General features: G+C 48.1%; 4 protein-coding genes and 1 non-coding gene across 21 annotated transcripts in view; 4 read left to right on the top strand and 1 right to left on the bottom strand.

Moving 5' to 3' along the window:
- EXOC3L4 (exocyst complex component 3 like 4) overlaps positions 1 to 3,811 on the top strand; it is a 19,196-nt gene extending 15,385 nt beyond the window's left edge. The window contains exons 9-11 of the mRNA XM_086750119.1: positions 410 to 562; positions 1,451 to 1,572; positions 3,649 to 3,811. Coding sequence (XP_086606245.1) covers positions 410 to 562; positions 1,451 to 1,572; positions 3,649 to 3,811 — 438 coding nt within the window. The remainder of the gene's footprint in view (positions 1 to 409; positions 563 to 1,450; positions 1,573 to 3,648) is intronic.
- A 17,216-nt stretch (positions 3,812 to 21,027) lies between these two features.
- On the top strand, positions 21,028 to 41,684 carry TNFAIP2 (TNF alpha induced protein 2). Its single transcript, XM_086749884.1, has 12 exons — positions 21,028 to 21,051; positions 28,629 to 28,977; positions 30,918 to 31,545; positions 33,100 to 33,214; positions 34,410 to 34,535; positions 35,393 to 35,493; positions 35,590 to 35,688; positions 35,883 to 36,006; positions 36,966 to 37,088; positions 37,968 to 38,123; positions 39,272 to 39,393; positions 39,798 to 41,684. Exons 2-12 carry the CDS (start codon positions 28,641 to 28,643, stop codon positions 39,937 to 39,939), a joined length of 2,073 nt encoding a protein of 690 aa, XP_086606010.1. The 5' UTR covers positions 21,028 to 21,051; positions 28,629 to 28,640; the 3' UTR covers positions 39,940 to 41,684.
- Positions 41,685 to 48,601: 6,917 nt separating this feature from the next.
- LOC147600489 (exocyst complex component 3-like) lies at positions 48,602 to 107,861 on the bottom strand. Of its 16 annotated transcripts, none has more exons than XR_015258821.1 (17): positions 107,262 to 107,408; positions 99,646 to 99,874; positions 96,433 to 96,565; positions 93,868 to 94,322; positions 93,114 to 93,440; positions 90,805 to 91,399; positions 88,948 to 89,065; positions 84,804 to 84,878; positions 82,521 to 82,621; positions 81,402 to 81,494; positions 79,379 to 79,511; positions 78,074 to 78,184; positions 76,393 to 76,548; positions 73,249 to 73,370; positions 71,478 to 71,663; positions 59,614 to 60,081; positions 48,602 to 48,616 (listed from the first exon to the last, which is right to left on the bottom strand). XR_015258821.1 is itself a non-coding variant. In XM_086750106.1 (17 exons), exons 5-16 carry the CDS (start codon positions 94,004 to 94,006, stop codon positions 71,483 to 71,485), a joined length of 2,151 nt encoding a protein of 716 aa, XP_086606232.1. In that variant the 5' UTR covers positions 94,007 to 94,322; positions 96,433 to 96,565; positions 99,646 to 99,874; positions 101,505 to 101,637; positions 107,386 to 107,400; the 3' UTR covers positions 66,953 to 69,142; positions 71,478 to 71,482. The 16 variants fall into 16 exon arrangements, 14 of the variants coding, with proteins under 14 accessions (XP_086606232.1, XP_086606231.1, XP_086606237.1 ...); XR_015258820.1 differs by lacking the exon at positions 48,602 to 48,616 and adding an exon at positions 58,987 to 59,505; XM_086750106.1 differs by lacking the exons at positions 48,602 to 48,616; positions 59,614 to 60,081 and adding exons at positions 66,953 to 69,142; positions 101,505 to 101,637 and having other exon boundaries at positions 107,386 to 107,400.
- A 13,210-nt stretch (positions 107,862 to 121,071) lies between these two features.
- EIF5 (eukaryotic translation initiation factor 5) lies at positions 121,072 to 128,864 on the top strand. Of its 2 annotated transcripts, XM_086748041.1 has the most exons (12): positions 121,072 to 121,086; positions 121,257 to 121,449; positions 123,567 to 123,846; positions 124,112 to 124,193; positions 124,433 to 124,605; positions 124,951 to 125,062; positions 125,661 to 125,800; positions 126,313 to 126,471; positions 126,671 to 126,832; positions 127,114 to 127,278; positions 127,546 to 127,680; positions 128,465 to 128,864. In XM_086748041.1, exons 3-12 carry the CDS (start codon positions 123,775 to 123,777, stop codon positions 128,555 to 128,557), a joined length of 1,293 nt encoding a protein of 430 aa, XP_086604167.1. In that variant the 5' UTR covers positions 121,072 to 121,086; positions 121,257 to 121,449; positions 123,567 to 123,774; the 3' UTR covers positions 128,558 to 128,864. The 2 variants fall into 2 exon arrangements, with proteins under 2 accessions (XP_086604167.1, XP_086604166.1); XM_086748040.1 differs by lacking the exon at positions 121,072 to 121,086 and having other exon boundaries at positions 121,167 to 121,449.
- LOC147600488 (small nucleolar RNA SNORA28) lies at positions 125,323 to 125,446 on the top strand. Its single transcript, XR_015258851.1, has one exon. It is a non-coding gene; the product is annotated as a small nucleolar RNA SNORA28 (small nucleolar RNA).
- Positions 128,865 to 141,634: the final 12,770 nt, after the last annotated feature.

Genomic DNA, 141,634 nt, shown 5'->3' with positions numbered 1-141,634 from the left:
CACATCTATGCAGTTGTGAAATAAATGAGTCGGTGACAACAGCTGTATATTTACAATCTGCAAGCATCATCAAAACACACTTTTAAAACAATCCTAAAAATCCCCCTTTGTTATTGAGGAACCAAACTGCCAACACAAAATCGTGGGCCACTTCAGGAGGAGGAGTATTTCCATAGCATTCCCTTGGGAACTGCCATCGCTCTGTGCCGGAGTGAGGGGCTGCGAGCCACCAGCTCCTTTCAGCAAAGCTGGCCCGGGCAGTGTGTGCTGGCCAGTGCCCTGCCTTCAGGCATCTCCTCTCCACCCTGGGCTCCTGCTAAAGACCCGAGGGCTTCCCCTGCCCTCTCTCACTGCTGCAGCCTTGCAAGGGAACCACAGGAAAACTGTGAGGTTTGCTTTCTTGAAACAGGAGCTTCTACGTGACGTTCACAAGTACATGGTGAGGGAATACATCACACAGGTCATCAAATCCAGACAGAAAATGAACAGGGAGACACGGCAGCAAGTGAGCAAAAAGATGAACCATGAAGCCAGAATCCTTAATAACATGCTCATCGATCAGGTATGTGAGTTCCCTTCTGGCATCCCCAGTTGCCCCATTCCCAGAGGTGCAATGTCAACCCTGGGCCTCCCAGGGACCGAGGTGGCAGACTCTCGAGGAGGGCAAGTCTCAAGAAATGTAAAAGTGCTTAAAAGTGGCTTATGTGTGCTCCGCTGGCAGTGCAACCCTCCAATTGCAGCGCCTGGTGTTTCAACACACTCCCAGGCCCACGGACGCTTTGCGTGGGGTGGGTTACGTGCTGTAGAATCAAGCTCGTCCTGTGGCAACTTCTTCCTGGGTCTGTTCCCTTGGGCCATAGCATGCACCTGGTCTCTGAAGGATCCCTGCACTGGGTGCAGCTCATGGAGATGAGTCTATCGAGAAGGTCTGTCCAGGCACACAGTCTGCATACAGGAGGGTGATGGGGAGAATATTGTGGCTGTTTGTGTGATTTGTGACTAGGTGACATCAGTGTGGGATTTTTAGGGAAGCCAAAGTTGAATTCATTGGATTTTTCAGAAAGTCAGGTGTCCGGGGAAGTAAATCCCACTGAGGTGGGTCCCTCTCAGAGATGAGGCACACCAAACTATTAGGCAGCAGGAGGTGAAGTCTCTGGCATCTGCTGCTGTGCTGGACCACAGCCACAACACCTGGCTCAGGGCCTGGCTCGTTGATGTTCACAAGCATCACTGGGTGCAGAGTCAGGCCCCGGCAGAGCTGCTGGGGTGCATTGCCATTGCCACCCAGCGCTGGCTCGGCCAGCAACCCAAGGGCAGCGATCCTGCCTGCAGCAGTGCTGTCCTACACCAGTAAAAGCAACCTGCTGCCCTGCTCTGCACCGCAGGTGAAAAGGCATTTTGCTGGTGCTGCCCTCCTCCCTGACGTCCCCATATGCCTCCTCATTCCCAGGGCTCTGACTCCGGCTGGCTCCTGCCCGCCATACACCACATTGCCAATATCATTGGGGAGAAGAAAAAAGACAGGATCAAGGAGTACGTCAAGGAGCTGTGTCAGGATTATCCAGATATCAGGTACGTGAAACAGGAGATGCCAGAACTGCTGGGCTCCATCCCAAATAGGGCCAACTCGCCCCATGCCTTGGCCAAGCTGGTAGCTACACATTAGAGGTCAAGGTGCCAGCAACAGGGGGAATCCTACCTTATTTTTCCTTCTTTGTGGTTGTATCCTTTCTATTTTTTCTTCTGTCTGCTGAATCTTATAATGCAGAGAAGCTACCTCAAAAGCTTTTTCATTTTAGAATAGAATAGAATAGAATAGAATAGAATAGAATAGAATAGAATAGAATAGAATAGAATAGAATGTTTCAGTTGGAAAAAGCCAACAACGATCATCTAGTCCAACTGCCTGACCACTTATTAAGGGCATTGTCCAAATGTCTCTTCAACACTGACAGGCTTGGGGCATCAACCACCTCTCTAGGCAGCCTACTCTGTTGTTTGGCCACCCTCTCGGTGAAGAAATGCTTCCTAATGCCAAGTCTAAAGCTCCCCTGGTGCAGCTTTGAGCCACTCCCATGTGTTCTGTCACTGGATAGCATTTTATTGCTCCAAGTGAAGCTTGTTTCATTCAGGTTGCCTTTCAGTGCATCACCAGCGTTAGCCCAGCTTGCTGATTTGCAGGCTCCATCTTCGGAACAAATAGTTTGACTCCTGTTCCCGGACTCAGACCTCAAAGTGCAGCAGACTTAACACAGTTCAGCTGCAGTTTCTGAAAGAGCCTCAACACAACAACTAAATTTTCAGTAAATTACAAATTCTTTCTTTTGTGCTTTCCATTTGCTGTTCCAAAGCAGCATCTGCAAAATTTAAGGCTACTGGAAAAGTAAATAAACAAAGCGACTAGCTCTGTGCATGGCTAAGCAGCTGCATACCAGAAGTTATCTCCTCTTCTACAGCTCTTCTACCGACCATTGAGAAGGAGTATCAGTGGTACAGCTTGCAAAAAATTCCATTTCATCAGAGTCATTTCAGAAAAAGACCAGAGATTTAGCACTGGGTTACACAGTTCCTGCTGGATAACATTTATACAATCAAAATAAACCATACATTTAACAAATTGCTCAGAACACTGAAGTGGACCCTCAAGTATTCAGAAAAAAAAAAAAAAGACATTAAATGTATTTTCCTCTCCCCAAAATTGAGGCTGAAAATTTTTCATAAGTATATTTAACTTGACTGGGTCGGATATGCTTCGGGCTTGTCCGTGCGGGGAAATTCAAAACATGTATTTGAAACACAATAGTTCCTCCTGAGTAATTTCCTAGGTGAACACAGCTATCCTACAAAAAAAAAAAAAAAAAAAAAAGCCTTAATCCCAGTGGCCAGACAAAGCAGGCAAAGGAGGCTGTGCCTGTTCTGGAAAGGACAGGGGAGGTAAATGATGGCTAGTCAGCCTTTGCTATTGGAAAACAATTTTCCAGGCAGAAAATCCATTTACAAGGCCTGTGATTTGTACTTTTTCATCATTAGCCTAAGACCTAAGCCAGGTTTTAAGGCTCGTCCTCTTGTTTGATCTATTTCCTGGCTTTCCATTATTGAATAATATTATTTTTAACAATTAAATTTGGAAAACAAAGGGGAATCTGCTGGACCTACATTGCTTCCTGTTTAGGTCTTTGTTAATTCTTCCCCTGAACTCGCAGAGATGTTGTTGAACTTGTCTATACGGAGATTACTGGAACAGGATATGTTTCCAAGTCGGCTTTCCCAGCTCTGATCTGTCAGCTTCCTAAATATTAGCACTTCCATTACTCAACTCAATACAATCATTAAATAAAAGGTCTGCAGCCTCTCAGGAAAACCTGCAAAAGACATCACGTGTCTGTGGAGATGGAAGAGGAAATTCCCCGAAGCACCAGCAGCAGGAGCATGTCCCAGCAGCACAGAGTGGTAGGAGCTGATGCTCGCTGGTCCGGTCCCTCTGGAGGCTGCAGACCACCTGTCCTGGTGGCTTCTCCAGCGTGGTGAGGGGATGTTCCCTGGCGTTTTACCATGGCCTCACTCCGTCTCTGGCGTGGTTCTTGGCTGCTTACCTCTGAGCTGGTTTTGTTCACCAGGACTGAGCAAGGTCTTGTTTGGTTTCTGCAGGAAGGGGCACATCCTGGCGATCCTTGCGCTCCGGGGGCTGGGACGCACCAGGAGAGAGGCGATTTTTCGTCAAGGCTACTGCGTGCCGGAAAGCCCCAACGGTAGGGACAGCAGCACGCTTTTCACAGAAATCGATGCCCCAGTGGTCATCAGATGCTTCTGAAACACAACCAAACCAGCAGGCAGCATCCTCCCTCCACCTCCACTGCCTCTATGGCATGATACAAAATCCGCCACCCCTCCTTGCTCCTCTGCAAAGGCAACTTTTTGACTACCATGGGAAAAGGAGTAGTTTTCTGAACTTGCTACCTTGAGTTCAGAAACTAAAGGCAACGGACGTGCCAAGACACTGACCTGCTGCAAGAGCTCCTGGCCAGCAGCTCCAGCCCGGGCACCATGTCCACCCTGTGCTCAAAATACAGATTTTATTGCCTGGAGGCTGCTCTGTTGCTTGGTCCAAGATTGAATCTCTTTCCAGAGAACAGGAGAGAACCAAAAGAAGTTCGCTCAGAGCTGTGTTAAGGCTTGGACTGCGCATTGCATAATTATAGAGGAGCAGAGCAAGAGCCTCCTTCATAATTAGCGTCCCTGAGCAACCGAGGGGCAGAGCTTGGGCAGGGATGTGGTAGCACCCAAGATTTATTTCCTCCTTGGTGAACCAGCTGGCTGAGCTGGCATGACGCAAGGTCGGTGACATTGTGACCTGATGCCACAGACCACTACCTGCCCAAGGAAGAAAACCTTGGAGGGTAACCAAACCCCTCTGCTGGGACACATAGCGCATGGACCACTCTGCACTTTGGGATGGACCCCATGGCCCTTCTGGTGTTTCAGCAGATTTTCCTCACTTGTGGACTGTCTTGCAAAACTGTTGGACCAAGGACCTGTTCATGCTGTCACACCCTCTCTGTGCAGGCAGACATGTCGGGAATGGAGGTGCTATGCAGAGGGAGGCTCCGAGTCCTCCTTGCCCGGGGAAAAGGGCCACCATGCTCCTAGTCCATTTTCTTGTGTGTTCAAACGTATTTTAACAAATCTGGTACAATCTGACTGCAGTATGAAACCCAATGTGAGGTGGACAGGCATCATGCTATAGATCACATCTTCAGCTGGTGTAAACCAGCATCACCCCATCGATGGGCATGGAACAGCACCAGTTTAACTCCATGAGAGATCCAAAGCATTACATCTAGCATCTGCAGGGGAGACTAAAAGAGACATCCAGCAGCCTGCGGCCATACAAATCTGATTTTATTTAATTCAATTTATCCTTTAGGTTGCCTGCTGCAGGAATTAATCCAAGACTTTGTACAGAGACATGTTTACAGTCTGCCAGTTACTGTGATAGATGTGGACATGGTATAGCTTTGAACACTAACTGGTCTGCTGCAGAGCTTAAAGCATCAGTAGTGAGCCTCTTTCGTTTCCTTTGCTCCAGTTCACACCAGTATAAATTTCAGCCTGTGTAAGCAGCAGGCACTGGTGACAGGCCAAGGGAGTTGCTCTGATGGATAAGAAATACAGAGTGCACCTTTCATTCGCAATCATCACATGAAAAATTTTCTAAGGTAGTCTTGCTACCTCTACAGTCAAGATGAGGTGTTTTTCTAAAGATGGCCTTGAAAAATGGGGTATAAATTGAAAGTCTGAGGCAGGAAATTCTAGGAGGAATTTTCTGCCCTGCGTCTGCCCTTCAATACAGCTCATGACAACTTCTGCAAATTCTCAGCTTGGTCATTCCCTATATTTCCTATGGAGAAGGAGAAGTAATATATCATCTGCATCTCCCGTTAGGTGTGCGGAGCTCAGGAACACTTTGGGGTTCCTCTTCCCTGCCCTGGGGACACAGTGCAAGCAGGGAGGCCTCTATTACAGCCCCTCCACCTGTGTGTGAGCTACATCCGCATCCCAGCAGAGGGGAAGGGCATCAACGCCCTTAATGTCAAAAGCATTGACTAAGTGGAGGAGATGGAAAGGGGATTTCAACTTTTGCATCCTCAGTTGAGGCATCTAAGACTGGATTTTCAGAGACGTGCAGAATTTGAAGAAATAAAGCCTCAGCGGGAGTTTTAGTGCATCAGAAATTTCCCTCTGCCCTGTATGCATCTCTGATCCAAGCATCCCATGCAAGGCATCTGTGGCACAGAAATTTGCCCAAGTGCATTAAATGTATACTGGGTTTGCAATCTTATTCTTTTACTGGCGGTCTCTTCACAAAGCAGCTGCCTTTCCTCAGGCTCCAGCTGCCTGGCCCTGGTATTAGATAAGACGCTTGGCTTCCGTTTTCCAATAAAAACAAGTTGCTACCCTGAAGTCACGGAGGAAAGCTGGGTACAATGACCTGCCTTTTGTCACAGCCTCTTCTGAGACGCCTGGATCCTGCCGCCTGGCATCCTGTGAGCCAGCAGCAGGCGCACAGCCTGCTTCCTCCCGGAGCTGCTGCTCTCCTGCTGCTTGCTCCTGAGCAAACCAGTTTAAGGCTAAACCCAGCAGGGAGAAACTATGGTTTGGTCCCTGTCCTGCCCCAACAGCCATGCAAGCAGAGAGGTTGCTCCAGGGGATGGGAGCAAGGGGTCCAGCCCTGGGCAGGAGGATGCTCCCAGAGACACTGGAGCAAGGAGAAAGGAAGGGCTACACTCCCCAAAATGAGCTGCTGCTGTCCAGCCATCTTCTATGAAACAGCCGATGTTGATTAAGACCATATTTTACATTCCAATAAAGGAGAAGAAAGGTCTCACAGGGTTTTATTGTGAAATATGTTGTTCTTGTGGGAAAGTGCCAAGGAGCTCACTTATTGCCTTGTTAACTCCCTCTGTTTGCTGTTTCCCTGTGGTTTCCACTATCACCCCTATTCCCACCCCAGCACACAGTTACATTCCACACCAGGAGACGCAGCTCACTTTTATCCTGAAGGGTCCACGCTACTAAGTGCAGATACATCCTCCAGTGAATAAAGCTCTCTCGAAAGTATCCAAGCAAATGGAAGAGCCAAATTCTCTCCAGATTTAGTTTCTCAGGGGTGAACACTGCATTTCGGGGGGAGATCTGGCACAGTTCACAGCGCTGTGTGGGTGGTGACACAATTTTTTTTTGTTTCAGAGGTCTCTGCTGTTTCACAATACTGTTTGTTTCTGGTTTGGGGTGAAAAGCAGTGCTTCCAGTACTCTCTATCCAAGGGAACAGAGCCTGTAGCCAGAGCAGCCCACAGGCTGGGGTTTGCCATCGGAGACTGGCCTTTGGGTACCATCGTTTCAGCAATTTCACTCGGTGAAACTGGCTTTTCCTGGAAGCAAAGCACTGCTCCATTGCTCACCAGCAGCAGCTGGAAAAGCTCCAAACTGCCCATCAGAGCATGGCCAGCCCGCAGCGATCCCTCCGCAGGGAAGGGCTGGGAAGGGCCAGTAGAGAGAGGCAGCAGCCATCTATGGCTCCCGGCTCCTTTCCGGGCTGTGCCGGTGCTGGTGTCCATGCGGGAGCCCAGTTGGATGGGCTGGCACTCGCCACGGGCATCAGCTCTGGCTGTGAGATGGAACCGGGAGCTGGCTGGCACACTCCGCCAGCTTCAGCCCCTGCCTCGCCACAAGCAGAGATGCTGTGCAGATACTGGGTTAGGCAGAATCTAGGTTTCAGGCACTGAATTTGCCCCTGACACTGAATTGTTAGTGATTCTGCAAGGAAAGGGAAGAACTACATTGCTTTAAGATATGGAAAACAGGCTCACTCTGAGCAAGAAAGAAACAATACCAAGACATCACAGTGAAAGCACAAGAGGCTGTCCCTGAGCTGAGGATCCTAATCAAGCAGTCAAAATATTCCAGAAAAAGCCTTTTAGTGCAGCAGCACTATAATGTTTTGCTCCCTGCTGTGTGGTGTTTTTCAGCAAAGAGCTCTCAATCAGATTAAAATATTATGGATGTTCAGTGAGAAGTGGATTGCAGTATTACATCCACTTTATGAGCTGGGCAACGTGGCCTGACACCACCCAGCAAATGCGGCTGGGAAGAAAAGCGGCACCGGGATGTTATTGTCTCAGAGATGGCCGAAAAGTAAAGCTGAATCAGTTTTAGGCTTAACTCCTTTGGTAATGACATAGCACAGTTCTCCAAAGCACCGATGTTAAGTAAACTTTTATCTTCTGTATTTTGCAAATTTCTCCAGGAAATCTTGTCATGGTTGGATTTACCACCCCAAAGCCAGTCATTTTGGTTCCCTGGGCACTGGGTGCTCTGCTCAGCATCACTGTGCGCTTCCATCCCTTAAGGACGTTTTTATGTAATACTGCTACTGGTGACTAATGTTGGCACTGGGATTGGTCCACCTCTCCCATAAAAACTGTGCAAGAGATCAGTCAGATTGCTGGAGTATTTATTGGATGTAGCATGTTAAAACTATTTACCATTACTATTACAATAATAGGAGAGTATCAGGAAAAGCTAAAGACTGATGTAAAGTAATGTGTGACAAAAGTGGATTAAGATTATCTTTTAAAGAACTAGAACTTCCTCTAGTCCCAGCCACATAACTAACTAATTGCCTGAGGACACCGAGCAAACGTGAACTTTGCCTCCCTGTATTCATCCCCGTCACACACTGCACTGCGAACAGCCTCTAAGACTCTTTCAGTGTAGCACTCTCCATTTACATTTGTAAATTGGTGCCAAGTAATTAAAATGCATTATATCAGAAAAAGACTAACATGTAAAGCAAGCAGAGAAACCTGCAGAAAAAAGCTGTTGTAGTATTTTTGCCATCTTGATACTGCCTAAGTGATGACTCTCAAAATGCCTGCGTAATGCTTTCTCTGTTAGCTGCACAGATATTACACCTTTTGCTAAACGAGGCAGAAAAAGTGAATGGCAGATCAAAGATGAGCACCTAAGTCCCAAGATTTAGTTTACATTTGGCCTGGTCAGTTATGTTATGCATGAAATCGTGCCTGGCAGCACGAGTGGGTCTGTAGCCCGAGCTCTGTAATAAGTGTGGGGCTGGGGAGCTGCCATGCACTTCGTTACGGGATGCAGGATTACGCCTTGGTTCCCAGGACTGTGAGGAGACTGGTATCAGGTGAGACAGAGCTGCTTTCATGTGAACAGCATTGTGCAATCACAGAAAGAGCAAATCAAGCCTGAAGGCAGAAAGTGGCATTTATACGACTGGCCAAGCCACCCGCCGGCTGCACTCAGCCCCTGGAAAGGAGCTGGCAAAGTGCAGCTGGGAGAAAGATGCTGAAAATCAGAAGAACACCCAGAAAACAGGAATGATCTCACAAACTGCATCCACAAAGAATGAGAGGTTTGCCTAGCATTTGTTAGTGCAGAGCAGTGGCCTTCAACTTTTTTCTGTCTGTGAACTAAAAAAGTACTTCCAGGGAAGGGACAGAGCACAGACACAATACCTATTAAAAAATTGCTGCAAAAGGGAAGGGATAAGCTCCTCTCCCTTTTCTGTGGGGATCAGGCCTAGAGAAACAAGCTTCTGCCACAGCAAGTAGATGCAAGCAAGAAGCAGCACAACCACTGCTAGTGCGGCCAGGGCTGAAGCGCTGAGGCCAGCGTGGTGTCTGTACCAGCAGTGGCATTTAGCAGCAGGCCTGCAAGAGATGTGCCAGCATGGCCGGTCCCTCTCGGCGATGGGGACAGATGTGCTGAGTCCCGTTCAGGGGTGCTGTGTGACCACATGGATACAGGAGCAGGAGGGCGCTGATGACCAGAGCCACCAGGCCATGATAACACGTGGTGACACTGATGCTGTGGCTCTCTAGGGCTGTAGTGATGTGAGGGATCAGGGCACCATAACCAGCCCCAGGGAGCTGCTTTACTTTCGGATGCTGACCTACAACAAGGAGCTGCATCCTCAGTGGCCCACAGTGCCAGCGGTAAGAACAAGTCCCAGGAACTTCTCTCACTTTCATGTGCACATATCAAACAGTGCTTTCCGCTGATATTTGTCACAGGTAATCCCAGAACTAAAATTAAAGGAAATCAAGGTTATCATAAAAATCTGGCACCCTGAGCAAGGCATAAAATGCTAGGGATCATTTCCTGAGTGTGGGAGCTCACAACTTTACAATACTTTTTCCAAAACTTGGGGAAAAATATTTCCTGGAGGAACTGTTATATGAACAGAAGCTCATTGAGTAGATAAGAGGCAATCATGAAATTAATCATCAGGGATTTGTTAGGAGGAGCAAGGCCAAAAAAGCTGGTGGCTTTTGTCTGCAGAAGGACATCACTTGCACGCGTGGTCCATCATCTTCCCCTCGCAGGCCCAATTACAGCACAAGAATGCAATACATATGCTTTCATCTTGAGAGTCCTTTAAATTAACAAGCCTTGAGCCCTCCAAAGCACTAGCGCAAGCCCACAGTGCCTTTTTCCCTTAGTGATCTCAAGGCTGAATCCACCTTGCGTGTGTTCTTGTTGAGCAGCTGTTAGTCACCCTCCAAAACAAAGACCACTCCTCAGAATGACTCATGTACCATCTTCAAGGCAATGCATGAAGAGAAATAACAACCCAACGGGCCAGGCTTTATTTGCTCATCGTGACTTCTTCCAGCAAGCTCAGGGAGGAGCTGTTATTTGAAAGCACGATTGCTTGTAGCTGCTGAAGGATGCACAAGACACCACATTGGCTCAGGGGATCTTCTCATGAAATGGGTCCTGGTGGCACAGGGAGAGAGACAAAGGGGAGACAGTGGGGTGAAGGGAGGGGAAGCACTGTGAAATAGTTTGTGCTGCTTGTCCCATACCTCTCTTGCCCCTGATGTAGCCCGCAGCCCAGCCCTCCAGCTGCCTCTGCCCAGCAGGAGATGGCGGCCCCGGGAAAGGGGGGACCCACACAGCTCTGTTCCTGCATCCCTGCCATTCTCAGCAGTGCCCTAAGAGTGGATGTGTGGTCTTGTGGCATCACATGTGAAATACCTCTCTGCAACTATGTTTTATCTGAAAAAGCAACTCTTTCTTCCTTTCTGTTAACCATATGAATTTTGCTCGTTTCTTTGCTACCAAACAGCGCAAAACCAAATTCAGCCCTGGCACAAGAAAAAATAGATCCATAGGATTGTACCAAATTGTTGTCCAAATTTCAACCTGATTATTCTGTTGTCCTGGTTTTGGCAGGGATGGAGTTAATTTTCCTCTCAGTGTGGTGTGGTTTGGATTTCATATGTGAAGAATGTTGATAAACACCCTGATTATATGAGCTGTTGTTAATGAGACCAAGGACACTGTCTGGCTTTCCAGGTCTCGCTAATGTGCAGGCACAGGAAGCTGGGAGAAAGACAGACAGAATAATTGACCCAAACTGGCCAAAGAGAGTATTCCATGCCATAAACATCATGCTCAGTATGTAAGTGGGGAATGACCATCCTTTGCATTCATTTTCTTCCACCTCTCTCTCAGTTGCTGGCATCGCTCCCTCTACCTCGCTGGCTCCCTTTTCGCCCCTTTGCTGGCTGCTCAGTTTTCGTTTCCATGATCGCTGCTCAGGATGGGCTGTATCGGTCATTGGGACATCGAGTGGTGAGAAATTGTGCATTGTTCATTTTGTATATATTAATATCCTTATATTCTGTTATTATTGTAGTTTTCCTTTGCTATTCCAGTAAACTGTCTTCATTTCAACCCACAAGTTATCCTTTCTTCCCAATTCTCTCTTTCATCCCACCGGGGAGGAGGAGGTTGAGAGGGAAACTGTGTGGTGATGGGGGCCGAACCACCACATCTGTACAAGGAAAAAAGCCACCCTCGAGAGGATCCTGTGCTTGCAGTGCTGGCCAGGACTTGGAGCAGCTGCGGCATGCTCCCAGGCTGGGCATGCCTTTGGCACAATGGCACTCGGCATTGCAGTGAAGGCCACGTATGCCATGGCAAGAGAGCACCTTCCAGGAGCCCCCATGGTGGAGACCCACATGCGATATTTCAGTACTGCCCACGGGGAGGGGACTGAACCCTAACACGCCATTTCCTCTGTGTTTGACTTCAACCCTTGGGTCTGGGATTTCTCATTTCCATCAAAATGCCTTTTGCAAGTGATCAAATACTGAAGCAGCTCAAGGTTGTCTCTTCTGAGTGAACTAATAAAAAGAAAGGATTTGTTTGGCTTGCAACAGGGCAGGAATACTTGAATGGATGCCTAGTTTTGCTCTATTAAACATCCAGAGCAGGAGAAAATCTTGAGTTACCAAAACCGCCTGCAGACAGAGAGCAAAACTCACAGCAATATTGTTCAGTTTCCCAGAGTTATTCAAGCAAACAATAACTGCGACGTTTCCGCAGTCAGTTAACCTTGGGCCTTGGTGTATGGATTTAGATGCCATTGTTTTAGTCACGGCACAAAAAATGAAGGGCATTGCTGCTGTTACAGTTCTGTTTTTGAAAAATGCTTGCATGGGGTGTAGCAAACAGAATCCTCAAAGGAATATTATTTTCCACAATTAAAAAAAAGATAAACTTTAATACTATACGTAACAGCCCTTTCAACCTCTTATAAGTGAGGCTGCTTCTTCCTAGCGCAGGGGGATAGAAGCCTGAAGGAGTCACAAGTGCACACACAGGCTTACCTTGAAATACTGCATCCAAAACACTGCCTTTACACTGACATTGCAATATTGGTTTGCATATCCATCACTCATCTTTACTCGAGTGTTTTTCCTCTGTTTGGTGTAGGGGACATTAGAAACACTATGACAACCTCATCCGACACCAGAGTGGTGTAGGAAGGAGACGTGTCTGGCCGCTGCACTACTGGGACAACTCCCAGGAGGGCAAATATGTACAAAACGCCTTACCCAGCCCAGCAGCGCAGGCTCTGCAGGGCAGGGGGAGGCAAAGAAAAAGGGTTATCATCCTGAAGAGCCAGCAGGATCCCTCAGATATTTGTTGAGGAAAGAGGAATATTTTCTTGCAACGTCAGTGGGAATTTCAGTCCTCGGGAGATCTGTAAATCTCATTCAGGAATACGCCACTCTTTACGAATAGATGAAGAGCCTCTCTCTACTGCCAGTAAATTTGATGGCAACAACTCTGTTGATTTCAACAGCGCAGGTGTTCCTTGCTGAGTCAGAGGGTTTGAAACACAGGCTATTGAGTCCTCACGACCATTTGGATTTTCCCTGGAAACCTCCCTCTGTACTACTCATCAAGCCTGAACTTGCTCCGACACACGAGGATAATCCAGCAAGAGAGAGACCAGGAACAGCAATGGGCAACCCTTGAGGACCCAAAAGGAAGTTCAAAACAGAAGGACTTCTTGGTGTCTTGCTTTCAAGACCTCAAAAAGAAGTACTGCTTTTGCAGTTTCCCTCATGTTTTCCCCTCAGTACTTTCCACTGTGTGGTGACGGGGATTTTTTGGGGAGCCTTTCATGTTGGGCAAGAAGAGATGCCCCAAGGCAGCGAGTCTTGGGGCAGGGAAGGTGCCTGGGCTGGGGGAAAACAACTGCAGTGAAAAGACATCCTGATTAGTCCTGCCAGGTCTAAACACGGTGCTGCTACCATCATGAGGGCCAGCAGGGATTTGTTCCCATCCAGTGACCTTTGGGATCGCTGTTTCATTCCCTGATCTAAAATTAGGCCTCTCACCCCCTGCAGACAAGCCATGTGCCAGCCGGAGCACAGCCGTCGGTGTCTGGGGAGGACCCAGGCGCCGAGCGCCTGCGAGGACGGGCCCTGGCTTTTAGACGTGGATGGGCACATTTCTCGCACGCCTGTGGGCAGCAGGTATTCGAACATGCTCCTCTGATGCTGGAGCATCTCGGGCTGCTGCAGGGTGGTTTTGGCAGTGCCAGGGTTCAGCTGACAAGTCTTGTTTCGCAGTGGCTGTTGAGGATCTCACAGGCAGCGCAGTGCAAGTGTTAGTCCAGAGCTTGGTTTTGTATTTCACACCTGACGCTATGGAGCAGGCATGTCAGGACCAGGAGACGGGCAGCCTGTCCCTGTGCTGCATAGCACAGCTGTGCCATCACATCTGGGAGCACCGAGCCACATCACGGAGAGCGTGGATGTCCGATACTGCCCAGGATGTGGGCACCATTTCTCGTAGCTTAATTGAGGAGGCAGAGCTGGTTTCACAGAGAGCTGGTTGCGGTGTGTTCATGCTCCCCCCCTTCCCCCCAAAGGCATTAGGAAGCTGTAAACAGAGAAGTAGTGTTATATAAAGAAGCAAGAGTAAGCTGCAAAAAATAAAGAACTATGTGGTAGCAAGTGCTGCAGTACCTTAAAAACAGGGTGATAAAATCAACGGTGCTTTTCTGTCAGAAGATCTCTGAGGCTTCTCCGAAGCAGCAGTATTTCCCAAAACATCTGTGGTACCAGTAGATGTGACCCCCTCCCAATTGCCCCAGCCCACAGCTCTCGCAGATCCACCCTGAGCACCTCATTCAGTCCCATCCCACACCCAAGCCCAGTATTGTGACCCCACAATATGCCCTCCATTCCCTGATGGGAGTGGGACGGCGGGAAGCATGAGTTCCCACTCCTCTGGGGTGAGTCATGGTGAGATTACTGGACTTCCACACCAGGAAAAAGCACTTACAGTTTCCTTCAGATGAAGAGGAAAAAGCTACACCCTTCCCTTAGCGGCCACCGCTCCTCCCCAAGTGACCGTGCAGCAGATGTTGAGGATGCCCATCAGCCTGCAAGCAGCTCTGAACGCAGGGATAATATCACTACCTCCATTTCATGGAAGAGGGAGATTTGTCCCAGGCTACAAAGCCACTCTGTCAAAGGTCCAGGGATAGCAAACTGGGGATGTCCGGCTGCCAGGGCTGTCAGAACAAGGGGACCTCACTTCCAGCACAAGATGTCTCCTGCCCACTGTGAACATGTCAGGGACAGCTGGGCCTGGCCAAAAACCTCCGATATGGACCCCTCCTCCAGTCTCCATGTCAGGGGGAGGGTGGCAGAGCAACCTCAAAAATGCGCACCTCCCTTGCACAAATATCAGGGCAAGGGTGCCAGAGCGGCCTCAGAGACGGATGCTTCCTCCACCAGAAATATCATGGTGAAGGTGTCATCAACCTCAGCTGTAGACCACTCCTCAAGCAGAAATATCAGGGTAGAGATGCAGACCACACTTGCATACAAGCAGTTCCTCTGATGAAGCTTTAGGACATTCCTGTCAGTTTTGAATTCCTGGTTCATTACTCAGACATGTAGGATTTTTTATGCCAGTAGAAACCAAAACTGGGAAAGCTTTGTATGGTTAGTTCAGTTCAGATGTGGCTGGAGATGGCAAAGCTATCACCACATGAGGTTTGTGCCATTGGTAGTAAAGTTCTCAAAAGCAGTTCACACTTTTGAAGCTACCAAATCACAGCTTTGCTGCGGGTCAAACCTCAAAACACCAACCTGCCCTGGGTAAAAACGTGTATTCACCATTTGAGGAGGAAGAGAAGGGAGCCAGAACTATGAGAGAAGAATGAAAATACACTGCCGTGGTGGCTGTTGCTGATGAACGTGGTTGGTGAAGGCTGTCTTGCCTGGCTCCCATGTCTAGATTCAGCAATGTCTGAGCAGACCAACCTGCTCAGCACAAGGGCAGGCTTTTGCCTGGGGCGACAGAGCTGGTGTTGGAAAGGACAAGGATTTTGCAGGAGGAAGAGAACAGCAGAAGTCTGTCCTTTGGCGTGTTTCTGTGATCACTTTGAAAGACAAGAGGTATTGTACTTATAAACCATGTATCTCACCAGGTGTCTACAGACCAAGAATTCATTGCAAATGCACCATTTTCAAGAGTTGTGGGGCACAAATGAAAACAAAATTGGGCCAGGGACGAAATTGATGAACTAAGATGAAAAATGAGGGGTTACATGCTATCATCTCACACACAAGCCCAATCCAAAAAGTAGGTGTTTCTCTAAATACTATGGTGAACTTGCTAACTCTTTGACTCTCTTGGAGCTGGCACACTAATTTCTGCTTGCTGCTCCCTTTTCCCACAGCTCTCCTGGTCAGAGCGTGACCCAGACTGGCTAGAAACAACAGTCTCATCAGCCTGAAAGGTTTCAGACTTGCGTCCCAGCAAGCCTCTCCTCACCAGGAGGTACTCTCCACTCAGCCATTGAACCTGGGCCCTAGGACATCTAGAAGAAGTCCAGTTAGCTGCAACCTAGGAGGTTCTCGGTTCATTAACACATGGAGAAACTGCAAGAGGAAGCAAAACTTCATCTGAGTGATTTCGGCTATGGTCTGGAAGGAGAAGTCCTAGGTCCTCCGTCTTTGCTCTCCACTACTTGTTTATGTCTTTTACATGAAGCAGTCATTGCCTGTCATCGGAACTTCTCCCACAGTGGTTAGTACTGCATGACACAATCTGCACAGTGAACTCAGGTCCCCTCACCTCCCATTTCCCATGCTTTATTTCTACCACTCACAACTACCCTGTTCCTATGCTATAAGGCCAGTGTTTGCCATGTATCACCACAGCTCTTCTGAGCCTGGTCAGTGATGGAGAAAAAGAGCTCTTCTTTCCATTACTTGCAGCCATCAGGAGAGGAAGATACCTCAATCAATCAGAAGTAACATATTTTGGTGAGCACATCATCCAAGCAATCCTTTTATGACCTGAGTGGTCTGAGTTAAAATGCACAACAGTCTTGAGAGCTGGATCCGTCTCCTCTAGACCTCCCACCAGTTACCAGCTGCTTTGCCTCAACTGCTGAGCAGTGACAGTTTTTTGAGCCAGCAAGTTCCTCCACAGCTTACCGACCAGCCATGTCCCTCCACTCAGGGAGAGGAGCTGAGGCCCCTCACGGCCTGGCTGCTGTTGCTCTGGCCTGCAGATCTGAGTCAGTCTTCAGAACTCAAACTTTCAGCCCTTTCACTGACCCCAAACATTATAAACTTCTGGAGAGAGATGGATAAATGGCTGGTGTGACCTCTTGATCTTTTACCCCACAGTTCAGTAAGGACCCCAAACTCTCCTCTGTTACCCCTGTTTGCACATGCCCTACTTCTGTCGAAATATCCCATAGTAAGCAGAAATAAAAGAGGTATTTCTGTGCACAGGAGCAGTAAAGCAACCAGCTACAAGCACAGCAGACGTGGTCCCCATCACATGCTCCCTCATGTGCCTTCCCCAGCACTGCAGGGAGGTCACCCAGCATGCTGGCATCCTTCCCTGTCCCCCTCCCCAAGCTGCTGCACACCCCATCTCCCATCCCATGTGGAAAAGCTGCTGAACATCACTTGGCCCTAGTTTTCCAGTCCAATCCCATGCTGAGAGCATTTTCTGACTCTCTCAAGCTCTCTTGGATTTGTGTGTCCCACCAGCTCCAGGAGACAGTCCTCAAATCCCCAGCAGAGAGTGACAGGGGCCAGGAAGTAAGACAAATAAGACAAAAAATGAGAGATGACATCTTGTCATCTCACACATGAGCCCAGTCCAGAACCTAGATGTTTCTCTAAACACTGGGGTGAAGCAGCTAACTACTTGACTCTCTCGGAGCTGCTCGCCCAGGGGGCTGCTGCCAGCCACCTGCAGCCAGACCTGCTCCTTTCCTATCGCTGAAACACTCACAGCTGGAATTACTTGGGACAAATGAGTTAAGCTGATGGAAAATCCCACAGGAAAACTGATAGTTCCTTTTTCTGGTAATAAAGGTGTTTAAAACAAGTTGGAACAAAAATCTCAAATACCATTCAATGAATAAGCATATTGAATTAATGAATCCCAAGAAGAAAACCTTTACCCTCAAAACAATCTGCTCCTTGACACACCTTTAGCTGGCAACAAAGGGTAACAGATCTCCAGCACACTGAAAGAGGAAATTAGAATTTTGCTTCAAAAATAATCTCCTTATCAACACCTTTTGTTTATAGTCTCTTCATTTTTACAAGTAAGACAAATCTCTCATTGTCTAGCACAAAGGATTCACAACCTTTTTTTTTTTTTTTTTGTAGAGACACATCCCTTTTGTAGGCTCCTGCCCAGCTAGATTTGGGTAGTAGGGCTGCTAGTGAGAAAGTCTTTGATGCTCAGTATAGAAGAGGTCAACAATTCCATGCAAGTTCACTGTTCAAATTTAAGGAAGCACCTGCAAAATTAAGTTACAAATCTCTGAAGTACATCTTGCTTTTAAGCGTAGATTGCAGGTGAGAAACATATCGTGTATAATATGGAAGTTAAGCACAAAGCCCCAGGTTTCTCAAAAATCACAGACTTAAGACACCTTCTTAGATAGCATAAACTATAGACACAGAATATCAGTGTAGCCCTGTGTAATACGCTCTGAGTAGTTACAGAGCACAGAAAAACTCCCGTGCGGCACTAGAAGATGTGCAGCCTGCTATAGCTTGGGTAGCCACCACCCACTGCTCTGTAAGTACGTACGAGATGCCCGTCTTGGAAATCAGGCTGCACAGACAAGCAATGTCGTGCCAGTGTATCAGCAGGAGGTCAAAGCGTGGTGACAGGTTTGTTTTGGGCAAATAAGGGCTCTAGGTTTTTAATTTAAGGCCCAGTGACAAGATGCTGCTTGTTCCTCTGGCAGAATTGCCCTGAACCCACTGAAGTTAACTTACAGTAGCTAAAGACAAGGCTCAGCAACAGATCCCACCATGTGAACCTACTTTGGATCCCACGTAAATCATTCTGTACAGACATTTATGCAAGAAAACAAGCAAGAATGCTCGCAGATTTGCACCAAGATTGGCTAACACCGGCTGAGCATCAGGCTGTCCTGGGCTTTCCCACATCGCTTGCTGCAGGAGTCTCCCACAGCCAGGGCCTCTGTGTTAGGCTGGGGGTGAGACTCTGGTCTCATGAAACAGTAGCACTGCTGCTGAGCCAAATGCAAAGACCCTCTGGATATTTTAAGGGATGTTTCAGCAGGTCTGAGACATGTGTCCCTGAGCCACTTCCCGCTACAGGTTCACAGCACCGGGGGACAGACACTCCTGTGTCCTGCAGAGGATGTGAGAAGCGAACCAGGGCCAGGGTCCTCCCTGCATGCAGAACTGCATCCTCTGCCTTCAGCCAGCCGTGACTGCTGCCTGGACAGCCATGTGCAGAGCTACGTGTGTGTGTAACCCGCGGGCATGCCAGCCTTCCCGGTGCCTTCAGGAACCACATCCCTTTGCCTGCTGCTCAAAAGGGTCATTGGGTGCTGCACCAAGCTCACCTCCAGCTGCACCATGCTGCCCCAAACACAGCTTTAACTGCAGACTGCAAACCTCGACTCTCCCTTTCACACTGCCATTGGAGGAGGCGTTGAAGCATGGAGAAAGTTACTGCACTTCCAGGCCAAATCTCACACCGTTTCTTGTTTCCAGTGATCTCAGGCTGACATGGCACCCGGCATTTCTGTCCCATGATGATGGCTGTTCCTGGCCACTGGCTCTCAGGCAGTGAGGGACCCAACCCTAGGGCAATCCCAGAGGGGGACCCTCCACCCAGCTCAGCCACAGGCTGGCCTGAGATGAATCAGTGTTTTCCAGAGACCATCGGGGTGGCCCCTCTGCATCTGCTTCCTGTTTTGGCAGACATTGTTGGCAGGGCGGTTTTTTTCCCTGCTACCATGGTCTTTTTGGGGAAAGAGTATCAGAGCAGAAAGCAGCAGCCCTGGGGGGCAGGATGCCTGCCGAAAGGCACGAACCGGGAGAAGCATCTGCTCTCCATTGCTGTGCCACTTGACCAGTTGCCTCTTTCCAGCACAAATGTTGGTCCCAGACCACATCTGCAACTGGGGGATGCGCCCACGCTGGGCCTGCGTAGCCTCTGCAAAATTTGTGTAGCCACACATGCACCGAGCACGGGCATCAGCAGCACCGTGAAAGCTCATGGTTCACACTCAGCTTTAAGTCTCTGGATAGTTTTGGGTTGCTTTTTTTTTTTTTTGCGTTTTGCATTAGGCCACAGCTATTAGATATAAGACAGAAATCATCCTGGGCACAGTAACCAGGCATGGGGACTTGATGGCTGACCCCTCCCTGCCCCACAGCAGCTTCCCAGGAAAGGATAGAGGAGTTCAGGCCCTACAGTACCACAATATTTTTATTTTCCGCTTGCAGGGCAGCTGCTTCAGCTCAGATCTCACCCAGGTTGGTGCAGAAGATGCTTGGATAGTTGAGACTATCCAAGCAAGGGACGGCCCAGCACTGGCAGCCTTCCTGGGCCCTCTGCAGTGGCCCCCACAGCCATTGCTGCCACCCAGGCATCCCCTGGCCATCCTCCAGCCATCCCCTGCTGTGGCAGCACACAGGCTTTGCTGGTGTAATGGGCTCACCACACCTCCACGGCCAGGGATGCAGGCGCCTAGGAAATCAGGGAGCGAAATCAGAGAGAGAAACCAGGAGGACAAATGTCTCTCCCACAAGTGGAAGATACAGGTTTAGAGGCTTTGGGGTGAGAAAGGGAGCCTGTGTCTCCCAGTCCCTCCGCAGGGACTCAAACCACACTAGAGGTGCTCGATGGTATTTGTGTCTCCTGGGAGCACTGCGAGCCCTGCTCTCGGCGCAATGCAGGACCCCAACACTGCATGCACCTCATCCCTGCCAGCCAGCTCGTGGCAGTACCCTGCTCAGGGAGCAGAGCTTGGAGGCACCTGCTCCATCCCTCACAGCGAGTTTCCAAACCCACAATGGGGGACAGACATACCCCACCTGCTCTGGAGCCCCCAAGAGAAGAAGGACATGGACTTGGTGGAGTGAGTCCAGAGGAGGCCACAAAGATGATCAGAGGGCTGGAGCACCTCTCCTACGAGGACAGGCTGAGAGAGTTGGGGCTGTTCCACCTGGAGAAGGCTCCAGGGAGACCTTCCAGTATCTAAAGGGGGCCTGCAAGAAAGATAGAGAGGGGCTTCTGACAAGGGCATGTAGTGATAGGACAAGGGGTAATGGATTTAAACTAGAGAGAAGTAGATTCAGACTGGACTTAAGGAAGAATTTATTACAGTGAGGGTGGTGGAGCACTGGCACAGGTTGCCCAGAAAGGTGGTGGATGCCCCATCCCTGGAAACATCCAAGGCCATGTTGGAGCGGGCTCTGAGCAACCTGATCTGGTTGGAGATGTCCCTGCTCCTTGCACGGGGGTTGGACTGGATGACCTTTAAAGGCCCCTTCCAACCCAAACTATTCTATGGTTCTATGTAAATCACACACAGAAACCCCCGGGGCAATGGGGCGGGGGTGCCCCATCCCCCGGTCTGTCCGGATGCGATGCTGGGGCTCAGCTCCCCTGCAGGGACCAACCCGGAGCAGATGCCGGCACTGCTTCCCCGTCGGAGGGGATTTCTCTCTTCCCTTTGGCTCGAGCCCATTTTCGGAGAGGAGGCGCAGTCGGAGTTTCCCAGACACCGGACTCCCTGGGTCCCCGCCCCCCCCGCCCTCCCCTTATAGCCCGCCTGCCCCGCGGCCCCGCAGCCCTTGTCGCCCGCTCCGCCAACCCGCCCGGGATCCGCAGCACAGTAAGTCCGTCCGTCCGTCCGTCCGTCCCTCCCTTCGTGCCGCCGAGCTGGGTAGGGGCTGTCCCCTTCCCCCCGGGGCCGCTGCCGCTCTTCTCCCGCACCTCTGCCCGCCGCCCCGCCCGCTCCTCGCAAAGGCTGCGAGGCGAAGGCTTTTCGGTTGTGTGGGAGAGAGCGGGGGGATGTAACAAGTGGAAGGGGATAAAGGGTGAATTCCCGGCCAAAGCGACGGGTTTCAGCCCCGCTTTGTAATCACTGGAATGGGGAATAAATCCAAGGACAGCAGCTCCGGGCGCATCCCCGGGATAGGGGATGCCCGTCTGGCAATTGCATTGTGAGAGCTACGTCCGATTTCTGCTGCTTTTCTCCCGGATATCAGGGCATGAACCCAAGCTGTGAGCAGTGTTGCCCCCGCCCCTCAACCTCCTCCCCAAAATCCGGACGCAGATCTTGGGTACCGAAGCATCCTAAACCCAGGCACTGGGATCCAGATTCAGCGTGGGGCTTCCCGGCCCCTCCTCCTCTTTGTTTCTGTTCAGAAGGAAGTGGTTTTATCCCAGATCACAGGGAAATAATTGGATTATGATTCACTCAGCCCAACTGCACTGGAAAAACACCGTTTCAGTGCCTGGGTCCTGGCCGGTGCCAAGCAGCCCCTGTACCCTGCACCCTGCCAGGGTCTCTGTGCTGAGCTGGCACATTTGTGCATTGCCGTGCTCGCTGTTTTGTGACTATTTTTTTTTCCCAGTCAGGGAAGTCCCACTGCCCCTAGGACCTGCCTTTTCCCAGAGCACTGAAGAGCCTGTCGAAATTCCCTCTTGTCCCTGGGGAGCCGCTCCACATCCGCATCCACAGCTCCTTGGGCACAAATGGAAGGGTTCAGCCTCAGGGTTAGGACGCTCAGCGGGTTTAACGCAGGACTTCTTCTTAAGGCTGCTACAAAGTAAGGAAGAGACTTTCTGTGACTGGAGCCTACAGCTGATCTAGAAGCTGTGGTCCCTCACCCAAGTTCAGAGCAGAAAACCTGAAGAAACAGTCATTCTTGCCAATTCTGATGGAGCTGATCCTTTGATCAGCTTTGGAAAACTCAGGTTTGGGTTTGCTTCAGTCACTTTCTCTGTAAAAAGAGAAGCCAAAGAGTGTGAAAGTGCCAGCAGAGGTGAGCGCTCTGGGAGCTCTAGGTCTGGCTCCTGGGGAATTTTGTATCTTCTTGGTCACTGTTAGCTCTAGCTGTGAGCTTTGCAAACTCCAAGCCTGAGTGCAGGATTTGGCTTTGGGAATAGTAACAGGAAAACAAAATCCTAGACAGCAGCAGCTGGTTTCTTTTTCAGTGGCAGCAGTTTAAAATTATATTACTCAGATTTGAAGCACGAAGAAAAAGGAGCGTGTTGCACTGCATTTTCTCTGCTTTTTCCCAATAACAATGTATATGTGTAGTTTTCTCTTCTTTTTTGCTGTTTGAAAAATTCTCACTAACAACAGGAGCTGCTCGTTTACAGGACCATTTTCAGTTGTGCTTCCATAATTTAGGGAAACCAAATTCTCATTTTAAAATGACAGAGGCACTGTGTAGCAATATCTATGCTGTTCTCAAGACAGCTGATAATATGGTTTAATGCTGGTTTAAAGCCTCTCACACCAGTTGATGTGCCCTGGGATCCTCTGCCCGGTCTGCCACTGCCATTCCCCTGGGTATCCTGGGTCCCCCATCACCTCCAGCCCCAGGGGGGTGCCTGGCTCTGCTAAGGTACTGTCCTGATTTTGGCAAGGATGGAGTTAATTTTCCTCTCAGTGTGGTGTGGTTTGGATTTCATATGTGAAGAATGCTGATAAACACCCTGATTATATGAGTTGTTGCTAATGAGACTAAGGACACTGTCTGACTTTCCAGGTCTCGCTAATGTGCAGGCACAGGAAGCTGGGAGAAAGACAGACAGAATAATTGACCCAAACTGGCCAAAGAGAGTACTCCATGCCATAAACATCATGCTCAGTATATAAGTGGGGGTTGCCCATGGGGGGAGCATCTCTCTTGCTGGCTGGCATCTCTCTCTCTACCTTCCTGGCTCCCTCTCACTCTTTGCTGGCTGTTTGGTTTCGTTTCCGTGATTGCTGCTCGGGACGGGCTGTATCAGTCCTTGGGACATCGGGGGGTGAGAAATTGTGCATTGTTCATTTTGTATATTTTAGTATCCTTATATTCTGTTATTACTGTGGTTTTCCTTTGTTATTTTAGTAAACTGTCTTCATCTCAACCCACAAGTTTTCCTTTCTTCCCAATTCTCTCCCCCATCCCACTGGGGAGGGGAAGGGTGGGCGAGAAACTGTGTGGTGACCAGGGCCAAACCAGAACAGGCACATGGATCAGGTCCCCTGGGGATGCTCTGCTCCTGCCTTGACTTCCCTGCTGGAGACGCAGGTTTTGTTTCCTCTCAGCTTTTGACCCCGTTAGGAGCAGAGCTTGGCTACCATCAGGATGATGCTGAACTACGTGGGATGGTGGGTTGGGATCCATGGACAGGAGCATGGATTTGAGCAGCACAGTAAAATTTCAAGGTGGGGGTGTTGGTGGCCCAGTTAATCTATGGACTGTGATTTCCCAGGCAGAACCAAGTGGGACCCCACAGCTTCGCAGTGTCTCCATTTAGTACCCGATCCAGCTAAGAAAAATTGGTAGGGAAAAAACCCACCTCCTAGGAGGGCTTCCCAGCTTGCAAAGATTGAGGCTCCATAGACTCTTCAGTTTGGTTTATTAGCAGCTTGTTTAGGCATCACCACGTTGTTCAAGATACATTAAACTCGGACCGACTGCTCTGCTTTACTGCTTCAAAAGACGGTTTCACCCGGTGCGATTTTTCTCATGTGGGCAGGGGTGACCCCACTTCCACAGGGAGCAAGGGGGGAAGAAAAGGTTGATGCAAATGCAGAGAATGAACTTTCCTAAATAACTCTGGATTTCTGAGAGGCTGTGAGAGTGGGGGATTTCCACTAAAACAAGACATAAATCCTTGTGACCTAGGATTCTGGCAGGCTGGAAAGGACTAAAAATCCAAACAAATGCTTGTTAATACTGGCAACAGCTCAGGAAAAAGAAATTAAGAAAACGATCAGCAGAAAAAATCTGAATAGGAGTAATCACTAAATCTCTTCCCTTGAGTGCTCTCTGGCACAACACGAGCCTCGTGAATGAGCTCATTCCTAAGCGTGTGGTGCAGAGTCTGTTTCCTTCGAGGAAGAAAAGGAGAAAATGGGAAGCCACTGTGCCCAGAGTCTGGTCTGTGTCATGACTCTGCTCCAGGCATTTCCCTCTCCCTTGCTGCCCACTCTGGAAAGACTCCAGCCCTGTTGTGATCAGCACCACACGGAGAGCTCGCCCATAGAGCCAGCTGCTCTGCACCCCTGGTGCCTCTCCAGCCGCGTTGACGGTCAACAGCGTCGCTGTCCTAATGGTGCAGGCCCTCCATGTAGGGGCGCAGAGGACGCTCTGCGTGCCGTTCGGCTCTTCTGGTTGGAAACTGCAAGCTGAATATACCCTGTCAAAAACAACTGGAGCTAAGGACTCCCCAGGCACAAACTGTAGTGCCACATCGTAATAGTGAAGATGGCAATGATAGCAGTAAATTAACAGTAAATTAGTAACAATAATGAGTTGAGATCTATGTCAGGTCCTGTCCTTAAATCATTAGATTTCCCAAGACCTGAGTTTGAGCTGTGCCTGCAAAATGCTTCAGCGTTTCCCGAAGTGTTAACTGGTAAAATAATGAGGAGCCTGTTGGAGTTTTAACAAGCTTTGCTTTGTGAGCAGAGAGCAGGCATGTGGGACCAGCCGGTGGCCGTGCGAGCCAGGGCCAAGCTCCTGGTGCGTCCCATCTGCTGCAGCGGGCAGGAGCTGGTGCTGGTGGGGGCACAGGGAGCAGTGCTGGCACAGCGTCTCCTGCCCGTGGCCTCCAGTCCTAACCAGTGCCACCTCCTTGTACCTCTGCGTTCCTTGTAGAAAGTGTTTGGGTTTTTTTCTATAAGAAAGTTTCTTATAGGAAGTTTGTTAGAGGCATTTCTTACAGTAAGTGATTGGCCATTTAGTGATAAAGAGAAGAGATGTGGGGGGGGAGGTGGTACCACTGGTCAGAAGTGACTGAGGCTGCGTTTCAAGGCAGAACTGGGAGCTGGGGTTTACTGGTATTTCTCGCTGCAGACACACACATATGCAAACCAGCAGCCACAGACTGATAAACACTGGGCAAGTGTTCAAGCTGGCCAAATGTAAGCGAGCATGGCAGCTATTGCATTGGCAGTCTTACTCAGATGCTTAACTCTTTCGGAGCTTATTAGTTCAAGATGAAAAAGCACACCCTGACATGTCAGTATGCCAACAGTTCTCATGCTGGTGATGTGCAGCCCCTGAGCAAAAACGCTGGAGCTGATTTTATCTTTATTTTTATCTAATTCGAGTCTGGGACTTTTTTAGGTAGGTCAGGGCATAGGGACGCACTGCCGACAATGGCTGGGTGCGCTCCGCAGAGGGATCGCAGGGTCTTGCCCAGGCTGTGGCCCCCAGGTACCTGCTTCCCTCCCGGGTATCGCCAGCCCTCGCACTCGGCCCTTTCAGAGCATTACCAGGACAAAGTTCTGCCAGCCATTAAAAATTAAGATTTTAACCAGCTTAATCTTTCCCTCACTAATTCTTTTACGTATACTGTGATTTCAATGGTTTTCAAACTCCAATGACATTCATCTGAGTATAGAGGAAGAAGCAAAACCCTTTTGAAGTCCACCTTTCTGATCATCATTCATCAAAACAAAAGACCCTGAAAGTTACCTTTGGCTCTAGGAAAGGGAGTGGTACTTTATCTGTTTAGAAAGAAACAAACTAAAAGAACAATAAATGCTTTCTTTGGAATAACAGGAGAGAGAGAAAGGGCTCAGCTGAGTCTGTACTTGAACAAACAGGAAGGAAAGGATTTGGCAGAATTAATTAAACACCGTGTCGTATTGGGAAATGCAGTCTCGGAAAATAGCCCTACAAAAATTAGGCAAGTCCCAAATGCTTACAGAGAGAATCTTGGTTGCCATGATACTTTTTTTTTTAATGGAAATGTAAGAAAAAGGAGGTCTTTTCACCATTTTTAGGTTTTTAATGGGGCATCCTGACTAGAGTAGCCAGAGTGAGCCGTGTAGGATTTTCCTCCCCCTCTCCCTGGTAAGTGTGCTAAGGGAAGAGGTGGGTGCGTATCTCCAGATGTGACTCACTGCTGTTGGGCACCTCTGGTCCTCAGGTCCCCTTTGCTCATCCATGCAACCAGCCCTCAGCCCTGGGGCACGAGGGCTCTGACCCCATGCCTCTTGGCAGCCGCCGCCATCCCATAGCGGCATCTTAGGGTCAGCTTCACCCTTTGCTCTGGGTCACAGACCGACAGTTTGGCTGAGGGCCAGATAGATCATACACACCAACACCCCTTTCTCTCCTTTTTGAATGAGTTTTCATCTTCATTGTGTTGTAAAAGCAATAGCATTACTAATCCTGAACTTGACCCGGCCGCCAAAGCATGGAGAAGGAAAGCTTTTGAGCGATGCCAGACTCTAACTGCGCTCTGTACCACCCGGCTGCCACCACCACCGTGATGCTTCAAAGCTCTCCAAGCTGCCGGGAGCAGTAGAAGGAATCACAATTAAATAAAAAAGCTACAGTCTTTCAACAAGTTTGTCCAGAACTAAGTATCACAGTTTTTATCAGCATGATACATACCAACAGCATAAACTTAACAAGGGCGTCTGAAGATCACTACACTGTGGCCTTGCAACTGAGGCCAAATTCTTCCTTTATTTAAAGCTGAGTTCCTTGACCCTTAATGCAGTACACGTAAGACAAAACTTGCCGGAGAGTTCTTACAGAAGCACATTGCTCTCACACAAAGTCACTTCTTAAAAAAGCGTTAGAGCAAGGACTGGAAATGATGAGTCACTTTATTTACTTACAATAATTATGTCATTATAATCATTATATAAACGAATATAATTATGCAAATAAATCTATAGCACTATAGTAAATGTTACATGTACACAAGTAATTTTAAATATAAATTCTAAAAATATGTTGTTACAGATTTCTATCATTAATTATTTGTAGTGCAGGAGTGTCGGGGTAGAGCAGGACTCTGGCAGGGTGATGCCTGTTTAAACAAGGCTAAACCACCCCAGTCCTTGTGCCTTGTTTGTATTTCCTTCTCGGCCGGGTGAGGACGGCTCTGGAAGAGCAGCGGCCCTGCTCACTAGTTTCATGTACCAGCTCTGGGAAAAGTCCAGTTTGGTTAGTCCCTGCTGTCAGAACCTTCCTTCCTCCATCACCCCATTTCTTTAGCATTTCCCTCTGCACAAGCCACATCCTGCGCTACAGCCCCACATTTCAACATAAACAGATGGGACAATGATTGCTCCCAGGGATTTGAAAACGCTCAGCTAGTTAGGCTGAAGTTGCAACAAGCTCCACTGAAGTTGCCTTGTCTTGGGATGCTGTAGTCACCCTGGAACCATTTTGAAAATGAGATTACGTAGACTGTGAGTGGGTTTGAATGGTCTGAATGCATCCCTGTTTCACGCTGTAGGAAGGCAGGCAGCATGAACAGTGTTGAAGCCATGCTTCTGTCGGAGATTTTTGGGCCTAAAGCAATACGCCTAGTGATGTTCCTATCAGGAGACAAGCACTTCCCACACTCCCATCCTTTTGACCATGTTTTTCACGTCCCCGATGTTTCTGAGCTCTCAGCCACCTTCTCTGGTGGCTCACCTCAACAAAGCCAAGAACTATTTTTACTGACTTAAAGAAGGACACAGTTAAACCAGGAGGACTTTTGCTCAGCCGGACTAATTCCTCAGCAAAGGCTGCAGCATGCCTGGCTTGGTAGGCTTGTCCCCTTTGCATGCTGTACTTGCAAACTCAGTGTGCAAGTTTTGTAACCAGCTTAATCTTTCCATCACTAATTCCTTTATGTACAGTGTGATTTCAATGGCTTTCAAAGACAAGACTCAGTGTGCAAGTAGCTACTTGCCTGCTACTGCAAACAGATCTGCAGCCAGCTGAGCAGAGATCGGCAAAAACAGGCTGTGAGGAAGGCTGGAATTGATAATGCCGTATAAAAGTACGGCAGGTTCGTTGTTGCTTTCAATAGGCACAGGATGCTTGTCACACCCACCCACATCATTCGTCTACAGCATCCATGCTCCCATCCATGCTCCCACAGCATCCTGTGGGAGAGCCCTGCTCTCCTCTATCCAGACAGGCTCAAGGTCTCAAACCAGGCCCTCTGAATCACCCTTAAAATCATTCATTGATTTTTCTCTAAGTAAGTTATTTATTAGACCTGAGAGTTGCTTCCATCCTCTCAGTTCCCTGAGGGGACATTGCTCAGGAGCTCTCCTGCAGAGCTGTGCTCGTACCAGATGTGTGTGGCTCTCCCCGCACCACCCACACAGGGACAACTCATTACATTGTGGGGTTTTTAATGGCAATATACCTTGCCCCATTCTGCCATGGTAGTTTTTATGCAAACTGTTATAATCTGATCGGTTCTTTCTGAAATTTACAGGGTAGAAGAAAAATGATGAAAATGTTACCTTTTTTCCAAAGTGGTCCTATTGGAATACGCAATGGATCAGAGGGTTGCATTGGTGCAAACAGGCAACTTGAAAACTCTTTGCAATCAGTAGCTGAACAAGCCCCTGTCTGTCCTGAACCTTCTGGAGATGAGATCTGGTCCAAGGACCAGAAGATGCATGAAAAGCCAGAGGCAGCCGGCAGACCCTCACGTGCATCTTCCATCACAAGCAACGGGAGCTGCACCTCTTCTGGGGACAGCCCTGAAAAGGGGAAGAAAGGAATAAAGGGAATCTTTACGAGTGCACTTAAGAAGATGAAAAAGAGCAAGCCACTCAGTGGTAAGTGTTCCTTCATCCTCCTTGCACATAGGCCATAGTTATCTCTAGGGGGGGTGCACAAGGTGGAGAGTTGTCCCCCTGAGAAACAAGGGCACTGACAGATTGAAGTGATGTGCCCAAGGAGCCTGGAGAAACATGGGCTGAGGGGGACATGACCTCAAGTCCTGGTCCTTTGGTACCAAGGGAACACTCCTTGAGGAACTGCCAGCTTGCAGGTTTTCTGTCCAAAACAAAACTTATTTCTTCCTCTCATGGGGGTGAGCTAGAAACCAAGGCATACCTCTCTGCTCTGTTTCTTCATGAAACCACCACCCTGTGACATCTCCTCTTGCCCCAGGGACAGCAGTGAGCAACACACGTAGGTCTTTCCCAGGGCTGATGTTTGAGCATACAGCTCCTCTAGTCGTGGAGCCATCCCTGCATGGTGCTTAGAGAAGTAGAAAAATACCTGCTCAGAGAAACCCAGAACTGGAGAGGAAAGTGCCCCTTGGCACTTCCAAGGCTCACCTGCCACCTCAGGTGACGTATCTCATTAGCTGGTTAACTTAACAAGCTGTACCTTAAAATAAGTTCATTTTTTATTCCTACCTCCTTTACTGGGGGGCTCTTCCAAAGTCTCGTTGTTTTGGTACAAATTATCTCATTTTCAGGCAAGCTTTACCTGGCTGGTTGGCTTCTCTTTCTCCATGTGTCAAATGTTTTCCCTGACTGGTGGTTTTCCTTCTCTACCTTGAATATGCTCAGCTAAATGAACCAAGTCTACTGAAAACAGGCTCTTCGTGCCTTTGTTCTTACGGCTGCATTGCCCCATTCCTAATGTCTTTTTTTTTTCTAAACAAAGCAACCAGAATTGCAGAAAATATTCTAGACGTATCTCATGAATGCCTGGTACAATATGTGACTATTTTCCGATCTCAGCTGGCCATCCTCACTGGATACATCCTAGGGTCATGTCTCACTTTTTCACCATCACCTTACAGTAATGATTTCCTAATTCTCGCAGCATCTCTCTTCCTCCTCCACCTCAAGCTGATTCACATCCGGCTTGCAGCAGCAAATCCTATTTGTTGCTAAGTAACTTTTGTTCTATTGAATTTGTATCTTATACTTTGTGCCATTAAATTTCAGCGCACTTACTATTCAAGTTATTCCGTTGTTCCTGTATAATACACCAAGCTCTCCGTTTTGATAACATCTCTGAACTTTGTGTAATCAGCAGATGCCAATAGGGCACTCCCAGCCTTTGTGCTTCAATGTTTAAGGAGAATGTGAAGTAAGATGAGTTTCATGAATAATGTAAGCTTTCTCCACCCAGGGCTTTCCATACAAACCTTACACACCTCACAAAACTTATTTTGGGATATAACTTCTCTAGTTTAACTCATAATTTCCCAGATTGCACCGTATCAAGTAACTGGCTGTAGTTCAGAAAGGATAGTTCAGTTGTATTCATCTTGCCTGCTAAATGTGTCCTCCAAAAAAATTTTGCAGATCAGATTGTGCCAGCCTATTTCTGGAAAGCCCATGTGGTATTTCCTCTAGCACATCTTATTTAGCTGCATCCTTCCATCTACTTTTTTTTTCTAAAGCCGTGCTTCTTACTTGAGGTCATATTAATGGGAGGGGGGATAATAAATACATAAATAAACCCCCACAAATCTAAATTTTGGAAAAAATTATGCATAGCACATGAATACCTGTCCATATGTAACACACTGGTGATGGGTATTCAAATTTCTATTGCTCCAGTTAGAGGTAGGCTAGGAATAATCTTGATTTTAAATAAACTGAAAGATTTTGTATAGGGTGAAGGAGCCTAAGATCTAGCATCATAGAAATATAAACATTCTTTTAAAAGTATTCCAGAGCAATAACTTTTTATAAAATAGAAATTTAAATCCTTGCTATAGGGTAAAGAAAGGCTGTTCTTTTTTCATCAGTCAAACAAGTCATGGATCTCCTTGAAGAGCACAAGCTTTGTGATGCTGCTCAGCATCTGATTGTCCTGGAGAAGAGCCTGACTACCAAAAGTGAGGAGGGACTGAACACCAGCCAGCAAGACATCGAGTCCGTCTACGAAATTCTGAAGCACAAAGTCTTCAGCATCTTGAAAGACTCCATCCTTCTAGCAAAAACAAACCCCGAACTGCTGCAGCAGGCAGTAGATGCACTGAAAGAACAGGAGAAAGAAGACCAGAACTACACGTCAGAGAATCCCCCTGACCAAAACATGCAATTTAGACCTAGAAAATGGAAAGAGCTTTGGATGGCTACAGTAAAGGAGTCGGTAGAGACTCGAATGAAAGACACAAGTCGTACTCCTAGAACTGAGAACCTCTCTACAGTTGGCCAGAACCTCCTGCACATGGGAAAGACAATGAAAGAAGATTTGACGGTAGTTGTGAAGTACATTAAACAGCTTTATCCTCCTGAGTTTGATGTGTTCAGCACATATGCAGAACTCTACCACAATTATTTTGCCTCTCAGGCAAAGGAAAGTGCTGAATCTCACCTGGAGGACAAGGATGTTTATCTCCTGCTCTCATGGGTGCACAACTTCTATCCAAAGTAAGTGAGACTTTTACACATGTTTATCCCTGGTGATCAACACAGGTTCACTGGCTGCAAAATCAGACATTTGCTTGATTTATGAATCAATATCCCTACGATGCAGTCTGGTGTCTGGCTACATCTTGGTGTTGCTGGTGTCGGGCTGATGTATACCAGCTGTCCAGGAGAGTTGGAAGGGGCGCACTCAAGGCTGCTAGTCTGTAAACCAAAGGCTAACTGCACCATTCAGACTTCTGGGCAACAGACACGCACACAGATGTCTAGGGCTTCACTTGTGGGGTAAATTGTGCAGGTTCATTGCCTTGATCTCTGTTCCGGTTGGAGACCTGAACTCATCCTTGGCAAATTTGGAAATGTCAGCCCTCTGGTCCAGAGGGCAGCCAACAAATACAAGAACTTGCAATGCAATTATGCTGGGCACGGAGGATGTTGCTTAGTCATCACCCACAATCTGTGCTCTCCTCCGGGTTAGGAGATCAAAGGGTGAGCCCCTCTGAGAGAAAATCATCAATCAAGGGCACTCATTTCTTAGGTGAAAACCAGTAAACATACCAGCAGTGTTTATTCCACTGTTCTAAAGCCATTCAACCTTCCCCTCTACTTTTTCCTTCTCTTGTTTCACTTGCAGAGTATAATGAGTCAGTGTTGATCCTGGAAGTTTTCCAGAGCCACTGCTGTGCTCTGGGTCAAGATATTCAGGCCTGGCCCAGTATGTGTTTGGAAAGCAGTAGCTGCGAGGAGCAGGGCTCAGCCAGAGCAGTGCAGCCTGGCACTGGGGACAGTGTTGGCCAGGGCAGCGGCTGCTTTGTGGGCTGTTCCCAGGGGCCAGATCCAGGTCTCTGCTCTGGGATCACCTCTCTCCATGGCCAGCAGTGAAGGGAGTGATGATGAGGAGGAGGGTTGCACAACATGGCCCCACCTTCCAGCATCATGTCAGAAGCAGCCCACAGGGCAGTGTATCCCTGTGGAGCTGGGTCATGTGCAAACATGGGAATCAGGCTGTTCTCAGGGTTGTTCTCTGCAGCTCCAGAGGGAGAGGTTGCTTCCAAATCAGCCCTCCCTCGAGTGCTGACCCTCACGGCTGGCAGGTCCCTTCCCTCGAAGCTGCTCCAGAGCATCCAGCTCAGCTGGCATGCGGTGGGGACATGACAGCAGGGTATGAAACCGCCCACTCTGTTCCTAACTAGTCACGAAATGTCAGCATTTTATCTGATCCCCTTGCTGTATTGATGGAGAGAGGCTGTGTCCCGGGACTCTTCCCTTCTGCTGCCCTGGGAGCGCACTGGGTCCCCCATATCCAGTGCAGTGGCCAATGCTCAGGAGCTCAGCAGAACATGACTCCATTCCCCAGGGTTGCTTGGGGTTCCATCCCCATGGGACCCACCCCTGGCACAGATTCGGCTCCTCCAAGTCCTGCCTGGGCTAAGGACAATGTACATTTCCATCTGTTTTTTCACCGATATGCTCAAAAAGTGTTAGTGAGCTGCGTCAACAGCTGGCTTGAATTACACTACCCTTGGTAAATGTGATTGTTCGGCCTTTTCATTCCAGAGATATGAGAAAAGATCACGCTTTAGCCGAGGAGTTGGAAAAAGTTAAGCTTGGAAGCCTTTTGCCAACAAATCTGAGCAAAGAGCTTGAAACGAAATACCTCGACAGTGAAGAGGTGAGAATCTGTTCAGTCCGTCCTTTTCCCTTTCCTGCTCCCATCCAACTCCTCAGAGGAGGTCTGACCCGACCTGCACGCACACTTCTTAGCTGGGAGTCACACACCCTTACAGAGAGAAGGAAAAGCAAGAATGCCTTTGTTTCTTTGTGTGGGGACAGGTCAGCTTTCTGCTAGATGGGACTTACAGAGCAAACTTCTGGTTAGCTCAGCCCTGGGGGCCATCAGAAAAGAGCTGCTGCTCTGTTCTTGCAAACCTTGTGGTAGGAAAGTGGGAAAAAACCCAACTAGAAATCTGTATGAGTAACTTCTCAGTTGTCTGTTAAATCCCCAGAGGGATTTATATCTCATAGACGATGGATTCAGAATTACTTCTGGTCTCTGCAGCAGTGACAGACCTTGAGTGAGCACAAAGCATGCAGTTCTGGTCTTGAAAAATCTGTCCCTCTGATGGAGAATCGTCTGGTCCGCAAAAAAATAACAGTTACTCTGGTTTTTGGATCACTCTTGCCTTAATGGAAACAAGAAGCAACTTTAACAGTACTCCCATAGCTTAGTGCTTTTGGCATTTAGGGCTGGAATTCCCAGAAACTGAGAAGCAAAGTTCCGGGTTTAGCTGTAGCCCGTGATGGTTTGCAGATGGGAGAGGTGGGCGGGAAGTGCACGAAGAAGGCGTGTGGTGATCAGAGACAGATGCCAGCCACTGTACAGGCCATTTCCAAAGCCTTACTGTGCAGCATGAACACAAGAGGGGTCAGAGCAAAAAACCTGAGAACATTTTGTTTCACTCTCCCGCGCTCGTAAGACGTCAGAAGAGCTCATGAAAAAGGATTGCAAAACCAGGCCCAGTGGGCAGCGCTGAGTGTGACGCACAGGCCACATGTGGCTGGGGGAATGTGGGCTCCGGCACGCAGAGCTGCCTGCAGCCGTCCTGCCCACTACTCCCCTCCCCTGCCCTCGCCATTGCGGCTGATGTAGCAGGGATGTAGATCTTGATCTTAATTCCCACCCCGAGATATTAAACTTGCTGCTGTGGATACAGCGTCTCATAACAAAAAGCCTTTAGTTCTCAGCTAGGGCAGAGGAAAACGTCTCCTCAGCCAGAGAACTGGTGGGTGGGGGAGTAAAACCTGGATCAGGCAGGAGCTGCTGCATCCGCTTTGTGGTAAATGCTGTTGCTCTTCCTTCCCCACAGGCTACTATCAAAAATTCACTGAGCAAATGTTTAGATAAAGAAATCCAAAGATGGAAAGAAGACAAAGAACCAGAGAAACTAAATGGACATTTTCAGAGTGAACTCCTAGCAATATTTGTTATCCAGGTATATATTAAATATATATATATTTATATATATATATAAAAAATTGCATCCCGCCTGTGTTTCGGGCATGAGACTAACTATAGTCAATGCAGGAAGGCCAAAGGCCAGGTCTCCTGTGCGGGGTGACAATGGAGGTGGGTGGTCCAGGGGACCCCTAACCCATGGTCTCGCCTGGTCCTGGTCTACTGCATGCTGGAGACAAACTCCTCCATAAGCGAGACGAGCAGGAAAGCTGCCTGCGTTTTTCCCCGTGCCGTCCTTTCTGCACCCCCAGCCAATGCCACGGCATTCGGTGCCAGATAATGCGGCAGCAGAGAGACAAGAGACCGGTTTAGCTGAGCGAGGAAGCAGAGCAGTGCTGCTACCCTGCTTGCTCCTGAGGAGGCCGTCACGGGCAGAGCTGCTCCGGGTGCTCGTGCCTTTTCCCCACGCTCAACGCTCTCCCTCCTCTGGCTGTAGAGGATTAGTAGAACCTATTTTCAAAAAATAAACCTTTCATATGTTGAGGTGGTTGTGCTTAAATTGGTTATGTTTAATGCAATCATATGACATTTAGCAAAAGAAGCAAAAACCCCCAAGTGTCACTTTCCCCACTTTCTCAGATATTTTATAGATTCCGTAATGCTTCTTTCTTCTTCATCTCTCTCCCTATTTGAAAATGGAGATCAAAATTGTCTTGAACCCACCAGATCAGTGTAGCCGCTCTGCACGGTCCCTGGCTCATTCTGGAGGGAATGCAGGATTGCTGGGCACAGTTACCACAGTTAAGGTTCTGAGGCTTTTTAACCAGCAAACCTGGCCTTTCTGGAACAGGCAGTGTTTAAAATTGATCTTGTTTGTTTGTTTTTGTTTGTTAGAGTATCTACAGTGGCCAGAAGCGGGCCAAGGACATCAGCGCAGCAGCAGGCGAGGAGCTGTCACGTCGGATGTCAAAGGAGCTGCCCGCTTTCCTGAAAAGGTGCGGTAAGGCAGCGCCGGGCAGCGAGGCTGGCACAGCCACCTGGGCCAGGGGCCAGGTGCTCATCTGCCTTTCCTCTTCCCATGTTCCCTCCAGCTATAAGGATGCTTTTGAAGACTTTAAGGAAAAAAGCAAGAAGCACAGATACTACAAGCCTATCCTGATCGCAAGTATCAACAACTGCTGGAATTTTAGGTAAGGGTCCAAAAGAAAGATGCTGCTCCATCCTCTGCAGGCAACGGATAACAGTGTGATAGACGGGAGGTGCTCCAGGCTGGGCAGAGGATGGTCCATCTGCCTGCAGAGGAAGGTTTGGAGAGCTTTGAATTTCTCCCTATATTTCTCTTTTGAGAACAGATTATTCTGACCTTGTTGATATTTTCTTGCAGAGACTATGTAGAGAAAAACATGGCAGAAAAGGATGACAATAAAGCCAGTATCCTCAGCACTCTCAGCGACATTGAAAACAGCGGCTTCGACGTGTTGCTGCAGCAGCTGTTTGCACAGCTGAAGGTACCACATCCGCACCCCACATCCTCCTGCCCCATGGCTCAGCCTGTGCCAGTGCCCGGCATGTTCTCCCACCGTGCTGTCTGTTGCCCAAATCTCTGATTCAAATGCAGCAAAGTTCAGAAGGGCTGCAGGTCAGGTCACCTCTCAGCATCAGTCAGAAAACTCTGAATCACCTCTCCTTGAACTGGTCCTCAAGCCTGCAGGCAAAACGGGCGCAGCTACATAGGCATGACTGTGCAGAATATAAAACAATGCTGATCACATCCAAGATAACTGCTGCAGGAGGGAGAGTCTCACCCTGCAAGTATTTACACTCCAAACTTTAGGAAGCAGTCACAAATTACATGAACTGCAATTACGCAGCTCTTGGCTTCTTCATAAAGGTGGCCTGAAAGGCACTTTTGGTCTCTTTATTTTTTTTTTCTTTTTGTTTTTTATATATAACACAAACTTCTTAAGTTAAGCAAGTGTGGCGGAGGGGAAGATGTAGGAGTCAGGAATGTTCAGCCACAGTCTCTCCTGCTTTCTCTGTAGGGCCTTTCAGAAGGTATCTGACAGAGCAGGGGTCCTTTTCTTATTTTGGTATTTATTCACTGTGGCCAAGAAAAATTGTGATTGAAAACATCTCATAATGATTCATTTTATTCCCTGATGGTTCCCTAATTCTCTAATCAGAGAAGGTGGTTTGGACAAAACATCAAAAATGTGGAAATAAAAAAAGCATCTCCAATATGAAGCTTTCAAGCCCTCAGTTGTCTTCATCATGAGGAATCAAGAAGGGGGCACAAACTCAGTACAGCCCCCTCTTTCCCTGCCCCTCTAAGTCATTGTCACACATCCCTGCACAGGACTGCATGCCGCACTGTCGCTGTGTAGGATACCATACATACAGAAATGTTAAATATACACATGTGTAGAATTTGTTTTGGGTGAACTAAGCAAATTTTCCTTTTTTTCAGCCAAGTTATAAGAAGTTTACAGAAAATAAGTGGGACTCCAGCAATGAAATTATGAATGAGATCATTAAAAACACCAGCAAACATATTTCAGACTTCCGGACCCTAAAGGACCCTTTCTACCATGTAAGTTAAAGAGAAATATCGGACGGATTCTGCGATGCTCAGGCTGCATTCTCAGCTCTGATCCTCTGCCTTGACCCATGTTAAGCTGGTGAGCTGGCCTGGCACCAGGGAGCCCTCTCAGGCAGGATTTCCATCAGCAGTTTACCTAGATTAGCCATAAAAATCTTGGTCTTCTCCAGCAGAAGCAGACTCCTGTAGCTCTGCTGTGGTGTTTGCAGAGAAAACCACCCTTGTTGTAGAGAGTGTGCTCTAGGGATCACCCAAAATATGACTTTATGGATGGATGGATTTGGTTTAGCAACCTTGAAACACAGATGGAATCGCACGATTCTGTCTCATGGCTCCTTTGATTGCCCTAAGGACTGGAGGAGATGCATGCAACTGGGAGAAATCCCAGATAACTGAGCCACAACCACATTTTCAGTGGTGCTGGAGTATATATGAAACACCACCGTATTAAATAATCTTTGATTTCCTGCCTTTGTCTTTTTAGTAGCTGAAACAAACTTATTATTATATTTTGTGTATCAGAAAGAGGAACAGGAGGAACAGTGTGAATTCCTGTTTCTCTGGAGTAATGCTATTTCTTCTCTAACACACATTAGATCTTTTCTATGCCCTCAGCTCTTCCCAGAAGGAAACAACATTCGGAAATTCCCACACTTCATTAGTTTGAGTACAATGAAATTATTGGCATCTAGGATGTTGCATAACCAGTTGTGGGGAGGTTGACAACCAGTGCCATTCCTCCCATGTTACCAGCAGCAGGCATTTGGTGGGGCATGTCTTACAGCACCCAGGGCATTTTTGTCCTCCATGCATCCATTCTGTCCCTAAGCAAAAGACAGATGGATGATCCCCCCCTCTCCTTCCCAACAGGCTATCATCGAGAAGATCCACGCCCGTTTGGTTAAAGAGTACATTGTGAGGCTGCTGAAGAGGAAAGTCAGCCTGAAAACTCCAGCACAACAGCAAAACCTGGCCCAAAACATCTCCAAGAACGCTGCTGACCTGGAAGCCTTCTGCACCAGCAATGTACGTGATACTCGCCGCAGCCACAACAGCACGGGGCACAGACACAGTAAAAAATAGGAAAATAAATCTTCTGGGGCCTCTGATTAACCTTTCCAATTCAGCTTAATTTGGTGGAAGGCTGGACCTTAGCAGACAGAGGTCTCCAAGTGTGTGCAGGGAGGAAAACTCCTCTGCCACCAGCCTGCCTTTCCCCAGATGGAGAGCTATGATTGCATCCTCCTTTGTCCTGTGGGCAGTGGTTTCCTTTTGAATATTTATAGTAATAGGGTCAGAAGATTTAGCTAAACACTGTACTGCTCTGGTTTCAGTACAACTTGTGTGGGTTCTGGGTTTTGACTCTTCCCCTCACCCTTGATTTCCCTCACTCTGCTGCTTTTCAGTCAGGCAGGGGCTGGAATGGGCAGTGCACGGTGTCTGGTACACAAGGGTTTCCTCCACCAGAGACCCTTGCTTTTTCTGCATGGCTGAAACACCCCTCTCTGTCCTTTGAGATCACCTCCTTTCTTTCACACCTCTAAATCGACCCACAAAAAGCTAAGCCAAGCCCTGTCCTCCACCACCCCGTGTACATTTGACAGGAGAAGGAACAAGCCTGAGCATCACTCTGTGTGGGTGGGAGGTCAGGCAGCCAGCATCTCGGGATATCCAATGGCCAGAAAACAAGTCCAGCTGGGGTTTTTACCTGAGTGGGCAGGGAGAGGATTTTGGCAATGCCTGGAGATGCTGAAGGCAGGGCTGGGAGAGAGCAGCACGTGGCAGTGCATTTCCTTGCCCGTCAGTCCTCATGTGCATGATGGGTAGTGTAGAAACCCAAGGAAAGGAAAATATGATGAGAAGGAAGAGCAGAGAGTCTGTTGAAGTGGATGTGGCAACCTCAGTCTTATGGCAAACCCTACACCACTTGTGTAAGAGGATTAAAAACCACCACAAAGCTAATCCAGTTTCTCCAAGGCTGGCCCAGGCCAGGTCTGGGCTAGCAACGTCACTGGAAACAATGAGGCACCTAAAATCACTGCCATGTCCTTCCCCATCACCAGGAAACAACCTCAGGAGCCAGCTCAGCAGCACCCAGGGTGAAACACAGCTGCTGGCATGGGCGGAGGTTTGCACCTCTGTGATGTCCTGCTGACCATTTTCTTTTCTGGCAGGGGTCTCAAGCCACGTGGCTGAATTCAGCACTCCCCAAACTGGCTGAAATAATCCGACTTCAGGATGTAGGTGCTATTAAAATCGAAGTTGCAACACTCGCCACAAAGTACCCAGATATCCGGTAAGAGACGCTGAAGCAGATTTATATGGAATTTTAATTGAGACAGAAAAGAGTCAAACACGAGTATAGGTGAGGTTCACATAGCCCAAGTCTATAAAAACAAGTGGGGGTTGCCTGCCAGGCTGCCTCAATCCCAGTGCCATCAGACAGCAAAGTAAACCAGTAAAAAAAGACCTATTTATATATTCCAAATTCTGACCTGATGTTCTCCTTTACCTTGGATATTCCCTACCCTACCCCAAACCTCCCAGGGCAGTGCTGGATCTCATGTAGGATGGTCAGATGCTGAGCTGGCACCTGTCGGGGACCTCAGCGCCCATTGAGGGATGGGGGCTGCATTCTGGTGCAAGGGACTCAGCACGTGGAGAGGGAGAAGATAACACCTGTCCATTTCTCTTCCACAGCAAAAGGCACATGGAAGCGTTCCTGTACATCAAAGCCAATTTGTCACGCAGTGAACTCAAAAGCATCCTGGGCTACTTGTCAGACAGCAGAGCATCCACGCCGCCCGCGGCCCCGCTCTTCTCCAACATAAACATATCCTAGGCCAAGGCACCCCTTGGCACCCAACTTGTGCCGGACTGTGGGCTAAGCCGGGGATGAAGACTGTGCCTTGGAGCAATACACAGCACACACTGCTGCCTTTTCCTACAGAAAGTACTTTGTCCTAATCCGATGCTCAGCAGCTCTATGGGAACCACTGTCCTCTGTGCACAGCTGGGAAAAGGGGGCACCAGGGGTGCCTGGCAGCAGTCACAGACTCCCTCCAAGGTCTCCTTGATGTCACCACATTCTCTGCCTGGATGCTGCGCTGGTGCTCTGACCTCCGTCTACCTCACAGGGTACCACAAAGGCCACGTTGCTGACTCCCCAGCTAGCCCAGACTGAGCAGGCACCTCCTATGTAGCTTTTTGTCTTCTAAGGAAACGGAGGGAAAAAAAACTCAAAGTCAAAATGTAGAGACATTGGAAAAGTCCCACGGGAGCATGCTTGCACCCTATCTGCCTTCCTCTGAGTTGGACAAGGGTGGCTGCATGAGGTTGATGGGCAAGGCACCAGGTTTTTGGGTCAGGAGGAGCTGGTCCTGAGCCATGGCAGGTCTCCTGCTGCCCTGCTGCACTGCAGCACGCCCACACCTGGGGCTTGGAGGGGCCCTGGCTGCACACTCCGCCCCACACAGCAGCATTGCCCAGGGGCATCGGGGTTTCTGAACCAGCCCCAGAGAGCCTCGGCTGGCCCCAAAGCATCAGTCCAGCTGGGGCAGGGTGTGCTTCCTTCACCTCCGTGAGGTGGGAGCCCCCGACACCCCCTGCAGCTGCCAGCCCCTCTGCAGTGACCCCATCCAGTGCATCTGCGCTGGAGTAGCACCCTGCTAACAGAGGGTTAGGAGCCCACTGCCTATTGGAATGGATCGGGTGGGCTAAGCCCTGACATCTAGTAAAGCACTTTGGATATTACTTAAGCCCTCCTTATTGAGGAGAGGACTTTTCCAGACCCCGTTAACATCATGGGCTTTGAATGGATGATGGAATTGGTCTCAAATGGCATTAAAACATATTGAGCACCCCTTATGCCTCTCCATTCCCTTGCTCGCTCTTTCCCCTATTGCTGCGAGGTAGATATGATGTGAAAACACAAATGGGTCTGTTGTGAGACTACGTTCTGTTTTACAGCCCATTTCTTGGGGAAGTGAATCATTTGCCAGAACAGCAATGTGTTTAGTTGAATACCTTTCCCTTCTTTTCTTCTTTAGTTCAACTTCTGTATCAGGCTGTAGAAAGTCAGCCTGGAAGGAGGACACATAATGGCTATGCAAGCTGTATAATGTATTTATATGCATATGCAGTACACCACTGGTGTATTTTTGCATCCAATTTTATTTTTTCTCAGTTAGAGATATTCATTTGCAATGTTTATATTTAAACAGTATTCAAATATGCTAGAAAAGTGACTCATTTACTCTGTCTCTGGCTATTTACTGCGTTGCCACATGTAGTCCTACATACTCCTGCAAAGGGCCAATTCTTCAACTCCTCCCAGCCTCCTTCGGTGAATGTCACCCACCGGTTCTGGGTAGGGAGGGTCTTGCTGGACTACAGACAAGCTGGAAAAGCAGAGGCATCCTCTGTTTGTGCTGTGTATGGGTCCTGTGGCCTGGCTTTCCTTGCTTTTTGGAGCAAGGACTGTAGTGTGCGGCGTGTTTATGGTACCTGGTATAACAAGGTCCAAAATCTCAGCTTCTAAGCACTACTGCAGTCTCAATGATGAATAATAAAAAGATATATATTTGACATACATCTCATCCTTACTGCTCTGGCATGTCCCTTCCTCCATCTCTGTTGTCTCCTCCTGTTCATAAGAGTCTTTAGCATCAGAATTCGGCCCCAGCTGGCCCCCTTTTACCCTCCTACAGCTGCTATTAAACCTGTGGCTTTGTGGTGAGAGGGATGCAGGAGTCCTCTGCTGACAGCTTGTGTGACAAAATTGTACCCTGGGTGAAAAACAGCCCTTTGGTTTCAGTCTGAGGCCAGGCCATGGGTAGTGCAGGCCTCCCTTGCGTTCCAAAAGCACGCTCACGCTCCCACAAAACTTCACGTACACACATAACTTCAAAACTTATTACACGTTATTTAAACACTTATCCCAGCTACAATTTAAAGCCAGATGCCAAAATGACTTCTGACAATGCTGAGCACTCATAACAACTGTCACCTATTGTGCAACATTTTCTTTCCCAATTAGTGAAAGGTCATGTTATTGCTATAAATAATTGCATTTTGATTTAGAGATCTATTAAGGGCCTACAGAAATGCATCATACAAATGATGACGCTGGTCTTTTAAAAAAAAGATTCCAGCTAAGTAAGTACTTGAAGGAAAATAGTGAATCTATTTATATATCGTAATTAGGATGGATAGGAGAAAATGGTTTTCATACGCGCTTCATAAGCCATATGGAACTGCATTGTGCAATTCCCTTCATCCTGCTATAAAAACCTCAGCTTTCAGCTCTAATGAGCCCAAGAAACTACTTTATTTATCTTCCTGTATGACTCGACATTTACAGTGGCATTTGGCATATTACACATGGCCAGCCACTTTCACGAGGTTGCACGAATATCTTCTGGTAACAGTGTTAGATTAATACTGATAAACAGCACTCCCATAAACTAACTAAATAAAATTTTCTGAGGTCAGTGTGGCCGGATTTTCTTTATCACGCAACCTTTCCTGATGTTGATGTCTGCTTCTCCTTGGAGGCAGAGAAGATAGCCAAGACGGAAAAAGTAAAACAGTTTTATAAAACAGTTAAGAAAGCTGGTTCCTTGGCACAGTTGCTATGGCATTGCCAGCTCACCAAGTTGGTTGTCACCAGTGCCACCAGGACATCAGCCAGCATATTGGACATGGACCGAGCTCACACATGCACACACACACGCTCCTTGTTCCCTGTCCATCCATCCCATCAGGCACTTCCATCATTTGGCATTAGACAGGAAACTGGCAATGCAATAGACACAGGGACACAAAGCACACATACTGGAGGGTGGACGGAGGCATTGCTTACCTCCTCTGCTCCCACAGGAGCCATCTCCTGAATGCCACGTCCCTGGTGGCACCTGGGGAACCTCTGCCCTTGCTGCAGGGGAAGCCAAAACCAGCCGGAGAGCTCCTGGGCTCCTCCCAAAGGTGAGCATCATGAAAAAAAAGCAGAAACCTTCTGTGAGAGCCCGCTGAGAAACTTTGGGGTCTCTGCACCAGGAAATGAAGAGTTAAGAAACCAGAACACCTGCAATGCTTTCCCTTTGAGACTGGATCTTCTCACCAGGATCCCCTGAGAGATGACAGCACTGGACTAAAGGCCACAGGATTTATTCCTGTGCAGATTTTAAAAGAGACACACTAGCCCAAAGTGCTTTGGTAATTGGGCCTTTCTGAAAGCAGCCTGCATCTCCGGAAGGACAGCCCTGACTTCACTGGCATGCACAGTGACGTGCACACGGACATGCACAGGTGATGCAGTTCATCACCTGCTAATTGATGTAAAACATGAAGAGTACATGCAATTACACATTCACAGAGAGTGGGGCAGCAATTTGCTGACCTCCATTTACAACTTTTGTATTTAGTTTAACTTGTAGGAACTTTAATAGGAGAAAACCTGGAAACTCAGATCTTCACAGAAGAGACCATGGAGCCTGGCAATGCACAGAGCATCATAGAATCATAAAATAGTTAGAGTTGGAAGGGACCTTCAAAGGTCATCTAGGTTCACCTGCATCAAGCAGGGATGGCAAAGCTGCCTTCCAGGGGAGAATTCATACTCACAGGCTGTGGGTCTTGCATCTCCCAGCACAGTTTCACATACTGACCCATCACCTGCCTCTGCTTTGCACAGGTCCGGTCAAAAGCCAGCACTGGGGACCAAATGGGCAAGAGTCAGTATCACTGAGCGCTGGGGAAAAAGGATATTTTGGGAACAGGTTAGAAGCCAGCAAGCTTGGGTGTGACACTAGCAAAACTGTGCTTTGCCACACTCTAGATTGAAACCCATGAGAGTAATTGCTGCCTTCCTGCATAACTTAAAAGAGGATGTGGCCACACCACCCACACTGATATCCTTGAAATATAAAATAGCTCTTCTGTAGCCACAGTAATAGATAGAGCAGCTAATGTCAGGGGATTTCAAGAATTACTCACTAGTGCAGCAACCACAGATTTCCCCCTTAGCGAAGGTGCAACTCCACGTGCCAGGGAGAGAGGAACATCAGCAGAAATGCTATGGAGCAGACCAGGCTGTTCAGTTGCATGTTGCTGGAGGAAGGTTAATTGTGTTTTTTAAATCAATATGTACTTTTTAAGGCTACTGTGAAGTGAATGTTTGCACCTGCTGGACACCATTTCTCCTTGATACCCAGGGCTTTCTTCTCTAGAAATCATGTTAAAAAAAAATCTTTTTGAACCAATCGGCTTGGAGGCTTCCCTAAAAACCTGTTTTTCATCTCTTCTCTGGGTCTGGTCTTCTCAGAGGTTTTCAGTTGCTTCTTTTACCTCTCCACAAGTCTTAGATGTTCACACCAGCTCCCCTCCAAACACTACCCACTAGTGCCCTCGGACCATGTTCTGATCTTCTCACCCGTTATTCAGCAGATGGGGCACACTAGGGCACGTCATGTCCCAGCACCCAGAAAGGCCATCATTTGAGAAGGAGGAATTCATTGCTGCTTACCTAAGCAGTTTTCATCCAAATAGCACTTGAGCTGTAATAACTCTCCTAATGGACTAATAAAAGAGGAAAACTTATCATTTAGCAGAAAAGCTGAGCTTTCAAAAGTACTCATTAATGTTGGAACGGCTGTGATGGGGAGAGATTAGTGCTGAAAGGGAGGAGATTATAACAAACTCTTGGGTAGAACAATATTGGTCCTGGAGTCTTTAAGAGTCTTTTGAGCCCTATCCCAAAGGCTGGAGGCCAACCTCCAAGTCCCTCTGGCAAAAGCAGTGCAGCCTGAGTGCTAAACCAAGTGTATGCATTAGATAAAATGTCAGGATAAATTTAACTGTGCTGTGTCCTAGTTAATGGAGCATTGTTTCTGCTCTTTGGGACCGCTGCAGTCCCCTCTACCCTACACCATGGCCACTAGAAGTGGTGACAGTCACTTGAGCTGTGGGGCAGGGGCTGTCATCTTCACACTTCTGCACAGCAGGCCCTTTTTGTCTTTGGCAAGGCCCCAGCCCCAACTTCATGTCTTGTGACACAGCCCCTTCGCAATCTGCGTGGGGCCACGCAGACCAGAAAAGGTTGGTTGAAGCTTCCCACTCCCTCTGTTTAACATGTGGGGAGTGACAAAGGTATTTCCAATGTCCCAAGAGAGGCACCCGACCCAGCACATTCCTGGCAGCTGCCCACTTGTGACAAGCTTGTGTAGACACTCCTGGAGCACACTGGCCTTGAGGTCCTTTGGTCAGGAAGCAGGCGTGAAGGCAACATCATCATTCAGAGGTGTAATTGCTGTCCTGCCTGGGCAGGTGTGGTTTGCAGAAAGCACCTCTGAGCAACCCTGCATCCCTCCTCCAGGATGCTTGGGAAGGGACATCCCATTCCTCCAAGGGATCACAGGGCTTGGGTAATCTCAAAAGAGGCAGGTAGGACCCACAGACTGGTCCTGTGATGTCATGGGGCAGAGACCCATAAGAGTTACTGAAAACGAGGGACAAACCAAACCAGGGTAACTCTTGCAGATGCTGAGTGGGCTAGACCTGCTCCTGGAGGAACCTTGGCAGCTTTGAAGATCTCACAGGTAACACTGTTAATCCTGGAGCTGGCAAAATGGTAATCCAGATAACCTCTGCTGTACATCAGTAGGAGAAACATAGGAGAACCAGAGAAACAGGAGAACAAGAGAAACAAGGCTGCAGAAAAAGAGACTGAGAGGGTGGGAGAGCAGCCTTCATGTACCTGCCATGCCTCTGGCTGTGCTCAAAAGTCTTTTGTTGGTCTTTGTTTAACTGTCCAGCTCAGCATCCCCTTCTGATCCGTTTAAATATCACAAAGACTAAAGTATTGCTGTGGAATGCATGAACTGCCCAAGCTCCCATTTTTGTTTAATTTGATTTCTCTATCAAGCCTCTCTCAAGGAGCTCAGATTGCATTTACTTCGGGAACATTTTTGTCAGATCAGCATGTACAGCATGAAATCGATAGCAGTTCTTGAAGAAAAGACCAGATTCATCTGTCATCCAGAACAACCTCTTAAGCCAACTTTTCTTGAGTAGAAACCACAGTTAAGAAAAGAAAAGGTCCCACCTTCCTTCCACCTACCTCAAAATGTCATCCTCCATGTCCCCTGTGGGCAAGCTTATCTCTGCATGTAACATTATTTCTGTACAAAAACCTATTCCTGTACAAAATAACACGAGGTTGGAGGGGGCTCTGAGCAACCTAATCTAATTGAAGATGTTCTTGCTCCTTGCAGGGGTGTTGGACTAGACGACCCTTAAAGGTCCCTTCCAACCCCAACTATTCTATGATTCTATTTCTATCCAGGTATGATGTTGTTCTTTCCAGTGTAAGTTTCTACTATCTTATATGAACAACTCAATACCACAAGCTTCAGTTTATTATTCAAAATGATACTAATTGCCCATTTTCATACATTTCAATATAGCCTGACTTGAAAAACAAATTTCTGCTTTCAGTAGTATACAAGCAATGCTTCCATGTTAATATGCAAATTATCATTGAGAATCAACACACAGCAAATTTCTGCAATCTGTTTACCTCTCTCTGTACACAGAAAAAAATTCTTCATAAGAGATCTTTCAAGACAGAAATGGAGGCAATAAAATCTTTAGGGTTTTGAGAGCTAATACCTGGAGTAGTAATGGATACTTAGATAATTTCTTAGTCTAGGACTCCTGCGTCACACATGTACACAGTGCCCCCACACAGATGCTACTACTGTAACAACCGTTTTTCTTACAGATGCTCTGTATCCAGCCTTTTGCCCAGTTTCAGTTCTTCGAAGAACATTTTCTTCTGGAAATTCAACATTTTTTTCCATGGAAAGTGACCAAATCAGGGTATTTTGTTTGGCAGACTCAGTCCGTGAAATCTGGGGCCCGAAAACTGGTTGTGCCAGTGTGTGAAACGCCCTTCCTCTTCCCATGCTCTGCCACAGCGTGTGATTAGACAAGTCCCAGCATGGGTTTTGGTCATTATTCCTTCTGGTAACTTTCTCTTCAAAGAAAACATCAGAAAATTCAGGCCATGCAAGTTCACAATGTTGTAGGAGCTTTGGTATATTAAAGAAATACAAAGGAGGACTTCTCTGTCTTCTCCAGGTTTGTGAGCCATCAAGAACCTCAGTGTACCACCTGAAGTGCAAAATAGTTTAATAACCAGAAAACATGTTTTGATCTTACAATCTTACCTCTACTTTCAGTATTCAGGGCTGACAAATTGGGAGTCCTGAAATTCTGAATTCTCTGAATTCTGAAGCTTTTGATAGACAAAGACAAATATATGCAGGGTATGCCCAAAAGGACAAGGGTGGGCATCTGACCCCAGAGGCTGATGTGACTGTTCTGGGGAGCCAGTGATGAGCTATATGGTTATTCTCTTTAGGTGCTTCGCCTGCGTGTCATCAGGCAGGTCTGGTGACAGAGGTGTTCCTCTCTAGGGCAGGCTGAGAAGTCACCCAGGGACTGCAGGCAGTGTCACCTCTCCCAGCAGCAAAGAGCTGCTTGTCGGACAGCCAATGCAGAAGGGCCTGCCCCAACGCAAGGTCCTCCATGGGCTGCAGGTGGATCTCTGCTCCTCCGTGGACCTCCATGGGCTGCAGGGGGACAACCTGCTCCACCATGGGCTGCACCATGGGCTGCAGAGGAATCTTGGCCAGGAGCCTCGTTACTGCTCCCCCTGCTTCTTCACTGACCTTGGCATCTGCAGCCGTTCCTCTCACAAGAAATTCTTCACAATCGGCTCAGGCAGACGCCTCTCAGGTTCTCTTCACATCTCCTCTCCTCTCCACTTCTCCTGGCCAGACCAGGCCGAGTTGGGCCCAGTTGGCCGCCCAGCGGGACGCCAGAGGGTGAGGGCCACAAGGCCCACAAGGCTCGCGCCTCCTCCTCTCTGCCCCCGCTCAGCTGCTTCACATCATCTCTTTTTTTTTTTTTTTTTCTGTTTTCCCCTTCTTAAATAGGTTATCGCAGAGGCGCTATCACAGAACATTCTGCTACCAATTGGCTTGGCCCTGGCCAGCAGCGGGTCCACCCTAGGCCTGGCCAAGTCCACTGAACAAAGGGGAAACAACTTCTAGCAGCTTCTTAGAGAAGCTACCACCGTAGCCCCCCCTCACTAAATAAAACCAGAACACATGGGCATGGCACTCAAGGGCAGCACAGGCATCTCCTGGGGGCTCTCCAGCAATGGCACAGGACAGGGGCAAGCCCCTGGACATGGGCAAAGCCACAGGAGGGACATCACAGCTGCGACTAAAATCCAGAGAGACACAGCCTTCAAGGTCAGATGATGACTGCCTTGGGAAGTGTGACTCTATATTTGGCAGTGACACAATCAGCTAGAAGCAAATACTCATTTTCCATTGATCTGTAGGCAGGGCAACCGTCGCCAAAGGTAACAGATGAATTGTCGAGGTTCAGACCATCCCACTCTCCCGTGTTTCCACGTGGCCAACAGTTCTTAATGCAATTTCACTTCTCTTGGAAAAAAAAAAAAAAGCAGAGAATGGATTATTTTCCTTCTGCTATATAGTACCAAGCACGCCAAGAAATGGTGTGGTATTTCCACAACCTGAGGCAGAGGTTTCCTGTTGTGGTTTGGCCCTCGTCACCACACAGTTTCTCACTCACCCTCCTGCTCCCCAGTGGGATGGGGGAGAAAACTGGGAAGACAGGAAAACTCGTGGGCTGAGATGAAAGCAGTTTACTAGAATAGCAAAGGAAAACTACAATAATGACAGAATATAAGGATATTAAAATACACAAAATGAACAATGCACGATTTCTCACCACCCGATGTCCCAAGGACCAATAGAGCCCGTCTCAAGCAGCGATCACAGAAACGAAACCGAGCAGCCAGCAAAGGAACAAGAGGAAGCCAGCAGGGTAGAGAGAGAGATGCCAACCAGTGAGAGAGATGCCCTCACCATGGGCAACCCCCACTTATATCATGATTTTTATGGTATGGAATACTCTCTTTGGCCAGTTTGGGTCAATTATTCTGTCTGTCTTTCTCCTAGCTTCCTGTGCCTGCACATTAGCGATACCTGGAAAGCCAGACTGTCCTTGATCTCATTAACAACAACTCATATCACCAGGGTGTTTATCAACATTCTTCACATACGAAATCCAAACCACACCAGCTACTGAGAGGAAAATTAACTCCATCCCTGCCGAAACCAAGACATTTCCTTTCCCAGCCAGTATTTCTTTGTCAATCTGCAAAGCTTTGGTGCTGTCAGTCACAGCTGTGCTGCACACAGAAGCCAGACTGAGGCCAAAATGCTTTCAATGGTGAAGTTTCAGGCAGCTGTGTGTGCAGAGCCAAAATTTAGCCAAACAGCAGGAGGAACCTGGAGAAGGGAGCACCCTGCCCTGCCATCTGATGCCACTCAGCTGCAGGAGCCACAGCCCTGCAGACAGACCTTCACCAAGTCTGTAAGCAATCAGTCCCACAAACAACAGCGTCTAAAACTCAACCCTGCCTTTGGTCACAGCATCCAGAAAACAGATGCCCTTCTTGAGCTGCTTGGCCAGAGCTCTTTCCTTCCTAGCCCAAATTTTAGCTGCCATCTGCCCAGATCAAGGCATTTTCTTTATGGCAGAGGAGCATGTTGCTCAGCGTGTGTCTGCTCCCCTGTCGTCATCCGTCCTTCATCCAGCTGAATCCAAGTAATGCCATTAGTGAAGGTCATCAAGCGTCACTTATCATCTCTTACAGCCAGACCCAAATGTCCAAATGCTGCACACTATGCAGATCTGTTGAGCAGGAAGGAGAAGGAGAAGACCGCAGAGTAAGAGAGCATTCACATGCATTGCACAATGCTGGAGCTATGGGACAGAAGTGCCCCTGACTTACCCCAAGCCAGAAATATTCTGAGCTGAGTTTGCCACTCCCAGCGGGCGCTGATCCTGCTCCAGCAGCTCTGCTGGCCACTGGCCACATGCAGCACCAGCTGATGGAGCGGCGATGAGCCACTACCGTCCCCATCCAACCCTGATGGATGTTGTTGTCTCACTTACCTCTGCCAACAACCCACCTAAGCCGAGAGGGAAAGGAAACCTAGGGATGGGCTGTGTTTGTGCAGCATGGGCTGCTGGCTCTCGGGTGCTCAGTGCATCCTGCCGAGGTCTGGGGCAAAGACCATGACCGCACTGCAAGAAGGCGATGTATGCACCAAGCATACACCTGAAGCCAGGTGTCAGGGATGCACAGTGTCAGTCTCAGAGGAGACCTGGCAGCTCTGGAAAGCAGATTGGTCTTTCTCACTTATGACATAGAGGAGACAGGTAATTCATCAGCACTATGCAGCCTTTTGAGTCCCCAATGTGGCTGCTCAGCTGCAAAGAGGAGGACTGCGGCCTTAGCCCGGGTGGCAGTCGCACCTTTGGCTAAAAGCTGCTCCTCCCTACCTAGAGAGATCATCGTGGGCAAACAGAGCACAGAGGTGTGCAGGCAGCCCACGGTGGCTGAGCATCCATCAGACCAGCAGCAGGGAAAGTGCTGTCCTCAGCCTCCCTCTGGCCTCCACCCCGGGAGCGTGGGTGCTGTGTTTGCCTCGCACAGAAGCGAGACAGATGGCAATTTCATCAGCCTGGGAATGCACATGCCCTGCGAGTCCTTGGTCTCATGTTTCCTCTGCTCTCTCCTTTTTCTCTCCTGTCCAACACACACTTTAGCACACAGCTCTTTTGGGGAAGAGGTTATCGTGTGTGAGGCTGGCTTGGTGCCTAGCCAAACCTGCTTTGGAAATCTAAGCAGAGCTGTCAAGCATCTCCGGCACACCAGCTCACACGGATTTCACCGTATCCCGGTCCAGCTGACACAGCCGGTCCAGCTGACACAGCCACAATGTGCGTCCACCGGGTCAGCCCACATCAAGCAAAAAATGAGGACATGAGGTGTTATTTTTATTGGCTTTCCTCCACGCAGTTTAATTGTGTTTGCTTTGCTTTGGGTTTGTTTGCTTTAATTTTTCCCTCATTACAGGAAAGCATTGGCAAGAGAAATTTGAGCAATCTGAAGTCTCATTAAGTTAACAATGGCTGGATGTAGTGGTTCAGCCCCGATCAGGACCAGACTACGCAGTCTCTCTCTCACTTCCCCCACCCTCCGAGAGAACAGGGGGAGATAATATAAGGAAAATGGCTCGAGGTTTGAGATAGGGAAAGGGAGAAATCCTTAAATTACCGTCACAGGCAAAACAGACTCGACTTGGGGAAAACTATTCATTTATTTCTAAAAGTAGCTGGAGAATCAGACAGGGAACAAGATAACCTCCTCTCCAACCCTCCCTCTTCCCGGGCTTAACATTATCTCTACTACCTTCCCCCCCCGCCCTGAGCAGCACAGGGGGGAAGAGGGAATGGGGGTTGCGGTCAGTTCATCACACGTTGTTTTACGCCAAAGCTCCATTGTCGGGGGAAGAACTCCTCACATTCCTCCCCTGCTCCAGCGTGGGGTCCCTCCCACGGGCTGCAGTCCTTCATGAAACTGCTCCAGCGTGGGTCATCTCTTCCACGGGGTGCAGTCCCTCCAGAACGGCTGCCCCAGCAGGCCCTCCACAGGCCACAGCCTCCTTCAGGCCTCCACCTGCCCCGGCGCGGGGTCCTTCCTGGGCTGCAGGTGGATCGCTGCTGTGGACCTCCACGGGCTTCAGGGGGACAACCTGCTCCACTATGGTCTTCACCACGAGCTGCAGAGGAATCTTGGCCAGGAGCCGCATTACTCCTCCCCCTCCTTCTCCACTGACCTTGGCGTCTGCAGCCGTTCCTCACAAGAAAAATTGTTCACAACAGGCCGGCAGACGCCTCTCAGGATCTTTTTACATCTTATTCACTTCTCCTCTCCTCTCCACTTCTTGCAGCCAGGCCTGGCCGAGTTGGGCCCAGTCAGCCGCCCAGCTGGACGCCAGAGGGTGAGGCCTGCAAGGCCCACAAGGCTCGTGCCTCCCCCTCTCTGCCCCAGCTTGGCTGCTTCACATCTTCTGTACCTTTTTTTTTTTTTCTGTTTTCCCCTTCTTAAATATGTTATCGCAGAGGCGTTATCAGGGAACATTCTGCTACCAACTGGCTCAGCCTTGGCCAGCAGCAGGTCCGCCCTAGGCCCGACCGAGTCCACAGGACAAAGGGGAGCAACTTCCAGCAGCTTCTTACAGAAGCTGTCACCGTAGCCCCCCCTCACTAAACAAAACCAGAACACTGGGAGAAATCAAACCCAAACATCTTCCGTAGTTCAGTCAAAAACATGTAAGTTGAGTTGATATAATGGAGTCCATATTGCTACACCTATACTTATTTTTAACCACACAACTGATTTTGGGCCCTGTGTTTCTGCATAGGTTTAAGCATGTAGATAAGCTGGACAGGACTGGGCTTAAAAGCCTTTACTACAGCACACTGTCTGCTTTCTGTCTCCAGTACAGGACACTTGCCTGCTCCCACTGAAACATTCTTCAGTTCGGAATGCAAATGGAATCAAGCCAAGCCAAAAAAAATTCTTTAAAAAGTGGACTACACTTTTTTTTTCAGGGCAGATGTGTAGCAATAACCCTGCAGAAATCATGTTATGCTCTGACTGACTTGAACCACACTGCTGTTTCACAGGGGGAAGAGGTATTTGGCCCTGTTCCTCCTTGGAACAGCCAGCTATTTAGATGGCCCCTTGTGCCCAGGATCCAGCCTAGTGCTGAGTATTTATTCTCTCTGTGCGCCAGGGAAAAGAGCTCTGCTGCATTTTACAGACAGAGAGATGAAACACAGATGTGACCTGCCCTTGGACACATGTCGTGAGCTTCCAGCAGGACTTGAGCCCAAGCCCAAAGGTCCCTGTGCACCCTTTGGCCACCAGACTAACTTAGATTTTCAATCAAGCTAAGGCAGCGAGTTTGGAAATGGAGGAGAGTCTCCTGCCACCCTCCCTTCTGACATGTATTATGCGGTACTGATGGCACTGCCATGCAAAAGGCATCAGCAAGAAGATGCAAGCTATGGCTCGGGAACTCCCTGCGTTTCACACTGCTTGGGGCTGCATGCAGCAGAGAGCATCACTGAGGGCATGCCCGCGTCTCACATTCCTTCCCTGACCACCACTAATGGCTGGTTTTTGTTTTAGTGGTGGTTCACATTCTTCTTCAACTGTTGCAAAACTTAGGTGGCAAGGATAGCAGTGTGTGTGAGGAATGGACACCACAGGAATAATATAAACCAGTTTAATCACACACTATACGGATGGTTTCAGTTGTATTGGACCATAGTCATTCCAGGACTCCCATCAGACGATGCTGTTACCGTATATTGCCACCATCCCTGTTCCTCTCCTATCCTCCCAGCACCTCTTTTCTCATATATAATATTTCCCTTCTACATTTGCTTCCCTATGCTCCCTTGCTTCATGCCTGAGGCCTACCAAAGAGCCAGTCTTCACCCTTAAAACCAGTCACAACCAAGGAGTAACAGAAATAATGGACACAGGAATCAGAGAATGTGTAAAGGTCTTGCAATCTCTCGTTATAACGATGAGTCCACAGCTCTGCCACAGCAGCTTACTTCCCCTGTACTCTCCCTGTGTCACTCTCACCAACTACTCAGTCGATAACTCTGAGTTTCCCTGTTTGCTTCTTTGACCCATTTCACTTTTTTCACTTCTTTAACTGAAAGTCTCTGACCTTGAGCAAAGTCAGTGAACTTATATCACAGGACTTAACAGCAAGCTTTCTGTTTTCCCTGACCGCATCTGTTTGCATTGAGCCAGCATGGCTGTGGCACCCACCACACTGTCGGTCACAAGCTGAACCTGTAACACAGTCAACACGGGTTAATCGTCCACGTGGGACAGGAAACACGCTCCGGCTGTCTGCACCGGGAAAAGATGGGGGTGCAGAAGGCCATTAGGTCCTGAAACAGTCTTTTTCCTCAAAAGGTTAGCTCCAGCCAGCTAGTACATTTCGGGGTAGAATTTTCTTCCTGGAGCACTTCGGTGTATTCCAGCAAGGGGTCAGTTTGGCTGAGGGCTGGGTATGACAGCCTTACAGATTTTACTTCATTGGTAAATTATCTTTTTTTTCAGATTGGAATGTGCAATTTTTTAACTACCCCACAGAAAGCAAGGGACAGAGAAAAGTCGCTGTGTCCATGGCCAAGCAGAACACATCAGCCAAACCAGGCTGGGCAACACGTGAGAGGAATACCCCAAACTGTACTCCATGCCCCAGGGCAGCTGCCCACCTCCACACCTGCCTGGGACCCACCTGAGGAAGCTCTACAGCTTGGGGGCAATTTTGTTTCTGGGAGCTCCCGGAAATCTGACAATTTAAATCTCTTTCTTGTATCCAAAGCTGACTGCAAGTCACTCCAGAGGACCTCCCTTCAACCCACGGGCTTTGCACTGCTGCAACCCAGCAGCAATCAGAGGCCAGCCCCACGCGGAGTACACCAGGAGAGGATGACTGTCACATGGACAGCGTCCCCAAACACGTGCACTCCCTCCCACTCACAACTGGGTCATTTCCCCATTGCAGCTAAAGTGACTGGTTTTACCATTAAGTAACTCCAGATAAGCATCTGAGTGTTTTCCTTAGTTGCCATCTACATGTCTCTTTCACAGACACCCTGCCTGCCTGCCACAACATGTCCCTCACATATTGATTTTCCAATTTTATTAAAAAAACATCTCCCAGCAGGGTCTGCAGCTGACACCAAATGACTCATGGCAGTAAAGGTGACCTTACGATGCTGACCAAGCAGGTGTTCCAGTGGCAGAGGAGACCTATGCAAAGGGATGCAAAATCCTTGATTTACATAAAAAACAGGGGAGACAAATTAGACCCTGGGCAGATAGCTCTGTGGAAATGTTCCTAATGCAAGGAAGAGAGAATAAATCTCAAATTAAATGTGAGGAATTAATAAGAGATTAAAAAGTGAACAAATGAAGAACAGGAATTTATGCGATAACAAAAATTCATGGCAGCCCCAGCTGGAGGACTGTGTAGAGTTTGGGTCCCTCCTTCTCAAGGAGGTGGTAGCAGAGAAGCAGAAGGTCCAGAGCAGAAGCATGGGGTTAGCAGGGACAAAGCAGAGCCTCTGGAGCAGGGCAGGACTCTCCAGGCTGGAAATGGGACAACTGAGGAGGGCGGTCTGCAGAATAATGGAGGACTAAAGAAGGTGGAAGACGAAAACTGTATCTTCCTGCGCAAGAGGTATCAGATGAAGGTAGTAGGTGTAAGACCCAAAACAAGATGACTGAACCTTTTTTCAGGCAGTGTGTAATTAGGCTGCAGCAGCTCCTGCTCCAGGATGCTGTGGTTGCTAAAGGCTAAGCTGTATGCAAAAAAGCAGCCAGGCAGGGATGGAGAGGGGGCAAGAAGAAGAAAACAATATTGAAGGCTTTTAAATACAGACACTGCTATGGCTCAGGAAATGTGTAACCACAAATTGTTGGTGTCTGGGAGAGTAGATGAGAGTGGATCATGCTTCTCCCATCCCTTCTGCTTTCCCTAGGCATCTATTCTGGCCACTGTCGCAGAGAGGATGCTGGGCTGGAAAGATGCTCGGCTTGACCCGTGCAACTATCCTGCACCCGCTCCCGGCCTCCCCAGCTGTTTGAGGCTTGTGGATTGTGTCAATTGGCCCCATACTATCTGAATTTTGTGTTTGTTTTAATAACTTTGATGCAGTGCCCAGAGGTTCAGGAGAAGTAGCAAGTGTCTCTATGAAAGGTCACCCTCAGACTCTGCCAAACCTCATTCGCACTCATTTTCAGTCCCAAAAGCAGGATGGGAAGTAGAATGGTAAATCTGTCTTCTCATAGTTCTTCCTCAAAAATATCTTCTGTGCTCTTTCTTCTTGTCATCCAGCAGAAAAACAAAACAAAGCTGATACTGTGTTAAACATAGAAAATATCTTTACAAGAGAGGAATTGCACTTATAAACTCAAGTCAACTTTAGCTTACCAAAAACCCCCAGATCTTTTCACGGTGGAGTTCTGGTTTCATGGGAGCCTGGAGCCCTGCCTCCCGTCCCTGTGTGCAGCTAGGACATGTGTTTATGCTCCAGTCATGTCAACAAGAACAAACATCCTGAGCAAGTACGCCTTCTTGGTTCGATGCCTTGAGAGGGCAGGGCCTTGTGGGAAATTCCACCCTTGCCACAGGCTCTTGGGAGGCTTTGCCTCCCAGGAAGCGACACAAAAATGTAGGTCCTCAATGCCAACAGCTTCAGACTGGGAAGGACCATCCAGTGGCACAAGGAAATTCCCATGCTTCCACTCTGCTCTTATCTGGTCCCTGTCAGGGACCCTGTCCCATCTGGTCCCATCCCAGCATGGTGTGTGGTGAAGAAAAGACACTCTTGGCTTTGAGGAGATGCAAACCCCTCTAGTCTACTCTTAATTACATTTTCCCTGTCTTTGCTTGCCCTTTCTTTTAGCACAATAGGTCAATGTTTAAAAATTACAGAATGATAAGTGTGTTTTTCATCCCAGCTCTCTGCTCTATCAACATCCCTGTTACACCATGCTCGGGAACAACCTCTTCAGACAAAGTCCACAGCGCCTTCACCTCCCATTTCTTTTCAGATAGGTGAGAAGTGATGATCCACTATACATAAGCACTCAGACAAGCTGTAAGTAAGCTTGGCCTGGCCACAGGGCTCACAGGATGATGGCACTGGAAGGGGGCTCTGGAGGCCTCCAGTCCACCTTCCCAAGTAGGACCATTGCCAATACTAGCTCAGCTCAGCCCATGTTTTTGCCTAGCAAAGTCTTGAAAATATCTAAGTGGAGACTCCACTGCCTTTCTGGGCTGCATCAGCCTCTAGGGAAAAAGTTTCTCCCTGATGTTGAACCTGAACTTTCCAAACCACAGCCTGTGCCCATTTCCCCTTGGTGCATCATCTGCTGCTACTGAGAACAGTTTGACTCTGTCATCCTTGTAACCACCTTTCACATAGGTTGATATCAAACGGTCCTTTATCTTCCTCTTTGCCAGGTTAACCAAGTCCAGCTTCTGCAACCTCTGTTCACTGGCCATATGGTCTAGACCCCTCAGCTGGACCTTCTCACTGACAACATGTCCACTACTGGGGCAACTCTCTCTTGCATGTGTTTTCAGACATGGAGGACTTCAATGGAGAACCTTCTGGCCAACAACCGTGGCTTTCCAAAACCAGTGGCTGTTAGAGGACAGACTGCTGCCCCTGTCTCCAAGACCCCTGTCACAGGCTCCCAGGACGGCCATGGGGGAGATGCTGGAGGCATCAGCCCAGGCTGGAGGACAGCCTTTGCTCTTGGTGTCTTTGCAAAGTCAGCACCTTGGTGGTGTGGCAGTGCTGCCCTGCCTATGCTGGCAGAGCCCAGCAGCCCCAGGAGAGCCTGGCAAGCAGAGGACCTTGTCACCAGCCCTCACTTATGGCCAAGAGAGGTACCCAGCTGCATCCTATCTGAGGCGAAAGGGGAATTTCATCAATGCTGAAACCGTAGGAGTCCAGCGTTATGCAAAACACTTGAGGCTAACATAAACATCTCTGCATTTATGAAAACGAAAATCAGATGGTGTCTAAGTGAATCCAGAGTGCTGCTCCTTCAGGGAGCGCTCTGTGGACAGAGGAGCTGCTCCTCTGGGAAAAGTACAGCTTTTCCAGCCAAATATGGCTTTTGTTGGTAGCTACAGCCTTGCTTTGACATAGTCCTTAAAGCATGCAGAAATAGAAGCTTGCATCATGCTTGGCAGCCTTCACTGTTTCCAAAAGCTTGGGGAGACACATGGTTTTCCAGAATCGCTGCTTTTCCTGCACCCTTCCAGCCATGCCAGCCCTTAAATACAACCCCAGCATCCTGCTGGGATAGGAGAGGGAAAGTCCTAAACACGCACCTCAGCGCCAGGAGATTTGGCAGCTCGACCTCTGCTGAAGACCAGGACACTCGTGAGCCAGGCACCAGCTTGGGTTCACCAGCATGGCCTTGCAGGGAGACAGGACAGACAAACCCTCTGCCCCTTCCTACGTCTGGGACATGCGTGAAAAAATGTGGTAGGGGACGTAGTAGCAGTGCCGCAGCTTTAAAATGGAAACTGAGGCACAGTGCTGTTGTCTGAGAGCTCTTCCCAGGGCCATGTGTCAAGGTCTCCCTGGGCACCCTGCAGCCTTTTCAGCCGAAGCTCAGCTGCAGAAGTGATTTCTCTGGAGTTCAACTGCTCAGGGTAGTCCCCATTCCCAAAACGGCCCTGTGCTGCCTGAGAGGCTGGCAGCATCGGAGGTACCCACGTGCGAGGCAGCCTGGCTGCCCTCTGGGCTATCCTCCTTCTCAGACCTCATACACTCCCCAGTCTCCTGTTTTGAAGGGATGCTCTTTTCCTTCCAGGTCCCCCTGCTCTGCTGACCCCCAGAGAGGGAGGGGCCTGCTTTGACCCCAGGAAAGCCTCTCCTGAGCCTGAGCGTCCACGGATGCTGTGGGAAGTGCTCCTCATGCCTGCACTGAGTATGCAGGGCTCAGCATCCCTTTCTTGAACCCGCTTCTTCATGGGGTGGGAGAAGGGATTTGGCCCTGGGCAGAGGAAGGTAGGCACCAGGGATGGTGAGACCAGAGACATAGTGATTCCCAGAACAGGAGGATCTGGAAAAATTAAGTCAGTCGGGGCAGGTTGCAGCAGACACAGATGAGACAGGAGAGATCTCAGGGCAGTTCAGTCTAAGGGGAAAGCAGAATTTAGAGGAGCAGGCACCTCCTCAGGCAATAATATTTAAGAAATCTCCCAGTGCAGAAGGAGGATGTGCAGCGTGTCGGGAATTCAGCTGAATCATAAATTCCTTAATCCCTTGAAGTCTAAGAAGGAATTACAGAAAGAAAACAAGTTACTCAAATTCCAGGAGATTCATGTAAAACTGTGGCACAAGTATCTGGGGAGCAACTGGAAAGCTGAAGCGCAGATGCCGGTACCGAGGGATGAGAAGCACCGAGGGAACACGACTGTGAGTGCTGGGAGGTGCATCTGCTCCAGCCGCAGCCTTGGCTTCGGCATTCTCTGCCACCCCTCATCACTGCTGCCCCCTCCCCGGCCCCCGACAGCTCCACTGGCACTGGGGTGAGGGTGGGGGATGTGCAGTGGGGGCTGCTTACACCAAAGCCGCTGCCAAAAAATAAATGAAATAAGATAATGCTAACAAACTGCGTGTCCAGCTGCAGCCTAAATAAACCAGAGGCTTCCAGAGGCAGATTTCATCCACCCAACTTGTCTCAGCACAGAGTATTTAGAAAACTGGTCAAAGTCATCTCACAGCCATTCACTGTGATAGCCAAGAGAGAGGTGGCTTCCTGGGCAAGGGCAAGCAGTGCTGATCTTAAAAGAAGGGGAGGAATAAGCCCTGGGGTGATTTCCTGGAAAAAAAATATTGGTAGAATTAAAGAGCTTTAAGGATGAGAATGATACCAAGGCAATACATCAAGATTGTTTTAATAAAAATTGTTCTGCATAAATCTACTTACTTTCCCTCCATGGCAGGAGATTCTTCTCCCTGAGAGCAGCTGCAGATGTTGGGAATCTTGACTTTAATAAGGGTTTTAACATCATCTCAAGTACCATTTGTGTAAATAAGCGAGGTAGGGACGTGGTCCCCGCCAGTGCCAAGCGCTGCCCCTGGCAGTGGCAGCAGAGCAGGAGGGGTGTCACTGCTGGTCTGGGGTCTGGGGAGCATCACGCATCTGTCTGGGCTTACAGACCTTGGGCTGGGGGTCAGCTCTTGCAGAGCTCCTGGGAGGCAGACAGAAAACTGGACGGAGATTCATGATCAAAGCAAAACTGCGTGGGGTGTTGAGTGTGAGTCCACAGGAGTCTGGTTGGAGCCAAGCTCATTAATGATCTGAATGCTGAAAGGCAGAGGATGCTCATGAGAGCTTCAGGGACTGTAAGCACGGTGGCCAGCAATAGGGGGCAGGATCTGATCTTGCAGTTATCTAGAAAAAAAAAAAAATCAGTAGGATGCAATTCAAGCAGAACAAGAACAGCATATGACAATGACACAGAAGTGAACTGCACAAATACAGGGAGGAAATTGCCCATTCAGTAATAACTCTGCAAAAACCCAAACACTCTGGAGCAATGACGGGTCATGAACGAGCTGTGTCAACACATTGCTGTGAAAAAGGAAACCTCTAGCTGGGACTTGCAAAAAGGAGTGACACCTGAACAACACAGAAAGAAACTCCCCTGCTCCAGCTGTCATCGTCAAAGCTCGGCTACTGTACAATGTCCACCCTTGGCACTCCAGAGTCCAAAAGCGAAGAGATAGAATGACTGATGGCCCAGAAACATGATCTCTGAGAAAGCTTTGAGGGAACAAACATAGCTTAATTTAGGAAAGACGGTGGGGCTAGACAAGGTGTTGGCCCTCAAACAGGTAAAAAATGCTTCTAGAAAGAAATATAATAGGGAGAAGGCAAGGCAAGGCTGCCTTCTGAGAAATTCAGCTCCACACTGGTTTGATCCCAAGCCCTGATTGTAAGATAGCAGCTCTTCACCACTCACTCGCAAAACCACTCACTCAAGGCTTCCTCATATATTGTGAATGCACAGGGTTTGCTGGCAGCTCCATGCTCATCCAGCGTTTTTGAGCAGGCAACTGCCTGGTTTTTGAGCAGGCAACTGCCCCTCGAGCCCCCGCCTGCCCCACGGGACATGGGCACTTGGCTCCTGCAGTCACTGTCACTTCCCCTCCCTCCCCGCGACAAGTGTCTGGGAGACATTTCCCACTGTTCCCACACAGTAATCCTGGCCCGTGTGCCTATCCGGCATTCTTGGGGAAAACACCTTGGTCGTGACTATTTTTAATTAGGATCTCATAGCCTGAGCTCTGCCTGACTGGGCTTGTTTTGTTTAAGAAGCAGCCAAGAAGCAGCTGCTGACAGGGTTGGTTGTCAGTGACCATGCAGGACATAAAACAGAGCAGGAAGCTCCCCATTACATCCCCACCAGGGACAGCCTCTGTAAAGAGACCACCATAGGTTTGGGCTTCAACTTAGGGCACCCTGTTTCTCACGGCGTTTCTCCCCTTGCAGCACAGACCCCCCCCACACACACTCCAGAACTAAAGCCCCAGCAGCAAATGCCATGCACTGGGCACAGGGACAGTCAGGACAGCCGCAGCCACTGCATCAGCAAAGCCCACTGTGGCAGGCGAGCTCAGCTGCAGGGCTTTCCCCAGGGCAGGGAAGGACCAGGCTCCAGACAGGCACCTCTGGGATCAGGTGAGATTTGGCCACAGGGTAGGGCCAGGATGGCGACAGACCTGGCACAGCACTGTTGCCATAGCTCAGGCCCTAGGGAGGAAAGAGGAGTGAGCTGGTGGGGACTTCAGAATCTTTAAGGTTGGAAAAGACCTCCAAGATCATCAAGTCCAAGAACACGTAAGCATAAGCACAACAGGAGAAGGAAGCACATCTGTGGTGGCACCTCTGCCATGGCACAGAGCCGGTCCCAGTGCTCACCCCCACTCTGCGTTGCCCTGGCAGAGAGAGTGGGGTAAGTCTGTGGGCGAGGGGCTCTGCAGCCCCCCGAGGGCTGGGAGACTGGCGAGCCCACCCCAGGGCTCACGCTGGGTGTTTGGGCAGGCCACAAACATGCTATCAGTGTTGCGATGCTCCGAACAGGAGGCAGATTGGCCTCTGCAAGTGAATCCAGCTCGGCTGTCCTGTGTTTTTAAGCTGAAAGGCAATGGGACTGGGCTCAAGAATATCAGATCCCCGTTAGCAATGGGGTGGAGCAGCAGGGCAGATTGGTTCGGCCCTGCTTACCCCCAGCAGCAAAGCGCAGGTGGGAGAGTGGCCCCAGGTCCCCAGCATCCCTCCGGCGTGACCAGTATCCCTCCCACGCCGCCCCAGGTCCCCAGCATCCCTCTGGCGTGACCAGTATCCCTCCCATCCCACCTCACGTCCCCAGCATCCCTCCGGCGTGATCAGTATCCCACCTCAGGTCCCCAGCATCCCCTCGGCGTGACCAGTATCCCTCCCATCCCACCTCACGTCCCCAGCATCCCCTCGGCGTGACCGGCATCCCTCCCACGCCGCCCTCCACGGCTGCATCTCCCCGCAGCCGGGCTCCTAGGGGACCCAGCCCACGCGCGGCCGCAGCTCCGGCGGCCCCACGCGTGGGCCGGGTGTTCCCGCAGGTTTTACCCCCATCTAGCGGCGGGTCCCGGCTTCACAGGGACCCCTCCGCCAGCGAAGAGGGGGGGACAGCAGCTTGGGGCAACCAGACCCCCTCGCTGTTGAGGGAGCGAGGTGACCGGACTCTGGGGGCCGGCAGCAGAGAGCAGCCCCTCGGCCAGGGGAGCCCCGGGACCAGATTCTGGGGTAAAACCAGGCCTTACTAACAGCCGAAAGGCGTTACAGGGGAGGAGAGGCTGTAGCAGCCCCGGCCCAGGGCCGCACCTTGGCAGGGACAGGTCTCTGTTCTGCAAATCCCTTCCTGCTGCTGCTGGGAAGGAGAATGGGCAGAGCCCATCACCCGTGTGTCCTGGCAGCCAGCCCAGCGCCACATCACAGCATCATGGAATAGTCTGGGTTGGAAGGGACCTTTAAAGGCCATCCAGTCCAACCCCCCTGCAAGAAGCAGGGACATCTCCAACCAGATCAGGTTGCTCAGAGCCTCCTCCAACCTGGCCTTGAACGTTTCCAGGGATGGGGCATCCACCACCTCTCTGGGAAACCTCTTCCAGTGTTCCACCACCCTCAGTGTAAAAAATTTCTTCCTTATATCCAGTCTGAATCTGCTTCCTTCTATTTTAAAACCATTACCCCTTGTCCTGTCACAACAGGCCCTGCAGTCCCAGGCACCGCGACAACCTGCAAAAGATGGCTCATTACGAAAGGGTCACGAGACATGGTTACAACAAGGCCCTGAGCCCATCACCACGCGAGGCATTGGCTGGGCCGGCCCCAGCTGGAGCTCTGCATCACCAGTGCACACTTGGGGGGTACAAACCATTAGAGGGGTCAGGAGATGCCCAGCTACCCCAGCAGCAATTGCCTGAGTCGTCTCTCAAGAAAGGCAGGTCGCAGTACGGAGGAGAGGTCTCGCCGGTTTCCCGTCCCCTGCCCTGCAAGGACCAAACTGCAGACATGGCTGTGTCCTGCCCACTGCAGCGCGTGCTTTAGCTTCATGCCCAGGCACCATCACTGCTGCCACTCCACAGCAGCACCCGGGACATAGCAGCCCCCAGCCTCCCCATCTCCACCGACAGACCAGCCTCCAACCAGCCCCTGGCTGCCCCGAGCAAACAGCCCTGGCTGGAGCCGCAGAGGGGAGACCCATGGGGTGTGATGAGTGGCTCAGGCCTGGGGGGGCAAGGGTACCCTGGGATGACTGCAGCCCAGAGCTATACGTGCCCACACCAGGCCATTCCTGGTGTGTTGTCACCCATGCAGCAAGGGCAAGGCCATGGACATACGTGTCAGTATTGCAAAATGCAGGCTTGAGCAACACCAAAGCTTCCTCCACACTGATCTTGACACGGATGCTTCACACCAGGCAGAGCACAGCCCTCGTCCGGGGCACAGAAGCACTCCCTCTCCTCTGCAGAGCTTTAACAAAGAGCTTGTGTTTAGAAAAGCCTGCAATTACCCCAGCTCCTCCCTGGGCTGTAACACCTCAGCGTGGGCTCATCCTTGCCCTGGCCAGACCCAGCTCTCGCTCCCAAGTTTGGTTCGTGCAGGATGAGATCCCAGGAGACACTGACAGATCCTGGCCAGCAGTGAGCAAAAGGGGCCACGGATCATGCGGCAGCATCAGCAGGAGCCACAACCAGTGTCTGGGAACGGAGAGTCAGATTTTTCTCAGCACTGGGCAGTCTGGAGGGGAATAAAATGACGTCATTTGGCATAGCACAAACCCATTTTGTTAGGCACAAAAGATCAGTGTGAAGTTCAGAGGGTATCATCCAGTGATGGAAAAAAAAAATCTGATACTCATCTGTGAACCAAGATCTGCTTTACATTTTTTCCAAGACCCTGCAAGGATGTATGATACAACAAACTGCTCCAGATAGTCTGCTCTTGCAAAAGTCCTTCCAAATACTTTGTCCCAGCCCTGAAACGCAGGGGTTTTCCCAGCAGCTGTTTTAAACCCAGCCCCTTTATTTTCGCTGCTGGCAGGCTGGCACCCCTTTCAGAGCAGCCCATCACTGGGAAATACGCAGCAGCCCCCGCGCAGGCTGGGTGAGCCAGGGCAGCCCCATGCTCTCAGCAATGATGCAGGCAGTGGCAATCAAACGGCCAGCGAGGGCACGGCTCCATCCCGAGTGGGTAAGGGGGCGGCTCGGGGAGGGCAGCTGGCACCAGGCTGAAAACCAGAAGCTTTGGGATGGCAATAGGAGACGGGGGAGAGTTAGCAGGTGTGGAGCCAGCAGCTGGAGCTCAGAGAGAGGTAACCACCCCAGAGCCCCTGGGAAGGAAAGAGGAGAGGCAGACCCATGCAGAACTAATTATTTTGCCTGTTCATTTGCTGTTGCAGAAGTGGAGCCGACGCCTAGAGCCAACGTGATGGAGGTGGTGGGGAGGCAACCAGGGGCCAGGGCAGAACCCATCTTCTGTTGCCCATACGGCCTTAGGTCAGACTGAGCCAGCTAAAACCTTACCCTAAAAACCTTCGCTGCAGCAGGAACCCCTACTGCTGCCAAGAGGGACGAAATCAGCCCCTTTGGTCCCAGCTCCACAGTGCTGTCTCTCAGCCTCTCCTCACAAGCTCCTGTGTTTTAATAAAGCACAGGACACATCCCTGCAATTCTGCTCATCCCTCTCTTTTGCAATCTCCCAACAAAACTGCTGGTTATTTGGCTGGCAGAAATATCTACGTGCCCTGTGCATCCTGCTTTACATCGGGATTCCCAACTTTTGGTTTTCCTGCAAATCTCCCAGCCTGGTAAGGGGCTGCTCACAGCCCACGCAAATGGTATGGCACGCAGGCATACACCCCTGGAATACCCCATAATAATAATAATAATAATAACGATAACACCACAAATTATAAATATGAAAGAGCCACGGCCCTTTCCGTGTCCCAGTGCCACTAGATGGCACCAGGTGCGTACCCTTCCCAGCCCAGGATGTCCCTAGGGCCACTGGGGAAACTGGGGGGAGCCAGCCCAGCCCTTGGTGCGGAGCATCAGACACCAGCCCATGCTGGTGCCTCCTTCTCCTCCATCCCACACGGACCATGGGGTGCTGGCGTAAAGGCAGACATCTAAGCCTTAAAATCAAGCCTTCAGCCATGTGTTGGGGTGTTTCCCCGTGGGGGAATCACCAATAGAGGCTTTCACTGTGGTGCCGATCCCACGCACCCACCCCTCCCCACTCATGGGTCTGGCATCGCTCCCCAGCCGGGTGCTGGCGGAGCCCAGGGCTGGAGACAAAAGCCTCAGAGTTGTGTGCAAGTTATTCCCGTTATTATTGGGATCAATGTATGAGTTTCTCAGTGTTGACAGGCTCCTCTTGGGAGGGAGGAGGGAAGGGGATAAAACACAATTTTCTACATAATTTTGCAATCAGCAAGTGGCTTGCCTTCTCTGAGGTCTCCCGGGTTTAGGGATTGATTCTCCTTATAGATGCTGGCTATCCAACAGAAGCCAGCATGGCCCAAATCCTCGGTATTACCTGTTTTTTCACCACCAAGCCCTCCCTTCACTGTCACATATCCTTGGCAAAGCCACTAAGTAAAATGGGGAAGCGCAGGTGGCACCTCAGCAAATGTGAGGTCTTTCCTAAGACCTTGCAGCCTAATTAAGGAGCATCTGTTTTCCACTGTCTTCAGCAAGCAGCACTGAAGGTGACCCTCAGAGACAGGAGCTCGAATGACATGGGGTGGCTGGCCAGTGGCTGGTGAGGCTCTGCTTCACATAGCACTTCAAAGTGACCAGCCAAACCCCAGCCCCCAGCAATGTGGGGGACACGGGTGACAAATTGTTGCTCACCACACAACCCGTCTGCCCGGTGCAGAGCTGGAGAGGCAGCTCCCGAAAAAGCCAGAGCATCAAACCCCAGGAGCAGTATGTTGCTCCCTGCTGCCAACATCCCGGGGGCTGGCACGTCCCGGTGATGGGTGAGCGCAGCAGTGGCATGATCCTGGCACTGAGGGGATCCCTGTGAAACTTTGGGTGCAGAAGGAGCAGGAGAGGATCTTTGTGCAGGGAGCCTCTGAGCTCTGAGTGATCCTGTCCGGCTCCCGGCAGTGGAGCTGCTGCGGGGGCTGCCGGACACAAAGGCAAGTGGGAGACGCTCACTGGGACTCCATGGTGGCCCTGGCAGGCTGACGGCGAGGGCAGCACTGCTCCTGTCCACATCCCGAGGCCACAAGATAATCCTGTGGAAAGATCCTGAGAGTGACCCTGCTTCCCAGCCCTCCGCAGAGCACAGCACAAATCCCACCCAAGCGCTTTAACCCTGGCCTAGGGTGAAGGCTAGAAAAGAGGAAGCTGGATCACTTGGGAAGGTCAGGGCACATAGCAAAGCAGGGTAAAATCCCCCTCAAATCGGGGAAATCCCTCATCTTTCTTCCCCACAGCCTTCCCTGCCCTCCCCTCCCGCTTCAGATAGCCCCAAGGAGTGACCCAGCATCCCCCCTGCCACCGCCTCCCCTCCCAGGAAACCACGGGGAGCCTCCCCACACACCATCTGCTCTCCCTGGGCGACTTGCGGGTGGCCAAGGACATCCCTGCCACACCATCTGCCTCCGAGCCGACCAGCCTCTCCCCATCACGTCCCCATCCCCAACCCAGCCAATATCCCCAGGCCCTCCAGCTCTGGAAAACCTCGCATGTGGCACCAGCACTAAAACTCATGGACAAATTCAAGGCTTTATTGGTCCTGTCCACAAGTGGATTCTCCGCACAGGGCAGAGGAACTTGCCATTAAGAAACCTCATTGAAAGTACTGCTTCTCCATGGGCACACAGAGAGCAGAAGGTGCTGCCTGTCCCCTGCCCACCCAGCAAGGACAGGCACAGCAGCAGCCGTGATGGGATGGGGTTGTCCTCCGCCATCTCATCCGCAGGGTCGGTAGCAGCAGGTCCGGCATCCCCCACAGCTCCCAGCCGCTGCTTGCAAGCAGACTATGCCCTCATCTGACTGCGAATGTCAAATGGCAGAGATGGACCAGGCCATCGACATGTACGGGGCAGAGCCACCCACGTGCTGTGGGATTATTTTTAGCCTGGCTGTGATCGAAATGTCAGAGGGGTTTTTATTTATTTTCTCAGGAATGCTCGTTGCTTGAAATCCCCATGGCCAGAGGCTGACTCTGACCCTGCTGTCACAGTTGGGTCTGTCACCCCTTTCTGCCCTTGAAAAAAAGTGCAGTTGGGTGGGAGGGGAGGGTGACCGGCCCAGCGTGGCAGGGCCGGCACCTTTGGAGGGCAAGCACCCTTGGAGGGCAGGCACCCACCCAGCCCCACAGCCTGAGCTGCAGCTCCATGGGATCCCCCAGCCTTCCCACAGCCTGGGAAAGGTCCCACTGAAGCTGCACTGGACAGCTATGAAGGGCAAGGGACACAGGAACTGGGCCTTTGAAGCAGACGTGTGGTCAGGAAGGGCAGGCAGGACACGGGACACTCTCACTGTCCTTTAATGATGCGAGGGATGGAGTGTAACAAAGCCAAGGTCTCATGGTGCCCCGAAAGCCCACAAAGGACTTCCTGGAGATGGAGCAGCCTGTTCCTTCCCGCTTCTCTGCCGCTCACTCCACACCCAGCGCTGCGCCAGGAGCTCATGACAATTATCAACCTGCTCCGGCCCCTGTCAAGCTGACGGGACCTCATCTGTGGGAAGGGCCCTGGGCGGACGAGCTGCCCCTGAGCTGGGACACCCGCATCCCCGGGGTGAGGGCACAGCACTGCAGAGCACGGCAGCACCCACCTGCATCTGCACTTTCCCAGGGCTCCAGGGCTGGACACGTCCCCAGCTTCATATGCTGATGGGTTATGCACAAATTTGCCCTTTTTTCTTGTTACAGAGGCAGATTTGAGGGGGAATGGCTGCTCAGAAAAGCACTGGCATGCCTGAGGCAGCAGAGTCTTTTTTGCTTGTTTACATGGCCATAGAGGAGCTGTAATGGCCTGTATGAACACAATAGCAAAGGAGGGCCTTGAACCAAATCCAGCTGGGAGGTTGTCACCAGTCCATAGATAACTGGGAAGAAAAGTCAGTGTTTTCCCCGGCGGAACTGCCTATTTACATCTGAAAACAGCACAGACCTGGCCCGGAGGTTGAGACAAACAGCTCCTTTCACTGCCCGCTTCCCATGAGACTTTTCACTCCCTCTCCAAGAGGAAATTTCCAGTAACTGAGGTATAAAAATCAATGCAAGACTCGGCTCCAGCACCAGCTGTAAAACTCATAGGGAAGTGCTCCCTGCCCCACAGCGAGCGCCGCGGCAGGCTGCCCCCAAAGTGGGTCACAGCCTTCGTGTGTGGGGAGGGAGGGAAGAGGCAGCTCTGTCTGCACCCCTCCTGGTGCAGGTCAGGCTTCAGGGGGTGGAACTAGGTGCCCAAACCCACAGGCACGACCTGCACCATAGGCTAGCCAGGATTCCCTAACGGGTCCCTGGGGAGGTTGCAATGCTATGTCACCTGGTAGGACACCATGTAGTGCAGCAGCCCCTGGTTTTGTGTGAAATTGCATGAAATAAGGGATGGAAACAGAGAGAAATTTGGTGAGTGGGGGGACCTTCCTCCTCCGCTCACCACCGCGCCACATCCTGGGAATAACCAGCAGGACACAGCTAAGCAGCAATCTCCAGCAAATTTTGAAGGAATGTCTTTCTGCCATATCCCATTCATCTTCCACCTGGACATTGCATAGAAGATTAGGATTTGGGCCACGTGGTTTTCCCGCAAAAGTGCAGAAATTGTGTCTTCTATAGCTTCTAAGCTTCTCTGTGACACGGCTGCACAGGCCCCTGACGCTTTCAAGAAGCTGTGATTGCAGATGCTGCCACATGGGAGCGAGACCTCATGCTTCTCACAGCAGACCTGAGGGAAAGCAAGGAAAAAGCACTCGTCAGAACACGTGCAAGAGTCAAACAGGAAAAATATCCTTCCTATGTACAGTCTCTTGCATGAAGCTGTATTGACATTTACACGCCGAAAATCCAGTTCCTGAATTACTCTGGCTAACGTAATTCATGGGCCCATAGCCATGGGCAGCGTCCCTGCTTCTCCCTGTGCACTCTAGTCAAAACTGCTTACCCCTCTTCTGACAGGTCATTTCATACCAATGTGAAACAACCAAAGACAACACTTTCTTGTCCTGTGAGGACAGGCCGAGAGAGTTGGGGCTGTTCTGCTTGGAGAAGAGAAGGCTCCAGGGAGACCTTATAGTGGCCTTCCAGTACCTAAAGGGGACGTACAGGAAAGATGAGGAAAAACTCTTCAGCAGGGCCTGTTGTGATAGGAGGAGGGGTAATGGTTTTAAAATAGAAGGAAGCAGATTCAGACTGGATATAAGGAAAGAATTTTTTACAGTGAGGGTGGTGAGGCACTGGCACAGGTTTCCCAGAGAGGTGGTGGATGCCCCATCCCCAGAAACGTTCAAGGCCAGGCTGGATGGGGCTCTGAGCAACCTGATCTGGTGGGAGACGTCCCTGCTTCTTGCAGGGGGGTTGGACTGGATGACCTTTAAAGGTCCCTTCCAACACAAACTATTCTATGATTCTACTTTTCCAAAGTCCTCCCACCTCCACATAGAGAAGGGACAAATATGCACGACTATTGCATTCCTGGCTGGGAGAAAGCAGATGATTCCCAGTGCACCTGCAGGTCATACTCTGGTGCATGGCAGTATAATTGCAGGATGTGGATGAGGGAGGAATGTGTTCTCCTTCAGAGCACATCACACCACTGATTTCACCGCTACAGCTACCCCTGAGCTCAGGTGAGGCTACCAACCTGTGCTGCACACGTGCACCACAGACACAGCCAGGTCTGCTGGGATTTGGGAGCCTATTTACCCAGGGGATTTCAGCAAATAGGAGATTAAGTGACTTACAGTGTTTTAAAAACATGTTCCTGAGTATTTTTTCTAAAGCAAAGGCGATGCCGTGCGTAATTTCTTTAAAGGAGAGTGTAGAAGTGGGTGGCTGATAGCCAGTTCATTATATCAGAATTAGTTTTCATTAGGAAGAGAAAGCTTGTGTGCTTATTAATTTTTTCTCTAATTGCTTTCTTTCCCTGCAAACAGGGTAGTCTGCTGTCTGCTTGTGCCTGGAGGCTCCAGGTCAGAGCCCTGCGTAACTCATCCCTGACCTGCTAACATGGGGAACTATAAATAAATGGTGACACCGGAGAGCAGCGGAGGAGGTGGAAGGGACCGTGCTTCTCAACCTGAGACACTCAGTGTAGTCAGCTTATCCAACACAAGGTGATTGATGACAGTCTGCAAATATTAACCCGGGGACATGATTTCTGATAGCTGAGGGCTCTGGCAAAGAAAAAATCAAAATTCTTTGGCTCTGAGCTGCAGCTGGACAAATTTGGACTAAGTTGCAGATTTTTTAAAGTGAAGCAAACAGCTGCGTGCTCTCCACTAAGAAGTATTTTTAAACCATGAGGACCTGCTTAGTTTCAAGATCTGCTGCAGCCTACCCACAAAATCCTCAACTTGTGATGGAGGAATCATTTGGGAAACTGAAGGGAGATTGCAGGTGCTCCAGATGAGCCCTGGCAATTCACGCCAACGGGATTTAAGACATTACAGTGACAGTCATCCCTCTGACTTTTATCCTTCCTCCCTTCTGCCACCGGCTGCTGCTGGCACAGAGAGGGCACACTCGCCTCTGGTGCCTGCAGCATGGCCCAGTCACCTGGATAGGACAGAGCACAGTTTGATTAATACAGCTCTGATGGAGATGGGCAGCAGTGGGGCTGATGCAGCCCTCTCCTCTGCCCCAGGAAAGCAAGGGGACCATGGAAGAGAAATCCCCCTGCGTGCCCAGGTAGCAGCGCTTTCCTGGGAAACACTGCCCATGCACAAGAGCTGGAAGAGACGGGATGCTGCAGAGAGACCTTGCCGCAGGGACACACAGACAGGAGCGAAGGACAAGGAGAAAGAGCCCTTTCTTCTCCTTTGTCCCTGCTGTAACCTGGATCATGCACCTAAGCATTCAGTGCCCTGCGCTGCCAGAAGACCATGCTTCGTGATGTGGAAATTTGCCAGCGAAGAGAGGGAAGCACAACCAGTGTATATAGCAACAAGGAATCAGGGAGGGTGATGCTACAGCCAGTCGTTCCACCTCCCGGAAAGCAGGAATGCCTACGCCTGTGCAGGTATGCATGTTACACACAAGCATACTCGCACACACAGCCCTACCTTTGTTAACAGCAGAGGCAGCCACAGAGTCCATATCTTCTAGGTTTTACTTCTATATCTGCAAAAAGCAAGTTTCCTTCTGTTTCTGATTCCCTGCAGTTATCATGAAATGCCTTCAAGAGAGCAGCTCTGTCTTGTCGGCTGAGCGAGTCCTTGATGTCCAGCAATGCACTCAGATGTTCCTTCCTTTCCAAAAGGATAAGAGGGCAGGTCAGTGATTGAGACAAGGTAAAAAGCTTGCTTCCTGTCACTCAGTTTTGCTGGGCCAGACCAAGGCTTGGAAGCTGCTGCGCTGCTTTTTCACATCCTCTGGCCACCTAGCAAGGAGGAGGCCATATCACAAGAGCTGCGTGGGATACGGCTGAGCTCATGGGTCCTGAGCCCAGTGCACACTGCATCCTCATTAAACTGTGGAAATCTTCACCTCAGGTTTCTCCTAGAAAAATATCTGTATCTATGACAATAGGTTTGGGGTAACTCTCCATTTGACCATTTAGAAGAATTTTTGATATCTTTTCTCCCCTCAAATTGAGTAACTTCTTGTTCATCTGGAAGGCTATAAGATTTTTGTTCTACATAGCATTGCTTTGCTAAGGGGGGACACAACTTATTAGTCTGATTAACAAACAGGGCAAATGTATCCAAGCTAAACAGTTTTAAACATACAGGAATCTGCTGAAATAAAGAACAGTGCATCTACTCACACCTGGATGACCTCCTCTGAGATCCAGATCAAAATAATATTCCTCTGAGGACTTCCTATGCACACTTGCTATATTAAATATATGTGTATAAATATATAGTAATACACATATATTACTATTTTATATGTATATATATATATATATAGTAAGAGAATAAGAATTGCTATGCTGTATCAGATAAGCAGCTTTTAAGCTCAATAGCACTTTCAAAAATAGCAAATGCTTAGGAAAAGAATATAGAAACCAGAAGCAGCATAACACAATCTCTCTTTGTCCTTCTAGTTTTTTTCTTCTGGCAGTCTTCAATTTAGGGACTTCCTTTGCTGAGGATTGTATCATGACTATTGTGTTGAATAGGCACAGAAAAATTATCTACCACAAATTGTCTGCTCCCCATTTGAAGCTGTTCACACTTTTGGCCTTCACAGCATTCTGTGACAGGCCAAAACTTGTTAACTTGGAAAAATAGAGTCACTAGCACAAGGTGATGCAATAAAAGATGGATATAATAAACCACAGACTTTGGAACAAACGTAGTTAGCTAAGTTTTCACCTTCCTAATAAATGTTAAGTTTAATTTCTGTTAACAGCTTCCTGTGAGAAATGGAAGTGTGTACTGTTACTGAATACACCTGGGGTTTTGAGGAAATAGTTATACCTAGAAAAGGATTGCTAAAATGTTAAAGCCAAAAGTCAAGTGCTTGGAAGTTACGAAATGCCTGAATTAAGGATGTTCTTGAAACTATATTTGGTACACATGTGCCTGTAAACTGTCCACTCAGGTAGTATTCCTCCACAGCATTCCTGCCTTGTTGACAGCCATTTCATCCACCCTTCACCTTTATGGAAGGACATCTCAACTCCACTGATTAATATCTGGTAAAGTTATAAACCATGTCAATCAGCATCTGTGAACAGGCAGCATCAAGGGCATTCAAAGCTAAGCGTTGTGCCTGGCCCAGCACACTGCAAAGAGAAAGTATTGCAGGACTAATATTGCTATAGGTCTTCAGGTGGCAAGTAATCATGTAGGAAAGTACAGAAGTCAAATCAATAAAAGACCTTACCTTAGATCAGGAAATTCTTTGAGAATGGGCAGAAGGGCTATTTTCATCCCCTCCGCATCGGAAGTTTGAATAAGTTCTAAAATTGCTTTTATAGGATCCTTGAGGGGACCAGCTGCAGGATCCTGGGGAGAGAAGCAAAGGTGCATTCAGCGCAAGGGAAGCAGCATACAACATTAAGAGCTGGACTTGTATCAGGCTGGAGATCTCATTGTGTGGGTCAGGAGCTTTGCAGAACTGTCTGTGCACGTATAGAAGCCTGTTTTCCCTCCAGGATCGGAGAAAAGAAACTGGGATGTAACCACAGGCTGCTTGCGCAGTAGTTGGGTGAGTACCTTCAGCAGCACAGAATCCCCTCCTGCGTTCCCTTCAGCAAAGTGGCAAACATACCTCATTTTTCCTACATCACCTGTCCTCTCAAGGCTGTTTCGCCCTTTGGGAAGTTGTTTCCTTCCAGAGCTAAGCACAGCCATGCACCTACATGAAAACAAGCCCTCTTGGCCAGACATGATGGCATTTCTGCTGCCCTGGAGCAAGCCCAGGGACAGCAAAGTGACCTTGGAGAGAGGGTGAGGGGATCTTCTAACAGAAAAACAGAAAAAAAAATGCGAAGCAGGGCTGGACACTGGGAAGGACATGACAGGGCTGGTAGATGTTGCCTGTGGTGAGCTCTGTCTGAACTAGAGCACACAGAAGAAGAAAGCCTCATCCAGAAACACACAGCAGCTTTAGCAAAGCCAGAGGAAGCAGAATGCAGATGAACTGACAAGAGAGATCTTCAGGTCCTGCTAACATTTTTCATTGGTGCAGTAAAGCAATTAAATTACTTCCCTGAATTATTGATGCCATCACGTCAACAGAGACTCTGTGACAAAGCAAACCTGGAGAACAGGCTGCCAAACTGGGGCAGGAGAAGCCCAGGTCCCCCTGATCTCCACAGGGCAGTAGAAACAGCAGGCTGCATTCTCAGTGCAGCTCACCTCCGCATTGAACATAAATTTAAAATAATAGTAATATCTGAAGACAGCCTTCTCTCTCTTCCCCTGCAGTGCAGACACACAGCTCTGCACAAGCTGTACTCAGCTCCTAAGGCAGTGATGCTGTGCAGCTTCGTACTTGGCAACCTCGCCATTACAAAATGCTAATTAATTTGAAGGTGTCAGATTTAGTTAAGCACCATATAGACAGGCAAGGTGAGAGGTAAACAGCCTACAATCTACAAGGACAAAAAAAAAAAGGTGTCTTGTCAGCAGTGCTTAAGTGCCTTTGACATGTACTGCTCTTAGGAGAGGAGCGAGGTATTTCCTAATGCGCTTTAAGGACGGAGGGGAAGGCAGAGCCTGAAGAGAGGGCAGAGCAGGGCAGGGAGCAGGTGCAGCCTGTGCAGCAACTGCACGATAAAGTCAGTCTGCAGCAGGGCACATACTTTGCATGCATAACCGGCCACCTCATCGCACTGAGTATCAAGCTGTCCCCTGCAAATTGCTTACGCATTTCCTTCCCGAGGTTTTCAGTGCTCCTACATCAATAAGAAAGCGAACAGGCGGAGGACTCAAGGGAAACAGTGCTAACAAGACACAGATTTTTTTCACCCAAGCTGAATGTAGCGTTTTAGTAGATAATTAGATTTCCTGTATCTCCTTTACACTATAAACGCAGCTCTCCTTGCACATTACATCCAAACTGATGCTGAACACCGCATTGCTGGTAAACTTCAGAGTTAAGATTAGAGAATCCTCCTGCTATTCCCGACGGCTGGATTGCTCAAAGCATTGACTTGTCTGTGATCGATCACTCCAGGAGAGGTGAGCCTTCAGCTAAAAGCACTCCCAGCTTCCAGCTTTCCACCATGAAACTCATGCATTAATTGTAAATGGGTCTGAGAGGTTTTTGGAGGAGCCTACAGACGACCATTTTGATTTCATTTTATTCTTTGGACAAAGTCATAATTGCTGACAAATTATTTGCAGGGGGCTCGTCTGGGAGAAAATAGATTTCCAGTTCCTAGCACTTAAACTGACAAGTCATGAGAATGACTCAGAATTTGTGAAATTAGGAAAACAAATAAAGCTGAGGCTTTTTATCTGCTGTGTCACATCTGAGTCCTGTTACCAGACTACCTTTGCAATCGCTTCTGCGATGCTCAGCCCAGCCTCCTCCGAAGTGCAAAGCCTCGGTGCTCTCATCCTGCGTTCCCAAAAGAGCCGTGCCAGGGGCCATTGTCCAGCAGCAATTCGAGGAGGGGCTGCTGCTGGCACTGCAGTCCTCGTCCTCCGGCAATGGGAGGCCCCTGTAACTGCCTGGTGGCACCCGCAGATGCTGCGTGCAGCCCTGCCAACTATACCGGATTACGAATTAAGCAAAGAGGCTTTTTTCAGCTTCCGATGTTGCTTCTGCAAATCAGACCTAGTATTTTTCCACAGGTTCTCTTCAGAGGTGTGGCTCTGCTTTCACACTTGATCTACCCCTTTTGCAAGGCATCTTGACCTCCTAATACTGTGAGGTGTTTACCCCCGCAGGAAGACTCGCTCCTCCCTGCAACTGTCACCCACCACAGCAGCATCAGCATGTTTCCGCCCATAAGGAAACGCCGCAGCACAGGGAAACGGCTCACGCAGCCACCAGCCAAGCTCTGAGGGGCTGGGAAGGGCCTGCGGGGAGGGAGAAGGCCGGACAGAAGGGTAGCAATGCATACTCCACGTCCAAGGAGGAGCAGCATGCGAGGCAATCCACAGAGAAGGCGAAGCCCTGAAGATGTGGAGCAGTTGATTTCGTTCATCACCCCAGAGGCTCAAGGGAAAGCACTGGGGGCAACACAGCTATTCCCCATCTGCACCCCCATACCATGTACCATGCCTGGGGGAGCTGACAGCTTTGGAGCTGTCTTACCAATACAGAGAATCATGCCTCATTCTTATTTCAGTGGCAGGAGTGTGAATCTTGCCTCCTACAGTCACACATTTCAAAACGATAAACTAACAGCTTCTGGCAGATCAGAAGGGCTGTCAGCACATCTGACTGTCATTTCTGTGAAGCTGGATACCACTGTGGTAAGACCTCTTCAGCTTTCCTGTTGCTTTGCCTCTTCCTCTGCTGGTACTGTTCTTGATGACAGAAAGCAAAACCATAACCATATCAAAGACTTACTAAGCACTCTTTAAAGACGGTTTGCAGCATTCTATGATCTTCTTCTATCTTGCTGACAATCCTCCTCCTCTGCACAGAAGATGGTTTCCTGGAAGTGGTCAGGAGGGCCTGCACATATTCTGTAACAACGATGACGTTGACAGCCTTGACAAGGGTCTGTTCCAAAGCAAAGAAGACCAATTTAACCTCCCTGTACTGAGGACCAGACCATACCTATAGAACTCTGACCAGTGTAGACAGGGGATACAGGATCCATACAGATGGGTATGGATCCCGTACCCCTGTCTCGTTTCTCTGTTTAGGTATCCCTTTAAAACACCTGGTCTAACACATGGAGTACCTCCAAGCTGTATGTGGATGACATAAACATTGATAAGTGTGGAGACATCCAACCAAAAGCAATGGGACCAGTCAGCTGAGCCAGAGGTCACTCATGCTCAGAGCGGCAGTGGCACTTGGCTTAGCCCCAAGCTGACAAACAGGTGGCTTTTAGACAGCTTGGACTACAGACAAAGCCAGATCCAGCCCACCTGGAGCATCTCTGCTAGACAGGTCCCAGGGCCATGCCCTTGGGCACACGGTTGTGGCTGGGCACCAAAAAGTCACCTGGGTATCTCTGAGCCACCCACTACCTGCTGAGAAACCCCAGTGCCAAGATCATGCAGTGCTGGAAGGGAGAGGGAGAGTGAACGTTTCTAAGGGGAGATGGGCTGCTGCACAGAAACCACATTTTTGTTCGCAATTGAAACCAGAGCAGTTTTAGGCTGCAGTCCAAAGGTACAGGAAATCCCCAGCCCTGTCTCAAAGAGACAAAGCAAGAGACAGACAGCTCTGGCACAGCACTCCACCTCCGAGCTGCTGCCTGCCCCGGCACTAATGTGACATAATGTCCACTGACAGACTCTGAACAACAGCAGAATAGCTCCTAATTTTTTCTGTTCCATTACCTTTTTCCACATTTCAAAATGTTAATTAAAATCAGCGCTGACAAAGAGCCTGCAGACCTGGCAGGGTACGAGAAAGGGAGCCCAGTGCTTAGGAGGACACGTGTGGCACAGGTAGCAGCAGCAAATCCAACCCGCGTGCACAGTTACCAATCTCACTGCTGAAGAGCCAGGCTCAAAGGTATTGTGAGACCCTAGACAAGTTGTTTAGGCTACTGTAAAGGTGAAAAAACTTTGGTACTCTGTGAGCTTTTCTTTGCCAACCCTGGCATATTTAACTGCCTGAGAGACTATGTCCTTTGGGGATCTGGACCTTTCGCCTTTCCCTGTATCCACTCTCCATCGAAGGGATAAATATTCCTTACAACCAAAGTTGAAGCACATTAGAAGCTGAGAAGATTTAAAATATAATGGTATTGGGGCAGTGGTAGGATCAGAGGTGGCCTAATGCTCCCACGCTGTATTTGGGAGGCACATTCAGTTTCCACATTTCTTCACTTGTCGGTTTCTCTGCCGAGACTACAGAAAGGTCCTGCATGTCACAGTGAAGAAGATATCCGGCTCTATTGCATAGAGGACCTGGACTGAGACCATTAGATCTTTAAAAGCCCTTTTAACAACTTACAAAATTGTAGTTTGGATTAATGTTGAAATACTGTGGTATCCAGAGGTTCGAGGACTAGTTTTAGGGATTTCCTAAGTAATGTCTTGTTCTTACTTTCTCACTTATTTCTTACCTCATATGTGTCTGTTTTTTTCTTCCCAAATGCCAAAAAGCTTTGCTTTAAGGATTCAAGGATGTGGCCAAAACCACTGTCACACTTTTTGAAGTGCTCCTTCAGTGTTCCCTGAGGAAAAGGGACAGACAGAGTCAAAGGGTGCACATGTACAGACAACAGACACGGATTATTGTGCTTTTGCTCTTTCTGCTCTCAGAAGCAGACTCTTCCATGAGCTGTAGCGTCCTGTGCCTTCATTTCAAAGAAAACTAAAGCATGAAAAAAGAAACAATTCAAACTTAGTAAGGATGCATTAAGTTCTTAAGCCCAAATCTGGAAGATCTAAAACTACAAAAAAACAGGTGGCAATAGCTCTAATCCAGTGACCATGTAAAACGTGCCCCTACAGATAGGGAGCACAGAAGAGCCAGCCGTTCTGTGCCCTTCTGCTCCGGCATCCTGCTCCCAGCATGGCCATTGCCTCTTATTTAATGGGAACTTATAAGGATCATTTAGCAGGAAGGCAGGGGATAAACTTTGTCTTACATGATTCAAGGCCCATGTCAACATAGACAGAGAAGGACTGAAAACCCGATCCCCAGGTCTCCTGTTCCTTCCCAGGGCTGCCAGCAGTCCCTGTCAGAACCACCCCCAGCTCCCGTCTCAACATGTGGGCCCATGGGACAGACTGGCAATGAGCTCTGGAAACCAAAACTGCAGAGTGTGGCTAGGGTTTCTGTTGTCATTCTCCTTCCTCTGCTTTCAGCACGCTCGAGGGAGCCTGTGCAATGAACCTGGAGATGCTCAGGGGAGCTTCCCAAGGAAACGCACAACACCTCACACCATTAGGAGCTTGCAATTGTGTGTTATCCAGACATGGAGCCCAGGATATGAAGGTGGGTGTCTGGGCTAATAGTCTAATATTAGAAAGTGTGAAGGGAGGAGAACTTATCCCAAGGGAGGGATACATTTATGGTCAGCCTTCTCTATATTCTGACTACTCACCACAGCCTTGAGCTCTGTGAGTTATCACTGTCCCAGGAACATGCTGAGCTACTGGGGATTAAGTAGGTACCAGCTGAAGTTCAGCCCTTCTGGTCCCAGTCCCAGAGGAAGTATGGGGTACCCATTTGCAGCACAACAGCAAATACTACAAAGAGTGGAACTGGGATCCCAAAAACTGGAAAAGATGAAGCTATCAATATACAGCTTCAGACAAGGCGGAGGAGGGTAGTGGGCCCTTTCCAAATCAGGACATGAAAGTGAAGTGCATGCCTGCCCTACAATCTGAAAATATTCAGTGTTAACGTAGGTCTCTCATACCTTGACTTTAGAAGTGACTGTCTGCAGAAAATGCTCCGTAATCTCATCTTCCATCCTGTCCAGAAATCCATTTACCTTAACATTCTGACCAGTGCTGGCACTGCAAATGTATGTTAGCTTATGCCAGACAATCCTGTTAAAAAAAAAATGGTATGGAAAGTATTGATCAGATCAAATCAGACTGTTCTCTCGGATCAAAACTCTTCCTACAGTAATCAACACAACTGCCTGGCTAATTGAATGGACACATGCTCAGGGTCCAGGGCTCAGTGACCCACATATGTGCACCCATCTTTTGGATAGCTCTCATTGAGATACTGCCACAAGGACAGGAAAGCTCAATGCACACAAATGACACTTGTACCCATCACTAGCGAGAACAGGTAAGTAAAAATTCTGCTATTTTCAAAAATGAGTAGGCATGAAGTCACCTTGACAAATGGAGGCTGGCTGAGCATCCTGTGTGCCTCTGACACTCTACAAACACAAGACAATTATCTTCCATCAGAACAGTCTTCAAATCAGCAAATTCTGGTTAAAATGATCACCAGCCTGAAATTGGACATTTTACTTTCTGGAAAAGCTCAGTATATAACTTCATACTCAGTACCACTGTAAAGAATTACATAAAAGTAAGTATTCAGTCTAGGATCCAGCATCAGCAACATGCAAATACGACAAACAAAACAGCTACCCAGGCTCAACACAAGGCTCTGGCATACTCTGGATTTGGGCGTTTCACTGACTCCAGACATCCCCAGATAATTTTACACAGGAAGAACAGAAGCAACCTTGTTTCCTCCATTGCTGCAAGCACTTCTGAAATTAGCTTGTAGGTGCAAACAGCCTCCCCCACCCTTCTGTGCTTTATTGCTTCCCTCCTTCCTAGCAACCTCAGGGAAAGCCTGGCATGTTCAACTGGGTTTCATTCAGCAAAGCACTTAAGCTTGGGCTTACCTTGAAGTGTGCTAGTACACCCATCTCAGTGCAACATTGCTGAGGATTTCCTAATGAAGGAGAATCAGGCCAGGGAGAGGGACCACATGGCAACACACAGCAGGGTTGGCCAGGATAATGTCCCCACATGCAACAGCAACGTGGCATCACTGCCTGCCCCCTGCTCAGGGTTGTGGAAGAACGAGATGGTGGACCACAGGCTATGGCCCCTGCACCTGCGGGGCCTGGGAGCAGGTGAGAAGTAGCAGAACTGCGCTGCCAATGCAGCAGTCCTGGCCCTGGCCGTGGGCAGAGTCCCCACTCAAGTCTCTCTCTTGCTGGGTCAGCCAGAGCAGCTCTGACGGGGTCTGGCTGACCACAGCTGGCTCCCTCCATGCTTAAGGGTTGATGCGCATGAGGTTGGCTGACCAGATTCAGCTGGAGACAAGGCTGACCCCATAGCCGAGTTAGAAGATCAGACAGCAGAAAATTCATTTCACTTCCCATAGAATCATAGAATCTTTAAGGTTGGAAAAGACCTTCAAGATCATCAAGTCCAACCATCAACCTAACACCACCATGTCCACTAAACCATGTCCCTAAGTGCCACTTCTACACGTTCTTTGAACACCTCCAGGGGTGGTGACTCCACCACTTCCTTGGGCAGCCAGTTCCAGTGCCTGATCACTCCTTCAGTAAAGAAGTGTTTCCTAATGTCCAACCTAAACCTCCTCTGCCGCAACTTGAGGACGTTTCCTCTTGTCCTATCACAAGTTATTTGGGAGAAGAGACCAACACCCACCTCCCTACAACCTCCTTTCAGGCAGTTGTAGAGAGCAATGAGATCTCCCCTCAGCCTCCTCTTCTCCAGACTAAACAATCCCAGTTCCTTCAGCCACTCCTCATAAGACTTGTGCTCCAGATCCTTCACCAGTGTCGTTGCCCTTCTCTGGATGCGCTCCAGCACCTCAATGTCCTTCTTGTACTGAAGGGCCCAAAACTGCACACAGTATTCGAGGTGTGGCCTCACCAGTGCTGAGTACAGGGGCATGACCACTTTCCGTGCCACTAGGATCTGGTTTCTCACCTGAGAATGCAGCAGTTCTCCAGGATTCGTAAGCCGCTGCAGATCCCCGGGCCGCCATTGAGCCGGAGAAAGCTTCTTACTTCATTTTCATAGCTAAATTAAAACAGTAAGACATCTTTAAGCTGGTGTGCTCCAGAACGCATCTGACAGCTTTAGCCCAGCAGCAAATGGGAGAAATATTCTGTGATTATTTGTCTTTTCAGTATGCACAGTTTCACTCCCCAAGGTGAGACCTACAGCTGAACAAAGACAGTCTCTGTCCTGCCCAGCTGGCGAGGAAGCAAAGCACAGGAACAGCACAGGGAGAGCTCTCGAGCTGCCTGGGTGCCACTGCTAGGGCGCAAGAGGAAGAGGCTCATCTTACCATTCCTGTTGCTGCAACACTTCCTTCTGGGAAGCAACTCGGGCTTTGCCAATAAAGCTACAGAATAAAGCCTCAGCGTGTGTGAATAAGCACAAAGTCTATCGACCGCTTTGTCGCAGCTTCAGTCTCACAAATGGCTCCTGGAAAACTCTGTTTTATAGGAATTTCCTTCTCATAATGGGAAGGGCTAAGGTTCTTAAATCGAACCTCCTTCTGAAATACTCACCCACAAACAGAAGTACTGGCATTTTCTGCTGCAGGGGATACACAGGGAGGAGATGTCCAAGAACAAAAAGCAGATACAGGGAGGCAGAAGAAGGAGTGAGAGGGCAGAAGATGAGAAGACATTCATCCTCCTCTGAGAAGCAGGATAGAGCAGAACTCCTTACCCTCCCAGGGAGCCAGCAGAAAGCACCATGCCTGGGAAGCACAGCCAGAGCAGGAAGGTCCAAGCCTGGGCTGTTCCTCTTTCTGATTGTTTTTAAGGTCTAAGCCTCTCCAAAATAAACATCCATCAAGGCTTTAATCTGTCCAGTCTAGTCCAGGTGCACTTTGTTCCCTCAGTTTTAGTCCAACAGCAGATGCTGAGCACGTAACAACAGCAAAGTGCTGCCCCTCCAGTAACAGCTTGATGGGAAACAGCCATCAAATAAGGAGGGGCAGTGGCAGGTGAACACAGCATCCCCAGTCACTTCATGAGGATTTCTTTCTTGGCACTGAGGACGTGCCAAGGAGGAAAACAGCATCACTCCTACCTCTCCAGGAACCTCAGGCACTCCTCCAGGCACACAGCTTCCACCTTCTCACTCAGGCTCTCACTGACACGGCAGGCAGCCTCCATCTTCTCTGTTAGCATCTGTGGATTTCAAAGCGCGAGAGGAGAATGAGACAAAGTTATTTTTCCCTGTGCCATGAACAGGAACATATCCCATCCCTCACTCCACTGCAAATCCTTCTGCCTTCTAGACAACAATTTCTGTTTTGGTTTTGAGAGCCCTTGTGGCAATACACGTATTTTTTAGGAGCCTGATTTTAATGCTTGATCCTATACCTTTGCTACCGCTGCTTTCATTGCAGTCAACAGGCTGGAGTCAAGTCCTGCGCTTAGGGAAAGCCTGTCCCTACAGATGTTCTCTGCTAGCAACGTCCCACCTAGCAGCTCAGCTCATACGAAGACCTCCCATCTGCAGGAGCACTTGCGCTTCTGCATGGCTCACCCTTGCCGATAAATTTGGGTGCAGATACTAAAAAAAAAAGTTAGGCAGCTCTAACGGTGTGCCCTGCAACTCTGCCAGGGTTTCCATCGGGGTGTCTGAAGAAGACAGGTGTCTCCTTCCCAGCCACCACCGCTCATGCCTGACAGGGCAATGTGCGTTAAACCCCACGGCACCTGTCTCGCCCCACTGACCCCAGTTGGGTGGCCCAGGTGCGTGCAGGAGGTGGGCTGTGCCAGACAGCTAAAAATCTACCCCATACTGGGCAGGCTTGAGCAGGTGGCAACTTAATGCTGCCCATTAGTTGCTCTGTGGAAACAAAAGCTTGCAAGGGGAGGCGAGCCAGATGGATAAAGAGAGCCAGATGGACTCATAGGCTGTGCTCTCCCAGTGCTCTGGGAATCGTCAGCCAGAGGCAAAGGGTGACTCACATGGTGAATGGGTTTTTCCACTGCTCACAACAGATGTGAAAGTTCACCGTAAGGTACAGGGTAAAACATGCCACCCCAAAGTGTCAGGAAACATGGCTGATGAGTTTCCATGACACCTTGTTCATTTTCTATCTGATCTTTAAGTGTCAGCCTGGGAAAACCGAGGAGGCGGTAATTTCGTAAGGCTATTTACTCAGGCTTTTCCATCACCTACCCCAGAGCATTCCAACCTCTCAGTTACATACACAACACAGCAAAACCACTCCTGCAGAAACACAGCCAGATGTTGCAGATACGAGGACCACAGCATTCAAACCAGGATTTGGCCAGGTCCCTGTTAGAAACCTTTGCTCTGTCAGCCAGAAGCAGGGGTGGGGAGGAAAGGCCAGCTTGGTAGCTAAAAGCCATCCTAGCACAGGGAGATGACCGAGTACATCGCTGCTCCAGCGAGCACAGGAGGGAGCAGTCTCCTCTGTGATCTCTGCACTCAGTGCCTGGGTCTGAGTTGGGCCAGAAAAGCCAATTTTTGGCAGCTAAAGCTGTACCCTCACAAGGAAGGTCAGCTGCTACTGATCGGCGATGCCTACCGCTAGCCTCCGACAGGGTGACTGATGTGGTCTGCCATCCCAAAGGACCATGGGACTACTTCCTTCTCTCATGACCTGAAACAGGACTGCGGCTGGGCCAGTGGCAGTGGAGACGAAAGATACAGCCACGGCCTCCCACAACCTGCTCCTGATCTCTAGCACCACTTGAATCCACATGTAAACTCCAGGATTTATTTTAAGCCTTCTGCGGGTCTTGATCCAAACACCCGCTGGCCATGGTATGCACTGCTCATAAATCAGCAGAGTGTGCTTCTGTGATGCTTTTCGAGCACTCAGCTTTGCTGTGCTCTGAAGCGGTCCCTCGTGCTGCCTAACCCAGCCGGGCAGCACTCGCAGCTGTACCCAGCACACACACAGGGAGCAAGCTGCCTGCGTTTGCACTGCCAGATACAGGGACCTGCCATAGCTTGGCAACTCTTTTTTGCCTTTATAAAAGTGCTCTGCAGGGCTCATACAGAGCAGACCAGTTAACATACACCATGACTTGCCAAAAGGTTATATGAAAATACAGATGCATATAAGAAAATGCAGCTTCAGCTCCAATTAGCTAATCTCAGTCTCATCCTTTTTTAGCTAGTTTAGTTTTCTTTCTATATGCACAAGAGAAAAACAGGTTTGCGAGCAAACAGATGCAGTTTAAGTTTGGCAGCTAACTTGCAAGCTTTTAACACATTGAGCTTAGCCTAAGACATGCAGAACTGGGTCTTGCCAAATAGCTATGTACTTGTGTGCAAAACAGGACTGCCCCAAAATCGGAGAGCTTTTCAGTTCCCTCCCGGGTTTACCTGAATGACTGCAGCATCTGCACAATGGGGTTTCCCAGTATCAAAGGCTTCTTTCAGGGCTTTCCCTACTTCCTTCTAAATATTAAAATAAAAGAAAAAGGAACAGTTGAGACACAATGGCATTTGTAATGAGTTAGGTTTCCCAGCCTCTCATTATGCATTTGGACTAGATGAATTTCTGCCTCAATTTTTTTGGCCATCTCGTTTAACCCAAAGCCTGGCTACCTTCCAGCTGACCTAATAACATTGCTGGGTTTTGTTCTACATTGTTTGTTTGAGTTTAAATGATTTGCAGCTTCCTTTCATCCCAGTGTCAGCTCGGGTTATCTACAGTCTTCCCTTAGTTAGCTTGGCTCAAATGAAGGCGCCCACACAGCAAAACAACGCTTAGGCCCAACACTGCGCTGCCAGCTACCGTAGCTCAGATTGTCCACCCCTCCTAGCTCCAACCGGCACCCGCAGAAACCAGCCAGTGCTAATAAAACGCATTCCCTCGCTTGAGCCAGGGACTTGTCAGTGGGGAGAGGAGTGGGGTTTGTGTTTAGAACTACTGCCACGGAGAGATGAGCCCCATGGGGCTGCGTGGTGGGAAATTTCCCAAGACTTGGCTCGCGCGTGTTATTTTGAATGGACTGTAAAAACAAAACTAACACTGCGGAGAAAGGGCTCATTGCTTAAAACATGATCTGACCTTTATAGAAGCTTTAAACTCAAAAGCCTGGCTCGCTTATTTATTCTTTCATTTCTGCATCTTCCTCCAAGGAACAACAAAGAATGTGAAGTCTGATCTTCCATGTTTGTCTTTGTTCTTTTCTGGCTGATGAATTCAGAAATTTGTGGCTGTCACTGAAGAATTTCATCAAAAGTATATTCAAAACAACTGCTCTGCCATACTCATTGAAAAGTGTTAATCAAAGACAAATAAGCGGTTGTAAACAACAACTGAGAAAAATTCCTTTCCTCCCGAGTGCCACCACCTGACTGTGAGCAATTGTGTGAACACGATGTGCTGAGATAACACATCCCAGCCGAGCTGCACAAACACTTCCAGCCTGCCCCAGTTGCACAGTAAAATGTGTCAGCTTAAGCCAACACGAAGGTCTTGCTCCCCAATGGGACAAAGCATGCATTTAGTTAGTAACTGCAAGGCAATAACTTGTTGAGCCATGGTACTTAGTTGCTGGATCAGATGATGTGTCTGAATGAGCACGAGCTTGCCTGTTTGTAGCTCTTGTGCTGACACCAGCACCTCAGGCACCAAAGCTCCACCATGGAGAGGACCAGAATTTCTGCTGTAACAAACAGGCCCATAAATAACCTCTGGTTACCTCTTTGTCCCACCCTGCCTGACCAAGACGTGGCACCCCATGTTGTAAAACCTTCAGATCCATGGATGGCCAGCCCACTGGTGCTGACTGCCCAGCCAACCGCTTCCTCACGGAAAATACAAGGGGCTGAGTTATAACTTGGGTACCTCATCTGTCCAGATGCTGTTTGAAAACACACAAGAATTTAACATCCTTGAGACCTCTACATTGTTCTCAAGTGCGGTCAAAATTGGCTAAGAGGCTCAACATGGGTGGGAGCGCACTGCTGACATGCCGGCAGGCAGGGGGGCAGAAGAACTGCACAGCTTGGGTAGCAGCAGGTCCTCAGCCAAGATTCTCCAAAGCACATGAACTTCTCAGTCCTCCTTTTGTCTACTCGAAAAGGGAAGAAGACACAGACTCAAGTGATCTTTTGCAGGTCAGTCTAAACCCTCCTTGAGCTTTTGTCCAGGTGTGCATGTCTGGTCCTGCCATCTCCATTTTTGAACAGAGCCAGTTTTGAGCTGAGGCTACAGAAGCAGGGGACAGGAAGTTCATTTTCCATCTCTCAGTATCAGAATGAGCCCTGGCATCATGCTGGAAGGTTTGCCTTGCACTCATATCAAATTCCTCAGTACAGCAAGTGCAGGGGTGACGGATCGACAACCCAATCAATGGCACCATCATTTCCAGTTCACCAACCTTGCAACCTCAAGAGGCACAAATCCCTCTTGCCCTAGACGTATGCAGGTTGAGGGAAGGCCACCTGCATGCAGAGCTGGCCAAGTTCTCCGCAGTGGTGTTTGGAAGTGGTTTTGAACCCCATGTGGCATCTGAGCTCTCAGCACCTTTAGATGTGGTCACAGTTCTCATCACTCATTTCTGTTTGAAGTGCTTTTAGTTTGCACAGATATGAGGCTGGCACTCCCAGTGACAAGCCAGGTATCCATAGGCAAAGCAGACCATAGCTTATTCTAGTCAGTCCCTTCTCGTTTAAAAAAATTTAGTCATCCATTGAAGTGCCAAAACCCGCACCGTGTGATCTACAGTCACAATTATATATCACAATCACTAAGAGATAACTGACAGGATATTTGCTTAATAGCAGCTTCCTATATATTTGGAATAATGAAGGGCTGGAGTATCCTGGAAAAAGAAATAGAGGGATAAAGCAGGTTTTATAAGCTATGACACTGAGCTTAGTGAAGAGACATCCATAATTTTTCCATATGGAGTTAGCTCATGCCCACTTAAGCTCATTAGCTTGAACCTGGAGCTGGTCCTAAGCTGGCCAGGTTTGAAGTGAACTGGGACGCTGCTGTACCGCACTCTCCAGCAATTCCAGATCTGTTCTCTATGTACAATGCAGCATCACGTAGAGCTGCGAGGCTTCCAGATCAAAGATGGCACGAAAAATGCAGCCAACTCAGGGCAGCGTGGCAGAAGAGCTCATAACCACTGCCAGATCTAGGTGAGCCTCCTCAGCACACGGTGTATCAGGAAAGCAGAAAGCTCATGGTTAAACAAAAGTTTTCTGCAGCCATTACATTAGAGGGAACTAAAAAAAAAAAAGAGTTAAACTCTCCATCACTGTTAGTCAGCATCTGTGAGGGTTTGTCAATGACTCAGTGACACACACATAACCTCACTAGCACTACCCTGAGTAAAGTCATTTCCTTCACTGAAACACGTGCTAAAAACAGACCTTAAGAACATGTGGCCTTCCCCAGGCTAATAATTAGAAACAGCCCACAAGGATGCTTAATGTTAGGCACTGAAATCAATAGGTTTTAAGCCTACTGTCACCAGCTGGCACCCCTACTCCCATGTTTGTAACTACCTTCATGTTCTTCGGGGAATAGTCTTGAGGAAAATCTCTGCAATTTAGAGTACTTTCCCTGGGATGATTCAGCAGTTTGATACGGAATTTCCCCTCCTCTGCTCCCCAGAGGCTGGTGGAAAGGGAAAGCAAAAGAGATGAGTGTGGTAACTCCTGCTGCTGCTGCATTTTGGCTTTAGCTGAACCTAAAAGCCCCCACTGAGTTTTCAAAATAGCATGGTTTCCCCTGGAACTCCCCATTGCTACAATGCATCTTCCCTGCTTTGTTTGTATTCCACGTGCCGAGACAGCATTCTTCAAAGGAGGAGTTTCGCTGAGAAAAGGAGGAGATCCTGCAGCCCCGGAGCTGAGGTCTGCTGTGGGATCGCAAAGCAGGATGCCCTGCTCCAACCCTACAGGAGGGCTGTGCGCCAGCTGCACGACTTCTTGTACTGGCCTCTGGAAATAATCTTTGCTATAACCCCAGCAGTGCAGCAGGCTGGAGAGGGCTGTGAGGGGTCCACATACAGATAAACCCGGCAGCCTCAATATCCTGCACAGCTGAGGCAAAGGGGCTATTATAAAAACCTAACTGTTGCACACTGCGGGCTTATTAACAGCTGGAGAGAAGATGAACAGCATCTTGAAATGGCCCTCAATAAGGAAGTAGATTTCACCCATAGCCTCCCTTTCCTCCAGATGTGTTGGCTTCTGAGCAGGGTAGATTGCAGCACTATGAAGGTGCAGCAACGGGATGAAGAGAGATTTGCAAATGTCCCAGCATCTCTTTGCTAAGGAGCAAGGACAGGGCAGCACCCCTCTGGCAGAAGACAGTCATGGATCTTCGCACCTGGGCTCTGCAATGAAACTTGGTCAAGATGGAGACCTTGGGGCTCGCGTACACCTGAGCAGAGCCGGCTCAGCTGCCAAGGGAGCAGCCAATTTAACAAGAGCACTCCTTATTTTAAAACCATGGGAATAAAACAGGCAGATTGGAGTAAAACTCCTGAGTTCTTACCTGAGTGACCGCAAGTAACTTTTCTTCAGTCTTCAAAACAATCCACATGAGACACTGTACGTCAAGGGAAAGGCTGTGCTGGGAGGTCTGCCTGGGTCTCAAACACGTCTCACTGCCACTACGTACAGAAACAAGAGTTCGGTCAGGGGGACAGCTTCCTGCTGGTCCACAGCCCACCGCCCACCTGACACCCCCTGCTCAGCACCACAGCCTCACGCCAAGTAAACGGGGTGCCCTGCCAGCACGCAGCAGCATCTGCGGTGTCGAGACAGCCACAACATGGTAGATTATCTTTACCATGCCCTTTTGCCAGCTGCTCTTTTGCGCTGTTTCTTTTCCTTCTTCCTGTATTTGCTGCCCAAATTGTGCTTTTTGCTCACCATTTCCCTCTCCCTGTCCCTCAGCTCTGCTGCTGAATTCCTTCTTGGGCTTGGGCAGAGTCGCCCAAAAACACTTCCACACAATTCCACATAATTCCACACAATTCCACATAATTCCACACAATTCCACACAATTTTAGAGCTGTCACACATTCTCTCTGAACACAATAAAAAGCAGCGATATACCAGGACAACTGCATCTACACAAGAGCTTTCGCTAAGGCTGTAATTGTATTCAGAGAGGAAAATCCAAATATTTAAGTGTGGCATCTCTGCTCTTCTCATTCCACATTCTTCACTGCCTTCTGATCCTAATGTAGTCACAGGCTGCTCTTGCTTTTTTTTTCCCTTGAAGGAATTCAGCATTTGCACAACACATTTTTTCCTATCTTTGAGCTTTTCATTAAATATTTACATTACATAATTATGCACCTCCAATTTCATGTAAGTTTTCAATATTTCATCAATCCATTATTCTTATCTAAAACCAAAGTTCTACCATTTAAAACCCACAAAAGTAGCAGTGGAAGGGATGCATCCTGGACACGTCTCCTAGGTGTCTGAGCACAGCACGCAGCAGTGTGTACCCACTACCCTGCCTCCCTCCTTCGGGAGCTGGTAAGGGGAAGAGCCCACCTGATGAACTGTTTATGAGCTAATTGAGGGTTTATACGCATAATTAATACAAGGAACAGAGAAGCTCTAGGCTTAGATGGAAGCAATCAAATAACCCAAAAGGGCTGAAAAGTATTAGGACGTAAGTAGATTGGAGCTGCCAAGCAGCAAAGGAACCATGGACACAGAGAAGAAAACACCTCATCTACCACTGGTCATGCAAAAAGAAATCACAAGGAAGCTTCAGGCTTTGATGACACCCACGGGCTTTGAATTCACATTGGGCAAAGAGGTCCCAGATGTGCTGCTCTTCAGATCATAGGGAAAGCCACATCTGTTTTGGGCACGAATTTAATTATCTGCTCTATGTTTTTCCTGTGATCTGAACACTAATGCAGGAAATATGGAAACAACTCATCCAACTACAAGTCAGATAAAGCAGCAAGAGAACCGAGGAGATAACAAGAAAAGTCCACAGAGCACCATGTGAAAATACAGACAAGAGAAAATTATTCTGGAGTAATCAGAGTATTATGGACCTTGCTAAGAAAGGCTTAATGTGGGAAAATAAATTAGTAAAGAAAGCGGGACACTGTGCATGTCCAACAGGAGTCCAGTGGAGAAATACCTGCCTGCCTCAGGTCAGCCGCTGAGCCCAATACTAAGGATTTAGAAGAGGCAGTACTGCAATGAAAAAAGGCTCTGATTCTGAGAGCAGAGAAGATAAAACAGGCAGTGGGACAGTCTAAACTCAGCAAGAGTCCTGAGCATCACTACATTAAAAGGAAACAGGGACTGTGCTCAGAACTGACGAACAGAGACACAGAAAAAATGTAGAGAAAAACAAGTCTTTCGAACATACCGTTCGTACATTTTAAGGCCCCATTCATAAACTAAAAGACATTGGCTGAAGCTGAAATGGTTACTGTCAGTAAGCATGGAAAGGTGAGAAGACAAGGAGGCATGACAGCAGCGGGAGTAGGTGACAAGCAGTCCTGCTTCCTTGAAGACACCACCTCTGTCCTCCAGGCTGGGGAGAAACGTCGTTTCCAGCTGATTCAGGTGCTGTTTCAGTGCAGTCTCGTCTGTGTTACTCGAGGAACCAAACAGGGGAATCTGAGCTGTCATGTACTGTATTAGTTTTTCCTCCAGATCTTTCCTCCAGAAGTTTGGACTCCAGGTGGAAACAGACCCCATCTCTTGGCTGCTGCCAAGCCACTCCACTTCCTTCTGCTTCTCCCACTTCAGTGATTCCCCCACCGACTGCAATGGCTCCAGGAACATCCTATGACTTCCACCGAACACTTCTCCCACCACAGTCCACATTCGTTCAGCCAGTAGCACATAAAGTGATTCAGACTTTCCCACACCATCGTTTCCAGAATGCTCCAGATCATAAATAAGATCACAAGCTTCAAAAAATTTTCCTTGCTCAATGAATCCGCAGATGGTTTCCTCTGCAATACAGAGAGTAACAAGACAAGTTGATGTTTGTTTACTCCTCTATAGGACCCATCACTTCAATATCCGAGTACTGAAGTATGTAGTTTATTCATAACCTGAAATTCCTCAGGATCTGCTCAAGATCATCTCACTTAAGGTCTAGCACTAGCACCTCTCAAATTCCTCATAGCAAGCACTTTCTTTCCTTTTTCCGTCATCCTTTCTCCTCCAGACTAACTAAGCCTGCAGACTTGTCTTCTACAGCTTTTTGTCATCATCCCAGTAGACCTCCTCATGTGGGCAATGAGGGTTCATTAATGACAATCTTTCCTGAAGGCATGTACCTTTTGGCCAGAGGGAGAGCACTGGAGAAAGGACATCTTCTGAAAGAGCCAACAGATGAAAGTCAAGCCTAGAAGGAATCCTCTGTCTTCTCTACAGAAACCCTGGCAAGAACAAAGTGCTCCAAACTCTCTTGTAAGGTCCCTCCCACCTGTCCATAGCCTGGCATGGCTACGCAGAGGGTGTCACTCCTGCCAGCAAGCTCTTGGCTTAGGCTGAGACTGCTCAGTGCAATCCAGGGGCTTTTTAACTAGGCCAAGCTCTTTGCCAGGGCTTTTTAACAACCAACTGCCAAACAACTACATGTGCTATTTCGCCCAAAGGTGAAAATCAGAAGATGAGCTACTTATGTGCAGTGTCTCCGCAATGGAGATTCACGTAACTCCCCATGAGTTCCACGTCTGCAAGAAGCCGTGGTGACTGAGCCACTGCCCTAATCACCAGACACCCTGACAAGGCAGTTGTGAAATCTTTGAAGTTCAGAAGTTGGAAGGAGAAGTTTTTCACTGCTGCTTGTTTCAAAAGTACCTTACCCATCACATCCAGCCAATCACTAAGAGTTAAATGTGATCTTACAACAGCTGCACAGAGCTGCGGTTGCTTTCCTGTCCATTTTACAGATGACAAAACTGAGCAACAAAAGGTTAAGAAGGTTTGCCCAAAGGTATCTGGAGCAGAGCCCAGAGGAAAAATGAAACTTGATGAGAACCCAGGGAAAGTCAATCAAGGCCAGAAGCAGTGGGACTCTCAAATCAATTCAGGGTACAGCTTTGGGTGTAGAGTGAAGAATGAAAGAGTATGAGCTTCCACCGTCTTTCACCTGAATGCAAACTTTCCTCTATGAAAACACCTCATCTGTGTAGTAAGAATTACATCAAACAGGACTGGCGAAGGAACATGACACAAAATGGAGAAGGGTTGATACAAGGATCTTCAGCAAAGCAACGGGCAAGCTGCTCAGGAGGGGTCTAGCAAGCTGCATTCATCCTGCCTTGATACGTACAACAGATAGGAAGTGTTTACTTGGTACAATCGGCCCCTGTGCAACCTATCTCCCCCTCCCCATCTGTGGAAGAACAGCACAGTCACACCCAACAAGGTGTCAGTCACACGCACCTCATCTTTCGCACAAGACACGTCAGCAGTCTTTGCACAGATAAAAATAAGAATGGCAAAGAGAAATAGTTGTGAGGCAAAGGGAAAGTAAAATGCAGAAGATTCCAGAGGAGCAGGTGTATGGTTCAGAAAGGACTGGAACTCAGGTAAAGGATGAGGAGGAGGAAAGTGTAAAGCACCTGCTCCAGAAGGTAATGAAAACAAGGGTCTGCAGGGCTGGAAGAGGCAGAGACAGCCCAGGACTGGACCCAGAGATAACTTCAAGGTTACCTGCAGGCATCTCTCCTTCTGCTTCCTTCCTACAGGTTGCCATCTTCAGCAAATTCCCTGCTACATCCTCACCGCCAGCCTTCTCCTCCGCTGCCCCTTTCCCGCTAGCCACAGCCTTGAGCAATTTGCCTGCCATGGTTTTCAGTTTCTCTCTCCTCTTCGTTTCCTGATTCTTTCTCTCCTCATGCTTGGCCTTGGGCAGCATCCTTGCATTTTCCCCTGCCATTTTCTCCCACTTGCTGCCTCTTCCTGCGAAGGCGCCCCAAGAATACTTTGTCTTCCTCATGATGTCAGCAGATTCAGATGCTTTCTGTCCAGCTGGGAATACTATCAGAAAAAAAAAAGTCAGAAACACTTCTATGCAAGGTGATCTTAGTAGCTGTCTCCCAGAGAAGACATTTTCCCCACAGATTTTTTTTTTTTCTTTCCCTGTGTGGCTACAGGCTTCAGCTGGCTTTGAAGAAGTCTAACCTGGTTCCTGCTTGTGCAGAGTGAGGACATTTTTATAGGCTGCCAGCCCTCTTATGTAATCTCTCTCTCTTCTAGGAAAATAATGTCAAAAACCTCATACACAATCTAACCACACGCACTGGGGGAAAGCCAGCGGGATTTTCGGCATTTTCTAAATGACTAAAACATCCCTGCGCGCTGCCAGTTTTTTCATGACAATCCTATCAGTTTAAGGGAGTTGATTATTAATAGTTTCTATGAAGCATACATCACTTTCCACCCACCCCACGCGCCCCGGCTGCACCTGAGTTTTTCTTTGGCAAGGAGATCATGCCTGGCTTTGGAGCCAAATTTTTCCCACCTCCCCGTAAGCCAAGTGGCAGCCAACAGGGAAGTACAGCCCCAGCGAACAGGCGTTGGTTTTCATTCTTTAGCAGCACCATTCAGAGGAGATAAGAGTGATCTCAGCCTTCTGGATTATGCCATTTTCCAGCATTATATAGTATTTTCTATTCATATACACACATAATACATACCATTATATATTATTTTATATTTATATATACACACACATATATATAAATGGCATGACATTGCAGCAATCTACCATAAACGTGTGTGTGTGCCCACGTAGAGGTCTATTCACCAGCCAGCCTCCGCAGTGAAGAGAAAGGAGATTTATGCCCAGTCACTGCAAGGAACATATGGGTGAGTCCAGGGCCGCTAAAGGCTCTGATCCATAAACCACAGAACAAATTCCTGTACAGAAAATACCATTTAACTCCAGCAGCTCATATTTAAAATAGATTTTTTAAAAGTCTCTGCACTGCTGTAAGAAAGACACTACACTTGGAGACAAGCTGAAATGCCCTCCTTACCACGCTCTGTTTGCTAGATAGTTACAAACTGTTTTTTATTTTTCCATTCCATTATTATAAAAATGAAATAAAAAACTTGAGGATTTTCAACAGCTGAGGACAGAGTCTTGTACTAGCCACCACAAGCTGTATTGATTCAAAACCATACACCATTCATCATTCATTCAAGAATGATTTGGGGTATGAATTAAGGGGAAATTTTTCGACATAGCTTAATGAGAATATGTGCATTCATCTTTCTGAGTTTAAAAACTGCAGTTTCTTCCAAGATTTTCTTCATTTTCGTGACAGTAAAATTCCACCAGTTTCCTACTTGGAAACCAAGTAAATGTTATGTTGTTCTGGTTCTTTTACTCAGTGTTTAATTCCACCAGCATGTTATCATGGAGCTATTTGATTCATTAGTAACAATAGGGAGGAGGAAATTAATACATTTCATTTGGAAGGACAAACAGAAATGCCAGCAGCGGTCATACATTTGAGCTGTTGCCAGTAGGAAATACTGAGGTTGCAAAACACAGTGTTTTCCCAGGTTGTGAAAAAGGTTGAAAATTGAGAGGTTTTATGTACATTCCATTTTGGCCTTAATTTTCAGTTGGTTGTTAAAATATTTCCTTTGGAATATTACAGCTGTGCTATATATGAATGCAAGACGGAGTGAGGGTTAGCACTGAAGAGACACATTCCAGGCGTGCTGAAACCCTTCAGCAATATTTTCCCATGAAAACTCCAACACAATGTGTTTATGTTGCACTTCATCAGCATTTTTCCAACAAGCTCGGCTCTAACAAAAACCATTTCCCTGGACTTCTCTGTGGAAGAAAATTGGATGCCAAATTGCCAGTCCTGCAGGCAAGATTCTCTGCGGTGGACAGATTTGGAACACACTACAATTGCAGATCGTGCCCTAAACTGGAGCAACATGATGTATGGGAACTGCTGCATTTTCCCAGAAAGCTTATTTCAAGGGAATACAGTATGAGCCTGTGGAAAGCAGGGAGTTACTGAGCAGGGATGGATAGGCTTCCTGATGCTAGGACCATCTCTGAGTCTATAGTCCACTCGGTCCACTCAATCCAAGCCATGGCAGACACTCCTCAAGATGAGGGTGCTCCCAGGGCACATCCCATCCAAGCACTGCAGCACCCACAACGCAGATGCCTCATCCGTTCCACCTTTGCCTGGTTCACAAACCGGGGGCAATATGTGTGCGCAGGCAAACCAGGCCATTGCCTAGGGGAGCAGGCAGCTCTGAGCACCCTACGAAGGGACACCAAGTTGGGGACGGCCTTTCTGACTGCAGGCACTGAGCCCGTCAGCAGCATGGGGTGATGCCCCATCCCTCCTGCTGCAGCGGCAGCAGCCACCCATCATCACCCGCTCAGCATACCCCTGCCCACAGCTACTTCCCAAAGGCACGGGCTGAAGAATGGCGTCGCTGCAGGGGAATGTGCTGTACCAGGAGAGAATGTGCCACAGGGGAGCTGCCAGAAGGCCACCAGCAGCCTGCTCTTCTGGCTCTATGTGCCTTAACAGCACATGCAGGGTGCACAGGTCTCTCCCCTCTGTCTCTTACTGCTCAGGATAAAGTTCTGTAGCTAAAACATGGATATTATTTGAATCTCTAGGAACATCTTCTACTGCAGTGCTTCCATAAATGGTTTTATGCCTTGACAAGCAAAGTCCCCAGGGAAGCTACACCTTTGCAACAGAGGAGCTGAAAAATGTCAAGATCAAACTAGAACAAAAGTCTTTCACCAAATGTTAACATAATGTAAGAGATTGTTTGCTGTCCAAAACCATAATTTTGGGCAGGGGAATCGGGGCACTGCTACATTTCATCTGCCCCTGCCATGGCCCTCCTGAGCTGCCCACCCAAGGGGAGTCCTTCCAAGCAGCAAGCAGTGCCGTAGGAAACCACAAGAACACCTCACCATAACAAGCACAGTTCCGCTTCTGAACCATCACCTTTGTCAGGTGTATGAAATGACCTCCTTCTTCCTTCTTGGAAACCCGTCCCCACCCACTCCTTCTTCCTGGTGTTTCAATGCCTCTGTTTATCCACAGTGGGATATTCTCTAGGAGGGGTCATTCTCCTTTCTGTCCTGATCCTTGCTATGTTCACTGAAAAAAAAAAAAAAAAAAAAAGGAGCAATTTGTCTTCTGGGAACATCCTCAGCATTCAGGACTTTCCGCTCTTGCCCAGAGCTCCTGGAAAAGCCCACAGCCTCCCCACATCACTGAGACTTTGTCTTTCTACCTCAGAAAAACTGTAGCTCCTTTGTCTTTGAGATCTTTCACTAAACAAGCGAGTATCTCAGATACATTTTTATATTGTTTCTCTGTTAACTTAAGTCTTTATCTTGCTGCTTCCCATTTCTTTTGCTGATATAGATAAAGTCTCTTCAATATAAGTAAATTGTGTGCCTGACTTGAACAATAGCTGTTTGGTCCGGATGCTGATCAGATGAAGTCAGACTATTAGCACTTCAAATGAAATGACTTTGCAAGAGTCCAGTTCCATTAATATTACGATTCCAGCAATGCAGTGATGCCCCTGCTTGCTTTGCAGGGACTCCACAAGAACACAGTCAGGCATATACAATGGAAACTTTGTGCTCAGTAGCTTCTGTTACATGAAACACACTTGAGTCCTAACACATAGGCTGGATCTGCAGTATCTGGAGAGAGAGATCTGCGATTTTTTTTCACCTCCTTCTCTGTTTCCAGAACATGGTGGTACTCTCCACCACTCCGAACCAAAGGCATGTAAGATGGCAGAAAATAATATTGATTGTGATGATAAAACATGCAGAGTATGGCACCGAAACATGGTGGTTCCCTAGGATATAGATTCATGCAAAAGCACTTTGTGAAGCTATGCTGTAGTCTGACAATGTGCTCCTCCACCCACACGCAGCATCTTTGACTTCATCAGCAAAGAACAGCCAATCTGTATTATAAGCAAGGCAGACTTTTTCGACAAACAAACAAACAACAAAGAACCTCCCCCTCCAGTTTGCCATTGCAGCTGGCATTGCCATGATGGTCATATGCAAGAGGCAACTTTGTTATTTGTGCAAAATTAGTTGTCTATCGTTCTGCAAAAAGCATGCATGTATTCTTATTTCCTAAGGATAATCCCATTTCCTAAAGAAAGGAGACAATGCAGCCATGGGTTGCGTGCATCTCCGTGTTCATTGGATACCCACCCCAATGCACTTCAGTGGGTCTTAAGTCAGTTGTAAACAATTTTAAAGCTAGTTTTAACCAAACTGACAGTGTGGCTGGTACAAAATAGTACATCCTTACACACTTCATGAAACTACGTAGCTGAGGAGAGAGGCGAGACCTTCACTGCTCTTGCTGAGGAACAAAATATGGCATGAACTCAGCCTCTATTAGACATCAGAGACTCCACTCAGCAGTTCAATTTGAAGATATAGAGACATGGTTTCCTTGCCTCTGTTGCTCAGCAAATCCCCTGTTTACTCTCCAGCTAACCCATGTGTGAGCAAGAGTAAAGAAAGCAGCACAAATATTTAATACAAGCAACCTTTCCCATAGCAACGGCTGAAGCGAAGCTGCCTCCCTACGGAGCCTCCCCGTCCCAGGCTGCACCCCCTCGCCGCCCCAACATCTGTGTTACCCCACGCAGGCAAAAGAGCTTGGAGCTAACTGGGAGCTGCCGTTGCTGCCTGACAGCCAGGGTCGGAGCAAAAGGGAAAGAAGGGGCTTTCTTCCTTTCTCTTACTGAGCGCGTTTGCTCGAGTAGCTCTTTGCCCCTTGTCCACTGATTTTCATCACATTTTGCAAAAGTTAATCTGAGACTTCTATCCTGCTCTGGATTTGTCTGAAACTGGAGTCTATTAGGAGGGGACAGACAGATGGATTGACAGACAGACTGACAGGCTGCATGGTCCCAGCAGTTTCAGTAAAGCCCTAAGCATCAGTTCCCCAAAACAACTGAATTCTGACCCTTCCCTTGCCCTCAATCCTGACACAAAACGCACTTGGACTTGATGTACAATTTGTGCTTGCTCTGTTCCCCTCCTGATTGTGAGGACCCCATTCTAAACTGACCTCAATTTTCCCTTAATTAGTAACCTACTTTGCCATTCCTTTGGAACATTTTTAGCTAATTCCTGGGGATTTTGCCTCATTCTGGTTTGGATTTTTATCAAAATTAAACAAGCGGGTTTTTAAAGGAAGATGTTTCCCCTTTTGACAGCAACAACAATAATAATAAACAAATCACACAACCCTCAAAATTTTAAATACGAACTGCGGAAAGCTTAGGAAGAGGGTTGCTCAAAGTGACCCTGAAAATGCCTGCAATAAAAATATCCTGTCCACAGAGCAAGAGAAGAATAAAGCAATACTTCCTGAAGTATTTACTTTCAGTAAAGAAACTGGGACCAAGCTGGGAATTCTCACTCCCTGATTTTGCCCTGCAGGCCTCCTGCAAGGACTGAGGATGCTGTAGTTACTGCAACTTCCTTCTGTTCTCCTTCTGCATCAGTGGAAAAAGGAGAAAAAATAATCTACCAGACCGAGTACATAGCACACAATACAGACTGGTTACAGAACAGTTTGTCCAGACCCCCAAAATGGGGTAATAAAATATTTCAAAGCAAACTTGTTAGTTGTTACATACTCAATGACCCCAAGGCCACGTTTGGAGCTAGGTTATATTTAGCTGTGGGGAGGTGCAGAAATAGCAGCTACCAGGAGGAGCGGGAGGCGGTTTCCGTGCCCCCCAACACACCCATACAGAGGCCAGTGAGGCGGGACAGGGGGCTGCAGCCCTCAACGTGGCACTGGTGCCTGCACGAGACATGGGGAGAGGAGGTGGCCCGCAGACCCAGGTTGGAGAGGGAATGGAGCCCGTCAGCTCATAAAAGCCCCTCGCTGCTTGCTACAGCATGGGCTGGGCAGGCTGTAAAGTTTCTGTATGGGTTTTAAGGCTGTTCTCCAATTTCTCTACAGATAACAATTTCCAGGGAAAGCAGCTAGGATGGAAAACATCAGGGCTGGAAGTTGAGGCAGGCTGACCAAATCTGTGTTTGCCCAGCACCTCCGGAATCCTGCATGGGGAACAAGTGAAGAAGAGATACCACCTGACTGTGTTCTCCTACCATATATACATCTATATAAACATGGAAAACATGAGGGCAAAATATCCCAGAGGTAGCTTTTCACACCTTATCTCCTATTATTCAGGGTCCACCCTCATCACTTTAGCGCCTGGAAGCCCAAGTCCTGAATGGTCTCCTCGCAGCAGCTGAGGGAAGCGCTTCTGCCACAGAAACCTCCGCAGTACTACGGGCTGTCAGTCTGATCACATCTGTAGACGAGCAGGCACCCAACAGCTTCGTTTCTAATCCTAAGAGCTAGCTGAAGAGTTATCCAAGGAAGGCTCCAGGGGCAGGTCTGCCAAGGGAAAACTACAACTTCAGTGCTGGTTGCCATACTCGGGATGGAAAGGGTTTTTAAAAAAATGAAATTATGGATATTGTTTGCTAGCGTGGTAAAGAATGCATTACCTCAACCACTACCATGTCTCTTTTCAAGGTGATGCATGGTTTTATCCAGAGGGAGGTTTTTTTTGAAAGCTTTTATTATGAATATTCCATCTCCATTTGGACAGACAAGCCTAAAATGATTTTATTCGAGTCTTTTCATTTGGCTTAGATTGACAGGATCGGTCTGTGCATTTTTGCATAGATTCTTTCCAGCAGGAAAAACTTCAGGTTCAACTTTGCAGGAAACTTCCTCCACACATCTGTACCGACAGCCCTATACGGCGCAGCACACGCAGAGATTTGGGACTGGAGATCCACACGACATCATTTGCATGTTTTTCCTGCTGCCACAAGAGGCCAGTGATTGCGTAATGCCCAGTTTGTCCAGTCTGCTGTGCTTCACCCCCACCCTGCTGACATGGCTCCATGTGCACATCTGCCATGGAATTGATCATAACTACAGATTGGCTTCCAGGACATCCCATACCTCTCAGACAGGAGCTGAGCGCATTTAAAGATTAATGCAGGATCGAAACTCAACCATTTCCCCACTCAACATTCACGGCAGGCATCTCTGGTTACAAACTAAGGCAGGAACACCCTGCACACCTGCACTGCCAAAGCAGTTGTTGTGCGCGACGGGGTACATGAACAACACAACTCAGGGCCCTTATCCACATTGCTGAACTCTCTGACATGGCAAAAAGGTTATTTAGGAGAGGAGGTGAGAGAAAAGAGATCAGCTTTCATATAGACATCTCAATAAATCAATTGTTTTCAGAAATGCTCAGCACCTAGCATCTCCAATTGTCACTTCTGAGTGACAGTCTGAGAAGTCTGGAAGCCTGACTCCATTCCCACCCCACACTGAGCGTGGAGCTGGTTTAGCCGCCAGCCCTTGTAAAGCTCAGGATACCCGAGAAGATGCCATGTCACACTGTAAAAATGTCAGTTTTAAAAGATTTTTGCAATCTCTAAATACTGGAGCTAGCTAGCTACAGTGAGGGATTTGCTACAACACGAAGAACCCAAAAGGGTCCTAGGAGAGAGCTAATCATCCTCTGAAACTGTTTCAGAAAAATACCCTGGGGAGGAACTCTGCATGAGCACAAAGAGAAGCATTAAATTTTTATCAGCATGAGTTCAGGCTGAATAAAGCAGGCCTCCCAAATACATGGTGATAAAACATTTACACTGCACCACTGTGTTTTCTTCCAAAACCACAAAAGGATTTAGAGGAGATGTGGCACTAGAAAATTCAGCACTGCTACGTGATGGGGAAGCTCCCAGAGACTCTCCAACATTTTCTGACCCCTTCTTCTCTTACAGGAATGAAAGAAATACCAATAAAGCAAGAAGTGGGCAAAACGTGGCGGGGGGTGGGGAGGCACATCAGATATAGGCAAGGCAAAGGAAAGGGAAGAGTATTTGTAACGCATTCATCTGCTGCCAGTATCAGGATGTATCTCATCTTTCCGTTGCTTCCCACTGCTCAGCGAAGCGGAGGGAGCGCTATATAAAGATGCAGAGACACTAACCCAGCTCGCGCGAGCTGCGCAGCACCGACTGCCAGCACGTTGGCAGTGTTCCTCTGCCGCCCGCGCCGCAACCACTCTGCCGGCGTTCATCGCTCACAGCAAGTTTTTCCCTGCAAAGGAGAAAGATGCGGTCCTCAAAGAACCAAAATTGGGTAATTTGTAAGGATGTTTCTAAATTATCCAGCAAATTAACAAAGGAACCACTATTTTTTCCCATCCTGAACAAGCATGTTATCTGTGCTGTTACGACCTTAGTTCTCCAGCACATGTTATTTACTGGCTGTCAAGAGCCAAGACTCTTGAAACTCAATTAATAAAAGAGCATTAAGGCCACATTCCAACAAAGGACTTAAGTAAGTGACAATTTCCTTTCGTTTCAAAGAGAGTATTCAGCCTCTTAGCTGTACACATCTGTTTAGTGAGTAGGAAATAGTGGTGTGGAGTGGTGTTTGCTCCACGGCTGCATGACAACAAATGTCTTGGGGTCAATAACGTCTGAAAATCACACAAACTGCAAAACAGTTTAATATAGCTGATCTTGACACAGCACAGAATCGCTGGATTTTAAGGCAGCTGCCTTGGAGCTTGTTTGTTTGAATGAATGGGTTTTCAATGGTATTTTCTGCTCAAGGTTTTAACGGGCAGCTTCCAAGCCCAAGAGTACTGACATGTTCACTGAGGTCTCCTTGGCTGTTACCACACTCTTCACAGTTAAATACACCTTAGGTTGGCAAAATGGGTTAAATGGCAGCAAAATATAAGCTTTCATGCTCAAAACCTGTTTTACATCAGGAAAAAGAAGACTGCACTGATTTTGTTGATGAGGCTACGAAGATGAACTCGGCACTCCCTAGCTGTGATTCCTACTAACCTTACCCTGGCAACCATTTAGTTCTATGCAAAGGGAAACCCAAAGAGCTGTAAAATATCTTCTGGATCAAAATGGCTGTGGATCCCACTTTGTACAAGTGGCACCTGAGTCCTTCCTGTCTGCAATTGCTTTCCCCCACCCTTTGCATGTGTAAATACAACTCAGAAAAGGCATATTAACATTTTCTTTCCTCTTGCTTCCCAGTCTCAGGGAACCATCACACACAGATAAATGAGGAACTCCAAGCTGGACTGTAGTCTTACATAAAATATGTAACACAACAGATCTGCCGTGGTACAACTAGTTCCAAGAAGCAGCAGATGTACCTTTTGATATTAATTTAACATTTTTTGAAGGGAAGAGATGGAGAGAGATATTGATATGTATGGCAGGTACTGACTGATATTTAAAACCTTTGGCATTACCATATGCGCCTGAAAATAACTGCCAATGCTATTAGTTCCTGTCATTGATGTCAGTATGTAAATGACTATCTAATCTGCATATACAATTAAATAATTAGATGCCATATGTAAGAGCAGTTATTTATAGGTGCAGAATCAGAGAAAGAATTTAAGTCCCATCTTCATAACATATGATCTCACAAATCAGATCCTCTTGAACACAGGTATAGGTCTTCATTACTGAGCGCCCTATCTTAGGTTAACAAAAAAATAAAAAAAATCACAATAAATATTTCATATTATTGATTTTCCTCTGTGATGCACTGAATCAGTAATGCTTCCATCTAGCCTGCTGGCAGGAAGCTATAGCTGCCGTCAACAAAATGCCTGTCAACTTTCAGAGCTCATTATGAACAAAACAAACCAGGAAAAAACCCCGTCCTGCTGAAGGCCCGTTCACTGCGTTCAAGGAAGGCTTGATCTATTCTTACAAACTGCTGACCTAGATTCTCCACTTGAATAAGAGCATTTCCCAGCATCGAGGCTGTTCAGAGAGTCAGAAATTCATGTAGCGCTTATCATGAGAGAGGGGGGAAGAAAAAGGATATAATCTTAAGGAAAAGCGATGGCATCCCTTAATCATAAAAGAGCTTTATCCATATCCACACAAAGCACTCCCCGACACGCTTCTGCTGTCCCTTCACAGTCTGGAAAGGACTGCAGCCCTCATCTCCACGCACGCGGCAGGCCACGCAGCCACGGCTCCATGGAGAGGCTAAGATGTGCCAAAGCCGTGGAGGACAGGACCGCACAGCAGGGTGGCCAGCTTGCTGCTCCTGAGCCACCTGTGGCTTTCCGGCAGCTGGGAGGCAGCTCCTGCCCCTGGGCTGCTGGCAGTGAAGCTGTGCTGGATCAAGGACTGCTGGTTCACATCACGCCAAGAGGAAATAAGGCAGTGAGGTCTGCTGAGCCCTGTGCTGCCAGTTCGTGGTGGAATCCAGCTGCAGACACAGAGCACATCCGTCACTCCTGGGAACCTAGGGAGGCCTTGACGAGGCAATGCCATGTCCTACCAGTGAACCACAAAGGACACTTCTCCATTTGCCAGTTCTTCAAGAGATGGGAAGCATATCCTGTGGCACTCAATAACGTAATGATGGTGGTATGTAGCTCAGAGGGACAGGAAGGCTGGTCAGCCCTGGAGTAAGAACCTCCAAGTCCTTTTTCTCCTGCCTCTGCTACTGATCCATTTTGTCTACAATCACATTCCTCATCTCCCTGAGATCCTAGCGGGCTCTTCCACAAGCCAGGCCCAGTAACCTTTCATATTAAGCAATGATACTCACCAGACGGGTGTTCAGGGGACCCTGAGGGCATCTGTCACTGTAAGAAATGCCAGCTTGATGCCAGCCCTTGGTGGCTGCTGGCACTGCTGTCACTGACGCTGAGATGCCCACAGGGAGCAGCTCCAGGTCCACGCCAGCACCCAAGCAGCATCTCCCCAAATGGGATGAGAAGAAGCTGGCAGGCAGGGGCTAGTGCAAGACACTCTCAGGTCCCCCAGGGCACAGCTTCCACCCCAGGGCTATGCTGCAGTGCTGGCCACAAGGACAAGGACAGCAGCACAGACTGAGTCCCCAGGACGGGCAGGAGCTGGGCAGCCAGGGGAGGTTTCCTTCCATACCAAAATGTTTTGATCTGCCTCACAGATGGAGACAGAAAGCTAAATTCACATACATAAATCCATGTCTTCTGATCACAGAGATATTCTGCCCTTTGTCTAGACATGAACATCCCAGACTGAGTCTACAGAAGGCTTCTCTTCATGCGAGAAGACCCTCACTGACTGCAGCACACAGGCACAACTCGCACGTCCAGCCCACGCAGAAGGCAAGCGACTGCTGAGGGCCGTGCTGCCAGTGAGCATCCCCCCTTCCCCTCTTCCCTGAATACTCCAGAGGGGCCGCCGAGAGAATATAAGATCTAATTAACCACCTCTCAATTCAGATCTGGTTCAGCAAATGCAAATATCGCATCAGGCAATTGGGTTTTCCTCACCAACTTATTTTTTTGCATGTGGGCAACATGCAAACTAGGTCAGTATTATTCCTACCGAAACACTCGCTATGGGTGTTATTTTTAGAAAACCATGTGATTGTCTGACTTTTATTTATGAGAGCACAGAAAGATCCACTGTATATTTTCCTGTCTGTCTTGTTTGGGTTGGTTTGTTTTTTTAGTTCTTTGAGTGGGTTACTGAGATCTCCAGCCCCTTTTTAAAAGGCAAAGTCAGACTCCATCAAGACACCTTGCAGGTTGCGTGCCTTGGTGGCCAACAAAACAAAGCACATGCAGCAGTGAGCAAACTGAAGCAGACAAGAGCACAGAGAGGCTATGAAAAGGCAAGAGAGTGATGCACATGACAAGGGACAAGGATATGGAGCAGAAAAGGTGCCAGGGGCCTGTGGGAGATGGGGAATCAGGCAGATTTTGAATGATGATAGAAAGCACTGCAGTTTGCTTTTCACATCTCCTGGAAGGGTAAACCCAAGATCTCAGTAGCTAGACAAAAGTCAGCAGGAGAGCCAAGTTAAGCAACAGAAAACTTGTCCAGAGATTCAAATTTATTTTCTGAGACCTCTCCTGACCTCCTTAGCACAAACAAAACAACTTGAGGCAACAAAATCCTGCTTTTCATTCAGCAGATTAGTGGTCACAACCCTGACCAATATCCATCGGACAACCAAGCCAGGGTGGATCCCCTCGAGGGGGAGACAGCCCCTATAGCTGGGATCTAACAGGGACCCTCCATGCCTGGTTTTCATCTGGCCTGTCTGGGGAATTCGGAGTCTTTGCACAGTGTGTGAGTTAAGAGGCAGTTCAAGTTCTGGAAATGTGAATCATAGAAAGATAGAATGGTTAGGGTTGGAAGGGACCTTCAAAGGTCATCTAGTCCAACCCCCCTGCAAGGAGCAAGGACATCTCCAACGAGATCAGGCTGCTCAGAGCCCCGTCCAACCTGGCCTTGAATGTTTCCAGGGATAGGGCAAATGTTTCCAGGGATGCTTGCTGACACCTCTTCTGCCTTTGCTCAGGAACTGCTGCCCCAGGAACCAGGGCTCCTTTGGGGTCCCAACTGCCTCTTTGGCAATCCACCAACACGCTGCATACACTCAAATTTGGAAAAGCTGTTTTCATCTAATTGATCTCAAGCCCTGAAGCTCCCATCCCAGGCAGCCTGCCTCCCTGAGCTAATTGCTGGTACCATCTAGGTGACTCCCCAAAAAAGGAAACAAAAACTTTGAAAGAAACAACGTAGGCAGAGACAAAGACAACTGGACCAGATCCAACTAAACTTCCAAACCACAAATAACATTTCTTTCTCCAGCAAAGACCAGGCTGTCACAGAGCATTAAGTATGCACTGCAGATAAAGCTACACAAGCTACGGCCTCCGTGCGGGGCAGGCAACTGTAGATCTTCCTGCAAACAGAAACAGCTTAAACTAACAGGGACAGGCAGTCATCTGGCTAAGCCACCTTACAGCTTGGGACCTTATTTCGGGGTGGTGAGTGAGAATCACATATAGGCATGCTTCATGTTTTAAGAAGATGAGGACGTATCCTGCAAACTTGCTAGAATGGCCTGGGTGACACAAGCTGGCTGGAGAATCAGTCATGCATCGCTGTGTCATCATCTAATGCTGCTGTGCCACATGATTCTAACACTGCTCCCAGGAAAACCAGTGGTTTGGGATAAACATAATGAAGATGGCTTCTTATACCCCAAACTTCCCATTTTTTTTTCCATCTCTCACATAAGACTTGCACATGGGTCACTTCTGCTACCTATCACCTGCAACACATTGCAAGTGCGATGTTGTACTGAATTTCCTGTAACTATACTTTTTTAGGATCAGTTCTTACAAAAATAAAATATACTTTATCAGTCACTGACACATGAGTTCTCTAGCTTATTGTTAAAACAAGCAAACTAATACTGCCTTGAAAAAGAACCGAAGGCAGCAATTATTCACTGCACTCATTAGTAGCAAAAAATGCTTTCCAGCCATTTCAGTTTCCCTCCTTAAATGACACAGTTAGTTGTTGGTGCCAGATTCCCGTTTATCTCAAGAGCCTTTTGTAAAAACAACAAACAATAGCTGCTTCTTCATTTATCAGACTTCCCATAGGAGGAAGGACTCATATTACAAAGGAAGGGCCACGTAAGGGTGCCTTACTACCCCAAGGTACATGGGACCTTCACAAGCCCCTTAGAAATTTCAGTATACACAACACCTTGGGGGTTATGAGCTGCCCAAGGAAAACAGACTGATCTCAGTAACAGAAGAAGTACTAACAAGCACAGGACAACAGGCACAGACAGGCAGGCAAACAAAAAGCAGAAGGAGCAGTGTAAGGAGAACCAGGTTATCAGCTGTCCCGAAACAAGAAAGCTGGTGCAGCTTTGCACTGATGCCCACCAGCACCATGCACTGTGTCACTGAAGATGACAGAGCTGCCTCAGAAGCTGAAGCTGCTGCAGAGGTGAGAAATGCAACTCCTGGTTCTACGAAGCAGAAAGCAGGAGTCCTCTCCTCCTCTTACCGAAGTGATGTTCCCCTCACTGCTACGTTGCAAAGCTGCTGTGAGAGCAGATTCAGGGTCACATCAGTCTGGCACACACAAGACAGTCCTGAATTCCTTCATTCTTTAAACATCCCTTCTTTGTTTTTTTTTTCTTTTTTTACAAGCATGAAATGAAGATTTAGTGTCTTTTTCAGGGAAGGTAATATTTTATTTAAGATGGCCTGCTAGCACTATGAATTTTACATGACAGAAGCTCCATCCCACAACATCCTTAAACCTCTCCTCGTTAATCAGCAGGGCTCTGATCCTGCAGCCGGGAGATGTGGCACCCCCACCCAGAGCCCTGGCATGGGGGCTGACTCATGTTATTCACAAGCATATCCCTGCTCCCTGCTGACCGCCCCTGAAACACAACCTGCCCCGATGCATCACCTTAGAGATCTTCCTGGGAGACAGATCTGCTGCATCAGCTCCCCCTTCCAATGCCTCCCACAGAAATCCCCATCCACCCACGCAGGCTGTTTGGAGAGACACAGATGTAAGCAGAGGGTGGGCAGGTCTAGCGGAGCATCCTATCTGCTGCAAGGCCTCTGGAGGTCGCAGATAAGCAAACACAAGCAAGGGCAATGCTAAGGGCATAGATACATAACCAAAACAAGATAGGCAGCAGATCAGACGTACCTTCCCACGATTCTGGGTCTAGTGCAGTTCTCTGTTGATGTCTCTGGAGCTATGCCTGGTAATAAGTGCTCAGAAAGGCCAGCTTTTACAGTAAACCAACCATATTCAGCTCTCAATTAGCCATGGAAGATTAGCTGGGTTGGGGATTAACCAGACACTTCCCCCCATAGCAACCACGGCTACACCACCATGCCACCACACGTGTAACACAGGGCACACGAGGCTCTTGGACCCCAGCAGGTTAAAGCTGTCCCCACTCAGCACAGAAACCAGCAGGCTTGTTACAAGCCTTTCAAAGGTAAAAGATCTGAGTATGTTCTTACCCCCTAACAAACATATAGCCTGTACTAACCAGGATCTGGTTTTACCTAGGTTACCCCATCCCACATTGTCTTCGATGGCTGAAAGCTGACAATATCTAAGCAAATCAGTCAATGTTAAAACAAGAACACACTGCGTAGCCTGCAAAAGCTGTCCAAAGCATTAGGCAGCTTGTGTGCTGACACCGTTGCCTATGTGCTGAGTAATGATGTCTCACTGTGTCTTTGTGCTCCCTTACCCATCTCCTTCCATCTGTTGTTTCTTGTCTTCCACTGGGACTGTACACTGTTTGAAGCAAGGCTTTCTGTTAGCACCTAGGAGATAATCTGTGACAAGAGATAATCAGAGAAAATCAGCCTGATCAGTGCACGTGAGTAATTAGTGAATTGGAGTTGACATTGTTGAGGAATGTGTATGTGAAAGGATTAAGCATGGTGTGTCTGGATGGAAAACGTGACTCAGAAGTGCTACTAACATTACTCTTTCTCCTGTCCATAAACCTAAGAAATGGAAGACATGGGGGACTGGGTAGAAACAGACAGAAAGGCAAAGAGACAGCAGGCTGGTGGGCAAGCATCACTCAAATACAAATGCACACAATGACTGGTACACAGATCAGATGCTGAGAAGAGCTGAGCATTTGCAACTCCTACACAAATTCTCATTTCTTCTTTTACAGCTATTAACCTTGCATGCTTCTCCATTTTGTTTTTGTTTCATCTTTCACATACATAGACCAAGACTTGGATGTTATCTTTGTGTATCCCAGTGACTTACTGGCATATCATGTGCAGGCACAGCTACACCCACAGGTCAAGGCATCTCTTTTGCCTTCTGTACATGATGATAGTGCAACTACGCCAGTCACAAGGACAGCAGTCACAGCCTGTCAAACTGATAAGAAGTTGGTCGGCTGGGTTCATGCTCTGAGAGAGAGCAAGATCGAGGAAATAAATGTAATACACAGCAGTGAACTGCAAATGGCATTTGGTTTTCCCCTTAGGGAGCTGGAATGAGAACAAACATGAGAGCAGCAAAGAAAGAAGAAGGTCTGAAGAGAAGAGGCTTGCTGTTTAACTTTTAAAGCTCCACAGTTAATGGGAAATGGAAAAGATTTAAGACACAGGATTGGAGCTCAAATGTGGGGCTTATCTCAGCCTTCCCTTGCAAAGGGAGAGGTTTTGAGCCCACACAGTCCCAAATTTCCAAAGTGACCAAAGCTAGTCATGCCAACGGGCTCAGAGGTTGTCCCTGCTGTGTGTCAAAGTAAGCGGTAAGTAAAAGAAATGAGCACTACATTCCAGGCATTCCCTGTTGCTAGAACTGCCTCTCACTAACAGCAGCCAGGACTGCTGAAGGACTGTACTACCTCACCCAAACACCCAAGGTGTCTCCTGGCTGGACCTGAACCCACTGCAAGAAGAGGAAGCTACCTCTTCCTACAAAAGAGTCCCACCAAGCAGACCTGAGCTGAATCCAGAATCAGGGTGTGTCACTCGGGAAAACTATTTTGCCAAACAGACATTTGGCAGATACAGAGGTCAAGTCATAAATCCAGTCTTTTGAATGGATCTTATGCTGGATCTTATTCTCATCAACAAGAGAATGTAGAGCTCAAGGGCAGCCTTGGCTGCAGTGACGATGAAATGGTGGAGTTCGAGATCCTTAAGGCAGCGAGGAGGCCATGCAGCAAGCTCTCTACCCCGGACTGTTCAGTCTGGAGAAGAGAAGGCTTGAGGGAGACCTTATAGCAGCCTTCCAGTACCTAAAGGGGGCTCATAAAAAAAAAGATGGGGAGAAAATCTTTAGCAGGGCCTGCTGTAATAAGACAAGAGGTAACGGTTTCAAAATAGAAGGGGGTATATTTAGAATTTTTTTACAATGAGGGTGGTGCAACACTGGAACAGGTTGCCCAGGGAGGTAGTAGATGCCCTATCCCTGGAAACATTCAAGGCCAAGTTGGACGGGGCTGTGAGCAACCTGATCTGATTGGAGATGTCCCTGCTCACTGCAGGGGGGTTGACTGGATGACCTTTAAGGGTCCCTTCCAACCCAGACCCTTCTGTGATTCTATTCTATGAATGCTGCCAAAGTTCAGGGACTGTTATCTCTAATGTTCAGTCTTACAGCTTCAAGGCCCACAGTCCAACCATTTTACTAGTGCAGAAACAGATATGAAAGACAGTCTGAAAAGAAAACCAGTTGTAACTGGAAGTCAAGTCCATTTTATCATGTTATCTGTAGCCCATGGTGGGGCAGGGAGGGGAGAGGCAGCATTATAAACAAAATTTATCGAAGTGGTAAAGCCTTGTCAGAACAATAAGGGATTGTGCATATCCAGGTGAAGTCCAAGAACTCTGATAGGACCATCCCTCATAAAACCAGTAAGAAACGCTGTCCTGTCTCTTTGAGGGATACTCATGGACACAGTAGGGCTTCTGCCAGAACAAGGCTTGCATCAGCTATTTTGAAAATAAGGGCTGGAAATGCAGTTCACACTGGCCAAGCTCTAATCTAAATGGGAAGAGAGCAGCAATACAAATACTGTCATGTGGTGTGACATGGGATCAGGCAGCCACACCAGCCAGCGCTAAAGGGGTAGGTGACGGTTAAAGGTCTCCTCCCCATCTCTGCTCCCCGCTCCTTCCTGGATACAGAGGAAGAACTTCAGTCTCTTTCTTCTGTCTCACAGTTGTGGTTCAGCAGTGAATTCTCTTTTTAGAAAGGTGCCCCATTCATTCTCTCTATCCCCTAGCCTGCACATTAGGGAGAGGGGACCTACAAATACATCTGCTCGGCTGGGACTGAGATACACACAATGGTCCAACACATTCAAGGCCCTTCTGAGCACAACAAAGCAATGCCAAGAAACAGACAAATGTCATCAAGGCCATAGAGGTGAGTTTCTTGCATTTGTTCTGCACCTCAGTGAAAGCAGGCAGGGAGAATGCAGGGAGACAAAGAGGCCTTTCTCAGCAAGCAGTGTGGCATGCACCCCCAGGTCACCTCAGGCGGCTGGCTGGCTGCCCCATCCCCTTTCCCCTGTTTTGATTGTAGCTGCATCCTTTCTGTATCAAGATGTGGATACTTAATGCATGCTCACCTTTGCCCTCGGCTACGAGCTGTTTCTGCTTAGCTAATGCTTTTCTTGGCAGGCTCGGCCAGGCAAGCCAGAGTTCAGCTTGCACCCCGCTCAGCTAAAGCGCAGGTGACTGGCTCTGGGAAATGCTGCAGAGACACAGCCAAAATGAACTGAAGTCACTTACATGGGGCTGCAAATTGCTCTGTGCTGGTACTCTGCCAGTGAGACTCTGGCCCATAACCGGGCCACAGCCAAAGGACAAAACAAAATAAACAAACCAGGAGTTTCTTCCAGGGACATATTATGAAGAGATTTTCAAAGCCGGATTTAAGAACAGAATCCGGTCTGTCCTTAATACCTTAGCATGGACTGTGCACAATGACAGACTCTCTAAAAAGCTTTAAACACAGTTGTGGGAAATGGGGAAGACATAAGACATAGGACAAGAGTTAAGACATACAGGGCTGTTCACAGCTCTGGCACGGCTCTCCCATGCAAGTGATCCATGCCAAGCTTTCAAAAGTGGTCAGAACAAATGGCTGAAGCTTAACTGGTCCTGAGCAAAGGCTTAAGAATTTTACTTCATTTTATCTGATGTTTTTATTTATTTGTTGAGAAGCAGCCATTAGTCAGCACTCCATGAAAAAGACTGCTATGGAAAAACCATGACTAACAACTCTGCTTTGATACACTTGTTCTTGTTAGTGGTTTTTTTGGAAGAATACATCGCACAGCCTCTTGTGCAACTGCCCCGTGCAGAGTCCACGGATGTAGGGAGACGGACCTTCCCAACACTGATTACAACTTCCAAAGATCTCTCAGCAGAAATATGCAGGTTGGAATCACTATGGCAAACACAACACTGTTTGCAGATCTGGAGCACAATAAATAAACAGGCAAGAATCAGGCAAATCTGCTGCAACTCAAAGTACACTACAGAACTGCCTCTTTAAGACCCTTGCCAGGGTAAAAGAAGATATTACTGAGTGGTTTACTCCACAGCAGGGGATAAGGAGGTTTGTGCTGACTCTCAAGCAATCTAGCTAGCAGGCTGTGACTTGGCAGCTCACCACTACTTTGACCATTTCCCTGCTGCTCCAGGAACTGAGTAAGCTGTGAGTGATCTGACTGCACACGATACACCGCATGCCTCCCCGTGCACCAGAATTAGCACACTGCCGGACAAGGTGCAGGGGCTAAGCTGTTCACCCTCCTGGCCACCCGAATGTTTTGCAGGGTGCAGAATGCAGTAGCTCAGGACTCTGTGCAGAGGAAGCGGCGGGAGTTCCCCACATCTGCGAGGGGAGACATTTCAGGCTTCATCTGTATGACTCAGCTGTTCACTGTAAGTCTCTGTGGGAGCTGCAGTGGCACTGAGATCCAAAATGTGTTATCTATAAAAGAAGTTTTATCAAATGTGTACTAGTAAACAGCCTCCAGAGAGCATAGATTTGCACAGAGACCTACCCTTGCAGCAGATAGTCTAAACTATCCAAACCCCTTGTCGCAGCACTCCTTGTCTCAGTGCACCAGGAAAAAAAAAGCAAGCAGGGAAAGTAAGGGCTTTAATTAGCTACGGTAGGTGCTACTAATCAAAAGAACTGGATATCTACAAACTAAAAATAACCATTTATAAGCATACATCTTTGAAGACAGAAGTTTCATATCTATATGGCATAATCAAGTGCACAAAACCAGTACCAGGAAAGTAAAGGCTCTGAGTTAAACCAGCACATTATCCACTGGTATAAAATTAAGCATGTCCATGGCCTTGAATGAGTTCACAAGCATTTACATATGACCTTCGAGATCGCACCTGCAGCCACGCATCCTCCCTAACTTCATCTAGAACGGAGAAGTCATCCATCAAGTTGTTGACTGCACAAACAATCAGAAACGAGAGGAGCTGTGTATTTATTACACATTTCTCAATAAGTCATGCCCAATATCTAGGACAAGCAATGCATTAAACCCTAAAGAACCCTTTGAAAGCTTTTTGCCTGCTGGAGGCAACAATGAAAAAGTAACATGATAGAAAGGGAACAGTAAATCATTCATGAGAATGATTAGAAACAATCTGTGGGTGAGGTGCAACAAAACAACACTGAAACCAGCCAGTGTATTCTTCTGGAGTATCTCTTCTTTTAGAGGATGGAGTGGTTGTGAATAAGAAGTCCTACTTTGTGGTATTTAGTACCAGTTACAAACCCATGGAGAACAGCACAACTGCAAGTTACAGCTTATTCAGATGCCCCATGACTACATCAGGCACTGAAGCAAAAATGCTACTGTGCTTAAAATCACTTGTGCAAATAAGGCTTAACTTAATAAAAAGGCATGTTAAGGCCACTAGTGAAATAATGATAAATTAGACTCCCAAGGGCTGAATAACATTTTACACCAGTGATCTCACTTACATGCACACGATCATTTTGGAATCTTACAATCACGTTCCGAAAGAGTTACAGTGCCAAACTGTTCACAGCTACCACCTAATCTAATCCAGTTGTTGTAGCATAGTTTCCCACAGGAGTGTGGTAGCCACAAATCATGCTATTAGCACTTATTTTAGATCCCTTCAACTCTAGGAGAATGCCTGTTTCAGGAAAGCTTGTTTCTTAAAACTATCTCAAGTTAAAAGTTCAAAAACAATCAATGTGGACAACACTTGTTTCTTAAAGAGTCTTAAAATAACATCCTTGAGCTTCAAGGCAAAATTCAGCCTCCATTATGCATCTGAGCATTCACTGACCCAACTGTATGCCTTAAGACCTTTCAAACTGATTTTGAAAACAGTTCAAGGCAGTAATATCCTTGTAAGAAAGTTCTGCCTTCACTGTGTCTCTTTGTTTGTTCTCAACAAGAAAAATCTACATTAGGTCAGTAAAATCACGCTAGACTTCACAGTCAACACCATGTTTGACTTGGGTTCACATTCAATAATATTTTTAGCCTCTTTTCTTAAACAAGCAAGATTTATGTCATTGTGGTGTGTGTGCACCTGCCTGTCTCTTCAGCCCAATCTAACTGTCCCTGAATCCACTGGATAATTCCAAATACAGTGACATTCAGGTACGTGAAGCATGGATATCTATCTATCATGGGTAGAGTGAGACATTATTAGTGCTTCAGGTCAGCTTTTATTAGCCATCACAGAATCTCCACAGGCCAAAACCAGACTTAAATCATCACACCACTCTTGGAAATCATGTGTGTTATCAGTTATTTTAATATTGCTACAAGACTATGTAATATCCTAAGCATGCATAACACTTGGCATGTGCAAACCATAGAAGAAAGTTTCTGCCTCTATTTTCTTATTTTAAGTACCATTCCTTTTTATTTTTCACCCCTGTTTGGCAAATAATTTACTTTAGTAATATAAATATTTGAGCTGCAAACCACCAAAGCATTCAAAAACTTTGGCACTGAGTTGCAGTCATGTATTACTTGCTTCAGTTCAAAAGGTAATCCCTGAATTTCTGTTAAGCAGCTTGCACCAGCAGTACTCAAGCTTGAGGCAAAACATACCAAACAAGCAGCAAATTCTGAATCACAAGCTACAAATGCAACATTATCCACTACAAAACCTGCAGCGTCCTGCAAAATACCTTCAATGTTGTGAGAGAGGTAACTCTGTAAGGGATATAAAATCAGACTTTGGAAACAAAACTTTTCTGCTGTATGTGTAGCAGCCCGCTTCCAAATCCACGGCTGTCCTCCCAGCCAAGCAGCCCTTTAGAAGGTTTTTTTTCTGGAGACTATGAAGATTTTCCTTTGCCTTCAAAACAGATGTATCCTTTGCTTTCAGCACAAGCATGAGGGATACCTTCTCCTCTACTAGATCTGCCAGCAGAAGCACAAGTGCAATCCCTAGCTGGGCCCCAGTACTGCATCCAAACCCCAGCTCTCCTAGCAATGCTCTCATATTATTTTAAAGCAAAGAAACTCCTCCATGCTCAAATGAGTAGAACACAACAGCAAAACATGCTGTAACCAGCAGTGCAGACCCCTAGAAACTAGCTCAGCAGCCACATGTTTCTGCCCAAAGGAGAAGGGCTTTGAGGACACTTGAGATCTCCAAGGTCTCCCCAGACTGGGAGGGGTTCTAGAGAGAGGCTCTCAAAACCAGCGGCTACCACATCTTCCTCTTTGGCAAAGTACAAAGCCAACAGGTAACTCTAAACACTCATTAGGTTTTTTTACTACTTAGAGTTAACATCTGCTGGGAAATCAAACCTGATAATCACAGCACTGGTTGCCAGACCATCAGAGGCCAAAGAAAACGGATGAGAAAGGATGTGTGTTGCGGAGGTGTTGGCAAAACACACGACAACTGCAGAGGACCTCAGCAATTTCTTTAATGAAATGGAAATGAAAGTGTAAATTGCTAAAATGATACTGGAAGAGAGATTTAACTTAACACACAAGCAGGCAGATTTTGATGTCTGAAGCCTGGCTATGACAAGTAGCAGGGAAATGGAAATGCAGCGGTTGCTAATGGGCGTAATGCACAGGCAGGCAGCGCTGACAGCATGTTCTCAGCTGGAAGCTATATTCCCCAGGGACTCCTTATCTTCCACAGCCACTTCTTTCAGCAACCATATAAATGTAGCAGGCAGATTTGCCAAATACAAGCATGCAACTACTAGATAATGCTTCTGGTTGCCAGTTAGGCCCGTAGCCAAAGCTGCTACCTGGACCAACTGAGGGAACATAGCTTCTCTGATTCCCATCACCAACACGTCCACCTACTGCTGAGACACACAGACAGCTCTCCAAGCCAGGGGCATCCCTCTTTCACAGACCCCCAAACTGTGCTGAATTCACCTCCTGATTCAACTTCCACCCCATTTGCACTCTTCATTCACTTCTGGGAGTTTGTCTTTGTTTATTTGCCTCTTTAAACACAGACAGTCTGGTTTTATTTGCTCAAAAGGATGTTTTATTTTGTCCTTTCATCCAAACAACTACTTCTGTAAAATTCTCAACAGACTCCTCCCACAGACAAAGAACCAGGCAACTGTCATGTCAAAGGTAAAGGTACACTATTGAAAAATCACCAATGCAGAAAAAAAAAAAAAACATGCAAAGCAAATCAACCTGTTCCTGTTAAAAAAAAATAATATCACAGTGAAAATCCATGCTATCCTGGGAAACACGGTGAGACCACTCAAATGGCCATGGAGTACATGCAGCCTGATAGCCCAAACACCCACTTCTCTAACACATTGCTGAACATACACACGGCTTAAAATCCAGCGATGCACACGACAGCCCTTCTCTCAGCCCACACAGACAGGTATTCCTCAGCTGTCAGGAAGCTTGCTGGTTCTTCCAGATGTACCAGCTGGTCTAAGAAAAGGTATGTTACTACTATTATTTTGGAAAGGGCGTTCCAAGGGGTATTCCAGCAAACATACATCCGGATGCCAGGATACTCTCTGCCCGCCTTAGCTTTATTCATGGAAGCCAAAGTGACAACAGCCCCCTTAGATTTGACGATGCTCTGGGAAGCCACCCCCTACTCTGTTTAATGCAACGTGGTGAACGTACTTGGTGTTGGATGTAGTGCTGGTACAGGCGGGCAGGGACCCATCTCAGCAGATGACCCAGTGCGTGGGTCTCATATTGAGCAGTGCTAACCACAGAGTCAGGCCCTGCTCTCCTACCCAGCCACCCTGCATTCATCCCCTGCATCGCATCCTGATAGGAAACCCTGGGATACAGAAAAAGCATCTTTTTCTCTTAACGTTTACAGCTATCAAACAGAAAGCTGCTTGCTTCCCCTTGATGAGGTGCCCCCCCGCTACACAGGCAGACACACACTAGAAAAAAAAAGGGGGATGGGGGGGCAGGAGGGAGCCTCATGGGGTCTATCGAGATGATAACAACAGATTTCGGGCAGAGCCTGCTTCATGCTGTCAGCTGAACATTGAGCACTGTCAGGACACTCAGACCCAAACACTAACAGGGAGATTTTAGCATTTCTGCATAGTAATAGAAGCAACAAAAATAACTACCATAAATAATGGCTGTATGTGTATCTGACATCATTCACTTGCTCTCCTTTTTTCTCTGTTTACTAATTGCTGAGCTATGAATAATGGCTAACAAGAATGAAAATGTTACAGAGTGTGCAAAGGAAGGCGTTTCACAAAATGAGTCTCCACAAGATGAACAGTGAGCTGCGGGACAGCAATGAATGTGGAGCTCCTGAACAGTAAAACCAGAATTAACCTCTGCCCTTGCTAGTGACCAGTGTCTAGTAACAATCCCAACGGATTTTGGACTCATGCTTCCCAAAGGCTGCATATTCAAACATGGCATGTAAATAATTAAACTTTCTCTACATATTTCCAAGACAGGAAGACAAAAAGCTATTGCTGTTCCGGGTTCAGTGTTAACTATACATAATCTTGGCCCTCTTTCCATCTTCTGAAATTACTGAAACTACACGGAAAGCCGTGAAGACAGCATGAGTAGGAATCACCTACTCGGCTGCTGAGGGTTCCTGCCTACACCGAACAAAATAACAGCTCTGAACCAGGCACTGGGCAATAACACATACAGCTTACAGCAGAGAAAAAACATTCCTCAAGGCCAAGGTTACCAAGTGAGTACTGAAATATGGCTATGTTTATGGCCAGACACATCACTGATAGACAACAAGCTTGCTGGAGAATAAACTGCAGACAGGACACAAGGTTGTCTATCAGAGAACATAAACACATATGATTACAACACCCGTTTTTGAAGATTTACATTTTAAACACAGACCTATATTGACATTTTCAATAGAATTTCTATTTTGCTGCACTATCACAGGCACTGACTCTGTTATTTTTAATAAAAACAGACTAAGGCAACATAGAACCAACTTGAATTGTTCAAGGCTGAAATGAATGATAATACAGCATTCCTGTGATAAGGAAATGGACAACGCACCCTAAGGTCCACCGTGGAAAACTTCTCAGACACAAAACCACTTCCAAAGCCTGGCTTACTAGTGCAATTTAAAATGTCTTAACTACACTGTATATATAAAACTTGCTTCGTTTCTACCAGTGAAGTGCAAAGCACCCAAGTGGTCTGTATCTTGAAGGTCACATAAGCAATGCGAGCTATGAACTTCCGGATTCATGAAACCACGACATTTTAAAGTGGGAGGAAATAAAATATTTTTCTGTCTTGTCCAAGCCACGAAATACTAAAATGAACAAACTATAAATATTGAGATTCATTAAAAATATTTTGCATCCAACATTTAATATTAACGCATTATTCTGGTGAGAAAAAATTAACAATCAGGCACCAGAAGACAATAATCCACAATTATGGTCTGGTTTGTATAATCCAGTAGAGCATTGTATGACTCCATCTGTATAAGATCTGTTTTTTGTAGAAACAACATTATCTTAAAAGGTAACTCTTTAACTTAATGATGTTAATTTATATACTATAAAATTAAAAGAAAAAATCCTTCGTTATGCAGCTAATCATAACTGTTCAGAGTCATGCACTATGTCAAATAGCACCGAATCCAGGGTCTCGTTTCCTTTTTGCTGCTCAGTAAAGTGGTGTTGGCAGCAGTATGCTTTAACACTCGTAATTTATTAACCTCATAGGTGTTGTAGCATTGAACTAAAGCCACAGACAGGAGGCACTTAGCAAGTTATACATGCTGCACATGTTCACAGCAAAGGAGTTCCTGCTGTGCTTTTCTTGTTTCCCACATTTTTATGATTTTTTTTTTCCCCTCATGGTAACTGTCAAACCTTACATATTTTGGAGAGGCTGCCTTATTTTGCCCTAACCCTCTTTCTCATATTTTAAAAAGTGTTGCTGTGTATTTATCAAGGAGACACCTAGCATATCCCAAAGAATTTTTAACTTTTTCAAATGCAGATAGTGAAGTTCCAGACTCACGTGATGTTTTACAGGATGGTAGACTTGCTATTCCGTAGGCTGAAAAGAGATGTATAACTAGGGCAGCAGCCATCACGTAGGAGGGTCTTGTTAGAAAGCACTGAGTTGTGGACATTTATCTCTGGTTGCTCCAGCTGAGTGAACAAGATTTTTATTATTGTGTGCCACTGGAAGTGTTCATAATGATAGCCCAGCTTTTATGATTTTTAAGAAAACCTCATTTACCATTCACCTTCCTATTTTAACACAGTTCTTTTGTATATCACACCAAAAACGTTCAAGATGTACTTGAAGGCTCAACAGAAGGGTTGTATCCTTTTTCCACATCAACACGTTATCAAAGTCAGCCGGGAAACCTACATTTCAAAACTAACTTCAGGCAGGAAGAGATTTAGAGTATATGACGTTATTTAATGTCACTACTAGTTCTATCTTCCTTCCCTCTTTTCCTCTATACACCCACATAGCCATCAAGAATTTTTACAACATTATTCAGTAAAACACAGTGACAGGAACTAAGGAGTATTGTTCTGCTGGGGAGTATTTAGAAGGGTAAGAGAGTTTGTTCATCACTCAGTTGATTTAAAAAAAAAGTTCATTGCCATTTTTACATTGTTCATATTCTAGAATGTCAAAAATTGTAATTCTTTTGATACTGAAGAAGTGAAGATGAAAGATGTGAAAGAATACAGTGCAGGGAAGAAAGGACAAAAGTTTTCTGCTTTTTAAGTAAGCATAAATCCAAACATCTATTTCATCCAGGGTCCCAATTCAGCTAAGGAGGGCTGGCAACATTAAATTAAGAATAGAGAATATATGCCCATGGCAATTGTGTCATCCTTTGTAAGGCAGCCCAAGCACGCAGAGCTACCCAAAGCTGAGTCTTTGACACTGATGTTAAATAATAGGCTTTTTCCTGCACCCTGAAAGCAGGCTCTGCAGGAAAAACACACTTATTCAGTAACTTAATTGCTTTGAATTATTTGTAATATAGCTACTGTGATGTCAAGCATTCGGTCATTGCCGGTCTATCACGAGTCGCAGCCGACCCGAATTTTCACTCCCGCAGCACTGCGGGCTTTGCCTCCCTCAGAAGCGCGGCCCCGCACGCCTCTCCCCACTCGCGGCCGCCCGTGGGCTGGCTGCCACGGCGAGCGGGATCGCGGCAGGGCCGAGGGCTCCGCCGGCCTCCCCCGGGCCTGCTCCGCGCCGCCGGCGGGTGCAAAGCGAGGGCGAGGAGCAGGGCTCGGGCCCTTCCCGCAGCGCCCTGCCCGAACGCGAGGGGCCCTGCTAGGTCGCGGGGGCCGGAGAGATCGCTCAGCACAACCCAGCAGCAAGGAGGAAGTCGGGGGGAGAAGGCGGGGGGGGGGGAGAAGCTCGAAGCCCCCCAGCCCTACCGCCCTGACTCAGCCCCCACTAACTTCCCTCTCCCCCCGCCCCCAGCTCTCTCGCGAGAATCAGTCGATGTAAACGCGATGTCCTTTGGGGCATTAGCGGGGGGAGGTGGAGGGGGAGGGAGGTGAAGCCAGTGGTGCCTTGATTGATAGCGTTCTCCGCCAGTGACTGAGGGGGGCGGTGAAGCCCCAGCCAATAGCTTCATCCCAAGCCGAGCAGTGAGCCAATGGGAGGGCTGGGGGGCGGGGCACACCGCTGGCTGATTGATCCCAGCTTTGGCGTTGTTCAGTCAGAGCGAGAACATTCTAGAGGTGAGTACGGGGCGGCCATTGCCGGGGTCCCGTCAACCGCCCCCTTCTGCCTGCGCTGCGCGCCGGCCGCCGCCTCTCCCTCCCCCCTTCCCTTTTCTCCCCCTTCCTTCTCCCCCCTCTCCTCACAGGTGTCGCCACTAACGATGCCCCTGATTGTGTCTTGCCTGCAGATCGTCCGGCGCTGCTGTCCCTGCTGATACTGCCCGCCCCAGGACGCCGGGACCCGGAGGCTGCGGCGTCCGCCTCCGCCTCCCTCTCCGCCTGGATATAAGCGCCCCCACGGCCCTGTTCTCCTCGCATACTCGGCTTCGTCGCAGCCCGGGGCGAGCAGCGTTGGGTTTATGTCTTTATTGGACGAAAACGGTGAGCATTAGTTCTGGGCTAGGACAGATGAGGGCACTCGGGATTTAGAGTAGGGTTTGAGCACTGGGAAGAGGTGAGGGAAACGCGGGGGCGCTTTAGATGGGGCAGGCGCGTCGGGTTGTCGGTGAATGGTAGGAGAGGTTTTGTTTAACGAAGTGTCCGGGACCTTGATGGGAAGGGGAAAAAGAAACGAGGGGGGAAACAAAATAAAAAAAAAAAGCTGCAAAAGCCAGAGGCCCCGACGCTTCAGTTGCTCTCGTTTGCTGGGATTTTCCTTGTTTTTCGCCCTTTTTTTTTTTTTTTTTCTTTTCTTTAACGCCCCACCAGCAGCGCCATGCGAGGAGACAAGATGGCGGCGGCTGGGGCCGCGCCTCCCCGCGCGGTGGGCGGGCGGGGAGGGGGGCGCGGGGAGCTGTGGCGCAGTTACAAGCCCTCCACGGAGGGGGTGGTGCGGGTGGTTGCCCTCCAAGGGTTAGGGACAGGGGGAGGGGGGACGAACGACAAGGGGGGGGGTTAGCGCGGAGCGCCTGTGTGTCCCCTCCGCGTCTGGAGAGCGCATGCGTGGCTGGAGGTGACTCCCCCCACACACACTTCTTCCAGGGCTGACTCATTGCTTAATTGCTGCATTTATGACTCATCACAGGGCTGAGCGGGGCGGGGAAACAGCGCTTTGAAGCGGAGAGTCTGTCTGCCTTCCCGCTTTTTTCCTGTGTGCATAGCATATGGGGGGGGGGGAGGTGCTTGGGATGAGGTGTCCTCGGGACCAGGAGAGGGAGCTTTAGTCTGCAGCAGACAAAAGCTGTAATCTGGAAGGAGGGGAAAAACCGCAGTTCTGTCTGAGAGCTCAGGCTCAGTCACCGAGATATATCTGCTTCCTCAGTGGTTCTGCAAGCACATGGTCAGGTGACATGGTGGCTCTTTTTAGACAACTTGGAGAAGGAAGCCTCATGTTTCAAATGAAGTCCACAGTGCACTTTCTGCTGATGAAAGGTAAAGCTGCATCAGGGACAATGTAGAATGTGAGGCACATACAAATCTATTTGCCTCTTGTGTTAAAAAAAAAAAAAAAAAAAATCGTAAACCTGACTGGAGGGACTCAGACCTATGTAATCAATACACGTGCATATAGACTTATGCATAAATAATAATAAGTATTTTAATGTGTCAACGCTTCTGTCATTAATGGTAACAACACGATGACGTGTCAGAATAACCATGCTGTAGTCAGGGTTGCCTGTGTAGTCAACCAGTTGTGGCTTAAGTACTCTTAGATCTGATTATAGAGACACATGTTAATTTAAATATGTAAATACTACTTAAGGTGACTTTAATAATAGGATTCATCCTCCTTCCCCTAAGAAAAAAAAATCAACTGGAAAAGCTGCTGCACTGCTCTGTACCTCTGCATTGCTAGGCTCTCTACAGTGAAGCAACTTATGTCAGACTTTATCAGGCTTATTGTTAAGTCAAAACTCAACAGAAGCTGCTATGAGAATCCATAAGTGAGAGGGAGAATTACCTAATTTTCAACACTTTTCCACTCCAGTCCAAAAAACTGGTAAGCCATGTAAAAATTACATTGGGCTACAGATTGCTGTTTCATCTTACTGATACTTCTCAACGTTTTGACAGATTTATGTGATAGATTCATGCTGTGATGGGGAATTAGAAACTGTTTTCCAGATCTTTCTCTTGCTTCCAGCTTGCTGCTGCAGCTTGAAATGTATCACATGACCCTCTCAGTGCAACAGCCATTGGTCTCCATAATGAAGCAAGCAGTGTTCCTTCCGCTTCCTTATTGATCACAGCATTTAATCACATCAGGAGTTAATTGTATAGAAAATAGTCTTAAGCTGTTGAATGCTTTTTCAGTAGTGAGAAACAGGAGAGTGGAAAGCTCTGTGGTGTAGTTGAGAAAAGTTACTTAGCAGTACAATTCAGGGCCCTTGTTTTCAGTTCCACAAGTTGAAGAAAGCTGTGGCATAAAGAATGGGTTTTCCCCCTCCCCGTCTCTTTTTTTCATCCTAAATATAGTCCCTTTTATAGCTCTTTAGCAAAATCTGATTGGTGCACGTTAAGATAAACTGAATTTCTTTTCTGTTTATTAACACTTTCAGAGCTGTTGCGCAGCCACTGGTACCTGTATTGGGGAAACATAGCATACAAGCAAGAACCTTACAGCCTCAGTGGCGAAAATTTTTTCATGTCAGAGACCGAGAACTCTTGCAGTCGTTTATGTCATCCCGTCTTCTCCAGACAGAAGATACCAAAAAACTGCAATCAAAGATCTCTTCATCTTATTGATAAAGCTACTAATAAGGCAAAATGTCTGTCAACGTCAACCGCAGTGTTTCAGATCAGTTCTATCGCTACAAAATGCCCCGTCTGATTGCCAAGGTAAGTTACTAACCATTAGTGGTAAGCAGGTGGAGTTTCATGCCACTTGGTCTGTTGATGGAAGAGAAGTAGAGGTGTGGGGTAATGATAGCAATGTGTAGCCAGTCATAGGGCAAGGAGGTTGTCTGCTGCTTTCTGTCCAGACTAGGTGCACATTAGCTCTCTAAGATGACACACTTCAGAACTTGATGTAGTGAAATGGGGAATACAGACTGGGTTTCACGCAGTACCTTAATCTTAAAACCCTTTTTGCTTTTTCGTTTAGGTGGAGGGCAAAGGAAATGGAATAAAGACAGTTATAGTCAACATGGTTGACGTTGCAAAGGCGCTTAATCGGCCTCCAACGTGTAAGTAATCTGGAGTGACACAGCATTATTTTATGTTTTTCTCTTTTAAGTGGTGGTGTTAAGTACCTGACAAAGCATTAATACCATTCTTTCAAGATGGTCAGAATCACACTAAAAAAGGAAGTGTGATTGTATCAGGATACAGCATTGCTTCTTTCTGTTCATTGTTTCATTTACTTGCTGTTACAATTCCCAGTGAAGATATGAGGGCAGCGGTGGTTATTATACTTTTTTTGCAGATCCTACCAAATTTTTTGGTTGTGAGCTGGGAGCACAGACCCAGTTTGATGTTAAGAATGACCGTTACATTGTCAATGGATCTCATGAGGCGAATAAGCTGCAAGACATGTTGGATGGATTCATTAAAAAATTTGTTCTCTGTCCTGAGTGTGAGAATCCTGAAACTGATCTGGTGAGTGCTCTCCATCTGTGCTAATGGCAACACCATGGAAACACTTAATTAGATGTTTATGGAAGTGGTGCAAAGTTAATAACTGACTTGAATATCTATGAAGAGGAAATGCCCTTGCCCTCTTTGGGAAGGTTTTAGACTTAAAACAGCTTAAAACTTCTGAGCTGAATTCCTGCTTCTAAACTTGCTCTGTTGGGTATGATATAAAGTATTTAAACTCCTGGCTTAATCCTGTGGAGATGATAATGTAAACATAAGGTTTAGGCTTTAATGCATGGTTGTTTCATGGTTGTTTTCTAAGTGGTACGTTAACTGGATGTTCGTTTTTTTTTTTTTTTTTTTTAGCATGTCAATCCTAAGAAACAAACTATAGGTAACTCTTGCAAAGCCTGTGGCTATCGAGGCATGCTTGACACAAACCATAAACTCTGCACGTTCATTCTCAAAAACCCACCTGGTAAGTGTCTTTCCTTATTTAGTGGAGGTAAAGGGAACTTCCTCAGTGTGAATGCTGTTAATGAAGTAGGAAAACAAATAGCTCGCATCTAGTTTAAAGTGTAAAAAGGTTCCAGCATACTCTTAGAGGACAAAACTTAGCAGGAGGAGAGCTAGTCAGCAGGAGCTCATTGCAGTTTTGCCTTTAAGTCAGCATGAAGTAGAAGAGTAGGAAGTAAAAGCCGCATAGTAAATGCTAACTGTAGTGTACTTGTTCTGTGCAAGCAACACTCTGTAGTAAGCATGTAGTTGCCTGCTGCAATTTGAGCTTGCTAGAATAGAAAAGTCTAACCTATTCCAGGGGTCTCTGCTTTGTGAGGTCACCTGTTATATAGACTTGGACAACCTAATGACTCAGTGAGAAACAAGACTTTAAGTGGAACCAGGAGTTTCCCCAGCAGACGTGCATCTGCCCTGAATGTGTCTGGGGATGGGTGCTATACATAACTTGCTGCTAATAAAAGCATCCAAACCCACTTGGGGATTTGGCAGAGGTGCAGTAGTGCAGGGACCTGAGCTTTCTCTAGTTCATATAATAAAATATTAAAATTCACTTGCAGAAAGTGGTGACACTGGTACAGGAAAGAAGGAAAAGGAGAAGAAGAACAGAAAAGGCAAGGACAAAGAGAATGGTTCTGTGTCCAGCAATGAAACACTTCCACCCCCACCACCAGAGGAGATTACTCCTCCACAGGTTGTGGTAAGTAGATGGGGAAGTGAGGAGATTAGGGGGTGTGGTGTCCTGCTGATCTAAAACTTCTAAATCACTGGTGTTCTGTGCAAGTCAGTATTGCATCAGAAGATGTTACTGTATCCAGAATTGCACTGCTGAAGTAGAGGTATCCCTGTGTCTCATCTATAGCAGCTTCATCAACTCTTCAGTAACAGTATGCATGCTCCTTGCTAAGTGAAAGCTGCATACCCTTTACCATCCGGGTCTCCAGAAAGGAGTATCTCATGAGTGTACTAGATAGAGTGGTGAAACTACACTTCAAATAGCTCTACAGATGGCTAGAAAGTCTTGCTTCCTTAATCTTCCTGTTATTCATGATCTTTGACTTACAAATCATAGTGTAACCCTTTTTTCAGGGAAAAATCAAAAGTGCTTGTTTATAAAAATCCTTTCAAATCTGTATCTAGAAACAACACTCGCGTATTGCTAAGCTGCTTGTAATGCTGTATGAACCTGTTGGTTTGGTTTTGTTTTTTTAGGAGGAGGATGATGACGATGACTGGGGTGAAGACACAACAGAAGAAGCCCAGAGGCGTAGAATGGATGAAATCAGTGACCATGCAAAGAACCTCACGCTTAGTGAAGACCTGGAAAGAACAGTGGAGGAGAGAGTCAACATACTATTTGATTTTGTGAAGGTGAGTATTTTCTGGTTCTCTGCTTGGTAGCCACTCTGCTGTAGTTGAATAAAATGCTGGTAAGGGGACTTAAGAGCAAGCTGCTTAAGCTTCTACCGAAGTGCTGGTTCCACCAGTGGTGGGGAGGAAGTGGTGCAATAGAGCATTGGCACGGACCTCAGTAGCTTTAAAATGTTTCTATCTGTTCCTGTCTTCGCAGAAAAAGAAGGAAGAAGGTGTCATTGATACTTCTGACAAAGACATTGTAGCAGAAGCAGAGAGACTGGATGTAAAGGCTATGGGCCCTCTAGTTCTCACTGAAGTCCTTTTTGATGAAAAGATTCGTGAACAAATACGGAAATACAGGCGTCACTTCCTTCGTGTAAGCAGTCTTTTTTTGTCTTTTTTTCTCTGCATTCATTGTAACAATTGTTGGGTAGGCTTTTTGTAGCAACTACTTGACTGAGTTCTGGATTGCTTGAGACTGTGGGGAAGAAGGCTTTTTGTAGCTTTTTGGCTTTTAAACCCCTCAGCTGGGAAGAGCTGCTGGGTGGGAATAGTATGAGCTGCTGTAAACATGCTGTCTCGTTGAGAGCAAAAGCAGCAGCCCTTTCTGGAAAGGGAGGAAAAAAGCTAATTGCTTTTGTTTTATCACAATTTTAGTTCTGCCACAACAACAAGAAAGCTCAGAGGTACCTTCTCCATGGCTTTGAGTGCGTGGTAGCCATGCATCAGTCTCAGCTTATTTCCAAAATACCACATATTTTGAAGGAAATGTATGATGCAGATCTTCTGGAAGAAGAAGTCATCCTTGGCTGGGCAGAAAAGGTAAGGGACAGTATTTCATGTACTATACCAGTTAAGTACCTGAATGTAGCAGATGACATCTGGTTTCTCCATTCTTGTGTAGCTTCTTGAGCATAAACAACTAATGTGAGATAAGTTTCTGTCTGGAAGAAACCCCCCTTTAAAAATTGGGTGTTCAAGGCAGTGGGATGAGGTTAGACTTTTTGAAGTTGGGCTCTTGGCTGTATTTGGGTATGGTCTGATGTAAACTCCTTCAGTGTTCAAGCAAACTGTGTACTTCTGTTTCAGGCCTCGAAGAAATATGTTTCAAAGGAGCTTGCCAAAGAAATTCGTGTCAAAGCAGAACCGTTTATTAAATGGCTAAAGGAAGCTGAAGAAGAATCTTCCGGTAATGAAGAAGAGGATGAAGATGAAAACATAGAGGTAGGAAGGGCTCTCTTACTGTAGACAACTCCAAGGTTGCATTGTTCCTGCACGCTTAAGTCTAGTACTTCGTTCTGGTGTGCTATAAAATAGCTTACTTCATGTACTGCTGTGTGTGTTGGGAACTGAAGGAACACCACCTTTCTAATGCTTTGTCAGAGCATTTCTGCTGCACACAGTCTCTTCCCTATCCAGGATCATTTTTGTAACAGTATGGGTGCATCTTAATAGCCAGAGTATCATTGTGGAACTGTACAGTCTCTTGCACAGTAGTAGTTCATACAGTGGAAGACTGACAAGAGGAATTGTGCATAAAGCCTCGTGTGTTTGTTAGAAAAGCTGACGGAAGAACAAGTGGCTGTCTTCCTCCTGGTTTAGGCCTAGGTAAAATCTGTTAGCTACACCAGCTGGCTGTGGCTGGGAATTTTTTTTCTGCATTATGGTTGGTTGGTTGTTTCCTCCCAGTAGTACCTATCCTTGTTCCTGGGTATGAGATCCTGCTTCCTACAGACACATGTGCACACCTGCCTTCTAAAGACAGATGTTAGGGTGTAGTTGTTCCAGCGTGCCTGGGTTCAGATTTCCTATACAGTATTACTCCTCGTAGTGGAAGTTGCCGTGCAATGCATTGCAAAACATGGAGCTGTGTGCTGAGCAGTTCCTGGCAATAGGAGAAGGAGGGCTGTTGAGCGGGCAGGCGTTGCAACTCCCGATGTTGAAGTTAATCTAGTGATTAACAATGGCAGTAGGTGCTGTAGTAAAAGCAAGTGTCTTCTCTCCACAGGTGGTGTACTCTACAACTGCCAGTGTACCTAAAGTTGAAACTGTGAAGCCTGCAAACAATAAAGATGACGATATTGATATTGATGCCATTTAAAGTGATGCAACATAGCTTCCAGCGTAATAATGCAAACTTCTCTGCATTTTCTGCCAGAAGTGTGACTTGTATGTGCACAAACTGAAATGGCTTAACATCCTGCTACTCTTTGTACTCTAAAATGTATCTTTTTACTGTGACTGGTCTTGTGTAACTAAGCCTAATACCAAGGAGTCAGCACGTCGGTGAACTGATCTAGTTTGCAACTGGCATGCTCTGTTTTGTTTTTCTAACTTGTGTTGGACACATACTTGGAGCACATTTATACAGTTGTGGAAATAAAGGATTTGGTTTTGGTCAGCCTTCATTTGTGACTCTGAACTTCCTTATTTCTTTTCCAAGTAAGTATTTGCACAACTTGGTGAAATGTGCAAAGTTCAATACAAAATGACAAAAATCTTTCAATTGGGGGGGGCGGCGCGGGGGCGGGAAGCAATGTCTTGGCTTGGAAGCTGTTGCAACTGTGGAGACTTGAAACCTGAGCAAGAAGCAGGTGTTGAGTAATCTACAGGGTAGAGAAGGCAGCTTCTTAAAGCAGAAGGTGATTGTTTAAAAAAAACCTGCAAGGATCAGAATCCAAACTTCCACAGACATTTACTACCCAAGTTGCTGGGGTGGTGGTTTTTTTTTATTTATTTTCCTGAGGTTTTCAACAGCTCCATGAAATACAGGTTTTGGCACTTTGACTGAAGCAGAGGGAGCCAGTACCTCTCTAGGCAGCATGCACTGCTGCTGAACAGCTGGCTGTGGCCAGAGGCTCTGCTGTGCAGTGTCACCGTATGCTCCAGTCTGATGGGGCGGGAAGGAAGGTTGGGGAAGAGGGTGCAATCTGTTGTCCTGAGCGCAGGAGACCCCGAAGCTGGCCTGCCTGGCTCTGGAAGTGAGTTTCTTAAATCTTCAATGCCAGTGCTGAGGTATGCGATTCCTTTAGAAACTGAGTACAAAGAGAAACCTAGTCCCTCTAAATTGGGGAGACTGGTGTGACAGGTTTTGGCCTAGGAGTATGGGTCAGTGCAGGGTTTTGGGGAGGCTTTTTGTTGCCCTTCAAGTCTTTTGTTCTGGAAAACCAAGTCTGGGAAGAGTGACAATACTGTTTCAATTGTTGTAAGGTTCAATATTACAAGTTTTGAGAGATCGAGGCTCCAGTACCCAGTGAGCTGCTTTTCCTAATCAAATTGTTTTAGCAGAGCTTTTAATTAGGTGAAGATTGTGTTTGTTGGTTACAATGGTGGTGACTTGAGCTGCAGGTTTTCATTTCCAAACCAGAGGGATGCAGGTCTGTGAACTTACCGCTGCATTGCAGTGGCCCTGGCATCAAATTGTCACTCGGTACTAGCAGATGTGACATGAAGCATTTGGAGTGTTTTTCTGCATCCTGTGCAGAAGATGCTTCCTCAGGCTGCAGACATACGCTTCCCTCATGTAACAGTTGTGAGCACAGCATCGCAGGCATGGCTGCCAGGCTGGGAGGCTGAGATCCTGAGGAAAAGTTCCAGCTGAACACAGGGCTGATGGCTTTTGCCTGCTACTGCTGTAGGAAACTACGGGTGGCTTTAGTTTAGGTAGGTAGCAGTTAAGGATTTCGAGTCTGTTTAACTTTGTTAAAGCAAAAGGCTAGAACTTCAGGGGTGGTGATGGAGAGGGAAGGGTGTGTAGCTGGAGGTAAGATTTCAGCCCTGGGCTTCCTGCTCGCTTCTGTGAACAGGCTGGGCGTTAACAATATCCAGAAAATGAAGTCATTCACTGGTATCTCCCAGTTAGTGACACAGGTGTAGGACTGGCTGATACTGTGCCTCCCTGGTAGTCATTTACCTATTGCAGTGGAAGGTGGGTGCTTGCATGTTGGGCAAGTTATTTGGGTAGGGGTTTGAGTCAGCTTTGCCTTTCTGAGCAGAATTCCTGCTTGTGGAGGGAATAAAGAGAAGGCTTGCTCTTTCCTGGGAGTGTGGCACAGCTGCAATATGAGAAATTCTGCGACAAGAGGGAGTTCTCTGCAGTGTGGGCAATACCCCCCTGATTCTCTGAGCCCAGTTAGTCAGTACAGGTCACTGGTTCACTAAACTGATCACTTGGTCTGTGCTGATGGTCTGCAGCTGTGGCTTTGCAGATCTGGGTTGATACCATCTCTAGGATGCGACCAGACGTATGTGTTGCATGGTGTTGGCTGCTAGCAGCTGTCATATTATGAAGTTTCATTTTAGAGTAGACTTGATGGCAGTTGCAGGCTGCCATGAAAGGGGATAATTCATCTTTTTTTCCACTGCAAGACCTAGTGACTAATAAGACAGATCTGTTCCTTCCAGTAGGGGAAATAGGAAATAAATCCACAAAAAAAAAAATCAGTTTTCTGTAGGATTTCACAGCAAAGCTATGATGGTAGATTTGGCGTAAATGTGGTGGGAGTGCGCAGGGGTGGAAGTGTTCTTGTCTGTAGTAGCCCACAGGGGGATCAGAGTAAGCATATTACAAGGTGGTACCCTCATACTCAGAGCCCCCCCCCCCCCCCCCCCCGTGTCTAGAAGCACTGAGACCACCACTAACTGTGAAATTGCTGGCACTGAGTTACACTTCTCACCTGATTTTCACATATGTGTTGCTGTTTCCATCTCAGATCATTAGTTGAGGATTCTACTAGCTAATAAAAATGAGCATTAGTTTTGTTAGCATTTCTTCAGGAAAGGAAGAAGTCTGACTTAGAAGTTTCCAGAGTTCTTGAGTTTATTGCTGCTGCCATCTGATTAAAAGTAACAAGTGCATCTTCAAAAGGCAATTTGGTATTTAGATACAATCTGCTCCAAGCTTCAAAGAGGCTCCTGGCACCTGCAAAGGAAACAGTAAGCGTTGGGCGATTTCCCTCACTTCATACTGTACAGTCTCAGCGTGAGCGCTGTGATTTGGCAGGTGGAAGGTCTAGCAGCAGGTCCGTTAGCTTTGGCTTTACGAACCTTCATCTCCCTCCAGGAGCCTGCGATCCGGAGCTTCGCTGCGGCTCAGCAGCCTTCATCAGCGGCTTTTCCTCATCCAGCACAATGGGGAACTTCTCAGCTGATGGCTTTGCTTCATGAGCAGATGAAAGGAGCTCAGTGGCTTCAACTGGCGTTTGAAATCCTGATTGTTGTTGTGCGTATAAGGAGAAAAACTGCCTGGTTTTACTTTCATCTGTGAGAGGCTAAAAATTGTCATTAGAGGCCAGGGCCTTGCTCAGCTGGCTGTGGTAGAGATGTTTTATATAAAAGGATGCTTTTTGCTCCTGAGAGTGTACAACTCTGGCTTGTAGTGAGGCAGTGGCTAAAAATGAACGGGTTTTTTGTTTCTCCTTGCTGTGGTAGCGGCTGCCCCAGCCAGTGCAACTGCCATGCAATGCTCCCAAGGAGGTCAGCTTTCTGAAGAAGGTGCACTCCACTCTGCAGGGTCACTTGCATGAGGCATCACCATGAGGCTGTCAACCCTCCCTGCTAAGACCTTCCTTGCTCTTTGGGTTGAGATGCTCGCTGAAATACCCCAATCTCCCTGTGTCAAACAGCTCGGTTGATTTGTTGCTGGCCAGATGTACCAAAGAGTTAAAAGAGCTGATCTGTAACTCCATTAAATAATGCTTAGTGTGGGGGTTTACTCCAGTTGTGCAAGTTCTGAACACGGATATTTGAAAAGAAGAGGTATCGCTGAAAAATAGTTAATGTAGCAATCTGTAACGAAGCTGTTCCTTCGTTTAAGGGCTGCTACAGGGTAGTAATAAAGATTACAGCAGTTCTGGGCTCCCAGTGAAACTAGTGAACGGAAATGGCAAGGAGAAATGGAACAAAAGTAGCTGACCCACCAATTAGTCTTCCAATCTGCAACAGCTATTTTCTTCTCAAACTAATTACTCCGAAAGAGCCTCAGAGGGCTGTTGCTGAGGTTTGACTCCCTGGCATTCAGTTACACCACTGAACCGTGAAGATACAGAACAGAAACCCCAGAAGTAAAGACAATAAAAAGCAGCTTGAAAGCTGCTTCAAAGCCATATCTGTGAAATACTGTTTGTACGCTTAACTTTCAGCTTAAGTCTCATAAAGTTGTTGGAGCCACTGGGGTTACTTACATGCCTGACAGACTGCTGGCGTTGTCTATGTTTTTCATTCTGAAGACAATCATCTTGCTACCCTGGAGGTGTCAGTCTGTCTCCAGACCTGGCACTGGTGAGGAGCTGTTCTGGGGCCACTGACCCGCTTTCCCAGGATGTCGCTTCCTCACCTCGTGTGGACCAGCACCAGGGTATCTCCACAGCTTCCTTACAGTTGTTCCCATGGACATCCATCAAGGACATGGCCCCAGAACTCAGGGGATGCTGCTTTTAATTCAGTAAAATTCTGCAACTTCTTAATGTTTTTCAGAGGAAAAATTAAAACAAAGAAAATCTTTGATACTTTGTGTTAGGAACCCAAGAAACAGGTGTTCACCTGATCATTGTCGGTAAAACAGAGGGAGTGGTTCCTCCTGATGTGAGTGTCAGGGAAATCCAGTAAATGTTAAGCCATCTTTTATTGGCATCAGTTTGTCTACTTGCATGTGCTTCCAGGTTGGTGTTTATTAAATAGCTACGGCTCTGTAATAACTTAGCCTCAGCAAAAAGCCATGTCCTGGATTTCTGCGAGTGGAATGCTGTTAGCTGCCAGTGACAGCCGTGCAAACCCGTTGTGACGGGGCAGGTGCAGGCTGAAGCCACGAAGCCCGGTCAGTAAGGCGAGGCTGGGCTCAGCAAGGCCCATAGCTGGGCACAGGCATGCCCCCGCGGGTACGCAAGCTTTGCCAGGGCCCCGGTGTAAGAGCAGCTCCCCAGACGAGGTGGGGAGGCCCCAGACAGGGCTGCTCCCAGCTTTTTCTCACACTGCTCCTTCCACATCGCTCAGCTCCGAGGTTACTCGGCTGCACCGTATCGGAGCCGACCTTGAACACGGGCAGCCGCGCACCTGCGAGGTGGGGGAAGCTCCCAGGGCCCTGATATTTTCTGAGGCTGGAGCTGGGGAGTGCTGTTTTTCCCACTGCTAATCTTATCTCAGTACCGCGGTGTTAGATGTATTTTCTGCACAGTGTTTTCTTTCTCAAGAGGAGATGATGTGAAAAGGAGAGCTCTGGTCTGAGCCTAGGGTCATACACACTGCAGTCATGCAGCACCAGGAACTCCTCAACGGGAGGTTTGTGTGGGTGTTGTATTATTTTCTCTGAATTTTTGCTTGATACTGATTTTTATATCTACCTGATATTAATAAAACCCAGCTAACAGCACTGACGTCAATGGAGCTTGGCTTTGTATCCATGCAATTAAGGTAGACATCTGGCATCCTTAAAAGAAACACAAGGAAAGTATATTTCCCCAGGAGAATCCCATCCCTGTGTTGTCAGGGAACTGTTAATAAATTATTAATTAATTAATAATCACTCTTAGGGACAAAGTTACAGATATACTAAGTGCAAACAGAGCAGTTCACATAGGAAAAGACAAAATAAAGAAGGAAAAGACTAAATAAAGAGACTAAGGGTTTTTCACATGGTCTCTGATGCTGGGAACCTGGATTTAAAGGCTTCCGTCTTCTGCCTGTGTTGTTCCTTCAGCCTGTGCTCATGTCCTCTCTCGCGAGCCAGCGGAGCCGGCGGTCCCAGCTGGCTGTGCTGTGGGGCTCGTGGTGGGCAAGCACACTCGGGGGGAAATGGGAAGCAGGAGGAAGAAAATACCGCTCTGAGTGGGGAAAGCCACGGGATTTTAAATAATGTCTTTTGGATTCTTGTTTATCACCTGACATTGAATCCAGGAGTCTGCATTCTCCGTGGCTTCTCCATGAACAGGATGGGTAGATTTTAATTTCCATTTATTCTGATTAAAGACTCCTCTGTAAGATCCAGAATGCAGAAGGGGCAAGTTTAAGGAAATTCATTGACTATTGGTGGACTTTTCACAAAATCAGAATAACCAGTTTGAATGAGATGAATGATATCAGCCAGGGCCCACGAGGTCAGATCAAGGCAGTAACCACATCCACTCAAGCTGCTGTTGGGAGCACACCACCTCCGGGAGAGTGAAGTCCCCACCAAGGTGGAACAATACAGAAAAAGGGAAGGGAAACGTTTCTGCGAGGAAAGTAGGCTGGATCCTACCCAACGGAGGTCACCAAAGAGCAATGCCTTCACCCTGCAGCCAAACGGAGGAGCCAGAGTTTTTAGCAAGTCGCACGACTTGCTGAACTCAAGAGTCCAGGGATGAAAAAAAACCCATGAAAATAACCAGTAACACATAGGCAGAACTAATTAACTGTGTGCTCCTCATGCTGATTAAAAATAAAGGTGATGAGAAGCGATGAGTCCTCCTAGCTAGCTCCTGGTCAGTCCTGACGCCAGAAGACAGGAGCAACGCATTTGATTTTGGCAAAAAAAATGCCGCAGGAAGCAAGAGGAGCTCACGAAGCCCCTGGAGCTGCGCAGCCTGTCCCTGCTAACTGTTCTTGGTGACCCTCCCCACATGCATGGGCCTGGAGATGCTTTCAGTTTTGCATGGCCAGGTTTGGGTGCCCGGGTGAAACGTTCACCCAGGACCAGTCCCTTGGAGAGGGCAGGAGTGTGCAGGCTGGGAGGGAGGCACGAGGGAAGTGGGGCTCGGCTCCACGGGCACAGCTGGCCACATCCCAGTCCAGGCCAGCGAGCGGGAAGGCGGCCGTGGTACATGGGTGGTGGAGGAGTGAGAGGTGACCAGTGAAGCCTTCCTGTCTTGTACCACCAACAGGCTTGCCCTGGGCAAGAGAATGGTTTTATCTGAATTACCGAGGGGGAACTGAGTGTTCCTGGTGGGAGAGCAGGTACCTGTCTGCCGTGAGAGCCTTTTCTGGGGGCGTTCGGTGATGTGCACTGGGGAGCTGTGGTGCCTCACGAGCGCAAGGCACTAACTGCAGCAGTCTCTTTTTTTTTAAAAAAAAATATTTTATGACATTGTTGCTGCCTTTCTTCCTTTTTTGTCTTAGCACTGGGGGGGTGGGACTGGAAAACAGCAAGCAGCAGCGGTATCGCTCATACCAGAAAACTCGTTCTGCAGGAAAACCTGCCAATGGGTGCAGGATGGGGAAGGAGCGGCTGCGCTCACGACCCAACCTGCCCTGCACTTAGCAGGCTGGGAGGGTGATGGGGGATGACAGGCACCTCCCGCTGTCCCCCCCACCGTTCCCATGAACCCATGCTCAGCCCTGGATCAAAGAGGCCGGCTGCTGTTCAGGGCCGACTTGGTAACATGCGAGAAGCCACCTGAGGGAAGGTCTCCTCCTAGCCCACTCAGCCTTTCTTGCTCCATGGAATTTGCTCTGCTTTGGTGGCAAGGAGTCTCTGCCTTGGTCCAGAGCTGCTTAGTGGCGGGGGATTTGGGTGTCAGTGATGGGGAGGCCTGTAGCTGTCAGAAGGTGGACATCATGGAGTGGCTTGTGCCCTGCAGAGGTACCTGGGCATCAGAGGACCGATGAGTGCTGGGAATTTTCCATGACCCACTTTCCCTCCTTAAATTCTACTTCCCGACAGAGGCAGATACCCATTCTTTCCCATGAACGTCCCCAGCACGGGAGACCCTGGCCGGGGGTCTCAGCGGGGACTGACCCGGTTCCCTCCACCGCATGGACGCGTCTGCGCAGCCTCTCCCACGCGTTGTGGGGCGCAGACGGGCGGGCCAGGGGAAGGGAACAGGGACAGCCTGTGACCCGCACCCACCTGGGTGCCAGCTGTGCCCCTGAGCACCCTGCCACCACCCCTGCCCGTGGGTTTTTGGCGTGTCAGACTGGGCAGGGAGCCATAGGCTGCCACGCTTGGCGTGGGGTGCAGGAGCGGCCCACGCAGCCGCGGGGAGGTGTTCCGAGTGGAGGAGCGGGCCGGGGGAGCGGAGCCCCCCTCACCTGCGGGAAGCGGCGGGGGAACGCGGGTTTCCCGGAGAGGACCCCGGCCCCGCCCGCCGCGCTACCCAGCCGCGGCCGCCAGGGGGAGCCCGTGCGCCAGCCGCGCCGCCCGCCCCCGCCCCGGCCTCGGCCCGAAGCGGCCCCGCGGCGGCGACGAACGGAACAGGAGAAAGAGAGAGAAAAGAAAGAGAGCGAGAGAGAGAAGGAAAGGAAAGGGCCCCCCCTTGAAAAACAAAGAAAAACAACAACAACAAAAAAAAAAAGAAAAACAAGAAAAATAAAAGAAAGAAAAAGGAAAAACAAGATTTTAAAAAAAAGAAAAACAAAAAAAAAAGCACAAAAATATACTCCCCCCTCAAACTCCAATTTTCATGCTCCTGAGTATTTTATGGCTATGGATCTGCCAGGATTGGTCTCTTCTCTCCCAGCACCCGCTGATCTCATGTCTTTTCCCGCATGTTTTTGGGGAATAAGCACAAAATTCTCTGTGTTGGATGGAAAGGGGGTTCCCAGCCTCACACCCACCTCTACCAGCAGGCCCCATGGAAAGCGGGGTCACACCTGCCATGGGCCCCAGGAGACACAGAGAGCCCAGGGAGGTGGCTCAGTGGTCACCTTGTCACCCTCCACCTTGGGACAGCTGGGGCATTGCACAGGAGCTGCCCCTCTGGAAGGAAACAGTGGGCAACCGTGTGATGGGGCAGGTGGTGGATGGAAGTGAGGGTGGGGGAAATAATCCTCTCCCAAAACTACTGTCAAGTGAGAGAGAGGGAGAGCGTCTCCATCACACGCAGTCTATAAAGCAGGAGGTATTTTCTTCCAGAAGGTGTATAGTGCATCCATGTTACACCCAGGGAGGATTTGCTTGCTGATACCCTCCAGCCTGTGTTATGCAAGATGCTCTTAGACCCCTGGCCCATGTAATCTCAGTTCACCTGCTCTGAGGGCAAAATGATGCCCTTTGCATTGGAGGATAAATTGAGGCCATACGTAGCCTGCTTACCCTTGTCAGCGCTTTTGTCAGCAGGAATGACTACCACATCTCCACATCTGGCAGAGCGAACACTGCACTGCAGAGGATGCAGCTCCAGAATCTGTTTCCAAGTAACGCATCCTGCGAATGAGCCGTTTCACCAGCTGCGCTTGTCCAAATGCCATGTGTGAGGGGATCCTGCACACACAGCCCGCTGCTGCTTCACTCGCATGGACGACTGCCCTGTCCTGCTGATGATCTCGAGGGTTCAAGCTTCCTCCTCCAGCATGGGGTGTGGCAGTGGTGCCAGGAGGAAGACCACCAGTGACTCACCATGCAGCACCCTGCTGTCTCATGGTCCCCACTCCACCTGCATTCCTGGTACCTGGAATGCTGTAATTCAACACCTCCACAGAGCTGCGTTAGCATGAGGGGTACCCACAGCTGCAGGGAGCTGCAGAGAAAATAACACTAACGGCCTGGCAGCGCCATCCAACTCCTGTCCAGCAGTCCAATAGGATGAGTCTGAGCATCTGTTTTTTTTTTTTCCCACTCTCCTTTGATGTTATTTTTCTGCAATTATGTCGTACACAGCAAAATTTAAAAGAAAAGCACGATGGCGAGAGCATCAGCCATGCTGGGAAGATGTTGCTCCCTACATGATCCTGCCTCAAGCTGCTCCTGGAGAGCGGAGTTGAGCATCTTGGCTTTGCTTGGGCAGTGAGAGAGGCAGCACAGGGGTGGTGGGATGGGTTGATGGAGGCCGAGTCATCTGCTGGTGCGGAGTGCTGGGAACACCAGCTGCTCTGCTATCCCCTTGGCTCTGCCAGAGACCAGTCAAAAAACTTGTTGCCAACATCTGACTGCATCCATGTAGCTCTACTGGGCACGGGCAGGCGCAGCATCCCAGTAGCTCTGGCATGGATTCGCCTCACCCCACAGGATGCTGCGCCTGCCTGTGCCTGATGGAGAGTCTGACCAATCTACCACCCCAAAAAAAGCTGCAAAAATCAGCAGTGGGTGCAAATCCACGTGACCTGACAGGTCCATGCATTGCCTTAGCATCTCTCGTTGATTCACCTGACCTTTCCTGCCAGCATTCCGGAGCCGAGTGACTCCATTCACCCAAGGGCAATGGATATCTCTGGGAGACATGGGTGGGCATCTCCTTCTTGCCTAGGAGCAGAAAGGATGATCCCTAAGATGGTGGTTTCACAGTGCAAGTGGCTGCTGAGCATCAGGCAAGCTCCAACTGGCGTCTCTATGCACAGTAAGCAGGGAAAAGATCATCATGGAGAAAAGAAAAATTTGGGAGTGATGTCTTTCCTTGAAAATGGAAAAAAACCCCCATTTTTCATGATAAATGAAGACAGCAGGGTTTGGTTTTTTTAATTTTTTTTTTCCATGTCTTCTCTAAACACGAGCATCACCTGCATCTACTGGGAGGGCTTTTAGGTGACTGCCAGACAAGTGAATTTATGGTCTTGCAGGTGTCAGCGAGGCAAAAATCTGATTATCTGATTCAGATTTAGTCAATTTCAATGTATTTGAGCTCCTCTTGCTTAATACCTGTGAGATCAGATACCTGAGGAAAGGCTGCTAGGCTCTCAGTCTCTCCAGGAGGTGGGACTAGCTGGACATCGAAGTCAAAAAGCCGGGTGAGTCGTCACCCTGGCCCTGGGTGACCGGTGCTGTTTGCAGGAACAATATGAAGGCAGTGCCACTCGTCACCTGCAGCAGAACAGGGTGGCTCTGGGAGGGTCCCTGCAGCCCCTCCTTCCCTCCCCTGCACCCCGTGGTTCTCCATAGTGCTCCCACCCCAGGAGGGACCAGCCAGACCCTGCAAACCTCGAGGGGGTCCCCGAGTTTCTAAGATGTCAATTTTTTCCCCCAAAGGTGGAGTATGATGACAGCTGGTCCCCGTGTCCCTATTTTCTTGTTTGGCTCTGAAACAGTGAACCCAGGTTGGGGCATTAAACTACCTCTTGTTTAGGCTTCCCCAGGCAAGTATTTTCTCCGTGCTGTGCTGCTGATGGATTCGGCAGATTTCCCCCTCCCACTCCCCACCCCCCCCCCCCCTACCCCCCCCCCATCTCCCCAGGCTTTGATCCCAGCAGCTCTGGAAGCCAAGCTTTGAAAATACAGTGATTTCACAGACGTGTTGATTAGGAAATGAAATTCCAAGAAGCAAATGACAACCCAGCTGCACTGCCTGGCTCTGTAAGGCTGGAGCTCCCCACCAGGAAATGTATTCTCATATTTTTTTGACACATCCAGGGTGTTGTATTATTAATAAAAAATGCAGACAGAACTTCTTAAGAAAAAAATGACTTCCAAAGGAATTGCTTTTTAATTTTTTTTTTCCTGTGAATCTGTCATCTTCCTTGAAGACAGCTCAGTCCTTTCTCTCTTTTGCAGAGCAAAAACAAAGCGTACACTTACCCTGGGACAGGGAGAGTCTCCTGTGCACGCAGAAAGACTCCAGGGATTTGTCTCCCCTAGCAGGCTGTTAATCAAGGTTTCCAGTTTCACAGGAAAATGGATTTAATAGAGGATGGAGAGAGGGCTAGGAACCATCTTGGTTACTTCTACAGAAAAATAACCCCAGCCTTGCAGTCCTATGAGGACTGGATTGCATCTAGTCCATTCAGCTGAGATGGAGAGGACGAGCTGGTGTGGTTGCCTCCACAGCAGCCGTAGTGCCATACGATGACTCCAATAAAGTCTTTCTTATTCAAACACCCCAAAATTCATCTCTGAAAAACAATCTTTTCCCCCCTCCCATCTGTATTAATAGTATTGTGCTTTTCTGAGTGCTCCTGACACTGTTCTAAATGTATCAGTCCAGGGTGTTTTGGGGCTGGTTCTTCTCATTTTTGCTACTGGAAAAGCAAAGGTTGCCCTCAGCAGGGGGTGAGCTTGGGCAGCCTTGGACTCCAAGCCTAGGACAAGCGGGATGCCGGACCCACCCTGCCTGGCTAGCCACCACCGCAGAGGCTGGGACCTGCCAGCCCTCACCAGGACCATGCTCTGGTCTGCTGTGGGGACAAAAAAATACAGAGGTAGGTTCCCATTTCTGGAAACGGCCATTTCCTTGGAGTCTTGGTACCTCAGTATCAGCCTGAAGACAGCTGCGAGATGGCTCAGACTCCTCTTGCTTCACCTGTGGGTGCATCACTCCCTTGGGAATCCAACCCCAGGGAGCCCGGCCCCGCAGCGTGGCCCCAGCAAAGCCAGAACTGCTGCGGGAGGGAAAAAGACAAAATGAGCTGTGCTCGTGCGGAGCAGCCGTGTACCCATGGCGTGTCCAGCAACTGTGGAGTTGGGTGATGGTTCGGACCCTCTGGAAGTCACAGCTGCAGCAGCGGGTGGGACTTTGGGGGGTATCATGATTTGCTTTGTACCCAGTTTAGAGTTTACTGGAAAATTTTTCAAGAGGGCTTGAAGGGAAGATCAGGAGACATTTGCAGAACCTTTGTGCAAGTTAGAAATCCCTCTGTAGGAGGAAGATAATTTGCTGGGAAACACGGCAAGTATTGAGGAAAGGAGCGACCAGTCTTTGGCTGGCACTGCAGGTTTGATGTGAAAAGGCTGCAAAAGGCTTTCCAGGAAAAGACAGATCATTTTTTTACTGGGTGCAGTGAGGAAAGAGGAGCTAGGAAAGCGACGCAAAGAAAACCTGTCGAAGTAACAAGCCAGGAAAAGAAGCTTTGCAGAAGTGCTTTGAATGGGTACACGTGCTGCGACAGGGGATGTATCAGAGCCAGAGAGGTTAAAGTACATAAGGTGGCAGATGATGCTGCCCTAGATGTGAAGGAGTTTATCCTGCTCTTCTCTAGATATTCAGAAATATCCCAGCAGACAAGGTCTGACCTCCAAACACTGAACAGAGGTAGACAACAACAGACCCATAGATCATCTTCCCCACTAGCACAGAAAGGGTAAAACTATTTCTCTCTCAATGGGTTGCCTCCCTTCCCTTGGTGCTGCTTAGAAATCACTCTAAAAATTAAAAACAGGGATCAGCCCTTACATCTGCAGCTTGTTCTGCACAAAACACCATGTTGGGAAGGGAGTTTTTCTGGTGAACTGCAGGAAACCCATTTTGTGCTCCCCAGCACTGATGCCGAGGCAGGACCCTCCCTCCCACGCATGGAGGCATCCCCAAAATGCTGGAGGCCCACCCCCCTGAAGTATGCGGGA

The sequence above is a fragment of the Chlamydotis macqueenii genome, chromosome 5, assembly GCF_036417535.1.
Source record: "Chlamydotis macqueenii isolate bChlMac1 chromosome 5, bChlMac1.mat, whole genome shotgun sequence".
Taxonomy (NCBI): Eukaryota; Metazoa; Chordata; class Aves; order Otidiformes; family Otididae; genus Chlamydotis; species Chlamydotis macqueenii.
This window is presented reverse-complemented; position numbering and strand designations above follow the sequence as displayed.

Bases quoted from the DNA above. Each gene is read 5' to 3' on its own strand.
- TNFAIP2 (XM_086749884.1), top strand. From the start codon at position 28,641: ATGATGAAAATGTTACCTTTTTTCCAAAGTGGTCCTATTGGAATACGC. The intron at 35,494-35,589 runs GTGCGGTAAGGC...TGTTCCCTCCAG, and splicing joins CTGCCCGCTTTCCTGAAAAG to CTATAAGGATGCTTTTGAAG. The intron at 39,394-39,797 runs GTAAGAGACGCT...TCTCTTCCACAG, and splicing joins ACAAAGTACCCAGATATCCG to CAAAAGGCACATGGAAGCGT.
- EIF5 (XM_086748041.1), top strand. From the start codon at position 123,775: ATGTCTGTCAACGTCAACCGCAGTGTTTCAGATCAGTTCTATCGCTAC. The intron at 125,063-125,660 runs GTAAGTGTCTTT...ATTCACTTGCAG, and splicing joins CATTCTCAAAAACCCACCTG to AAAGTGGTGACACTGGTACA. The intron at 126,833-127,113 runs GTAAGCAGTCTT...TCACAATTTTAG, and splicing joins ACAGGCGTCACTTCCTTCGT to TTCTGCCACAACAACAAGAA.
- LOC147600489 (XM_086750110.1), bottom strand. From the start codon at position 94,006: ATGGTGCTGCTAAAGAATGAAAACCAACGCCTGTTCGCTGGGGCTGTA. The intron at 89,066-90,804 runs GTATGTTCGAAA...TTCTGTACGTAG, and splicing joins GGCCTTAAAATGTACGAACG to TGGCAGTGAGACGTGTTTGA. The intron at 78,185-79,378 runs GTATGAGAGACC...CCTTTTCCTCAG, and splicing joins CAGTCACTTCTAAAGTCAAG to GGAACACTGAAGGAGCACTT.